Source organism: Sphaerodactylus townsendi, linkage group LG03 (assembly GCF_021028975.2).
Source record: "Sphaerodactylus townsendi isolate TG3544 linkage group LG03, MPM_Stown_v2.3, whole genome shotgun sequence".
In the NCBI taxonomy this organism is placed as follows: Eukaryota; Metazoa; Chordata; class Lepidosauria; order Squamata; family Sphaerodactylidae; genus Sphaerodactylus; species Sphaerodactylus townsendi.
The window spans coordinates 16590992-16706221 of NC_059427.1; the positions used below are offsets into that span (position 1 = coordinate 16590992).

The 115230-nt window shown below is 44.4% G+C and overlaps 6 protein-coding genes across 22 annotated transcripts; 5 read left to right on the forward strand and 1 right to left on the reverse strand.

Annotated features, from left to right (window-relative positions):
- Window positions 1–1214: 1214 nt before the first annotated feature.
- LOC125430186 (olfactory receptor 2G3-like) lies at window positions 1215–10914 on the reverse strand. Its single transcript, XM_048492012.1, has 2 exons — window positions 10893–10914; window positions 1215–2116 (listed from the first exon to the last, which is right to left on the reverse strand). The coding sequence occupies exons 1-2, from the start codon at window positions 10912–10914 to the stop codon at window positions 1215–1217; spliced, it is 924 nt and encodes a 307-aa protein (XP_048347969.1).
- A 3781-nt stretch (window positions 10915–14695) lies between these two features.
- Window positions 14696–15984, forward strand: LOC125427709 (olfactory receptor 2G3-like). Its single transcript, XM_048487260.1, has 2 exons — window positions 14696–14993; window positions 15329–15984. The coding sequence occupies exons 1-2, from the start codon at window positions 14696–14698 to the stop codon at window positions 15982–15984; spliced, it is 954 nt and encodes a 317-aa protein (XP_048343217.1).
- A 9127-nt stretch (window positions 15985–25111) lies between these two features.
- Window positions 25112–26074, forward strand: LOC125427710 (putative olfactory receptor 2B8). Its single transcript, XM_048487261.1, has one exon. The coding sequence runs from the start codon at window positions 25112–25114 to the stop codon at window positions 26072–26074; it is 963 nt and encodes a 320-aa protein (XP_048343218.1).
- A 6012-nt stretch (window positions 26075–32086) lies between these two features.
- Window positions 32087–47619, forward strand: LOC125430185 (putative olfactory receptor 2B8). The gene is made up of 3 exons (XM_048492011.1): window positions 32087–32110; window positions 37301–38210; window positions 47600–47619. The coding sequence occupies exons 1-3, from the start codon at window positions 32087–32089 to the stop codon at window positions 47617–47619; spliced, it is 954 nt and encodes a 317-aa protein (XP_048347968.1).
- On the forward strand, window positions 47467–56646 carry LOC125430179 (carbohydrate sulfotransferase 5-like). Its single transcript, XM_048492002.1, has 2 exons — window positions 47467–47560; window positions 55065–56646. Exon 2 carries the CDS (start codon window positions 55074–55076, stop codon window positions 56205–56207), a length of 1134 nt encoding a protein of 377 aa, XP_048347959.1. The 5' UTR covers window positions 47467–47560; window positions 55065–55073; the 3' UTR covers window positions 56208–56646.
- Window positions 56647–69197: 12551 nt separating this feature from the next.
- On the forward strand, window positions 69198–106987 carry MGAT1 (alpha-1,3-mannosyl-glycoprotein 2-beta-N-acetylglucosaminyltransferase). 17 transcript variants are annotated; one of them, XM_048491990.1, is made up of 5 exons: window positions 69198–69465; window positions 70374–70920; window positions 76598–76757; window positions 87650–87827; window positions 105522–106987. In XM_048491990.1, exon 5 carries the CDS (start codon window positions 105600–105602, stop codon window positions 106935–106937), a length of 1338 nt encoding a protein of 445 aa, XP_048347947.1. In that variant the 5' UTR covers window positions 69198–69465; window positions 70374–70920; window positions 76598–76757; window positions 87650–87827; window positions 105522–105599; the 3' UTR covers window positions 106938–106987. The 17 variants fall into 17 exon arrangements, with proteins under 17 accessions (XP_048347947.1, XP_048347938.1, XP_048347951.1 ...); XM_048491981.1 differs by lacking the exon at window positions 87650–87827; XM_048491994.1 differs by lacking the exon at window positions 76598–76757.
- Window positions 106988–115230: the final 8243 nt, after the last annotated feature.

A 115230-nucleotide genomic window follows, 5' to 3' on the forward strand; every position in this document is an offset into this window, starting at 1 on the left:
ACACCCCTGCTTGGATACAAATTTTACGTTCTCAGAGAATTACATTTAACTAGATTTCTATACTCCAATTAGTTCAAATTAGTTCAAATTTTGCTCAACTCCCTTTACATACATTATTCCCCCCACCCCACCCCGGGGAAGACAAATACTTCCTTAGAGCCTGAGAATGTCTCTGTAATTCCATTATTTGAAATATAAAATATCTAAGTTAATAATGAAAGTACACTTCATAAAGAAAGAAAGAGAATAGATCATACCTATTTCCCCTACCTTCCTTATATATAATCTAAACACACACCCAAGCTTGTGAAATGAACCATCCAACCAATGAACCATCCAAGCAATGTGAAATGAACAGTAAAATAATTTGTGCACCAAAAAAAGTTATAGATGTGATAACTGACAAGGTTTTTAATTGAAAGATAATAAGAATAAGAACATAAGAACAAACCAGCTGGATCAGACCAGAGTCCATCTAGTTCAGCTCTCTGCTACTCGCAGTGGCCCACCAGGTGCCTTTGGGATCTCACATGCAGGATGTGAAAGCAATGGCCTTCTGCGGCTGTTGCTCCTGAGCACCTGGTCTGTTAAGGCATTTGCAATCTCAGATCAAGATTGGTAGCCATAGATCGACTTCTCCTCCATAAATCTGTCCAAGCCCTTTTTAAAGCTATCCAGGTTAGTGGCCATCACCACCTCCTGTGGCAGCATATTCCAAACACCAATCACACGTTGTGTGAAAAAATGTTTCCTTTTATTAGTCCTAATTCTTCCCCCCAGCATTTTCAATGGATGCCCCCTGGTTCTAGTATCGTCAGAAAGAGATAAAAATTTCTCTCTGTCAACATTTTCTACCCCATGCATAATTTTATGGACTTCAGTCAAATCCCCCCTCAGACGTCTCCTCTCCAAACTAAAGAGTCCTAAATGCTGCAGCCTCTCCTCATAGGGAAGGTGCTCCATTCCCTCAATCATCCTCGTTACCCTTCTCTGCACTTTTTCTATTTCTTCGATATCCTTTTTGAGATGTGTCGACCAGAACTGAACACAGTACTCCAAGTGCGGTCACATCACTGCTTTATATAAGGGCGTGACAATATTTGCAGTTTTATTATCAATTCCTTTCCTAATTATCCCCAGCATAGAGTTTGGTACAGCCTCTGAAAGAATTTGGGGGCGAGGTGACATAATGGTACAGTGGGGGTGACATTTGTCTAAATTGTTGCATTCCTGTTAATTTTTTTTCTTAGAGCTTTGAGCACCTCTTTGTTCCTCAGTGTATAGATTAATGGGTTAAGCATAGTAGTTACATATGTATAGAACAAGGATATTATCTTGGCTTGGTCACGGGAGCCATTAGATAGGGAATAATTGAAAATGGCTGTTCCATAGAAGAGTGAAACCACAGTGAGATGGGAGGCACAGGTATTGAAAGCCTTGCGGCTGCTTTCAACAGTGTGGATTCTCACCACTGCAACTGTAATGTAACCATAAGATACTATGATGAGGCTCAGTGGAGCTAGAAGGAAGACTACAACAGCAGAAAACAGCACAGCTTCATTCACTGAAGTATCAACACAGGCCAGTTTGAGAAAAGCTGGTATTTCACAGAAAAAATGATCCACCTGGTTTTGTCCACACAATGGAAGTTCAAGAGTCAACACTGACTGCACCAATGAGTTACCAAATCCGCTTGCCCAGGAAACAGCAGCCATTTTGAAACATAGGGATTGTCTCATAATGGCAGTGTAGCGCAGAGGTTGGCAGACAGCAGCATAACGATCATAAGCCATGACTGCTAACAAAATACATTCTGTAGAGCCCAACGCAAGAGAGATGTACAGCTGTCCCATACATGCAGCATAGGTGACAGTCTTCTTTGTTCTCCAAAAATTCACCAACATCTGGGGTCCAAGACTGGTTGTGAAACAGAGGTCAAGGAAGGAGAGGTTGCTGAGGAAAAAATACATTGGGGTGTGGAGGCTGGGGTCTAGGCAAGACAACACAATGATGGTCGTGTTGCCTAGGAGGGTCATTGTGTAGCAGATCAATATGACTGCAAAAAGCAACATCTCCAGGCGTGGATGTTCAGCCATTCCCAGCAAGATGAATTCTGCTTGGTAGCTGTGGTTAAGGTGGTCCCACAAGGCATCACTGTACTCCATCTATAAAAGGCAGGAACTATAATGAATACTGGACAAGAAAATATAGGCCAGTGTGAACAGTTGATAACAGAAACAGATTGGTCAAATTACTGGGACATGCAGGATATTCTCATAACCAAACTGAAACTTAGCATGTTACCAGAATCCAGGTTCATGGTCTAGCTAATAAAGTTCTGAAGTCAAAACTTGACTAGTTCCAGTCTGACTTGAACCATAACTGTTCTACAGAATTAGAAAAAAAATATCACTTTTTACATTTTCAAAGGTACCAGGGATTATCCTCCCTTTTAGGAAAACTAAACTAGCTACTTTTTTATGTTGATTATTAATAGTCAAACCCAGAAATAATGGCATCATCAGTTCTAGAATGGTTTAATATTGATGTGTGGAGTCCAATTAATTTAGATTAAGAGAGGGGTTTTTTGAAGATAGGATTTTGCAAGAGCCTGCTTCATTCAGTAAAGCAAGAGTTAACTGCTTACATGCCTGGAATCACATGAGCTTCTGGAAATCTCATCTCCTTTCTTCTTTCAGCAAGAGAGGAGAGGCAGACACATAGACACAGATAGACTGCACAGACGCACAGACTGAGCACTTGCATTGATAGAGTTTGCTGTTCCTATATTTAGTGTAAATTTATTTTGTTATTTAGTAAAGTTCTAGAAAACAATTCACTTGCATCTCTGCCCGAGGATTTACTCTGCTAATTCATTGCAATACAACAGGATACACCTACCACCATGATTCATGAGTGGAATTTAAAAGAAGACAATTGCTCTAAATGGGTTGGATCCATGCTAATGTTTCAAGGTTGCAAAAACTTCCATCCACAGAAGCAGAAAAATTGTGTTCCATGGACTGAAGACTTTAAATCCGTGAAAATATTAATCTATATCCAATTCCTTAAATGTAATTGATACAATGAATTCCTGCCTACTATTATTAATACCATTATTAATATTTATTCCCTGCAAAAAAAACTGTGTGTGCCTTTTGGCATTCAAATTTTTCCCCCCTATGAATTTAAACAATAAAGAAAAGAGCCAAAGTTATAATAATTCCATTTGAAGATAAAGAAAACAGAAATTACCCATATGATATTATATACAAGAATCTAATAATTTAATAAACAATAGATAATAAAACAGCTATTATTGATGATGATGTAATAATGAACGTGAGATAATACTTATCTTAAGAAGAAAAATAGTTCTTTATAAAAGTAGAGCCAAAGAGCCATGAGATGTGTGAAGGGCAATTTAAGAAGTCATTATGCAAAATTTCAGTTTGAGAAAGAAGAGTACAGAGATTCACAATTAGGGTAACTGGAGTAACCCTATTTCCCCAGCTCAGTAAATCTAATTAGCATCTATAATGACTTTCCCTACAAGGGAAAGCTGGAAGAGTTTTACCTGTTTTCTTAGTTTAGAAAAAAAGAAACATTCCCAATGTCGTAACTGTATATTACGTTCAAATACACATAACAGAAACCTTAAAAACATCTTTGCAGATACAAACCCAAAATTTAGAAAAAACACGGTTTAGAAAAAAGAAGCATTCCCAGTGTCCTAACTATATATTATGTGCAAATGCACATAACAGAAACCTTAAAAATATATTTTCACACCCACCCACCCACACACACACACAGCGTCAGAAGGGGATTAATCAAAGAAGCTTCTTTGATACAAGTCTCTCCCCCTGCCCTACCCCAAAATGTGGCTCCAAAACCAACATTATGAGAACTGGAAAGCTGACAAAGAAATAAAATTAGCTATTCAGTCTCATCTCTGTCATTATCAAGGCACTTTGGTTTGCAAAATATACCCTGAACATTACATCATGGCTTTCTTACTCATTTCACGTATAGAATCATAGAGTTGGAAAAGACCATAAGGGCCACCGAGTCCAACCAACCCCCTGCCATGCAAGAATACACCATCAAAGCCATCCAGCCTCTGTTTAAAACCCTCCAAAGAAGGAGACTCCACCATACTCTGAGGTAGTGTACTCCACTATCAAACAGCCTTTACCATCAGGAAGTTCTTCCTAATGTTTATGTGGAATCTCTTTTTCTGTACCTTGAACCCATTACTCCTTGTTTTAGTCTAGAACATCTACAGATTCTAGCCATTTTTCTGCCTTCTTTGGATGATCCGCTCCCCATCCTCACCTCTAGCTTGTTTGGAAGCTGGTTCTCTTGTTTCCTCCAGATCCTTTTCCATGTGCTAATGAAGAGTAACTAAATTCCATGCCTTTGTGCCAGGGAGGAACAGGGGTCATGGGTACACTGGTTATCCTCTTGCTTGTAGGAGACCTGAGTCTTCCTTCAGAGAGCAGGGGGCTTATCTCAGGTTCGCCTCTGGATGGACCCCTGTAGTCTTCTGCATACTTGGTGAGAGAAATAGTGAGGAGATTTGGATAAAATTGTGATTGGCAGCAAGAAATGATTTCTGGAAGGAGGAAAACACACAAAAAACAAGAGCCAAATGAAGACAAGCAGACAGATAAGAAAAAGATTATGAGAGAAGGAAAGATAGAGGGAGAAGGAAGAGGAGTAGAGAAAGTGGGAAAGGAAGGCTGACTAATGAACACCGTGGGATATGAAAATGTTAGAGAAACAGGAGTGAATCTAGTGTGCAGCTCAACCTTAGACATGTTTACTTGGCAACAAATTTAATTTTATCCAAGCATACGACTGTACCCTTAGATTCAGAAAAAGTTGAAGTGAGCTGAGTCAGCTAGGCTTAACACAAATATATCATAAAGAGAAAGACAAAAATAGATACCAAAAAATCATAAATGAGAACCAGAGTTGGGGTTAGGGAGAAGAAGAGCATGAGAGATGCAGTACAGCAGAATATGAGTAAGAACTGCTACACAATGAGTAACTTCAAAATTTATGAATAAGGAGGTCATCGCTTTTTCTGCCTCTACCTTCTGATTTCAGCCTTGCATCTTAGCTATTATTGCCCTGGATAGTCTCACAGGCTATGTTTACACATGTGTAGCAAGATCTCCAGGAAAGCTGACCACATCCCTCCAGAGGACTTTGCGGCTGGCGAATAGGTCCTTTCATGAGTGCGATAGAAAGGACTTGTTCATTGTCATGTCTCCAACAGTGCCAGGAAGTTGAAAACAAGTTCCCCAGAGACCAGTTGTGGAACCCAGAATAATAAGAAAATAAGGATAGTCTAAATAACATAGTAGGATGACTGTGATCAGATACCATGTGCATTTTGAGGGGTCTTGACACTGTGGTCAGACACTTCAGCTGGGATGATGGCACTGTGGGGGTGAGGGAAGGCATATCCCCTGCTGATATTTTTCCTGGCTTGGATTCCTTTGCCAAACCTATACAGGTTAATGTATTGTTGAAGGCTTTCACGGCCAGATTCAACTGGTTGTTGTTGGTTTTCCAGGCTGTGTGGCCGTGGTCTGGTAGATCTTGTTCCTAATGTTTCACCTGCATCTGTGGCTGGCATCTTCAGAGGTGTTTCACAGAGGGAAGTCTGTAACACACAGTGTTATGTAACACACAGTGTTCTGAAGGCTTAGCTTTCCATAAAGAAACCCATTTATCCCAGAAACACTGTGTAGCATAAAACTCGGGCAGATCTGCAGTAAGTGTAACCCGTTGAACCAAACATACCTTACCAGTTTTTATATATAAGGGGCCTGATTAGGCTTCTATCTGAGACTGGAACAAAAACCAAACCCTTGGGGGTCAAGAGTCTGTCCAGCCAGAGGCGTATCTAAGCAAACTGGAACCCTGGGCAAAACCTGAGTCTGATGCCCCCCCATGGGCAGCCACCCTCCCCCACCATGACCAAACAATGATTTTTCCACCAGGTCGTTTCAATGTCACCATCACATTATAGAACATCCCCCAACTCACAAATCTGAACATAGCAATGGGCCATGCCATACAGCAGAAATAATCTGGGCTCCCTAGTTTAAACAAGTGATGCTGGAATCCACCCCCAAACAGCATCATTTTCAATTGTGTTTAAACTAGGGAGTCCAGATTCTCCTTTTCAATCCACCTTAAAGGAAGAATCTGGGGTCCCCAGTTTAAACAGCATTGAAAGTGATGCTATTTTGGGGGTGGATTCTCCTCCACCCTGAAACAGCATCCCTTTCAATGTTAAAACTGGGGACCTCAGATTCTCCCTTTAAATACATGCCAAAGGGGGTGGATTTAATAATAATAATAATAACCTTTATTAGGCATTGAGAGAATAAAAGAAAGAAAGAAAACAAGCATTGGCAGGAAGGGAGTGGATTTAAAAAGAGAATCTGGGGAAATTTAGTGGGTGCCTGCTGTCAGGGGTGCAATTATTAAGACAGCAGCACCAAAATTTCAGAATATCTTCGTGAGACCCTACTGATGATACCACCCAGGTTTGGTGAAGTTTGGTTTAGGGGGTCCAAAGTTATGGACCCTCAAAGTGTAGCCCCATCTCCTATTAGCTCCCATTGGAAGCAATGGGGGATGGGGCACCCCCTTTGGGAGTCCATAACTTTTGACTCCCTAAACCAAACCTCACCAAACCTGGGTCATATCATCAGGAGAGTCTCCCAAAAAACTCCTGAAATTTTGGTGCTGCTAGCCTAAAACCTGCGCTCCCTGCAGGCCAAAAACTGAAAATACACTGAAAATACAAAATCCCCCACAAACGAACCTGCAATTTTGTCGCCCACCACAAGGTGGCGCCCTGGGCAGCTGCCCACTTTGCCCAATGGGAGGAACACCTCTGTGTCCAGTCAAAACAGATGATAGCTAGCAACATGCGGCTTGGTGAACCCAGAAATTGTGGTGTTTGCCAAGAATATACAATATTCTCCAACAGCATCAAGTTCTGAGATAAATTAACACAAGCAATCAGGAGAATGTTGAGAGATTACTTAAAAGAACTGTAACAAAAGTTCTAATCTAACGTCTAACAGAGATTAGAAAAGGTCCAAATATACTGAAGTGTAGAAGTCCAACATAGCTACAACACACAAGGACTGAAGCTGTAGAAGAAGACTCAAATGCAGGGGGACACAAAGTTTGGTAAGGCAAAAGTTAATGTACAATATGGTAAGTACAGAAAGAAATGTCAGCTGACACAAAGAGAATTGCAAGAAGGTAGAACAATTTGATACATCTATCCCATGCCTCAATATCGTTCTGTGTTAGCTGAAAACCCACCTTCATTGGTGGTAGTTTTGGTTGTTTTCTGTCGGGATAGCTATTACCTGGCATCTTCTTATGGCCTTCAGAGTGGACTTTTCTCCTAAACACTGAGAAGAAGTGGAAGAGAATTTTGACAGGGTTTTTTTCCTACTGAGTGGGACATAATTGGATAGCAGGTAGTCATACCAGCTGGAATATTTAGGAGCAAATGATTGTAGTGATATACCATGCATATGCATATAGATGCCCTTAGTGATACAAGATGTTAGGAAAAAGCAGAGAGAAGTGATATGTGGTGGGAAATCTAAATTTAGAAGTTGAATTTTGGTGGAAGTGTCCTCAAAGGGGAGAATTTGGAAGAGCCAACCTGGGAGAGTTGACCAGTGACCTGGATGTGAAATCACAGATTGCAGTATCACACCTCTACTGAGCTCCACCCCCAGTCTCTGCCCCCTCCCCCTCCCGGCATTGCCCCCAGATTCCATGATTTTTTGAAGCTGGAGTTGAGAATCCTACCATACTTAGGTATAATGCTTGATAGGGGAACACACAGGGGTGCAAGTTGTCTGGTGCTAATGGCAGGCTACAAACCCACTCCCCTCATTGCCAGCTGCTGCTCCAATGTATTGTGGGAGGGAATTCCCCACTGAAATGGGAGAGGCTGATTGGCGCCTCCAGAGTAATAAAATTGCTTCTGGTACAACACAGAAGAGACAACATCACATTAGGCAATTGTCTAGCCTTCACCTAAAACTGTATGGTTGCAGTCACCTGCAAGAAATGTGCCATGTTTGTTTTCCTCCCTGAAGACAAGATGGACTTCACTTATCCAAACCGTAAAGATTGATTGATTGATTGATTGATTGATTGATTGATTGATTGATTGATTGAACGAACGAACTTATAGACCGCCCTCCCCGGAGGGCCCAGGGCGGTGAACAACCATATAATAAACCAACATCCATATAATAAAACCAACAACCATCAGATAAAAAACAGCATAAAATAAAACAGGAACCATTTAAAAGCAGATGGCATCATCCCACCCCCTCCCCACCCTTGCACCCATGAGAGGCCAGATGTAACAACAGCGATGATCCTAACCAGGCTGGCCAAATGCCTGGTGGAACAGGTCAGTCATAATGCCCTGCAGAAACTCTGCAAGTCCCGCAGGGCCCTGATCTCCCTCGGGAGCCTGTTCCACCAGGTGAGGGCCAGGGCTGTGAACGCCCTGGCCCTTGTAGAGGCCAGCCTGATTGCTTTAGGGCTCTTAGAATACAAGGTTTCAACCTTGGAGGAAAGGATCACCAGCCGTCATGAGATCAAAGAAGGGCTGGATTTCATTAACAGAAGCCATGAGGCTCTGCAAAGGGGCAGGGGGATTGGTCAAAGAGACAACGTAGTGATTGACTTCCCTAATGAGCCTCTGGGAACTACAACATGGACCTAGGGACCATGAGCTAGTTTATCTGGAAGTCGGCTTACTAACACACACTGGTCTTCACCTGTCAAGGTCAGGGAAGAATGTGTTTGGCAGAAACCTGGAGAGATTCGAGGGCATTAAATTGAAACCCTGAAGGGATGGAGGTGACTTAACATGGGGATTTCAATGAAGGACAGCAAACAGCAGAGTCCCAGCTGGAGGGTGGGGTCAAATGGAGCTGAACATGCAGCGCTTTAGGTGTCTATGTGCCAATGCTCAAAACTAAAGAAATAAGGAGAAGGTTAAGCTTCTAAGGTGTTTAGAGGGATATGATTTAGTAGGCATTGCAGAGACTTCATCGGACAATTCCCATGAGTGGAATTTGGCTGTGGATGGTTATGAGTTGCTCAAGAAAAAAATGAAAGGGTTGAATAAGTGGCAGAATGGTGCTGTCTGTGAGGAGAGGATTTACTTGTAAGGAAATACTGGAGAAGCTGGGTAACAGCACACTTGAAAGTATCTGGGTGAGCATAAGGAAGAGAAGGACAAATAGTATTGTGGTTAGAGACTGCTACAGTGGAAAAGCCACTTCAGTTAGCAGAGACTTCCCAAGGCTGGAGGAACTTTCTGCAACCTGAGGGCTGTCCTACATGAAAACTTATTTTGCCTCTGCAAAAACGCTTTACAAACAAAGAATTCGCTGTGCTGAAAATATGTAAGAGGTAACAATATTTTGGGTTGCTGCTGCTTGGAAAACTGTTGCAGCCCTCCTTATTTTTCCTTGAAAGGGTTAAGTCCCTTCTCACTCCTTTGATGATAATTATTCCTGCAAATCACCCTCTTCTGACTTTGTAAAGAAAGGGGGGCCTTGGGAGCTTGTTACAGGTCCCACAGTGCAGTGTGTAGTTGGCCCCTACTGACACTGTCTCAGTTCTGGTTCCTTGGGGCTCCATGCCAGTTTTCTAGACAATTTCCTTGCAGCATTCAAAAACACCTGGAAAGGAACAGCCCCCTCTTCATCCAAGACTTATTGTCATGAAAACTGCTATTCTTGTCCCTCTGCCCTCCACTAAGCTCTCTATGGAGTTATGCGGCAAGGTTGAAATGTTCAGCAGTCTGGGGGGTATCATTGCAGGATGCAGTTTCCCTACTTCTTCAATGTGATAAGCTCCGGAAGTTTGACTCTTTCTGTCTTCTCTGTTTCCTACCGCCTATCCTGTTCCCACTTGCTATCCCTTTTGATTAGAGCTCTCTATGTATTATAGTCCTTTCCTTGTAGAATACCAACATGAAAAGCCTAGACTTTTACTTCATGTTGTTTTTTTGAAACTGAAGCTATTCTCCTGTGCATGCTCATGCTCAGCTAGGGCTCTGCTGCAAATCAGATTCACTCCTATTCTCTGTAGCATAATCATTGTCTTCACAATTGTGTTCTCTAGTCAGCCTTCCTTTCCCCCATATTCTGATCATCCTTCTGTCTTTCTCATTCTCTTTCTTCCAGTCTATTTCTTTCCCCATCTCGTGACTGGAACCTTACTCTTTATCTTCCACCTTCTAGAAAATATCTCTGCTTCCCTATGTTCTTCTACTCGCAGTTCCACTTAAAATTTCACTTGCCAGATCTTCCCTTATCACAAGCAGCAGAATAAAAAGTGCATCCCTGGACCTCTCTGTGACTCCTCCGGGCATGGATGTATCAGAGATGCCTTTCAACAGCACATAAGAGGAGATCTGGAGGAAGAAAAACTGCCGGCTTCAATGAAAACCAGAAGAAGAATTGATTTTTATACTCCACTTTCCTCTACTTTTCAGGAATCTCCAAACAGCTTGGAGTCACCTTCGCTTCCCCACAACAGACACCTTGTGAGGTAGGTGGGGTTGAGAGAATTCTGAGAGAACTAGCCCAAAATCACCCATCAGCCTACATGTGAAGGAGTGGGGAAACAAAACCAGTTCTCAAGAGTAGAGTCCCCCATTCTTAACCACTACATCACTTTTGAGTTTGGGATGGGAGCAACCAGAGAAAAAGAAGGGGCTCTAAACTCTAGAACAGTGGTTCTCAACCTGGGGGTCAGGATCCCTTTGGGGGTCGAACGACCCTTTCACAGGGGTCGCCTAAGACTCTCTGCATCAGTGTTCTCCATCTGTAAAATGGATAAATGTTAGGGGTGGGGGTCACCACAACATGGGGAACTGTATTAAAGGGTCGTGGCATTAGGAAGGTTGAGAACCACTGCTCTAGAATAAGTGAAAGGATGGAGACAGCAGCAATCTAGCACCTGAAAGGCATTTTTCAGACTGTGTGAAGTAGCATTTGTATGACTACAAAAGTGTTTTTGCTTGTTTTCTTTCTGAATTTTGCAGTTTAAACTGGAGTCCAAGATCACTTAATAAATGAGCAAAAATTTGTTCCAGTGTAAAGTTTAGTGAATCTTGAGCTCATTTCTCTAGATGTTTGGAATCTCTCACAATTTTTAAATATTTGTTAAGAATCTTGCAAAAGAGAGCCAGAATGGGGGGGGGGAGGGTTATTAATCCCCTTCCCACTGCTTTCACATTCCCGCCTTCTCTGGTCCTCCACTGCTGGGTAGGCTGGGGATTCAGACTACAGGTCCACTGGCAACTTAGGGTCACCTGACCAGCCCTTGCCAGCTCTGATTAGTTCTCTTGTCCTTCATTTTATCCACATGACAACAGCTTTATCTGACATGTGACCAGTGATTGGCCCAAGGTCACCCAGAAAGCTTACCTGTCACAGTAGGTGTAACGTTTACAATCACTTAGGCTTATACAGTCAATGGAATGTTCAGAGATCAAATGGTTAATTTAGACCTCCATAGAATTTGTGCAATAATATAATATATTGTGCAATAATATAATATAATATATTGTGCAATAATATATAATATAACACACATATATAAAAGAAGCCATCAAAATTTATATATATTTACATATATAAATATATACATACATAAATAAATATATATTTACATATATATATATACACACACATATACATATGTGTGTGTGTGTGAAAACTGAAACAGAAATATGTAATTTTAAACATTCTCTCCAAGTTATTAAAATTTTTGTTCTGACAATAGAAAATTGCTCAGTCAACTGTTCTGTCAGAAATTTTGAAGGAAAAAAATTCCCTCAGGGCAAAGGCAGTTGACAGGCGCTTGTGTTTGTGAGAGGCTCTCTCTCTCTCTCTCTCTCTCTCTCTCTCTCTCTCTCATGCCTAATTATGGTAGACATTTGAATCTGGGTCTACTAAATCCTAGGTTTACCCTGACTACATTGCTCTGGCACTCATCAGCATACATCAAGATTTTTTTTCACTAGACTGTATCATTTTGCCTCTTTGTGGATTTGGTGGGCAGTTAAAAAGAGATCCTTTGGGAGCATTTCAGAGTTTGTAAAATCCAAGCAATCCCGTTTAGGTTACTGTAACCATCAACAAAGTTATTTCATTGGTGGCCCCTTTGGTATGAAGCAAGAAGGATTAATCCCACTGCAAAATTTGCTGCTTTCCCTTCCATTGTGAAAACAGTCTGCTTATTCCTACCCTCCATTAGGGATGTGAAGTCAAACATTAACTGATCAAAAAGCAACCAAATATAAAGCATCCTTAAATATCAGTATCATGTAACTTCCTTTGTGTTCTTTACCTGAAAAAACCCCTGTCCATTATATCAAATATAGTCCAGAAAAAGAAGAGATATACCACAACTGCTGGGAGCAATTTTAATATATTAGAAGGATTATGCCTTTTAAGGAAGTGCTGGGGGTGTTCCAAAACAACTAATATGTCATTTTCTTCTGATCTCATGCTGTATTTCTCATTTGCAGATTGGAGTGACTCAGCAGGTATAGAACTGACAGGGAGGTTTACCTGTCAGCAGAGTTGTAGGTCTTGGAAGGTAAGAGAATTGCTTCAGTATGCTGACTTTCCAAAAGTTGGTGGCTAAGTCACTGGCTTGGGGAGGAGGACTTTTGTTCCAACACACCGTGATATACTTTCATTCCAACTATATGAAATTGACCCGCATATACTCAGTCGAAAGGCACCTAATTCTAACCACAAAAACTAGGGAGAAAAGGCTTATTGACTCAAGCATATAGAAAGCTCGAGGGTGGGAAATGCAGCAGCTGCTGGTAAATTTCAAAAATAAAAATAGATGCCAATAAAATTACATCAATTGAGGCATCAGTAGGTTAAATGTTTTTGTATATATATTTCAAAGAAAAACAGTAAACTGGCTCTGTAAGTGGAAAAGAGGGTCAACAAGAACAATATGGTATCAACACTAACTTTAAAAGTACAAAAACCTTAGCTCAACCAGCAACCAAGCTAAAACACAAGAGTTAAAATCCTTCAAAACTGGATTCCTCATCATCATCTGTATGTCCAAATGTAACCCAACTTAGATTTTAAGGAGGGATATTATCAGAAATGGAAAATCTACCTCATTAAGCTTCCCATTTGTAAACAATGGGGGATGGGGGCATCCCCTTTGGGGGTCCAATAACTTTGGATAATCCCTGGACCCAAACTTCACCAAACCACAGCTGGCTGGTATCATGAGAGACTCTCCTGATGAGACCAGCCAGGTTTCTAATGTGAAGTTAAATCTAGAGGGTCCAAAGTTATGGACCCTCAAAAGGGTAGCCCCATCTACTAATAGCTCCCATTGAAAACAATGGGGAATGGGGGCAACTCCTTTGGGGGTCCATAACTTTGGACCCCCTGAACCAAAGTTTAACAAACTTGGCTGGTATCATCAGGAGAGTCTTCTGAGGGTACCCTGAAATTTTGGTGCCGCTAGCATAAAAACTGCGCCCCCTGCTGGTCGGCAAAGTAAAAACACACACAAAAATTTAATGACCTGCATATAAGTCGAGGGGAGCTTTTTCAGCATTTAAAATGTGCTGAAAAATTCGACTTATACATGAGTATATACGGTATACAAGTATAGTGGCCTGTGCTTGCACTTTGTGCTGTTCTCCATTGGGTTGTTCTTGCTAGATACAGGGCAAATGTTTACTTGGGCCCCTTCCGCACGCGCAAAATAATGTGTTTTCAAACCGCTTTCACAACTGTTTGCAAGTGGATTTTGCCATTCTGCACAGCTTCAAAGAGCACTGAAAGCAGTTTCAAAGTGCATTATTCTGCATGTGCGGAATGAGCCTTGTATTCATTGGCAGACAATGGTTCACCATAAAAGCTCAGAATGCCTGCTGAACAGCTTTGCCTTTTTTATAAAGAAAAACTGCATGTGTGAAGCCTTCCAGTGCAAACAAGTTGTTAGCTGTTACTGAAGTAGTTAACACAAAAGGTTAGGATGTTTTTAAGTACAACATTCATTATGACTGCTTCAACTAATTTGGGGCTGATTAAATGATCTAAGGCTGCATCTACACTGAGGTCTAATTTTCCCTGCATGAATCACCTGCCGGGCTACCAGCAGGAGTTTTGATTGGCTATTTATCATGAAGAACCATTTCACTATTGTGCAATAATATTATAATGCACTGAAGAAACCCAATGAAAAGCCATCAGTGGTCAATGAGCAGATGAACATTCCATTGACAAATCATCTCTGGTTTTCCACTGGCAAACAGAATGTCAGCCCAGCCAAGAGGTCTCAGAGCATCCTTAATTCCCTATCTAAAACATAGACAAAATTTATGAATACTATGTATACTATGTATATTATTTATAGTACCTGTGCACTTGGTGGAACATAGACCTCAATTTAACAGGCCTAGACTGAAATCACACTTCATAAATGAGAGTTGAACATAAAAAATTCACTGTCTCAATTAACCCAAACTATTGCTTTGGTGTCAATTGTTCAAACTAGCTTTTCTTCCATAGTCATTCTGTTCCCAATTCATTATCCCTTACTTTTACAGAGGATGAACAATGATGTATCATGGAAACTTCATAACCAAAGCTACCCAGGAGCATTCATCTTATTGGGAATGGCTGATCACCCTCACTTGGAGCTGTTGCTCTTTGCAGTTGTCCTGATCTGCTATGTAATGACCTTGCTTGGAAACACAGTCATCATTATAATGTCATGCCTGGATGCCCGTCTCAAAACCCCCATGTATTTCTTCCTCAACAACCTCTCCTTTCTTGACCTCTGTAGCACAACCAGTCTTGGTCCCCAGATGCTGGTGAATTTCTGGACAAAAAGGAAGACCATCAGCTATGCCGCTGTAAGGAACCTCAAAAGGACTCGAAACAAAGCAACTGAGTTCAGTTCGTTTATTTCATAAACTTCGATGATCACAATACACGCAATGCGGATTCTGACCTTCCCAGACTTAGCGTGTCGCTTTTATGGACACGGCGGCCCCCTCCCTGAACTCCCAAGCACAGTTCCCACAATAGAGCAAAAACAAGCTTCAAAGACACAAGCTGAAATCATACATGATAAGCGTAGCAATGCAAAGGCAGTAACCATCCTGGGCGCACAGCCCAGATTGAGGAATGTGCCAAGGCCAGGATGGTGGAGTGGGAACACACATCAACCTCCACCCTTACAGCTGCCTGTGCAGTCCAGTTGTACGTCTCTCTTGGTCTGGGCTCAACAGAGTGTGTTCTTTTGGCCGCCATGGCTTATGACCGCTATGCAGCGGTCTGCCAGCCTCTGCGCTACACCATCATCATGAGCCATTCCATATGTTTTAAAATGGCTGCTGTCTCCTGGGTGAGCGGCTTCGGCAACTCACTAGTGCAGTCCGCAATGACTCTGAGTCTCCCGTTTTGTGGACACAACAAAATTGATCATTTTTTCTGTGAAGTACCAGCACTGCTCAGACTGTCCTGTGTGGACACTTCCGTCAATGAGGCTGAGCTCTTAGGTTCTAGTGTGGTCATCCTCCTTATCCCTTTGATCCTCATCATAATATCATATTGCTACATCACAACAGCTATACTGAGGATCCACTCAGTGGAAGGCAGGCACAAATCTTTCAACACCTGTGCTTCCCACTTCACTGTGGTATCTCTCTTCTATGGCTCAGGCATTTTTAGTTATCTCCAGCCCCCTTCTAACTACTCCCGTGACCAAGGCAAGATGATGTCTCTGTTCTATACCATGGTGGCTCCAGTGCTTAATCCTTTAATTTACACACTGAGGAACAGGGAATTCCACAGAGCTGTAAAAAGAGTACTGTGTAGGGAACCAGCAGCTTAATGAGGTGCTTCCAAAATTCATTTCTGGAAGGTCAGTAGTATCTCTTAACAAAGTTCTGGTAATTTTCTGTGGGGATGGCTGTTGCGTGGCGTCTTCTTATGGCCTTCAGAGTGGACTTTTCTCCGTAACACTGAGAAGAACTGGAAGAGAATTTTGACGGTTTGTTTTTCCTACTGAGTGGGACATAATTGGATAGCAGGTAGTCATACCAGCTGGAATATTTAGGATCAAGTATTTGTAGTGATGGACCATGCAAATGCATATAGATGCCCTTAGTGATATAAGGTGTTAGGAAAAGCCATAGAGAAATGATATATGGTGGAAGAATTAAATTTAGAAGTTGAATTTTGGTGGAAGGGTACTCAAAGGAGATAATTTGGAAGAACTGACCTGGAAGAGTTGACCAGTGACCTAGATGTGAAATCAAAGATTGCAGTATCACACCTCTACTGAGTTCCACCACCAGTCTCTACCCTCCCCAGACACTACCCACAAATTCCATGACTTTTTGAAACTGGAGTTGTGATCCCTACCACACTTAGGTATAACACTTGAAAAGGGGAACAAATAGGGTTGCAAGTTGCCTGGTGCCAATGGTAGACTCCCACCCCACCCCATGCTGCTGCTTAACTGGATTGTGGGAGGAAATTCCTTAGTGAAATGGGAGAGGCCAATTGGCATCCCCAGTGTGATGAAATTGGTCGATTCCCCACGGTCAATTAATCACGTAATACATGAAATATCAAGGTTTCAGCAAGAACTCCCCACTGTTTACCTGCCGATCACAGATTCATCCCGGTTCTGGTGCATGGTCTTCTTATCCCACGTTTTTTCAGAATCTGCATTGAAGTGCACCTTTTCTCCCAATCACGGGTCGTTTCCCCACTTACCTCGACCATTCTTTGCTGCACACTACTCCCAGCGCCCATCAGAAATGACGTGCTCTTGGGCTTCCCCACGACCCCGCGTTCTGCGCGGGGTCATCAAAAGGCGCCGTTTTGAGGAGTGCCAGGAAAGACGCGCGCTGAGGGGGCGCGACAGCGGCAGTGTCGGGGCGGCTGCGTTGTTTCCGCCCCTGTAGTGGGGAGTGCCGGGGGACCCTGCGCTACTTGGGGAGAGTAGTGCGCAGCAGCAGGTAAGTGGGGAAACGACCACGGTTTGAAGCCGGATCGGTGGGGAGAAACGGGACAGATGCGGCTTATTGTTCCTGCCCGTCGAACCTTCCAGCCAATCAGAGTGCAGTTGTGTTGCGCTGGGTGTGGAAACATAAATAAATGATTTTAATAAACTGTTTATGCTTGGCTCTGTTCGAACGTAAAAACGAGAAGAATAACATGAATTTTCAATCAGAGGCGGAGTTGTGTTCCCGCTCCAGCACAGGATTACTCTCACTGCAAAATTTGCTGCTTTCCCCTCCATTGTGAAAACAGTCTGCTTATTACTACCCTCCATTAGGGATGTGTAGTCAGACATTAACTGATCAAAAAGCAACCAAATACAAACCATCCTTTAATATCAGTATCATGTAACTTCCTCTGTGTTCTTTACCTGGAAAAAACCACCTGTTTTTTATTTAAACCGCAGTCCAGAGAAAGACGAGTGCTAGGAGCTGTTTTAATATATTAGAAGGACGATGCCTTCTAAAAAAGTTCTAGTGATGTCCTGAAACACCTAATATATCATTTTCTTCTGATCTCACACTGTATTTCTCATTTGAGTTTGGAATGACTCAGCACATATAGAACTGGCAAGGACGTTTACCAGTCAGCAGAGTTATGGGTCTAGGCAGCCAAGAGCATTGCTTAAGTATGCTGACTTTCCCAAAAGTTGGTGGCTAACTCAATGGCTTGGTGTTGGGGAAGAGGACTTTTGTTACAGTTTATATAAGTACCGTGTTTCTCCGAAAATAAGACAGTGTCTTATATTAATTTTTGCTCCCAAAGATGTGCTATGTCTTATCTTTCCGCTCCACAGCTGCATGCTCTGGTGTTCTGTTCGACGGGCATGCTTCCAAACAAAAACTTTGCTATGTCTTACTTTCGGGGGATGTTTTATATTTAGCACTTCAGCAAAACCTCTACTATGTCTTATTCTCAGGGGATGTCTTATTTTCGGAGAAACAGGATAGTGGCCTGTGTTTGCGCTTTGTGCAGTTCTCTATTGGGTTGTTCTTGCTAGACACAGGGCATATGTTTACTTGCATTCATTGGCAGGCAGTGGTGCACACTAAGAGCTCAGAATGCCTGCCTGACAGCTTTGCTTTTTTTAATACAAAAAGACGGTGCATGTGCAAAGCCTGCCAGTGCAAACAAGTTGTTAGCCATTAGTGAAGTAGTTAACAAAAGTTAAGGATTTTTTTAAATTCCCGCCCTTGTGGTCTTTTCCAACTCTATGATTTTAACATCTGTGTTTCCTTTGAAACTTCTCTTGTCCCTGACTACTTTTACAAATAAATAAAAGACTATCTTTAAATCACATCTTTTGAGCTTGGCTCGCATCCTTGCATTCTACTCAGTAAAATCTGAAGCCTTCCCCTAGCCAAAGAGCTACAATGGAAAAGCCACTTCAGTTAGCAAAGGTTTCCAAAGACTGGATGAACTTTCTGCAACCTGAGGGCTGTCCTACATGAAAACTTATTTTGCCTCTGCAAGAACACTTTACAAAGAATACGCTGTGCTGAACAACTAAGAGGTAACAATATTTTTGGTGAATTGGAGAAGAAATTAATATTAAAATTATAGATTATAAATTATAAATTATAATTATAGATTATAAATTATAAATTATAAATTATAATTATAAAATTATAATATAGAACACCGAAACAGCTGGCATATATGATAAAGGGACTCAGCCCGAAATGTTGGCACTGTGGGGATAAAAATGCAATTTACATCCATATGTGGTTAGAATGTCCGGAGGTAAAACACCTGTGGGGAAATGTTATAATGTATATGGGAAAATATGTTAATGTAAAAATAAAGATAAATATAGATCTATTATTTATAGGCATACTGGATTATACAATAATAGAACAAATAAAGAGAAAGCTATTTAAACTTATGATCAGAGCGGCCCATGCAGTAATAGCATTAGGATAGAACAGGGGTAGGGAACCTTTAACACTCAAAGAGCCATTTGGACCCGTTTTCCATGGGAAAAGAAAACACTTGGAGCCGTAAATAATTTTTGACATTTAAAATGAAGATAACACTGTATATATTGGGTTTTTTTTTTACCTTTTACTCTGCTCATTCTGAGAAGGGCAAGGATGGAGCCAGCAGCTCGGCCTCGCCGGCCGCCGAGAAAGCGCCCACCCCGCTCCAACGGAGCAGGCGAGAGGGGAAGCCCACAGCGCGGCCCAGCCAGCTGCAGGCAGTTGGTGCACCCGCCCTGCTGCCTGCATGGCGGGCCAGCAGCTCAGCTCATGGAGCCGCAGTGCAAGGGCAGAAGAGCCGCATGCGGCTCTCGAGCCGCAGGCTCCCTACCCCTGGGATAGAAGGACAAAAGAATCTGGACAATACAGAAGAGGTTGGAATATATATGGGAACAAATACAATTGGAAATTTTTGATGTAATGTCAAGAAACTAAATATGGCAAGAAAAACAAAAAGATAGGAAGTGGATTTGTACTGAATTCAAAGACTGGTGAAACGAACTTGGAATCACAGAAGAAAACTGTAAAAGAAGATTAGAAAGATTGGACCTGGTGCTGCACATTTAAAGAAGAAAAGAAGAAGGGGTGGGGGGGGGAAGGGGGTAAAAGGATATGGAGGATGAAATATAAAAATGTATAATATAAATCTGTAACAATCCAAAATATCAATAATTTTTTTTAAAAAAACGAACAAAAATTTTGGTGGTTGTTGCTTTGAAAACTGTTGCAGCACTCCTTATTTTTCCTTGAAAGGATTAAGTCCTTTCTCACTCCTTTTCTGTTGATAATCATCCCTGCAAGTCATCCTCTTTTGACTTTGTAAAGGAAAAGGGGACCTTGGGAACTTGTTACAGGTCCCACAGTGCAGTGTGCAGTTGGCCCCTACTGACACCATCTCAGTTCCGGTTCCTTTGGCCTCCATGTCATTTTTCCAGACAATTTACTTGCAACATTCAGAAGCGGCTGGACGGGAACAGCCCCCTCTTCATCCAAGACTTATTCTCATAAAAACTGCTCTTCTTGTCCCTCTGCCCTCCACTAAGCTCTCTATAGGGATATGCAGCAAGGTTGAAATGTTCAGCAATCTGTGAAGTATCATTGCGGGAGGCAGTCTGTGATGCTGGAGATGCTGGACTGAAGCAGACAGGACACCAAAAGAGGAACAGATGGCAGAATTGGCTGATACCTCCTTCAGTTTCCCTATTTCTTCGATGTGATAAGCTCCGAAAGTTTGCCTCTTTCTGTCTTCTCCGTTTCCTATCACCTATCCTATCCCCACTCGCTATCCCTTTTGATTAGAGCTCTCTATGTATTATCCTTTCCTTGTACAATATCAACATGTAAAGCGTAGACTTTTATTTCACTATGTTTGTTTAAACTGAAGCTACTTTCCTGTGCATTTTCGTGCTCAGTGGCTCCTAGGGCTCTGCTGCAAATCAGATTCACTCCTATTCTCTGTAACATAACCAGCCTTCCTTTTTTTCCCCATATTCTGTTCATGCTTCTGCCTCTCTCATTCTCTCTTTTCCATTCTATATCTTTCCCTATATCGTGACTGGAACTTGCTTACTGTCTTCCACATTATAGAAAATATCTCTGCTTCCCTATTTCTTCCAACCGCAGTTCCACGCAAATTTTCACTTGCCAGATCTTCCCTTATTACAAGCTGTGGAACAAAACGTGTCTCCGTGGACCTTTTTGTGACTCCTCCTGGCATGGATGCAGCAGAGATGCCTTTCACCAGCACATACGAGGAGATCTGGAGGAAGAAGCATTGCCTGCTTTTATGAAAACCAGAAGAAGAGTTGGTCTTGATACCCTGCTTTTCTCTACCTTTCAGGAATTTGAAAACAGCGTGCGTCACCTTCGCTTCCCCACAACAGACACCTTGTGAGGTAGGTGGGGCTGAGAGAATTCTGAGAGAACTGTGACTAGCCCAAAATCATCTGTTAGCCTTCATGTGGAAGAATGGGGAACAAACCCAGTTCTCAAGATTAGAGCCCCCCATTCTTAACCACAACACCACAATTGAGTTTGGGACGTGAAGCAACCAGAGAAAAGCAAGGGGCTTTAAACTCGAGAACAAGTATAAGTGATAGGATGAAGACAACAGCAATCTAGAATTTGACAGGCATTTTTCAAACTGTGTGAAGTAGCATTTGTATTGCTTCAGTAGTGTTTTGGTTTTTTTTTTTCTCTTCAGAATTTTGCAGATTAAACAGGAGTCCAGGATCACTTCATAGATGAGGCAAAATTTATTCCCGCATAAAGTCAAATGAACCTTGAGCTCACTTCTCCAGATGCATGGGACCTCTTAAAATTTAGAAATATTTGTTAAGAATCTTGGAAAAGAGAGACAGAATGTGGGGGGTGGAGGTTTATTAATCACCAATCCACATATTCTACTTTCCCTTCTTCTCTGGTCCCCCATAGTGGGCAATGCGGGGATTCGAATGACAGGTTCAAGGGTAGCTTAGGCTCACCTGACCAGCCCTTGCCAGCTCTGGTGAGTACTCTTGTCCTTCATTTTAGCCTCACAGTGACAGCTTTGTCAGACATGTGACCAGTAATTGGCCCAAGGTTACCCAGAAAGCTTCTCTGTCAGAGTAGGTATAACATATAGAATCACTTAGGCTTATAAAGTCAATAGAATGTTCAGAGCCTGAAGGCTTCATTTAGACCTCCACAGGATTGCCTGTGAAAGCTCCATAGCATTGTAAAGCTTGAGGACAGGGAGTTCAGGCGGGCGGGGGGTGGGGGGGGTGGGGTGGGGTGGGGGTGGGGGTGGGGATTCTGTTGTGAGAGTCAGGCTGAATAGTAGCTCCGGGGTAGTCTGTTCTATGGAAGCAGGGGGCCAGTTCAGAGTGAGCTGTGTTTCTCCGAAAAGTGCCAGGAAGGGCAGAGTTCTGTAAAGGAATTTGTACCAGAGTTCCTGGAGGTAAAAATAACATAGTTACATTGATTAATTACGTCTATGGCTTGGTTATTTTTTTTTTCTCTGAGGAGAACCCCACTCAGATATGAAACAGTAAAGCTTCTGAAAGAAGGGGAGTTATAGAGAGAGGATTGGAGGTTCCTCAAGGAGACCTTCCTCTATGATAAGCACCGTGTGAGAGAGACACTCTGAGGGAGAGTTCTGCCTTAGCCTTAGTGGGCTGCAAAGAACTGTGTGCGTTTAGTACTTACCTGAGGGTAAAAAGTAAGACTTTTAGAAAAAGGGCTAGATATCCAAACAGAACTTTGTAACAACTACATTGAAGTCACAGATTTATTTTGTCTAGTGTTAAAGTGGCAGTATCATCAGGAAGGCACAAAGATAGTGTCCTGTCTGTGATTTGTATCAATTGAAGAAGTTACTAAACAAAATCTTGCACAGAGTAGACTCTCTAAAACCAGCTTCCTTTGTACCTATACATTTTTTCATCCTTAATCCTTTGCTAGGTTTGCTCTTTTAAACTTGCTCTCGAAAAGAAAATCTTTCCATTTCTGGTTTCTACTTTACAAGTTTCTGGTGCTATTTCTATATTTAATTCATGACCGAAAGATGTTAGTTTTATACCAGAGATATTGCTGTTCTTAACAGTTAAGTGCCCTGGAAGAGCAGATAAGATTATTTAGATGGCTTCTTTTGTTAATACAAATATGTGGTAAAACTGAAAGAGAAATATAAACTGTTAAACATCTATTACAATTTTTATTCTGACAACAAAAAGTTGCTCAGCCAGCTGTTCTGTCAGTTAGAGATTTTGGAGGGAAAATTTTCCCTCAGGACACAGGCAGTTGGCAGAAGTTTGTGTGTGAGAGAGGTACACCTTTTTCTCTCTCTGAAGAGACTAGGAGGTGCCTAATTATGACAGGCACTTGAATCGGAGTCTCCTAAATCCTAGACTTTCCCTGACTACACTGTTCTGGCTCTCATCAAGCAAGCAAGATTAGTCCCACTGCAAAATTTGCTGCTTTCCACAGTTTGTGAAAACAGTCTGCTTATTCCTACCCTCTGTTAGGGATGTGCACTCAAAGGCTGTGATTTTGCATGCCAAAATTGCCCCTCTGTTTGCATGGGGAATGCCCCGATGCATTTGGGAGTTTTGATCAGCCCTTGGTGCTGCAGTATGGCAATGGTTTTGCTCTGCGAATTTCGTGAACTGCAAAGGTTGTAGTCCTTTGGAAGTGCCCCTTTGTTGCTCCGGAGGCTTCAACCGGCATGCAAAACTCCTCCGTAGCAGAAATAGGACCACTTTTCCCACCACACCATTCTGGCCTGTCTGACCAATGGACAGGTGCTGAGAAGGGGTGCCCTCCCATCTCCACCTTGCAGTGAAAACAAAACAGTGGGAGAAACCTTAGTTTTTAAAAAGGAGGGATAAACCTTGGGCAGAAAAGCAGCGTGTGCAGGTGCTGCGAGCAGGAGGGCTACACAGCTACACAGGAGAGCAAGGATTTTAGATTTATATTTTAGACAGAGGGGGCGGAGGACGGCGATCTTGTCGCACATGCGAGGATTTTCGATGGGGAGGGCGTGAGGGCGCCAATCCTCAGTGCCTGTTTTGTGTTCAGAGTCATGTAAAACTATAATAGTGAAAGTGAGTGAGGGGAATCGGGAAAGATTCAGCCAATCCGAACGCAGGAAATAGAGGCTGCCCGCATATGCGTGAAAGAGACTATGGAAGAGCTCACAGTGTTTAAGTGGTTCTTATGGGAAAGCCCCGGGCTTGTGGGGAACCATTCAGGGCTTCCTGTACCAGCTTGACTTGAGCAAAGGAAGGAGCCGGGCAGCAGTGGGGAACTACAAGCAGGGTGAGAAGCTCTGCAGCAGGCTTAGCCACGGAGCACTTAGAAAGTGCAAAATCAGCCAAACATTCACTGATCAAAAAGCAACCAAATACAAACCATCTTTTAATATCAGTATCATGTAACCTCCTTGGTATTCTTTAGCTGAAAAAAAAGCCCCTGTTTATTTAAAATGTAGTCCAGAGAAAGAGGAGAGATACCATAATTAGCTAGGAGTAGTTTTAATATATTAAAGGATGATACCTTCCAAGAAAGTACTTGGGGGAACTCAGCAGGTGTAGAACTGTCTGGGACGTTTACCAGTCAGTAGAGTTATGGGTCGTGGCAGCCAAGAGAATTGCTTTAGTGTGCTAACTTTCCCAAATGTTGGTGGCTAACAAACGGACTTGGGGTTGGGGAGAAGGACTTTTGTTATAGCTTATCTAAGCAAAGTGGCCCATTTTTGTGTGTTGCGCTGTTCTCTATTGGGTTGTTCTTGCTAGAAACAAGGCAAATGTTTACTTGGCTTCATTGGCAGGCAGTGGTGCACACTAAGAGCTCAGAATCCCTGCCTAACAGCTTTGCCTTTTTTTAATTAAAAAAACTGAGCATGTGCAAAGCCTGCCAGTGCAAACAAGTTGTTAGCCATTACTGAAGTAGTTAACACAAAAGGTTAGGATTTTTTTTTTAAGCACAACATGCATTATGACTGATTTAACTAATTTGGGAGGGATTAAATGATCTAAGGCTGCATCTACACTGAGGTCTGATTTTCCCTGCATGAAGCACCTGCCGTGCCACCAGCAGGAGTTTTGATTGGCTATTAATCATGAGGAACCATTGCACTATTGTGCAATAATATCCTAATGCACTAAAGAAACTCAATGAAAAATCAGTGGTCAATGAGCAGATGAACAGTCCATTGACAAATCATCTCCGGTTTTCCACTGGCAAAGAGTATGTCAGCCCAGCCAAGAGGTCTCAGAGCATTCTATGTTCTATTGCACTTGGTAGAATATAGACCTCAATTTTACAGGCCTAGACTGAAATCACACTTCATAAATGAGAGTTAATAGCTGAATATTAAAAAAACCACTGTCTCAATTAACCCAAGCTATTGCTTTGGTGTCAGTTGTTCAAACTAGCTTTTCTTCTGTATTCATTCTGTTCCCAATTCATTATCCCTTACTTTTACACAGGATGATCAATGATGTATCATGGAAACACCGTAACGAAAGCTACCCAGCAGAATTCATCTTACTGGGAATGGCTAATCACCCTCACTTGGAGCTGTTGCTCTCTGCAGTAGTCTTGATTGGTTATGTAATGACCTTGCTTGGAAACACAACCATCGTTGTTGTGTCATGCCTAGATCCCCATCTCCAAACCCCCATGTATTTCTTCCTCAGTAACCTTTCCTTTCTTGACCTCTGTTACACAACCAGTCTTGGTCCCCAAATGCTGGTGAATTTCTGGACAAAAAGAAAGACCATCAGCTATGTCGCCTGTGCAGTCCAGTTGTACGTCTCTCTTGGTCTGGGCTCAACAGAGTGTGTTCTTTTGGCAGCCATGGCTTATGACCGCTATGCAGCATATCCTGGGCCAGCCCCTAAGCTACACCACACCATCATGAGCCATTCCGTGATGTTCCAAAATGGCTGGTTTCTCCTGGGTGGTTGGCTTCCAGCCAACTCACTAGTGCAGTCCGCAATGACTCTGAGTCTCCCATTGTGTGGACACAACAAAATTGATCATTTTTTCTGTGAAGTACCGACACTGCTCAGACTGTCCTGTGTGGACACATCTGTCAATGAGGCTGAGCTCTTGGGTGCTAGTGTGGTCATCCTCCTTATCCCTCTGAGCCTCATCATAATATCGTATTTCTACATCACAAGAAATATACTGAGGATCCGCTCAGTTGAAGGCAGGCGTAAGGCTTTCAACACCTGTGCTTCCCATGTCACTGTGGTGTCTCTCTTCTATGGCTCAGCCATTTTTAGTTATGTCCAGCCCCCTTCTAACTACTCCCGTGACCAAGGCAAGATGATGTCTCTGTTCTATACCATGGTGGCTCCAATGCTTAATCCTTTAATCTACACACTGAGGAACAAGGAATTCCACAGAGCTGTGAAAAGAGTAATGGGTAGGGAACCAAGATCTTAGTCAAGTGATTTCAAAATTCATTTCTAGATGGTCAGTAGTATCTCTTAACAAATAATGAATAATGAATAAATGAATAAATAAATTACAACAATGATTTCTAACTCGCCTTTTCAAATTACTTTCTCAAAGCAACTTTCATCAAAGTAAATAACCTATGTGATCTCTCAAATGATATCAGTAACCTGCAAAATAAATCAAAATATTATTATGTAAATCAGATAACCCCACACTAATAAAGGCATGGGTAAATTATAAACATGGTAAGGAACCAGAACTAAAGGAATTTACTAAGAGCAGCTTGACTAGAAGAAGAATTATATATACTAACACTGATGGGGCCAGGTAAATCTCTCAGGGAAAGGGTGGTTTAGTCACATAATACTACCAAAGGAAATAGCACCAGACTATAATAGGAGCTCAGATGAATTATTGCCATAGTAAGGAACCCAAGTAAGCAGACCTTGCTGGGACAAACTCAATCAGATGAAGGTATCTGAGATACTATCACTCCAGACACCTGGTCTAGCTCTACCTTGCTCTAGACACCTTGCTTACCATGCAGGGGCAGGGCGGGCAGAACCAGAGAAGAGTATCCTATTCTTACTTGTGACATGATTATTTGACTACTAAACGCATTCCCAATGTGTTTCACGGATGAGCAAGTATTTGTACTTTGATGTGCTAATCATATATAATAAAGAGTACACATGGGCCCATGTTTTCAATAGATCCTCCCATTTGTCCTCCCATTTGAAAGCAAAGTGGAGAGGAGGCTCTGTTGTTTACAGGAAATGTGTTCCACCCATGCTCTGGCAAAACTGGCAACATACAGCTTCCATGCACAGCTCCCATTTCAGGGGTACAGGCTTTTAGTGGAAAATAATTTAAAGTAATTTATGGGTAAAGCAGTGAGAGGGAAAGGACATTTCCATCCAGAAGAAACCAGTACTCTTTAGGGCTCCCATTTATCTGCCCCTGACAGGAAATTTTCCTCTAAAGGCATGATAAGGGGAACAAATAGGGTTGCAAGTTGTCTGGCGCTAATGGAAGACTCCTAACCCCCCCACCATTGCAGGTTGCTGCTCAACTGGATTGTGGGAGGACATTCTCTACTGAAATGGGAAAGGCCGACTGGCATTCCTAGTGTGATGACATTGCTTCTGGTGCAACACAGACGAGACATCATCACATCAGGCAATCATCTGCAGGAAATGTGCCATGTTTGTTTTCCTCCCTGAAGACAAGATGGACCTTCACTCATCCCAACTGAAAATTGATTTCTTGTCTTCTGGAAGGGCATCTAAGAGCTTTGTTTTCGCCCAAAAGCAGCTGGTATTCAGTCATTATGACTTGGTAATTCAAGATTTTTAAATTGAGTGCAGCTGGTGGATATGCCTTTCTGCTCAGTCCATCAGATGTTTTTCCCTTCTTTGTTGACCGGAGCAGTATGTTAGCTTTGCCTAACCCAAGGCTGCATCTCTCCTGTCACTGGAGATGACAGTGGTAGATGGGTGCCCAAAAAGCTACAGCTGTCTTGCTTAACTTTATAAAAGTTCTTCGAATGACTACAAGTTGCAGGTACAGATGCTGGCTTACCCCAAAGGGTGTGTGTGATGACAATGAAAACTTCCTTCTCTAAGGCTCACACAGATGACATTATAAGACTATTTCAGTAAAATACAGAATAAATATTGGATCATTAATCAGAAAGGATCCAGAAAACAATCTATATCTATATCTATATCTATCTATCTATCTATCTATCTATCTATCTATCTATCTATCTATCTATCTATCTATCTATCTATCTATCTATCTATCTATCTATCTATCTATCTATCTATCTATCTATCTATCTATCTATCTATCTATCTATCTATCTATATAGATCTATATATAGATCTATATATATATATATATATGTAACAGTGTATTTGTTGATGATAGTATGCCTCAGTAACTGCTGGGCCAATTCCTCTGAAAATTCCCAGCCACTATAGTCAGCCAGGTGAGAGTGTTTTTAGATGTTCACATACCTGAAATTTCACACCTGGCCCAGGTAAAACGCCTTTTCTTGGCGCTCCATGGTGAAGGACATGTAGCTGCCTGTGTGTAACTGTCACCCTTAGAATGTTCACTCAGATGGCCAGATATGAGCATTGGAAACAGTACATAGGCAGTAACTCCAGTGGAAGTGAAACACATACACACACATACACACGAGGGAGAGGGAAGGGAGGGAGAGGGAGGGAGGGAGGGAGGGGTGGCATGCAAGGGAAGAGAGGGAGGGGGAGGAAAGGGACAGAGGGGGAGGCATGCAAGGGAAGAGAAGTGAGAAAGGGGAGACAGTGAGGGGTGGCATGTAAGGGAGGGGAGGCAGCATCTTGATATGACCCACCCTAGCGGAGGAAAAGGGAAGGGAAGGAGGGGGAGGGGTGGCATGCAAGGGAAGAGAAGTGAGGGAGGGAAGAGAGTGAGGGGCGATGTTGGGGTGAGCCAGCCTTACCCAGCGGAGCCTCAGACAGAGCATGGGAATGCCTGCGCCATCTGTTGCCCTCTGGGCAGGTGAGCTCACCTGTCACAAGACCCCCATGACTCACGGTCATGGGTTGCCCTGGACAAAGGGACAAAAGGTGCATACCCCCAGGTATGGATTAGACCCACACAGGAACGCTTCCTCCCGCACGTACGCAGCCCCTATGACTCATGTTTTGCCCAGGATTCTCCCGCTCTCCCGCCTCCGAACCCGCCTCCCGTAAACCCTAATAAAAGGTGCCAGGGACTGCTAGCTCGGCAGATTAGCCACTGGCTTCTCTCCACCGGATCCTGATATTGCTGTGTCTCGCCTATTCCTTGCGACCCACGCGGGCCGACTTCAGGGCGACATGCAAGGGACGGGAGGGAAGGGCCAGGCACCCTAGATTCCCTGAATACTGCGGTTACAGTTAAGAAAACCAGGCCGCACGCTGTTACTCAGGAGTAAGCTCAAGTACAGCAACGCAAAGTGACATGCCACTTTGAATGGCTGCATCGCACTCCCCTCAAGAGGGTTTCACTCCAGAAGCGACACCCATTGCCACCAACCAAACTTACTCCCAGGTAAAGGATCATGACCAGCCAGCCTAGATGTGTGGGAGGAGTGCCTTTCCATTCCTCCCCACCCCAAGGAATGCGGGAACACACATCAATGACATCGCACAGTATCAGGCTGCGTGTTTGCATGAGCACGTACTGCTGGCCTCTGCAATTGATTTGCTGCTACTGTTCCTTTCCCTTTTCACCACAATAAGCCATAGCAACGTGTGGCCGGGCCCTGCTAGTATTTTAAAAGGATGATAGCTTCCAAGGAAGTACTGGTGATGTTCTGAACGCCTACTTTATCATTTTCTTCTGATCTCATACTGTAATTTCTAATTTGGAGCCTGGAGGGACTCAGCAGGTATAGAACTGACAGGGATGTTTACCAATCAGCAGAGTTATGAGTCTCGACAGCCAAGATAATTGCTTTAGTGTGCTGACTTTACCAAATGTTGGTGGCTAACTCACTGCCTTGGGGTTGGGGAGGAAGACTTTTGTTACCGCTTGTGTACGTTTGTGGCCCGTGTCTGCGCATTGCACTATTTGGTTCTTTTTGCTAGAAACAGGGCAAATGTTTTCTTGGATTCTTTGGCAGGCAGTGGTGCACACTAAGAGCTCAGAATGCCTGTCTAACAGCTTTTCCTTTTTTTATAAAGAAAAACTGTGCATGTGCAAAGACTGTCGGTGCAAACAAGTTGTTGGCCAAGTAGTTAACACCAAGTTTGGGGATTTTTTTTATTCCTGCCCAACTGGTCTCTTCCAACTCTATGATTCTAACTTCTTTCCATTGAAACTTCTCTTGTCCCTGACTACTTTTACAAATAAATAAAAGACTAAATCACATCTTTTGAGCTTGGCTCGTATCCTGGCATTCTACCCAATAAAATCTGAAGCCTTCCTCCAGCTGAAGAGCTGCAGTGGAAAAGCCACTTCAGCTAGCAGAGGTTTCCCAACACTGAAGGAATGTTCTGCAAACTGAGGGCTAGCCTCCATGAAGAACTTGCTGTACTTTGCCTCTGCAAGAACACTTTACAAACAAAGAATACGCTGTGCTGAACATCTGTAAGAGGTAACAATATTTTTGGTTGCTGTTGCTTGGAAAACTGTTGCAGACCTCCTTATTTTTCCTTGAAAGGGTTAAGTCCTTTCTCACTCCTTTGATGATAATAATTCCTGCAAATCACCCTCTTCTGACATTGTAAAGAAAGGGGGGGCCTTGGGAGCTTGTTACAGGTCCCACAGTGCAGTGTGCAGTTGGCCCCTACTGACACCATCTCAGTTCCGGTTCCTTGGGGCACCATTCCATTTCCATTCCATACAACATTCAGAAGCGGCTGGACGGGAACAGCCCCCTCTTCATCCAAGACTTATTCTCATAAAAACTGCTCTTCTTTTTCCCTCTGCCCTCCACTAAGCTCTATGCAGCAAGGTTGAAATGTTCAGCAATCTGTGAAGTATCATTGCGGGAGGCAGTGTGTGATGCTGGAGATGCTGGGCTGAAGCAGACAGGACAGCAAAAGAGGAACTGATGGCAGAATTGGCTGATACCTCCTTCAGTTTCTTTATTTCTTCGATGTGATAAGCTCCGAAAGTCTGCCTCTTTCTGTCTTCTCCGTTTCCTACTGCCTATCCTGTCCCCACTCGCTATCCCTTTTGATTAGAGCTCTCTATGTATTATCCTTTCCTTGTACAATATCCTTGACTTTTGTTTTACATTGTCTTTTGAAACTGAAGCTATTTTCCTGCGCATGGTCATGCTCAGTGAGACCTATTGCTCTGCAGCAAATCAGATTCACGTCATTGTCTTCATAACTGTGTCCTTTACTCAGCCTTTTCCCCACATTCTGCTCATCCTTCTGTCTGTCTCATTCTCTCTCTTCCAGTCTATATCATTCCCCATCTCGTGACTGGAACCTTGCTTTCTGTCTTCCACCTTCTAGGGAATATCTTTGTAATATCTCTGCTTCCCTATGTTCTTCCATCTACAGTTCCATTCAAATTTTCACTCGCCAGATCTTTCCTTATCACAAGCAGCAGAATGAAAAGTGCATCCATGGACCTTCCTGTGACTCCTCCTAGAATGGATGGATCAGAGATGCCTTTTAACAGCACATAAGAGGAGATCTGAAGCACTGCCTGCTTCTATGAAAACCAGACGAAGAAAAAGAGTTGGTTTTTATACAGCTTGCAGTCACCTTTGCTTCCCCACAACAGACACCTTGTGAGGTAGGTGGGGCTGAGAGAATTCTGAGAGAACTGTGACTAGCCCAAGATCACCCGGCTGCCTTCATGTGAAGGAGCGGGGAAACAAAACCAGTTCTCAAGGTTATAGTTCCCCATTCTTAATCACTATTGCATATTTGAGTTTGGGACGTGAAGCAACCAGAGACAAGCAAGGGGCTCTAAACTCTAGAACAAGTGTGAGTGAAAGGATGAAGACAGCAGCAATCTAGAATTTGACAGGCATTTTTCAGACTGTGTGAAGTTGCATTTGCATTACTTCATAAGCATTTTTTCTTACTCTCTCAATTTTGCAGATTAAACAAAAGTCCACAATCACTTTGTAGGTGAGCAAAATTTGTTCCAGCATAAAGTTTAGTGAACCTTGAGCTCACTTCTTCAGTTGCATGGGGTCTCTCACAATTTTGAAATATTAGTTAAGAATCTTGGTAAAGAGAGCCAGAATGTGGGAGGAGGTTAATTAATCTCCCATCCACAGCTTTTACATTCCCTTCTTCTCTGCTCCCCCCACCACTGGGGAGGAGGGGGATTCAGATTACAGGTCCATTGGCAGCCTAGGCTCACATGACCAGCCCTTGCCAGTTCCAGTAAATTCTCTTGATTTTCATTTTATCTTGATTTTCAGTTTATCCACACAGCAACAGCTTTGTCAGATATGTGACCAAACTAGTCACCCAGAAAGCTTTGTTAGACATGTGGTCCAAGGTCATTCAGAAAGTTTTTGTGTCAGAGAAGGCATAAAGTGGTGGTGAACCTATGGCATGCATGCCAGAGGTGGCACTCAGAGCCCTCTGTGGGCACAGAAAAATCACCCCCCCCCCCACACACATCTAGACTGGGCTGGGCCACTGGGCACGACGTGCTTGTACAACAGCGAGCAGGGAGGACTCGGCTGGTGGGCCTGCTGCCTGTGCTCCGGGTGGCTGCTGCCCAAGGGGGGGGGGGCAGAGGCAGAAGAGGCGGAGATGCTAGAGAGGTGTAGAGTGGCGCGCAGGACCTGCTGGAGGCTGGAGCAGGCTGGCTGCTGCTGCTCGAGGGGCTGAACAAACAAAACGTGTGCCTTTCCAAACACCGGGGAAATGCTCAGACCCAAGTTTTTTGCCGATCGCCTGGGCAGATCCCTGTTCTTTGTTTAATCCCTGTTCTTTGTTTAAAATATAGTCCAGAGAAAGAAGAGATATACCATAACTGCTAGGAGCAGTTTTAATATTTTAAAAGAATGATGCCTTCTAAGGAAGTACTGGTGATGTTCTCAAACACCCAATACATCATTGTCCTCTGATCTCACACTGTAATTTCTTATTTGGAGCGTACAGGGACTCAGCAGGTATAGAACTGACAGGGACATTTACCAATCAGCAGTTTTGGTTTTCAGCAGCCAAGAGAATTGCTTCAGCATGCTGACTTTCCCAAATGTTAGAGGATACCTCACTGGCTTGGGGTGGGGGAGGAGGACTTTTGTTGCAGCTTATATAAGCAAAGTGGCCTATGGTTGCACACTGTGTTGTTCTCTATTAGGTTGACCTTGCTAGACACAGGACAAATAATTTACTTGCATTCACTGGCAGGCAACGGTGCACACTAGCAACTCAGAATGCCTGCCTTTTTTTTTATAAAGAAAAACTGTGCATGTGCAAAGCCTGCCAGTACAAACAAGTTGTTAGCCATCAGTGAAGTTGTTGGCACATAAGGTTAGGATTTTTTTAAAGCACAACATTCATTATGACTGATTTAACTAATTTGGGACTGATTAAATGATCTAAGGCTGCATTTACATTGAGTCCTGATTTTCTCTGCATGAAGCACCTGTCGTACCCCCAGCAAGAGTTTTGATTGGCTATTCATCGTGAAGAACTATTGCACTATTGTGCAATAATATTCTAATGCACAGAAGAAACCCAATGAAAAGCCATCAGTGGTCAATGAGCAGATGAACAGTCCATTGACAAATCATCTCTGGTTTTCCACTGGCAAACAGTATGTCAGCCCAGCCAAGAGGTCTCAGAGCATCCCTAATATGTAGATAAAATCTATAAATAGTGTTCATAGTATTTAAATTACCTGTGCTCTTAGTAGAACATATACCTGGATTTTACAGGCCTAGACTAAAATCACAATTCATAAATGAGAGTTAATGCTGATAATAGAAAATTCACTGTTTCAATTAACCCAAAGTATTGCTTTGGTGTCAATTGTTCACACTACCTTCTGTTCTCTATTCTTTCTGTTCCCTGTTCATTGTTCCTGACTTTTACAGAGAATGACCAGTGATGTATCATGGAAGCACTGCAACCAAAGCTACTGAGGGGAATTCATCTTATTAGGAATGGCTAAGCACCCTTGCTTGGAGCTGTTCTGGCTCTCATCAGCAAGCAAGATTAGTCCCATTGCAAAATTTGCTGCTTTCCACTCCATTGTGAAAACAGTCCACTTATTCATACCCTCTATTAGGGATGTGCCCTCAAAGGCTGATTTTGCACACCAAAATTGTCCCTCTGTTGGCACGGGGAATGCCCTGATGCAATTGGGAGTTTTGATCAGCCCTTGGTGCTGCAGCATGGCAATGGCTTTGCTCTGCAAATAACCTGAACTGCAAAGGTTGAGGTCCTTTTGAAGTGCCCCTTTGTTGCTCCGGAGGCTTCAACTGGCATTCAAAACTACTCCGTAGCAAAAATGAGGTCACTTTTCCCGCCTCGCTGCTCTGGCCCGCCCCACCAATGGACAAGTGCTGAGAAGGGGTGCCCTCCCACACACACCCTTGCAATGAAAAAAAACCTTAGTTTTTAGAAAGGAGGGAGAAACCTTGGGCAGAAAAGCGGCGTCTGCAGGTGCTGCGAACGGGAGGGCTACACAGGAGAGCAAGGATTTTAGATTTATATTTTAGACAGAGGGGGTGGAGGACGGTGATCCCATTGCACACGCGAGGATTTTCAATGGGGGGGGGAGGCAAGGGCACCAATTCTCAGTGCCTGTTTTGTGTTCAGAGACACGTAAAACTAAAATAGTGAAAGTGAGTGGGAGGAATCGGGAAAGATTCAGCCAATCCAAATACAGGAAACAGAGGCTGCTCACACATGTGTGAAAGAGACAATGGAAGAGCTCACAGTGTTTAAGCGGTGCTTATGGAAAAGCCCCAGGCTTGTGGGGTACCATTCAGGGCTTCCTGCACCAGCCAGACTCGAGCAAAGGAAGGAGCCAGGCAGCAGTGGGGAACTACAAGCAGGGTGAGAAGCTCTGCAGCAAGCTAAGCCACAGAGCACTTAGAAAGTGAAAAATCAGCCAAACATTCACTGATCAAAAAGCAACCAAAAACAAACCATCTTTTAATATCAGTATCATGTAACCTCCTTAGTATTCTTTAGCTGAAAAAAAGCCCCTGTTTATTTAAAATGTAGTCCAGAGAAAGAGGAGAGATACCATAATTAGCTAGGAGTAGTTTTAATATATTAAAAGGATGATACCTTCCAACAAGGACGTAGGTAAGTTGGGGGTTCTCGGGCTCAACCCCCCATTACATGTCTGAAGCTCTACCCTTCATTTGTGTTTTTTAAATTTTTCAGTGTTTTTTGGTTTTTGGCATGCAGGGGGTGCAGTTTTTAGGCTAGCAGCACCAAAATTTCAGGGATTTGTTGGGAGACTCTCCTGATGACACTACCCAGGGTTGGTGAGTTTTGGTTCAGGGAGTCCAACGTTATGGACTCCCAAAGTGGGTGCCCCCATTGTTTCCAATTGGAGCTAATAGAAGATGGGGGCTACACCTTTGAGGGTCCATAACTTTGGACACCCTGAACCAAACTTCACCAAACCTGGGAGGTATCATAAGGATAGTCTCTTACTAATACCACCTAGGTTTTGTGAAGTTTGGTCCAGGGGGTCCAAAGCTATGGGCTCCCAAAAGGGGTGCCCCATCCCCCATTGTTTCCAATGAGAGCTAATAGAAGATGGGACTACACATTTGATGGTCTATAACTTTGGACCCCCTGAACCAAACTTCACCAAACCTGGGTGGTATCATTAGGAGAGTCTCCTAAAGAAACCCTGAAAGTTTGGTGCTGCTAGCTTTACAATTTCACTCTCCAAATTTCCCCAGATTCTCCTTTTAAATCCACCCCCTTCAGCATGGATTTAAAGGGAGAATCTGAGGTCCCCAGTTTAAACATTGAAAGTGATGCTGTTTCAGGGTGGGGGATAATCCACCCCAAAACAGCATCACTTTCAATGTTGTTTTAACTGGGGACCCCAGATTCTCCCTTTAAGGTAGATTTAAAAGGAGAATTTGGGCTCTCTAGTTTAAACACCATTGAAAGTGATGCTGTTTGGGGTGGATTCCAGCATCACAGCGGCCGCCCATAGGGGGGGGGGCAGTGGCACAAAACTCAGATTTTTGCACTGGACTCCATTTTCCCTAGCTAAGCCTCTGCCCAGGGGGGAGGGCAGAAGGGGCTGCCGGCTGCTGGTGGGGAGGCCAGCTGGTGGGGGGGCGGGGGAGGGCGGGGCAGGGGAGTCTGCCGTCCCTGGCCTCGGAGAGCTGCCTTTATAAGCACTGAGGCCAGGAGCGGGGCTTCGGGAAGTGTGGCCACGCCCCCAGGGGTGGGTGGGGGGTCTGGTCCCACCCCCTGAACCCCCCCCCCGATAAAAAATCTATACCTATGTCTCTGCCTTCCAAGAAAAGTACTTGGAGGGACTCAGCAGGTGTAGAACTGAGATGTTTACCAATCAGTAGAGTTATGGGTCTTGGCAGCCAACAGAATTGTTTTACTGTGCTGACTTTCCCAAATGCTGGTGGCTAACACACTGGCTTGGGGTTGGGGAGAAGGACTTTTGTTATAGCTTATCTAAGCAAAGTGGCCCATTTTTGCACGTTGCTCTGTTCTCTTTTGGGTTGTTCTTGCTAGACACAAAGCAAATGTTTACTTGGCTTCATTGGCAGGCAGTGGTGCACACTAAGAGCTCAGAATGCCTGCCTAACAACTTTGCTTTTTTTATTATAAAGAAAAACTGAGCACGTGCAAAGCCTGCCAGTGCAAACAAGTTGTTAGCCATTACTGAAGTAGTTAACACAAAAGTTAACACAAAAAATCGCGTGCCGGCCCAAGGAGGGCTTGGCCCTTTAAAGTCTCGGGCTACCCTCCCCTTTCCTGACGTGGCCGGTGGCCACCGGCACACTGGCGCTTGCCCTGGCCCAACCTGGTCATTCACCCGTTTTCACCCTTGTTGAGGCCGGAACTGGGAAACTCCGCCTTGCCCACCCCGCTTGGCAACTTCGGCCCATGGTGATTCACAGCTGTCTTTTGTTAGCCATTACTGAAGTAGTTAACCCAAAAGGTTGGGATTTTTTTTAAGTACAACATTCATTATGACTGATTTAACTAATTTGGGACTGATTAAATGATCTAAGACTGCACCTACACTGGATCCTGATTTTCCCTGCATTATGCACCTGCCGTGCTACCAGCAGGAGTTTTGATTGTTTTTTAATCATGAAGAACTATTGTACTATTGTGCAATAATATCCTACTACACTGAAGCAACTCAATGAAAAGCCATCAGTGGTTAATGAGTTGATGAACAGTCCATTGACAAATCATCTCTGGTTTTCCACTGGCAAACAGGATGTCAGCCCAGCCAAGAGTTCTTAGAGCATCTCTAATTAATATGTAAACAAAATCTATAAATACTATTTATAATATTTACCTGTTCACTTGTTAGAACGTAGACCTGGATTTTACAGACCTAGGCTGAAATTCATAAATGAGAGTTAAAAGGTGACAATAGAAAATTCACTATCTGAAGTGAATTATTGCTTCATTGCCCTGAATTATTGCCCTGAATTGTTTACACTAGCTTCTGTCCCCTGTTCATTCTGTCCCCTATTTACAGAGGATGAACAGTGATGTATCATGGAAGCACCATAACAAAAGCTACTCAGGAGAGTTCATCTTATTGGGAGTTTCTGATCACCCTCGCTTGGAGTTGTTGCTCTCTTCAGTCGTCTTGATTGGCTATGTAATGACCTTGCTTGGAAACACAACCATCATTATAGCGTCATGCCTGGATCCCCGTCTCCAAACCCCCATGTATTTCTTCCTCAGTAACCTATCCTTTCTTGACCTCTGTTACACAACCAGTCTTGGCCCCCAAATGCTGGTGAATTTCTGGACAAAAAGAAAGACCATCAGCTATGTCGCCTGTGCAGTCCAGTTGTACGTCTCTCTTGGTCTGGGCTCAACAGAGTGTGTTCTTTTGGCAGCCATGGCTTATGACCGCTATGCAGCAATCTGCCAGCCCCTGCGCTACACCACCATCATGAGCCATTCCGTATGTTCCAAAATGGCTGGTTTCTCCTGGGTGGTTGGCTTCAGCAACTCACTAGTGCAGTCCGCAATGACTCTGAGTCTCCCATTGTGTGGACACAACAAAATTGATCATTTTTTCTGTGAAGTACCGACACTGCTCAGACTGTCCTGTGTGGACACATCTGTCAATGAGGCTGAGCTCTTGGTTTCTAGTGTGGTCATCCTCCTTATCCCTCTGAGCCTAATCATAATATCTTATTGCTACATCGCAATAGCAATACTGAGGATCCATTCAGTCGAAGGCAGGCGTAAGGCTTTCAACACCTGCGCCTCCCACTTCACTGTGGTGTCTCTTTTCTATGGTTCAGCCATTTTTAGTTATCTCCAGCCCCCTTCTAATTACTCCCATGACCAAGGCAAGATGATGTCTCTGTTCTATACCATGGTGGCTCCAATGCTTAATCCTTTAATCTACACACTGAGGAACAAGGAATTCCACAGAGCTGTAAAAAGAGTAATGAGTAGGGAACCAAGATCTTAGTCAAGTGATTTCAAAATTCATTTCTAGATGGTCAGTAGTATCTCTTAACAAATAATGCATAATAAATAAATTACAACAATGATTTCTAACTCCCCTTTTCAAATTAATTTCTCGAAGCAACTTTCATCAAAGTAAATAATCAATGTCATCTCTCAAATGAACTCAGTAACCTGCAAAATAAATCAAAATATTATTATATAAATCAGATAACCCCACACTAATAAAGGCATAGGTAAAGTATAACCATGGTAAGGAACCAGAATCAAGGGAACTTACCAAGAGCAGCTTGACCGGAGGAAGAATTCAATATAAATATGAGGTTTTTCTGCTAGGGCCTAAACATAGCACTCATGGTGCCCGGGGAAACTCTCAGGGAAAGAGTGATTCCATTACATAGCATTACCACAGAAAACAGCACCAGACTATAATAAGAGATCAGATGAATTATATCCATGGTAAGGAACCCAAGTAAGCAGACCTTGCTGGGACAAACTCAACCAGATGAAGAATACAATCAAAAGTGCTTTTCAGGGGCCTGAGGTACTATCATTCCAGACTCCTGGTCTTGCTCTACCTTGCCTTCATTGCGGGGGGGGGGGGGTGAACCAGAGAAGGGCCTCTGAAAAATATCATAATTGTACTTGTGACATGATTATTTGGCTACTAAAAGCATTCCCAATGAGTTCCACAGGTGAGCAAATATTGGTACTTTGTTCTTCTGTCATCAGATCAGATGTGCTCATCATATACAGCAGCAGCCGCCTCCTTCGGCCCCCTAGGGTGGCAGCAAGGGTCTGTGGCAGAGTCCCTTGACTGGCACCCTATAGGAAACCTACGAGAGTCCACTGTTGAACAAGAACTACGTGGCAGTTACAGAACTCATATAACCCATATGAGTTTCCAATCAAGGGGATAGAGTTATCTGTGAGTTTTCCCTTGGTTACTGTATATTGTTTAGTTAGTTGTGAAACTGTATATTGTAGATTGTCAGTATTAGTACTAGATTTGGATTTTGTATTAGGCTCAGCTTTGTAAGGTTAGGAGCGTGGATTAGTGTTAGTGGCTAGGTTGGGTTATATTTCTTTTGTACTAGTGCTATTGCTAACCTGTTAAGTGTGGAAGAAATTAGTTTGGAGGAAGGAAGTTGTTCGCCATCTGTAAGTGCTTCTGGTATTTGATTTTTGTGTTTTCGGTTTCAAATGTATAGAGTTGTTTGTATTCCATCGTATTTTAGTAATGCTTAAAATTATTATGTATTTTGCTGATATTTAATTGTTTAATATACCTTGCTATTTTGTATGTTATATTGCTTGATACAGCAATTCCTATATTTTGATTTATGATTGTTGATGTTTCCTATTCTATATTGTTATTGCTTTTTGCTGTTGCTCTTTTTGTTCGCTGCCCTGAGCCCTTCAGGGAAAGGCCGGATATCAATTAAATATGAAATGAAATATGAAATACATAATAAAGAGTATACATGGGCCCATGTTTTCAACTGATCATGTGCCCTCTCATTTGCAAGCAAAGTGGGGAGGGGGCTCTATTGTTCACAGGAAATGTGCTCCACCCATGCACTGACAAAGCTGGCAACCTAAAGCTTTCATGTAAAGGTCCATTTCAGATGACCAGTGGAAAATAATCCTTCCTTTTTTCCTGCTGCCTTCAACTTATCCTAGCATTATTGTCTTCTCCAGTGATTCTTGTCTTCTCATGTGACCAAAGTATGATAGCCTCAGTTTAGTCATTTTAGCTTCTAGGGACAGTTCAGAATTGATTTGATCTAGAACCCAGTTTTGAGGGGAGGGGGGTTGGCAGTCCACGATATCTGTAACACGCTTCCAACACCACATTTCAAAGGAATCTAATTTCTTCCCGTCAGCTTTCTTCATTGTCCAGCTTTCACACCCATGCATAGTAATAGGGAATACTACAACGTGAATTCACTTAATCTTGGTTACCAGTGACACACCTCAGTCCTTTCTGCACAGCACAAATAAAACATCTTCCAGATGTTTTTAAAAGATCCGTTTTGGCTTTTTTTGTCTGCACAGCACGAACAAATAAAGCAGTGAAAGGGAAAGTGTTTTATTTTTCCCACCTCCTCCCTCCCAGCTCTCATTTTTGGTTTCTCCGCAGCTCACACCTGCCATTTTCTGACCGCTTCAGGATGCTCTGTGTTGCTGCCGTTTGCAGAATGTTCCCATGGAGTTTCCTCTGCTGACAACTCATCCACATGTCCTTTCAGTGTATAAAGTGCATTAATAAAGTTTCCTGGCGATCCCGTGCAGATATTGTTTTTCTTCTTTTTCCGTTTTGTAGGGATGAGCCCCGCAAACCCAGCAGAACCTCAGAAAGAGCGCAAGGAATGCCTGTGCCATCTGTGTCCTTCTGGGCGCACACACTCACCTGTCCCCCAGGCCCCCATGAGTCACAGGTCATGAGATGCCTGACTCACGGTCACCAGATGTCCCAGACAAAGGGACAAAGGGGCGCTTGCCCCCAGGTATGGATTAGACCCAGACGTGAACGTTTCCTCCCGCACGTAGGCCACCCCATGATGTCATTGCTATACTGTATTCTCCCGCTCACCCGCTCTCCCGCCTCCCGGTCCGCCCCTATTGCTGCCCCTATTGTAAACCCTAATAAAAGGTGCCAGGGACTAGCGCACAGTAGAGTTGCCGGATCCACGGATCACGCTTCCTGCTGCTGGCTCTCTCCACCGGATGATATCACCGCGTCTCGCCTCTTCCTTGCGACCCCCGCGGGCCGACTACACGTTTTACATGAGGTATCTTTGAAGCTACGACGTCACGATAGAATCAACCTGAAAAAAAACCCTAACTTTATTGATGCACTTCATACACTGAAAGGATGTGAAGATGAGCTGCAAGCAGAGGCAACTCCGTGGGGATATTTTGCAAATGGCAGGAGCATGGAGGCTCCTGAAGAGGGCAGAAAATGGTGGGTGCAAGCTGTAGAGAAACCAAAAGTGAGAGCTTTAGGCAGTGGTGGGATTCAAAAAAATTTAACAACCGGTTCTGGTGGTGGGATTCAAATAATTTAACAACTGGTTGGTTACAAGCACCATTTTAACAACCGGTTCTGCCAAAGTGGTGCGAACCTGCTGAATCCCATCACTGGCTTTAGGCTCAGGCAGGGAAAATTGTTGTTCTGCACAGCCAAGAGTAAACTTCTTGAAGCCATCTTGGGGGGAAAAATCATTAATTTAGCATTTTCTGAAAAACTCGGGTTCAGCAGGAATAAAACATCCTGAAGTCATGTCGGGGGAGGCATTTTTAATTCCCTCTTGTGTCCTTTTCCCAACTTCAAATGATTCCTCAGAGCCACTATTTGTCCTGTTGGCAACAAACCAACCTGTACATTTTACAGAGGATTGACTGTTTGCGGCTGGGAAATTGGCAAGAGTAGAAGTCACTGTTATCTATGCAAGTTGTATGCCTGGCCTTAACCAGTGCACTTGCTCAAATCCCATAGGATAGGAGCACTGAGCCTGTTTGTACAGAAGCACAAACTTAGACTAATAATAATGAGGACAAAGGAGGTGAATTTTAATCTTTATGGAACATATAGAATAAGAGAGGAAAAGCCAGGAAGAGCAGGAAGACGGAAAGGCACACTACCTAGAAAACCCACAAACCCACAAAAGACAGGATGTTGTTGGCAACTTTTAATTGGGTGCCATGGAGATCTTCTCCATCTTGGCCTGCAGTACTGATCTGCTAGTTCGTATTTTTCCTCTTTCTCTTTTTTATATATATATATATATAATTTTCTCAACATATATAAGAACAAAAAATAAAAAACAAACCCTTTCGCACCCCACCACGTCAATACAAAATGAGAACATGAAATACAAGAGAGAGAGAGAGAGAGAGAGAGAGAGAAATAACCAAATAATGACTTCCCACTGTCTCATTGAATTCGAATCTATTCTAGACTCGTGCATCTAATTAAAATTAAAAAATGTATTGTCAAAGACTTTCACGGCCAGATTCAACTGGTTATGGTTGGTTTTCTGGGCTGTGTGGCCGTGGTCTGGTGGATCTTGTTCCTAACGTTTCGCCTGTATCTGTGGCTGGCATCTGCAGAGGTGTATCACAGAGGGAAGTCTGTTACACACTGTGTCTAGTGAGAAGGGAATGTTTAGTGTTGCAGGAGACTGGGCAGGCAGAGACATGGGACTGCTGGATGATGGCATGATATCAGCTCCAGAGCAAACCCAGACGTGATGCCAGTGTAGCAATGCAGCACTCTAGAATTCACCACTGGGGTTTTACCGTAGTTTCCAGCATATTGTACATTGACACAATGGTATCACTTCTGGGTTCACCCCAGAGGCGGAGCAAGGGGAAACTGCGCCCAGGGCGTGCACGCCCTTCACCCCTGCCACAGCACCGCCCACCCCAGAATGCTCCTGGAATGTCCCTGGAACGCCCCGGAACACCCCCACCACGGCTCCACCTGGGGCGCTGCACCCCACCCCGTTGGCATTGCGCCACTGGTTCACCCTAAAAGTGATGTCACACAGCTGTTCTGTTCGTCATTTTTGGGAGCATTTTTCCCCTCACCGCCCACCAAACAGTGGTAGAGGCTGCTGCTAGTCAGCCTTACTCCCAAAGAGGAAAGGAGGGAGAAAGTATCAGCTGTGCACCTTGGCCAGGCCTGTTTGAAGGTATTTGATTAAAAGAGGTACTTATTAGCAGAGATGCAGAAGCAGCATCCAGTAGAAAAGAAGAGAGCCGTAGATACTTTGAGTTGCTTTATATAAAAGTTTAATAAAATAAAGGGTAGGGTTACATGGAATAAACAAATAAATGTTGCATTGCTCTGTTACATATTTGCACTACTAACTATACACTTAAGACTACATCTTGCTCTTTCTTCCTACTTCTCTCTGTCTGACCAATAGCTAATCAGTAGGTCAGCTCATTACAATATCACCTGAGCATCCTCTTTACATACAAATAGTTAACCCTTTCATGACTGAGTTGTGACAGAGGTCAATTCCCCACTGAGGATTAGATGCGTGCTTGTCACACAAAATATCCAGGTTTCCAGCAGAACTCCCCACTGCACCAGCACCAAACATGCTTTCATTCCATTTCTGGCGTTCCCCCCGCCCCAGCACGTGTTATTTTAGAACCTGGAAGAAAGTAGACCTTTTCAAAAAAAAACATGTGGGCAATTTGGAGCGGTGGGGAAGTTTTGGGGGTAAATCCGGATTCGTTTTGCCCACCACTGGTAGTGACGTGGAGCCTCCCATCCAATGAGAATGCAGTGGGCTGTGCGCTATCCACGCGCAGCCTTTTTTTTATTTCGCAGACCGGAGATCCACATGGATATGAAGCAACATATCCATGTTTTAACTGATTGACTGAGTAAAAGGCAACACAAAGCAGTGCTACATGTTGTATCCATGTGGATGTAGTGTGGTGAGAACCGCAAAGGATTGCGAAGAGCTCCAAGCGGACCTTAATAAATTAGGTGATTGGGCTAAGAAATGGCAAATGCAGTTCAATGTAGCAAAATGTAAAGTGATCCACATAGGGGCAAAAAATCCAAACTTCACATACACGCTACAGGGGTCAGTGCTATCAGTCACAGACCAAGAAAGGGATTTGGGCGTCTTAGTTGATAGTTCCATGGGAATGTCAACTCAATGCATGGCAGCTGTGAAAAAGGCAAACTCTATGCTGGGGATAATTAGGAAAGAAATTGAGAATAAAACTGCAAGGATTGTCATGGCCTTATATAAAGCAGTGGTGCGACCGCACTTGGAGTACTGTGTTCAGTTCTGGTTGCCACATCTCAAAAAGGATATTGAAGAGATAGAAAAAGTGCAGAGAAGGGCAACGAGGATGATTGAGGGACTGGAGCATCTTCCTTATGAGGAGAGGCTGCAGCGTTTGGGACTCTTTAGTTTGGAGAGGAGACGTCTGAGGGGGGTTATGACTGAAGTCCATAAAATTATGCATAGGGTAGAAAATGTTGACAGAGAGAAATTTTTCTCTCTTTCTCACAATACTAGAACCATCCATTGAAAATGCTGGGGGGAAGAATAAGGACTAATAAAAGGAAACACTTCTTCACGCAACGTGTGATTGGTGTTTGGAATATGCTGCCACAGGAGGTGGTGATGGCCACTAACCTGGATAGCTTTAAAAGGGGCTTGGACAGATTTATGGAGGAGAAGTCGATTTATGGCTACCAATCTTGATCCTCTTTGATCTGAGATTGCAAATGCCTTAACAGTCCAGGTGCTCGGGAGCAACAGCAGCAGAAGGCCATTGCTTTCACATCCTGCATGTGAGATCCCAAAGGCACCTGGTGGGCCAATGCGAGAAGCAGAGAGCTGGACTAGATGGGCTCTGGTCTGATCCAGCTGGCTTGTTCTTATGTTCTTACTTACTTCCTGGCCGTGAAAAGCTTCAAGTGGTGTTTTCCCACACTGTACTCCTATCAGGGCAATAGGACATTGTTCTCTAGGCCTGTGGGCAATGCTAGTCATAAGTAAGATTGCAGTCTTTTAAGCTGGTCCCTGTAGAGGTCCTTTTAATATTAATGGACCTGCCACAATGATCAGGTAATGCTATTTAGCTCCATGCGATGAAAAACATAATAACCTTCTGCTACAGTATGGTTCTCAACCTTCCTAATGCCGTGACCCTTTAATACAGTTCCTTGTGTTGTGGTGACCCCCAACCCTAACATTTACCCATTTTACAGATGGAGAACACTGATGCAGAGAGTCTTAGGAGACCCCTGTGAAAGGGTCGTTCGACCCCCAAAGAGGTCCCAGCCCCCAGGTTGAGAACCACAGGGAAATGATTATTTTAAAAAAATTGCCAGCCACTTGCCAACCTAAATTGTAGCTCTCATTGAAGACTGTATGCTGAAATGTGAGATATAAATTCCATAAACAAATAAGTAGTTTTAAGGTTGGTTCTTGCTATCCAGTCTAGGTAAGATTGGTTGCAGCAATGTCCCAAGGGGCGGAATTTTGAGGATTACTGTATTGAAAGATCGCAAACTTTGATTTATCCTTGGACATCTCTTGTCTGTAGAAGAGCTGGGAGTCTGAAGAACCCAGAGCTCCACCGAAAGGCATTATTACATCCCATAATTCATTAATTGTTGCCCTGGGTCTTGTTAAAGTTTTCCAACTGGGGAACTCTACTAAAGAGGGCTTTGTGCCTTACTACAGCTGCTGTTCTTTGCCACAATGGAACTATTAAAATGTTGTCAGACTTTCAAAGTATGAAAGTCCTTGATTAGTCCCAAAGGGAGATGCAGAAAACTTTTCTTGACAGTCTCAGTAAGCATGGTGAGTTTGGAAGTTTCAGTGAGTCATGGGAGGCCCAGGGGATTCCCTAGAATTACTTCTCATCTGCTTTCCCAGGAGGATTATTGTGCTGTTAATAACTGCAGCACAGGGAGAAATTGAACTGCATAAGAATGATACACTGAGAGTATGGTTGCCAACAGGCCTGGAGAACAGAGGCATAATGAATCGGTACGGACAGTTGGAGTTCTCGAGGCATAGAGGCAAAATGAATCATCTGGTAAATGACATCCCACCAGGGTTGTACAAAGAAAACCTCAATTTTTTTTTCAGGAAACCTGGGTATTCCCAAACCCCTGTACTGGAAATATCTGGGGTCTGAAAAAAATTGGGTCTGTTAGGGTCCCGAATCCAAAAAATGGGTCCCAAACCCAAATTTTATCCCTCATCTCCCCTTCCCTTCAATTACCTTGACTCCAGTAGCAGCGGTAGCCACCTCCAACCTCCATGTGGAGCCCAGAGACAGTGCTTGTGAAGTCCTGCTCCAGCTTCAGCCTGGTCAACCAGCAGGTAAATGAGAGGGAGAGAACAGAGTTGGGAGTGGGAGGGGATTCCCCTCCAGTCATTTTTTGACGAAAAAAAATGGCAGTGGAACTAATGCGGCCTGAATCATTTGGAATCTGCTTTTTTTGGCTCCCTTAAAATCACTGACATTTTTTTTCAGAAGTGAAAAACAACAACCCCAAAATAGCAATAAGGTTTTTTCAGGGTTGTTTCTGGTTCAGCTTTGCCAAATGCACACCCCTGTTCTGAACATCAACCACATCTTCAGACTTTGGTAAAAAAATAAAAGTAGAGCTGGGTATCATCCACGTATTGGTGACATCGCAGTTCATACTCCTGATGACCTTTCCCAGTGGCTTCATGTAGATATTAAACAGCATGGGGTATAAGGCTGAACCCTGTGGCACCCTACAAGTCAGCAGCCATGGGGTGAAGCAGGAAACCCCCAGGATTATCCTCAGAGGCCTCGCCCAGATAGGATTCAAACCACCATAACATCATCATTCTCCCTGTTTAGTTCTTAATAGAGATGGTTAACCAAGGTGACTAAAATACTCTGTGTTCCAAATACTGGACTGAAGCCGGATTGACAGGGGTCCAGAAGATCTTCCAAGGATTCCAGGAGCTGAGGTCAAAGGCACAGGTGGGACTCTTGCAGAAAAAGAAGTGGCAACTGCACAAATTACTTCAGTACTCTGGAAAGCTTTTCTCATCAGGACGTTTCTCATCCGGACTTTTCAAATAAAATCTTACATCATTTCATTTAGAGCAGGGGTCTGCAACCTGCAGCTCTCCAGGTGTTCATGGACTACAATTCCCATCAGCCCTGCCACTTGGCCATGCTGGCAGGGGCTGATGGGAATTGTAGTCCATGAACATCTGGAGAGCCACAGGTTGCAGACCCCTGAAAATTTTAGAGGATGTGGGTCAGTTTACTCTTGTGCGGAGCTTGACCTTCTGTATGAATTTGTCTAATTCAATCCCCATCTGCTTTGTGTGAAGTAATTTCTTTTGCCCTGGCTTTGAACGATCCCAATGAACAAGAGTTTGTATATATTAAGTGACTGTAAGAATAAGAATGGGATTTTAAGCTCTACAGGTAGGGATAGGCCTATATATACACCCATGGAGGTATCTGCCAAGGTGTGCACAGCAGACTTCCTGCTCAACGATGCGCTCAACCATTTTGTCCCTCAGAATGCCAGAAATCCCCCCTCGTTTCTGACAGGTATTGTTGACACTGGATTTGTAGCTCTTCTAGGCTAATCTGCAGATAACTGAAGCATGGTTTTTGTTCCTACTGTGCCCTGGATTATGATTTCCCCTCAGGGCTATGCTTTAATATTCTTGAACCACCCTCTGAGCACACACACCCATACAAGACAGTGTCAGTCTCAAAGGGAAATTTCTTCCCACCTGAAGGAACCTCCTGAAAAAGAAAGAGGTGACCACAGCAGAAGGTAAAAAAATTGTTTTATTTTCTATCCTGGAGAAATAAGAGAGGGTTATAATTCTTTAAGAGGAATTTAGCAGTCATAGTCCTCTCGCCTAAGAAACTGTCTTTTAAAGCCATCTATTCTTGTGGCCATGACTATAGGCAGTGGCAGTGAATTCCACATTTTAATCACTTGTTGGATAAACAATCTATTATTATGGATCTATTATCCTTTAAGTTCATTATGTGTTTCTGAGTTTATGTTGCAAGATGGAGGGAAAAAAAGCTCTCTCTATATACACCCCTTGCATTCCTTTATAAACCTCTATTACTGTTTCCACCACACACACACACACACACCAGCCATTTCTTTTATAAACTGAAACGTTCAAGAGGCTTCAGCTTTTTTCATAGGAAAGTTGCTTCAGCTCCCTAATTCTTGATTGCTTTTTTCCAACTCGAAAATGCCTTTTTTGAGATATGACAACCAGAACTGTACATTGTATTCGAAATGAGGCTGGACCATGGATTTATACTGGGGTGTTATAATATCAGCTCTTTTGTTTAGCTTCGGGGATGGGGCGGTATACTAAATGTAATAATAATAATAATAATAATAATAATAATAATAATAATAATAATAATAATAATAATAATATCCCAGGATGAAGTTTGCCTTTTTCGCTGCTGCTACACACTATATCATCTTTTTTCATTGACCTCTCTACTTTGAGACCAAGATCTGTTTCTCTATCAGTCTCAGTAGGTTCAAACCCCATTAAAGTTAGGATTTTTTGTTCTGGTGTGCATCACAATACACTTACCTGCATCAAACTTCATTCATTCATTCATTCATTTTAATTTATTTATGTTATGGATACTCCTGACCTTTCCCTTTGGGATTCACTGTGGAATATGCAGAATAAGTCAACACAATCAACAGAATGGAACATCCAGTAAACAATGCAATAGGATTTGGATTTTTAAAAATCTGGAACTAACCAGATATCTTGATACAGAACTGAAGCAAAACATAAGTATTGAAATGAAGTGTTAAACAATGCAAAATTTGCCAAGTAGAATCCTATTTACAGCTACAGATAGTAGAAACTATATACAGTAGTACAGACAGCAGTCTCTAAACCTTTACCCAGATATCTTTTCAAACTGTTTGATACAGTACAACAGTATAATCTATTACCACATCATTGTCCACTCACCCAATCTGTGAAGATCCTGGAGCTCCTCAAAGTCAGCTTTGGTTTTCATTTTCCAGAATAATTTTGCGCCACCTGCAAACTTGATTAGCGCACTGCTCATCTCCAATTCCAGATCATTTATGAACAAATAAAATAGCACCAGCCTCAGTACCAAGTTATGTGGGACCCCCACTGCTTTCTTCCTCCGTTGTGAGAACTGTCCTACTCTCTGCTTTCTGTCATTTAACTAAGTTTTAATCTGCAAGAAGACCTGTGCTCCTCTATTCTGAGCCCTGATGGCTAAACTATGCATAATGTTTTATGGTGAGTTGGGCTGAGATCCCCCAGACCTCTTATGTTCTTCTTGCAGTCACATAGCAGGCTCAGAAAGACACATGTTTAAGTCCTTGGGAGCCCAATTATGCTTGGAACTCCAGTGTCAGGGAAGGAGAGGTATTAGTTCTTACCCCCCACTCCAGGGCAGTCTCCTGAGCCAAAAGATCCCCAGAGGGGAATTATTTGCATAATTTTGGAGCTGCACGCAAAGTAATCTGTTTAAACTGTGGAAAACTCCCTGGAGGGGAAGGCAGGAACCTCTCCTTCCCTCACTCTGGAGCTCCAAGCAGAACTAGACTCCTGTGACCTTTAAAAAAAATGCCTTTCCCCAATCCAGTTTGCCAGCAAATGAAGAAGGTACTTTAGCCCTAAGTTTACGCAGGAGTTTTTGATTGGGTACCTTATCAAAAACCCCTTGAAAGTCTAAGTATACAATATCTATTGTCTACTATGGACAATGTATACAACATCTACTGAGTCATTGTTACCAGCTCGTTCACTTTCTCACAGAAGTCCAAAAGGCTGGTGAGGCAGGACTTCCCTGGGCAGAAGCCATGCTGATTTTCCCTCAGCAGACCCTTTCTATCTTTGAATCTGTCTTTGATTTTATCTTTGATTACAGTTTCTACTACAGTCAGACATTAACCTAACTGACCTGTAATTTCCTGGTTCCATTCTGGTCCCCTGTTAAAAACTAATTTAATTTGCCACTGTCCTTTCCTTTGGTTCAGAGGCTGATTTTAGTAAAAACTGACATATACTGGTTAGGAGTAGCAATGGCGTAGGAGGTTAAGAGCTCATGTATCTAATCTGGAGGAACCGGGTTTGATTCCCCGCTCTGCCGCCTGAGCTGTGGAGGCTTGTCTGGGGAATTCAGATTAGCCTGTACACCCCCACACACGCCAGCTGGGTGACCTTGGGCTAGTCACAGCTTCTCGGAGCTCTCTCAGCCCCACCTACCTCACAGGGTGTTTGTTGGGAGGGGGGAAGGGCAAGGAGATTGTAAGCCCCTTTGAGTCTCCTGCAGGAGAGAAAGGGGGAATATAAATCCAAACTCCTCCTCCTACTCCTTCTTCTTCTTCTTCTTCTTCTTCGCAGATCATCAATTTAATATTTAATTTCCTTAAGAATCCTTGGGTGGAGACCATTTCATCTGGAGACTTGTTAGTCTAAAATTTGCCCAATAATCCTAAAGGGTCATCTCTCATCACTTCAGTTTGTCTCAGTTCTTTGGACTCCCTTCCTGAAAAGAGTGACTGTGGCATGGGTATCTGCTCCACACTTTTCACATTGAATACAGATGCAACGCATGTGTTATTATGCCACATTTCAAAGCAAAAGGTTCTGGAGACAAGGCATAGGGTCCCCTTTCTGCACTTGCCTTTCTCCATGTACAGTTGCCGGCAAACCTTAAGACAAATGTTTTGTCTCTTTAATGATAATTATATGCAGTCAGGTCATAGATGACTCATGGCAACATGTCATGGGGTTTTCAAGTCAACAGATGAGCTGAAGTGGTTTGCCTTTGTCTTTCTTCACATTGCAATCCCAGACTTCCTTGGGGGTCACTTATCCAAATATTAACCATAACCAACCCTGTTCAGCTTCTGAGCCCAGCAGAGGCGTAGCAAGGAGGGAAAGAGCCCGGTGCACTGCGTCCTCTGCCCCCGTCCCGCCCTGGAACACCCCCGCCACGCCCCCGGAACGCCCTCACCACACCACCTCGTGCATCGCGCACCCCCCCTCCCTTGGAGCTATGCTTCTGGAGCCCAGACTAGTGTGGGCTATTCAAGCTGCTCTTGCCACTCTAATAGAGGTTTAATGCGTGGAAATGGGCAGCTGAACCTTTTCATGATACGGAGCTAAGTAACATCTGGTCAGCAACATCCCATTTAAAGGGACAGGGCATATTTTTCTCCAGGCAGTTGGCAAGCATATCTCCATGGTATGCAAGCAGGTAAAGCTTCCCATAGTCTGGGGGAGTTTGAGAAAGAGACTTACACAGCAAATCGTATGACTTTTTTTTTTTCGCCTTTTCTGCCAACTGCACACTTAAAGGCTTAGCTCTTCTTCATGACAGAACAATGCTCGGGCAAAGAGGCGTTGCAGGGATGGGCACAAATTATGTTTAGTTTGGCATCTACTGAAGGGGTAAGGGAAACCCCTTCCTTAGACACTGTTTGCAAAAGGTGGTGTTGTGACAGATCTAAACACAAAGCATTCGTTTCCCGCCCCCATGCTCCTGTTGCAAGTTTCCTTAATACTGTTAATTGGGTTACCAACTTCAAGCTGAGAAATTCCTGGCTAGTTGGGGTTAGAACTAAGGGAGGGAGATATAAAATTTGATTTGATAACCTGTAATGAAGACTATAGTTCAGATAGCTTTAAGGATTAGGACCAGAGGTTTGTTGGTATAAATTATAACAGGAATAGGAATTAATATGGGACATATTTTCCAAAATTAAAACACTGTAATTTTCCAAGCAGTCTGTGAGGGCAGTTGAGTGATTTTCAGACTCATCAGGTAAAAGCTCCCATCTCGTGATGGTAGATATAACTGCCACTTCTTTAAACATTTTCTTTTCCAAGATGGTGCCAGACGTTCCAATATGTTTGAACCACAATTTGTTACTCAGACGTACCAACAGGACCAGATTTTTTCTCTCCAGTTTTGTTGGCAACCCCATTCAGGACTGACAAAATGAAGTGCTTCATTCTTCAATTAAACTGAAGAATTCGCTGCTAGTGAATGTAGCAATGACCTCTAGCACAGATGGCTTTCAAAAGGGATTTGACAGATTAATAGCGGAGAGGTCCATTAATGGCAACTAGTCAGAGGCGTATTGGGGGAAATGGCGTCTGGGGACAACACCTACTCCAGGCGCCCTCCCCGCCCTCGTGCCCCTGCCCCCCGCACATGAGGGCAGGGCTTTGGGCAGGGGCAGTTCGGACAGGCACCACAACAGCAGGCCAGCTCCTGGGCTGGCCTACTGCTACGGCACCTATCTGAGCTTCCCCCCACCTCCCTGCAGGTCACCTCCTGCCCTCCCCAGGCCCGGGGGAGGGCAGAAGCTGGTCTGAAGGGAGGGGGACAGGGCACTGCAGCAGGCAGCCCAGGAGCCGTCCCGTTTGAGTTGCCCCTGCCCCCAAGCTCCGCACCCGAGGGCCTGGGAAGGGAAGGAGGCTTCTCGGATGGGCGCCACGGCAGCAGGCCAGCTCTGCATTTAGGTGCCTCCCCCACACTGACACAGCTCTTCCGAGCCAGGTCGGTGTGTGTGTGGGGTGGGTAGGGGGGTAGGGAGTGATTTTGCACCCCCCTGCCTGTGCACCTGGGATCATTTGACCACCACCCCTGTCCTCGTGGGCGGTATGCCACTGCTAGCAATGCTGACTAAAGGGAACTGTGGCATATTGGTATCATTCCTTTAAGGACAGCTCCCAGAGGCTCTCTAGAATGGAGAGGCGTAGGTCCTGTGACCATAACTGGAGAAGTCAGCACTCTACTTGCTACAACTTAATCTGTATAAATCTAAGAGTCTAAATTATAATCACCCCCCACCAGATGACAAGCCTAGGGAAAGCTTCCTTGCTCTAGACAAGGAATCATCAGTCTGCCTCTCCCCCTTTCTCCAGCTGCTTCAATTAATTCCTGAAATTCTGGAATAAAATAGATCTTTTACCACGTTCGCCCTTGCTATGTCACTGCCTTTTAAATTTCCCCCAGAGAAGGGCTGAAGTCCCTAAAACCCATTGTTGTTTTGTGAGTCATTGGAGAAGGCAATGGGACGGATGGGGGAAGGGGTGTGTGCGCGTAAAGTGCTGTCAACTTCCAGCTGACTATGGTGACCCCAGAAAGAGGTGGTTTGCTACTGCCTTCCTCCACAAAGCCTTCCTTCGTGGTCTCCCTTTCAAGTACTGACGCTGCTTAGCTTCCTATACTCTGTTCCACAGAAACATGATAGTTTGGTCAGTTGAGGTGTAGCAATTGAGAAAGTTGCATGCCTTCCGCATTAGAATATAGTCCCGAATGAATATGAGAATTAGCGTTCATTTTTACATGCTGCCTTTGTCAAAATCATTCTTTTGTGCACAATTGAACATGGTACTTTGACACAAGAACATGTATGCCAAAATGTATTTTTACTTTCAAATGGATGTGGGGAGCAGAGCTAGGTAGGCACTAGGCTGAGGCGCAGCATTCTACAACAAAGAAGGTCCAGCAGAGGAATGTATAACCCTACTTTAATCTTTCTGTGGAACAGAGTATAGATTTGACAAGAGCGGGATATACAATTGCCTGGAATTCTAATTTTATGTTATTTGGAATACTAGAGTTATTCAAAACAAAATTCCTCCTAGTTAATTTGTTTACTCTGTCAACTGGTAAGCTGCATTTTGAAGAGAGAGACAATATCTAGGATAACAGTCCTCTCATACTGTTTAAATGTCAGTTGTTTGTTTGTTCATGGCAGGGAAGGTTTCTGTAGTTATTTTACCAACCTCTATTTTCTCTACTGTGCTTTTAAAAAATAAACATGTCTTCATGGATAAGCAATTCAATGCCATTTTAACAGTGGGGGGCAAGGGGAAACAATCCCATCTGGCTTTTTGCTTCTTCTGGAATGTTTTTAATTTTTGACTGCATTGAAACATCCAACCACTTAATTTACCCCAACTTTACCTGTGCAAAAATTACATCCAAAGCTCCCTCTCACTAAAGGCCAAAGTACACATTTTTTTGTTGAAAATCTTTGATCAGGTTCTTGAATGGGCAGCTTGAGTGGGGGTAAAGTGGACAGTATTATGAACTAGGATCTGGGGAGTCCTGGGCCTCTTCTTCATCATACTATTTCCTGCATCAAAATCCTACCCTCCTGGTTGATTTTAGGTTGGGCGCGGGTGGGAGAACAGTAAGTGAAAAGAAGATATTCATCTTTTTGCCCTGCAAAAAGGCTATAGCAGAAATGAAGGGGGGAGGGGGTCAACCACTTCTGTGGCCATTATCCGTACCCCCATCCCAAATGGCTGTGTTCAAAGGCTAATGCATATTAAGGGATCCAGTTGCTGTTCCCAGTGTAACATGTTGTTTGGCCTAACAAGAACAATAATTTTTTCTGTTTTCTCTCTACTGCAAGGCACCATTTTCAGTCCTGCTCAAATATTATACAGCATAAATTACTGACATAATTCATGTACGAAATAAGTTTATTCATAATGAGGGTGTCCCATCAGCGCAAAGCTAACTATACTTGCGTACTATTCTATTGCACTAGGGTTAAATAAATATAGCTCAAAAACTAAAGCTCATTTAGGTTAATTACTAACAGCTTGAAGCTTATACTGCTGTATAACATAATCTCCAGTAGCTCTTAGTATCATGTGATTCTCTATTCTTACTACGTGCTTAAAAGACTTACAGATTTTTTTAAAAAAGCATTACTAGACTGTGCACTATTGAATCCTGAGAAAATATACATAGGAGTCAGAAAATTAAACAGAGAACAAAATGGAACTAATGAACATTTTAATAAAACTATATAAAAGCATATAGTTTTTCGCCATATTCAGCATCCAGGCCAAAAATTTATTTGTCTTCAATTTGCAAGAGATACTTTTTAATGTCAACCCTGTTAAAGCTTCCCCAGTACTTCCTGCCAGATGTGTTAGAATTGCCAAGGACTGAACCAATGAACTTCTACATGCAAAACTTGTGTTTCATCATAGTCTGTGCAAAAAAATGCTACAGCAGAACATATTTACAATATTTTACATGTCTAAGAATATGCAGCTTGCTGTGGGTAAAGTGTAAGATGATCAGGCAAGGCAATGGCAAACCACCTGATAAACACAGTTTGCCTAGTAAACTTCATGAAGTGATATCACCCCATGGGTCAGTAATAAGCCTGTCCTAGAACAGGGACTACTTTACCTTTTAACCATACCCAGACGAATGTGTTTCTGATTCTTGTTTGTCTCCCATATGCTTCCCTTCAGCCTAGAAAGATGCTTATTAGAGTCAACACTTTCCACATTCTCACTGCCTCAGCATTTGTCCTGTTCTTCATATTCTCATCATGGAGAAGACATGAGCGGCACCAGGGAGCCTGTGCTTCCAACAAGACCCATGTGCTGATTCTCTCTACCTGGCGTTCTGGATCCACTTTGGCAGGCCAGCTGTTCAGCCAGAACTCAGAGGTCTTCTACTTGATGGAACCAGCAAAGCACGTGTGGAACCGCATGCCGTGGGGCAGCCCAGAGCTCCTCCAGGGGCCTTTGAGGGATTTGCTGCGCTCCATATTTCTCTGTGACATGACAGCCCTGTGCTCTTATATAGAACAGCCAAGCAAGGTTTACCATCTCTTCATGTGGTCCATGAGCCGGGCCTTGTGTTCTCCTCCCGCCTGTGAAGCCTTCAGTCGCTCCGACATCATAGATACAGTAAACTGTAATGCCCGTTGTGGTCACTCAGCTATAGAGAAAATTTCAGAGGCCTGCACCACTTATAGCCATGTTGTGGTTAAGACTGTACGCTTTTTCCAACTGGAAGCACTTTATCCACTCCTGACGGATCCTTCTCTCAATGTCCATGTTATACACTTGGTCAGGGACCCCCGTGCTGTATATGCTTCCCGTCAGACTATCTCCCTTTTCCCTGATGATCTCCTCATCAGCAATGCCATAAATGTAACCCCCAGCACCCAGGTTGTCATGCGCAAAGTCTGCCATAGCCAGGTTGGGATGTATCTCACAGCCATGAACCAAATGCCTCCAGCTCTGAGGAAGCGGTATCTCCTAACAAGATATGAAGATCTAGTGAGGGACCCCATCAGGAAGTTGGCAGAGTGGTACAAATTCACTGGCTTGACTTCCTCCCGTAAACTTGAGGCTTGGATTTACAACATAACTCACTGGCCCGCCAGCAACACTGATAAATCCGATGTGGATCCCGTTGGAATACAGAAAAATGCCAATATGGTATCCCAGGCTTGGAGGAAGCACCTTCACTTCCAAGATGTGAAAGAAGTACAGAACATCTGCCAACTGGCTATGAAAGTATTTGGTTATAGACAGGTGGGGTCAGAGCTGGAGCAGAGAGATTTGATGTTGGATCTTGTCCTTCCCCAAAAGAAGACTTAAATCCCAGGCAAGAGAACTGTAGCCATCTCGTGAGGGAGAGTGGAGAGGGCGAACGAGCCTTGTCCACCCACCATATTCCTTACAGAGGTGGTGTGCTGTACAAAAAGGTGGATGTGGGATGTCAAGTTTTTTTCCAGACAGTCTCCAGAAGACCAACTTCATTATGTCCCTTTCCTTATTTTCAAAATAAAGACATGTCCTCACATTTCTAAGGATTATATTTGTCTGTGTGCACTTTTTGCGCTATCTTCAGGATCAGTCCACAAATATGTTTGACTAACAACAATTCCTGCGGGAGACTTTCAAGGCAAGAGAAAGACAAAAGTGGTTGGTTAATGCTTTCCTCTGTAGAGACTTCCTTAGTGATCTCCTTCCAACTACAGACCTTGCTTAACTTCCAAGATCTGACAAGATCAGGCAACATTCTGCCACTTCCCTACCACACAAGTATGAGGTGACCAGATGGTCACCTTTGTGAACCGGGACGGGGGTAGGCGGCCGCGCGCATGCACGCGCAGTCACACTGCCTTGCGCCCTAGAAGGCAGTGCGGCAGCCTCCCAAAAATCGGGACAATGGAAACAACCCGCCGGGCGCAGGACAAATTGTTTGAATGCGGGATTGTCCCGCCAAAAGCGGGATGTCTGGTTAGCCTACACAAGTAATACATTGGAAATTTACATTCCAAAGCCAGGAGACACATGTTGGAAACTCAGTCTGGAATTGTTGCTCTGCGAACTCCCCCTGCAATCCAGTAGTTTTAAACTGAGTACCTTCTTTTGAAAACTCATCCACATTTTGGACCATTCTCTCTCCCCACTCCACACTGTGCAGTTTCTCCAGTCTGCTTTAATAAGAGTTTTCTTAAAAGATTGTATTCAAAGTGAATTTGGGGAGAGTGTTGATTGAAAACAATTTCCTCACCTCCCCATCTGCATTGGACACTACCCTGTTTCCCCGAAAATAAGACATCCCCGGAGAATAAGACGTAGTAGAGGTTTTGCTGAAGTGCTAAATATAAAGCATCCCCCGAAAGTAAGATGTAGCAAAGTTTTTGTTTGGAAGCATGCTCATCGAACAGAACACCAGAGCATGCAGCTGTGGAATGGAAAAATAAGACATCCCCTGAAAATAAGACATAGCGCATCTTTGGGAGCAAAAATTAATATAAGACACTGTCTTATTTTCGGGGAAACACGATATTTCTCTAAATGGCTGCCATTCTCTCTCTCAGTTCCATCATCAGTTGTTCTTTTGCCTTTTAAAAAAAATTTCTAGTCGGTATATATCATTATAGTTTTTAACACTGGCAATATTCATACTATTAATTAAAAACTAAAACAGTTGCCCCCCACCCCCAAAAGCCTGCTACAGCAGTGGTGGGATCCAAAAATTTTAGTAACAGGTTCCCATGGTGGTGGGATTCAAACTGTGGCGTAGCGCCAATGGGGCTGGGCGGGGCACAACGGGGGTGTGGCCAGGCATTCCGGGGGCGGGGCATTCCTGGGCGGGGCTGTAGCAAGGACGCAGCCGCTGCACCGGTCCTTGGGCGGGAAACGAATGCACGTAGGCGCAGGCTGCCACGCACACCACGCACCTCCTGCTGCCACGCACTGCCACGCACCTCCTGTTAGACTGCTTCAAGTTCTGCGCGCTACTGCTGAGAGGAGGGGCGTAACTAAGGCAAAAATCACGTGGCAGAATCACCAATTAGTAACCCCCTCGGCACACACAAATAATTAGTAGCCTACTCTCGGGAACCTGTGAGAACCTGCTGGATCCCACCTCTGTGCTACAGGTGATAAGGGGAAAGTGTGAAGAAAATCCCTTTGTGGAGGCTGCCTTGCATGTTCACATACGATATTTCTCAGGAACAATAAACGGCCTTTTAAAAAATTAAGGCGGCAAACAATCACTTGAACCCAGAAGCATTAGGGGGCAGGCAAAATGGTGGCTGAGCTCAGAGGAAGCCACCTCCTCACATGAGGAAATGAGAGGAAGAGACCTCCGTTGCGAAGCGCACCGCTGCACCAAAAACTGTCAGTGTGCAAAGGGCCACATGAGTATGTTCACTGGGCTCTCAAAGCTCTTCCTCCGGCTGTACTTCAGTGTTTCTCTGCCATGGCTGTTTTAATAATTTGGAACTTGTGGGAGATAAGAGAAAGCTGAGGTCAACTATCCTCCTGTCTGGTGCTACCATATGGTTCTCTGTTTAGCTTTCTTTTTAGAGGGCAAAAATGGTAGTTATCTCTTCCAACCATATCAGATGAACCTTTTAGCCATCCATCCACTTGTGGGTGGCCTTCAGTTTTCACAGACGAGACAACCCACGTTGCTACAGAAGCTTGCTGTGTTAGTGTAACCTCTTTCTGTGGGTTCTGTGGGGCAGTACTTGGAATGAGTTGCAACAAAAAATTTTAAACAACAATGGTTTACTTTTCTTTACAATTAACACTTTTAAAACATCAACATTTAACGTTACAATTCAAGGTCCTGTTCAGGTTGCATTTCAAGTCCTTCTATTTACAGTCTACTGATATTGCCAAGTCCAAATCTTCTTTGCAAGTTGGCTGGCTCCTGAAGACTCCAAGGGCTTGATGAACAGGTTGCAACATGATGAAGGTCTCCAGGAGAACTCTCACCCATTACAACCACAAAAGAAACCCTTAACAAGGTGTTAAGGGCTTATAGAAATCAAGGTCCGAGTCTGGTAGCCTTGTTTCTCCTGCAAAAGAGCTCTAGCAGCCTCTGCTGCTCCGAGTCTCCACCCCTTACTGGGTCAACCCATTCTGGGCCACCCATTCTGGGCATGGGGGTTACATTCTCCCCCACTCAAAATTCTGTCGTCTCGACAGTAATTACTATGCAACTTTTGAAATCATTGCACAATGATTTCCCAGAGATTCCTGTACTTGGAGCAACCACATTTGGTGCATCTGAATGCAGAACATTGTCTTTCCCTTGCAAGGATTTCCAACTGTTCCAAACTTAGCTGCACTGGAAGTTTGCAAAACTCTTTACAGCAATTGTTGCAATTCAGCCAAGCAGTTTGCAGAAGGGATGGGGGATTGCAACTGGAATCCCTTCCTTCATTTAACTTCCAAACAGTGTTTTAAATTCACACAGCAACATCTCTTGAACTTACATCAAATAACAAAACAGTTATATGGGGATCAAACCCCAACTTGCTGCACACTTCCATTGCAAGCAATTTATATTTGCAATCTCACTTCCAAGCCCCACGCTGGTTGGGCGCCATTTGTAACCTCTTTCTGTGGGTTCTGTGGGGCAGTACTTGGAATGAGTTGCAACAAAAATTTTTAAACAACAATGGTTTACTTTTCTTTACAATTAACACTTTTAAAACATCAACATTTAACGCTATAACTCAAGGTCCCACCTAGGTTGCATTTCAAGTCCTTCTATTTACAGTCTACTGATATTGCCAAGTCCAAATCTTCTTTGCAAGTTGGCTGGCTCCTGAAGACTCCAAGGGCTTGATGAACAGGTTGCAACATGATGAAGGTCTCCAGGAGAACTCTCACCCATTACAACCACAAAAGAAACCCTTAACAAGGTGTTAAGGGCTTATAGAAATCAAGGTCCGAGTCTGGTAGCCTTGTTTCTCCTGCAAAAGAGCTCTAGCAGCCTCTCTGCTGCTCCGAGTCTCCACCCCCTTACTGGGTCAACCCATTCTGGGCCAACCCATTCTGGGCATGGGGGTTACATTAGGCCTGTAGATTTTTCTTAGCCTAGCCCTGCCTAACATAGTCGTTATGATAAAACATAGGTGGAGAAAACAATTTACACGGCCCTGAACTCTTTAAAGGAAGGGACATTATAGTAAATACATTCCAATATTTACTGAACTGCTATTCAGTATTTTGCTTTGAGACTTAATTTGTGGTGATCTCCCCCCACCCCCTGCCTAAAACACAATCATAGTACCAAACTGTCTTCCATGGCCAGTCAAAGTACTACTGAGCCCACTAGCCCTTTATTCCTCTTTCAGTATGATTCATTACTTCCTGTTTTCTTAGGCCTGTCAGTTCTCTCTAGGGCTCATAAACAAATACTTCATTATCAGATGTGGCCGCTTGTGCCTGAGGAGAGTTTCAGAACTTTTTGTGTGTGATTTTGCACCAAACCAACCACTAACCAACCCTCTCATTTTAAAATAATCACTTTTTTTTTGTCATGGTCTGCGAATGAAATGAAATGAGCGGTGGCTCTGTAGTCCCCTCCCCCACCCCTCAACACCAAATCAATAACTTAAGCCTTCTTCTCCCCAGGCAAGCATTGGGAAAACAGCAGTTCATTAGACTGAAAATAATGGAACAGAAGAGATGTTGCAGGATCTTTGTGGAAGGGATTTCCTTCTAAGTATAAGGTGACCAGCTGTCCCGATTTTCGCAGGACACTCACGCTTTTGCGTGATGTGTTCCGCGTCCCGCCGGGCTTTGACATTGTCCCGATTAGGCAATGTGCTCCTGCGGCAGTGCGCATGCGGCCGCAGGAGCACACTACCTTTTGCGGCGGCGCTCCCCGTCAGGAAACAGGGAAGCGCCCCAGAAGTCAGTGCAGCAGCACAGGAGGGAGCCCTGCTGCCTGCGTGCTGTAGCTCTGAGGCTTCCTGTTTGAGCACCGCCTGCACTTAAAGGCAGTGTGGGTTATTGGGTGCATGGCCCCGCCGCTCAATAGTAAAAATCTGGTCACCTTATCTAAGTAATTGGAATTTGTGGGGATTTTGTGGGGATGGATTTTGTGGGGGCATGCAGCCAGAGGTGGGATCCAACCAGTTCTCACCACTTCTCTAGAAGTGGTTACTAATTTTTTCTGTGCCGAGAAGGGGTTACTAAAGCAACCTCCCTGCTCAATAGGGACTGGAGGTATGTGTGTGCGGCGGCACTACTGTTTGGAACCCACCACCATCGGAACCTGTTATTAAAATGTTTGGATCCCACCACTGCATACAGCACTGTGTTGCATCCCATGGAAGTGCAACTCTCATGTCAAGTGTGCTTGCAGAAAAAAGGATGACTGAGCAGCCCAAACATGTTCCAACGTGGAGCCAACCTGGCTCTGATATTTTGTTACGAAGCTCATCGGCTGTTCTGCCCAGTGGAGTGACGATAGATTGACTTAAATTGCTTTTCTTTTCAGGGGGTCTGCCTGTCCCTTATAATACCTCCAGCAACTGTTTTCCTTCCTACCACTCTGTTGGAGATATGAAGTATATCCCTCCTTATTCAAAGCAAGACTCATCTATATAAACTGCCTTCATTTCTATGAAGAATGGATCAAGTAGAGCAATGTTAGCTTTTCTGGGATTGGGTTGTTTTTATTCATTTATTCCATGAGCCTTTTCTGACCATTCTGATTCTGACATCTTTTGGGGTTGCCAGCTCTGGGTTGGGAAATTCCTGGAGATTTTGTGGGTGGAGCCTGGGGATGGTGGGGTGGGGTTTGAAGATGGGCGGGACTTCAGAGAGTACAGTGCTATACAGTCCGCCTCCAAAGCAGCCATTTTCTCCAGGGGAACAGCTCTCCGTAGTATGAAGATCAACTGAAATTCTGGGAGATCTCCAGGCCCCACCTGGAGGCTGGCAACTATAAGTCTACGTGTGAACGCTTCCTACCAGTGGTGGGATTCAGCAGGTTTGCACCACTTCGCCAGAACTGGTTGTTAAAATGGTGCTTGTAAACAACCAGTTGTTAAATTATTTGAATCCCACCACCGGAACCAGTTGTTAAATTATTTGACTTCCACCACTGCTACCTACTTATGTAGACCACATGCTCACAAGTCAGCAATCACAAGTACATAGGGTTGACAACTGACTAGGGTGGGGGGAATGCTGTGACCAACTTCTGTCGAAGGGTGGGAGGCAGACTCAAGTGGAGAGGAACTTCCAGTGGGAACTCCAAAGTACACTGCAGGCAATGCTTGCAGAGCACAGAGTAAACATCCTCTTCCTTTGTTTCACAACTAGCCCAGGGGCGTAACGAGGCAGCCCCGGGCAAACTGTAGCCCTGGGCAAAACCTGAGTTGGATGCCCCCCCTCCCCATGGGCGGCCACTCCACCAGGACCAATTTTTTTTGCACCAGGACATTGGTACCTGCAGGGGGTGCATTTTTAGACATATCAGCACCAAAACTTCAGCATATCATCAGGAGACTGTCCTTATGCTACTCCCCACGTTTGGTGCAGTTTGGTTCAGGGGGGCCAAAATTATGGACCCTCAAAACTGTAGCCCCCATCTCCTATTAGCTCCCATTGGAAACAATGGGGGATAGGGGCACCCCCTTTGGGAGTCCATAACTTTGGACTCCCTAAACCAAACGTCACCAAACTTGGGGGGTAGCATAAGGACAGTCTCCTGATGATACGCTGAAATTTTGGTGCCGCTAGCCTAAAAACTGCGCCCCCTGCAGGCCAAAAATGGAAAACCACTAAAATACCCAAAAACGAACCCAGCATTTTGATGCCCCCCACAAGGTGATGCCCTGGGCAGCTGCCCACCTTGCCCAATGGGCATTACGCCAGTGAACTAGCCCCATTGAGATGTGACTCAAGCAACAGGACTTCCTGAAAACCAAATACAGTGGAACCTCGGTTTTCACTGCTTTCGGTTTTCATCGGTTTCAGTTTTCATTGATTTTTTCAGTGAAAAATTTGTCTCAGTTTTCATCGATTTGCCTCAGTTTTCATCTATTAGCAGCAAGGTGCAGGGAGAAAAATCACCCTGACAAAGCTGTTGCAGGCCATGTCTGCAACTTGTTTAATGACGATGACAAATCTTAAAGAGGTGTCAGAAACAGCCCTCTTTGGACAGCTTTCTGGTGCAACATTGGACCACTGGCTCTGAAGCTGGTCCTACTGTTATTGTTTGTTACTGTTTTCAGCATTAACACTATGTTTATGCACCAAAAATGTGTTTTTGGTATGTTTTTGGGAGTGCCTAGAACAGATTAATTGGATTTACATTGATTCCTATGGAAAAGTTTGCCTCGGTTTTCATCTTCAGTTTTCATTGATTATTTTCAGACAGATTACCAACAAAAACTGAGGTTCCACTGTAAACAATGTCCTGCTGGCCATAAGATGTTGGGGCCAGATAGTGTAGAATACCTGCCCTTTTCAGAACCTTTTCTGCTTTTAACCTTACTAATATCCCGTAAAATCTGATTTCTTTAATTGTTTATTGCAATTCTGTGCCTGGAACCATTTGGATAGTACCTACTAGAAGAGGAGAATAAGAGTTTGGATTTATACCTTGCCTTTCTCTCCTGTAAGGAGACTCAGGGCAGCTTGCAAACAGCTTTTCCTTTCTCTTTTCACAACAGACATCTTGTGAGGTAGGTGGGGCTGAGAGAGTTCAGTGAGAACTGTGACTGGCCTAAGGTCATCCAGCAGGAATGTGGGAGTAGGGAAACAAATCTGATTCACCAGGTTAGACTCCACCGCTCACGTGGAGGAGTGGGGAATCAAACCCCATTCTCCAAGCTTTGTATGGTTATGTTAATAGGTCAAAACCTATATACTATAGGTGTTCTTTCTTTCTTTTTTTTAGTAAAATATGTTTGATGCTTCTCCAGGACTACTCATGGCCATCTGAAGGAATAGCACATCTAACAATGTGTTTTAGTACTTTGGGGGTCAATAAGATATAATGAGTTTTGGGAAAGTTGACAGGGCTGCTTTGCTTCTGTGGGGAAAGGGGAAGACTCTCACGGTAATATTCCAGAGACTCACATCAGCCTGGAGAGCTGGATAAGGAGCTGCTGAGGGATAGCAGTAATATTCCTGCTATAATTGGTCATCTTTGCTTGTGTTCTTATGAATCTGATGGGCATTTCCCCATGGGTCAGAGAAGAAGAAGGAGGAGGAGGAGGAGGAGGAGGAGGAGGAGTTTGGATTTATATCCCCCCTTTCTCTCCTGCAGGAGACTCAAAGGGGTTTACAATCTCCTGACCCTTCCCTCCTCACAACAAACACCCTTTGAGGTGGGTGGAGCTGAGAGAGCTCCGAAAAGCTGTGACTAGCCCAAGGTCACCCAGCTGGCGTGTGTGGGAGTGCACAGGCTGATCTGAATCCCCCAGATAAGCCTCCACAGCTCAAGTGGCAGATTCCTCCAGATTAGAATGCACCTGCTCTTAACCACTAAGCCACTGCTGCTCCAGTGCACCTGCTCTTAACCACTATGCCACTGCTGTTCCAGATAGGGCTGGAACGGGAGGGAGGGAATGGTAGGTTTGTATCAGAAGAATGATTTTGGGAGGAAAGGGTTAACTCCTCTTCCCCAGCATCGTGCCCGCAATTCAAATTGCCCTCCCCCATGGCTGCTTTTAGCCCTTTATAAAAAGGCAGAAGATCCTAATCAGGAGTCTCCCAGGTCACATCTCCTGTGGGTACCATTAACAGATACCTTTCCTTCCTTGGAAAGAAGCTAGAGTTTCTTTTCCAGCACAAATGGCCCATTTGGCTAGCTGTTAAACCCAAGAAAGTTCAAATAAGCTGTAACCAGGCCAGCCCCATTGGGAGAAGTTAACAATATCACCCTGACCAGACCCCAGACTAGAAGGAGCCACAACACAGTCTGGAAGCTGATCTATTTGGAGCCAAACCCAAGCAGACAAAAAGGCAAAACTCCCAAATGATTAAGTGTAGTTAAGGAGGGTTTCATTAATTAGCAGGAACCAAATTAACCAAGCCTTCTCATATGGACAAGTTGCGACTTTGCATTACAATTATGCTTGGCAGCACTATGTGGTAAGATCCCTGCATTATTATACAGTCTTGACTGTTCCAATTGTCTATCTCACTTTAATGCCTTAATTAAATGGTAGTACTCAGACTTCCTAAGCTCAGGCTAGCCCAATCTTGACAGATGTCAGCTAAGCAGCGTTGGATCTGTTAGTACTTAGATGAGAGACAACCAAGAAAGTCTAGGGTTTCTATGCAGAGGCAGGCAATTGCAAATGACCTCTGTTGCCTCTTGCCTTGAAAATCTTAAGGGGTTGCCATAAATGGGCTGCAATTTTGATGGCACTTTTCACCATAAGTCAAACTATCATTTGGACTCTAAAAGCAAGTTATTGCGCTCTTTTGGTGTATTGTAAGGCCAGAAAGGAGGAGATGGAACAGGGTAAGCTTCTCGGATCTAGGAGCTTTAATGGTCCTGCCACTGACCAGACCCAGACTGGCTTAGCTACAGAGGGGTGCCAATTGTAAGTATTTCGACAGTACTCCAGTGTCCATCCATGACATATCCTTTGTACACCCATAAAGAGCTGACTCGAGACACAGGACAGTCCGCTGAATTGTGCAGCTGAATCACACAGTCCTCCCTCGTCCAACTGGGGATGTGAACCACATCATATATGGGGCCCAACTTTTTCCCAGTTCACTCCTGTCCTTTCAGGGTAGAAAGATATCTGTTGAGTTTCCCAGGTAGGAAGGTGTCAGCTGCTGCTTCTTCCTAGCGTTGTCCCACTAATGCAGGGTCCTCTGCTCGGATTTTTAAACACCACTTCTCTTGATTGAGCGCTTTGTCTGGCTACAGGCATGTGACTTTCAGATCCGCATTGATGGTATCTTGCCATCGTTGCTTTGGTTATCCAAGTAGCCACCGACCAGAACTTCAATGTGATAGGCAATACTGGCGACAGTGTCCAGGGCTGCTCATCGGAAGGTGTCAGCTTGACTTTGAGAAAATCTAGATGGTGCAAGAGGCCCCTACATCCACCATGGAAGCATTTACATAAAAGGGCATTGAATTGGAGAAGCAGCAGATGACTGAACTTGCCCTCGTGGTATAATCAGGGGTCCCCAGTATTCTTGAGCCTATGGGCACCTTTGGAATTGTCCTGTGGGTTAATGGCCTACCTCAGAATCTCAGGGAATGAGAGAATGCAAAACTCTAACAATAACTCTTCAACATTTTGGGCAAAAGCTTTGTTTAACAGGATGGTTTTTTAAAAAATAAGCACATTGTTGAACAGTATTTTCTTCTTTAGCTTCAGCTTATCTTTAGGCATGCAGAGGAGGAGGAGGAGGAGGAGGAGGAGAAGAAGAAGAGTAGTAGTAGTAGTAGTAGTAGTAGTAGTTTGGATTTGAATCCCCCCTTTCTCTCCTGTAAGGAGACTCAAAGGGGCTTACAATCGCCTTTCCCTTCCACCCTCACAACAAACACCCTGTGAGGTGGGTGGGGCTGAGAGAGCTCGGAAGAGCTATGACTAGCCCAAGGTCACCCAGCTGGTGTGTGTGGGAGTGTACAGGCTAGAATGAATTCCCCAGATAAGCCTCCACAGCTCAAGCTGCAGAATGGGGAATCAAACCCGGTTCCTTCAGATTAGAATGCACCTGCTCTTAACCACTACGCCACTGCTGCTCGAGATTCTTATGATGTAATAGCAGCTGCTGCTACAGCATTTTTTAAAATCTGTGCAGCCAATCAGATTTCAGTGTTCAGTCAGAAGCCCTGTTGGGTAAAAGCCCCCACCTGGCCCTGCCTGCTTTCTAAAAACACTTGGTGGGGGCCAGAAAGGTGTTGGTCAGCACCATGATGCCCATGGGCATTATACTGGGGTCCCAAGTATAATGACCAGAGTAGCACACTGGGAAGACCTGGATTCAAATCCGGAACTCCTACAAAAGCTTACTGAACTAATCACTCTCTCTCTCACACAGCCTACCCACCTCATAGGGAGCTCCTTGAAGGGAAGGTGGCATAAAACGTGTGGTAGAGAGCTTTTGCTACAGTTGACTTAAAAGGAAACAATTTAGCCTGATATGTGTATGATGATTTGAGTTTTTGTAGGTTAAAAACTTGCTTTGCTCAGATGCAATTTATGTGGAAAATCTGAGGTCCTGAGAACTGTATTGGCCCCTCGACATATGTACTTTCATTGTTTGTTTGAATAACCAGAAGGCTGGGAAAGAATGAAAAAGCCGGCCAGGGAAGGCACTCAGTCATCGCTGCCTGACTGCTCGCATAACACTGAGTTGTTGACAAAGCTCTTAGGGCTGAAGCAGGTTCTTAGCCCTGTTGACAGGCTTCATTCCAGCAGAGCGGTTGGAGAAGAGAAGCAGCTTTAGGGTGCTTTCTGGAACAACCTCACCCATGGGCTGCATTTGCAGTACCAACAGAGCCGGAAGTCTCAGTTACGTTCTTGCAGCACAAAGTTACCACCTTCTTTCTGTTCTGCTCCTGTAGAAATGAAGCAGGCAAAGCTTTTCCCAGCATGCCAATGTGATGGAAGCTATCACCTGCTGAACGTCTAGGTGCCTGGCTACTGTAGAAGACACAGCTGAAAAGACTGTCAGAATGCTTTAAGCCCACCAGATTCCCCTGATTTCCATGGCTAAATCCTGCACTGCTCAGACAACTTCAGATAACATAATCCTATGCCCATTCACTCAAACGTCAAGCCTCATTCTGCCCAACAGTATTTGAAGGAACCACCAGGATCACCCAATTCAACTCCTTGCACAATGCAGGAAATTCACAACTACCTTCCCCCAGTGACTGCTGTTCTTTGGCCAGAGGCATACTCTCTATGTGCCCTATAACTGTGCACACTATTGTAGCCCAAATCATGCATGGCACCTTTAGTAGTTTGGTTGAGGGAGCACATTGAAGTAGCGGTACCCGTGTGTGATAGGTGAGAGCCCCTGTGATTCACCACCCAGTTACAAGGAAGAAATATCCATGTTGTCAGTAATGAACTGGAGGACTGCCGAGTTCTGCATTCATTTCTTCACAAAGCCCTAACGTCTGCCATTTGGACTGCAATTGTGGCATAGGTGGGGATAGGTGGTGTAGCTCATCCCCAAGGATGCACTGCTTGTTATGGCCAGCAAGGCTTTCTCCATGGGCCAGTGGCCTCCTCCCCACTTGGATCAGGCCAGTCCTGCAGGAGAAGGGCAGAGCTCAAGGCCACTGATAAGAAGAAGGTTGTACCAAGCCCTCTGGGCGGGCGGGCAGGCAGGCAGGCAGGCAGGCAGCCTTTCTTCCTGGGGATGGGCAGGATTATTTTCTTTCCCAGTCTGCAGCAGGTCCATTTCCTAATCTGAAATGGCACCACATTGAGCACCACATGACAGTTTGGGATACTGTATTGTTTGGTTGGACACAGTATATAACAGACTTCTCTGTGTGATACACCTCTGAAGATTCCAGCCACAGATGCACGCGAAATGTTAGGAACAAGATCTACCAGACCACGGCCACGCAGCCCAGAAAACCCACCACAACCAGTTGAATCCAGCCATGAAAGTCATCAACAATACACTGTATTGTTTGTTTCCCATCAAAAGTTTTGTGCAGTTTTTTAAATTACATTTTAAATCCAGGGAGGTATTTGAAGATTTCAGCCAAATACACTCATGTATCAGCTTCATTGTCCTGTGGTTGTGTGCTGTATGGAGACAAGGAGAAAAAGCAAGAAGGAAGGTGTCCCATTGCCAGGTTGTGATTTGGTTCCTTCACGATTCTTCCTTCCTACATTTTGCTGACCCACTTTCCAATATAAAGGAAGCCTGGAAAAAAATTAACCTAATTTTTCCTTATCTTGCCAAGACTGAGATACAAAATGAAATGAAACAAAAATCTGAAGCGTGTGTCATATTGGCTTGAAGGCGTAATAGTTAATTTTGTCTTCCCGCTGTGAGAGAACCATTTCTTTATTTATCAGCGTATCCCAAATGTCCTTAGGTGGCTCAACGGAAAGTGCTGGGCTATTAGATTTTATTTAGTGCACAGGGGGAGCTTGCAATGCCATAAGGGAGACAATTGGCGGGTTCTCTTTGGTGCTGAATAGTTTGTACATTCCAGATTTCTGAGCCGTTAGAGGGCGTGAGATGCACACGGGTGAGTTAAAGTTCGAGCTCCGCCGTGATTGACAAGAGCCAGAGCAACGTGGGCGTGGCTTACGCTGACTGTGGGTGGGGACTAGAAGGTGGCATGACACTCTCGGGCCACGTTCTTCGGCGTCTACGTCGCTTCGGAGCTTGCGCACGCAGGAGAGACGCGACCTGACCCATCCTTTTCGACTCCTCCTTTGGATCCCGAGGGGGCGGTACTTTTTGGCGTGCCAGACCCGGGATTGAGAGAGTCATTGACTATCATATCCACCTGGTTCAGATGCGCTCTCTTCATTAGAAGAAGAAAGGGGCGTGGCTCCAATTGGGATGAGTAGCTACCATGGAAACCCCCTAAGCTGCATCAATGGCTTTATTTATAGGAGGCGGGAAGGTGGGCGTGGCCTAGCGGGACGCTGAGAGCCAGGGTGGGTGGGACAGCTGGTTGCCATGGGTTCGCTTCCGGCGCTGCGAGGCGGAAGTGGCTGGAATTCTGGTGCTGGCAGGCGGTTGCTGCCGTTGCTTTTGGGTCAGTGTGAGGAGGGGGAGACGCGGTTGGGAGGAGAGAGACTGAGGCGGAAGGAGGGCAACGGGGGCCCGCGAGGGTCACGGGGCCGGGAAAAGCGTAATTTTGTCCGTGGGGGTCTGTCTTTATAACACGGCTTGCGGGAGAGAAGGGGGAGGCGAGTGTGAGGAGGGCTTGAGGAAGGGAAGGGGTAAGGAAAAGCCCTGAAATGGGTCTCAAAAAGACCTTGTGAGGAGAGCATCAGTGTATGTGTGTGGCTATCTATATCACTAAATACGTTGTAAACTAGTTCTGCCTTTGTGTCCACCTAGCCACGGGTTATCAATTTCGGCTGTTTCCCCATATATATGTATAGTGTGTTTAAATCTTAAGAGCTATGGGTAGCTGCATAGGTCCAAAGTAAAATCCAAAAACTAAAGGCCTGTGATGCCTTTTATCATTTTGGTTGCTATGGAAATATGGTATTATGTGGCTTTTTGGGAGGGGGGGAGAGAAACTTGATTGCTTCTATTTTTCAAGTGAACCTTCCTGTAGTAAAGAAAATCGAACATTTTACAGACAGGTGGAGGGGAAAACATTTCTAGGTTTTGATGCAGCGTTAGGAATTATAGATATGAGGTTTCTTTAGTTGCATGGATACAGTGTGAAGTAGTAAATCTGGGTCTAGGGAAAGTTCTCAGGCCAAGTCGTAATCCCGGTAATATTAGCAACGGTCAATTTCCTGTGGGTCTGGAGATCAGAAGGTGGTTTCTAATCTAGATTTATCTGCTACACAGGAGCATGGTGGCTGCAGCTGACGCAACAGGAGGAGCCAAGTCGTGCCTCCTTCTGAGAGATCTCACTTAAATCCAGCTTAAATCCAGCAGAACCTGCCATCTTGACACTACATTTGGAGAAAAAAAATCCCTGCTATTCTGAAATAGCATACCAAACTCTGTGTGAGAACACTGGCTTTGCAGAGCAAGTGGCTAATGATGGCGAAGAGGTATTGGGGCGCTGTTAACGATCATTGGTGAAAACAGGACACCCTCTCTGTGTGATGGGAGATTCTGCAATAACTGTACATTATTTTGGCATTGGAAGCCCAGACAACCACTTCTTGCATCAGTAGAGGAAATAACAGAAACAACATTTTCCCCCTGCATTCAAATATAGGGGAGTTACATAAACGTTTCAAGAAGTGACAAGACCTCTTCTGACATACTTCTGCACTGATTCTTCAAGGTGAAGGGGGAGGGGGGTGCCTAGAGACCCCCCCCTCCCCCAGGAGAGAAAAACTTTAGGGTGGCTACCCTTCATCTGTGTGAAGATGCTGCCTGTCAGGTGAGAATTATTATCTTTGAGGGCTAGCTGCAGTGCTGAATATCTTCTGTCTATTATATACTGGAGCAGACTATGTTTTAGATTGCTTACTACTTATATTTAGGCATTATGCACTCGTTCGATAGTGGTTGAGCATGAAATTTATTTGTTTGTTTGTTTGCTTGTCTCATTTATTATACCGCCCACCCCTGAAGGGCTCTGGGGGGTGTACAGTAGCATATTAAAACATCACAGTATAGACCTCATAAAATGTCATAAAACTGTAAATTATTAAAATGATAAAAATACACAGAGATCTGCAGGTGCCGAAAAAATTTCATGCTGCGGGATTGGTCCAGATGGTACAAACCACAGAATAAAACAGGGTGAGAAAAAACAACTTACACTTTAGGGATGGCACGCAATTAACGGTTGCCCCCTCCAAAACGCCTGGTGGAGTCGTTCTGTTTTACAGGCCCTGCAGAATCGTTCCAGGTCCCCCAGGGCTCTAACAGACGATGGTAGCAAGTTCCACCAGACAGGGGCTATGGCGCAGAAGGCCCTAGCCCTGATGGAGGCAAGCCGAATCATGGAGGGTCCGGGGACAACCAGTAAACTGGCCTCTATAGAACGTAGGGGCTGTGTGGAGACATATGGGGAGAGATGGTCCTGCAGGTATGAGGGCCCCAGGCCGCGGAGTGCTTTAAAGGTTAATACTAATACCTTGAAGGTGATCTGGTATTCTGTTGGGAGTCAGTGCAGCTGGCACAGCTCAGGAGAGAGATGATCCCTTATAGACCTGTGAGGAGCCACGCTGCTGCATGCTGGACCAACTTCAACTTCCGGGTCAGTCACAAGGGCAAGCCCTCATAGAGCAAGTTGCAATAGTCTAGCCTGGAGGTGACCATAGCATGCATCACAGTGGCCAGGTCGGTCTGGGAGAGGTAGGGGGCTATCCGCTGCGCTTGGTGCAGACACCTTGGCCTCCATAGTAAGAGACAAATCCAGATGGACCCCAAGGTTGTGAGCCGAGGAGGTCAACGATAAAGGCAGCTGAAAGTCATACCCTCTCCCTTCATGACCCACCCACAGGACCGCCATCTTGGATGGATTAAGTTTTAACCTGCTTTGCGTCAACCAGCCAGAGACTTCCTTCAAGCACTTCGACAGGGGCAGTGACCGGCCTCCCCTCCATCAACAGAATGAGCTGAGTGTCATCAGCATATTGATGACAGATCAATACATGGATTAAGCCCAGAATGCCCAGGCCTCACAATTCAGTCTTGTGAAATTGGCTGGGTAGGATCTGCGTGTGAGATTTAAGCTTCTCATCATGGTTTCTAGTTCTCTTTCCCTTTATCTATACTGGTGTCACATTTCTGCCCTTGTGAATTGAGGGCACTAAGTAGATTCATGCAAATATTTATTTTTTTGGATATGTTCTAGGCTCAGAATTGCCTTTGACCTGGTACAGAGTATTGTAGTATTGCTCCAAGTACATGAGTTCTTTTGCAGAGGAAAGATTATGAGAGATTTCTGAACGATCTCTCACTGTACTGGTGTCCTTCCCTGTACCAACGGAGTACTACTATTATTTGCAAACTGATACTTATACTTTTCATGTGGAGGATGAGCATGAGGATGATTCATTATCGGCATGTTGATTTCTTCACTTCTGTATATTTTAGATCAGTATAGGGAGCTTCCAGTTTGGTCCCTTATAAGAATGTGATTTGGTTATTTACTAGTTTATAACAAGTGAAGGTTCTTAAAAACAGCAAGATAACAAACACAATTAGAAGTAGTATAAAATATACTGAGCTACAGGCATTTGGATCATAGCAGATTAGCAACAGTGTAGAAGCAATTCAAATCAAGTTAGGTCAGCAGTATAGAATCAATGTAAAGCTGTTCAAAAGATTTCCGGTCACTCCCATCATGCAGGAACTGTTAAATATCAAACGCCTTTCAGGGGGGAAAAGGTGTTTATAATATGTCACTGTAATGCCAGCAAAAAATAGTCAGTGTTGTGTAGTGGTTAGAGTGTTGGATTTGTGACACCTAGGTTCAGATCCTCACTATGCCATGAAAACTTCTTGGGTAGCCTTGAACAATTAGTCTAACCTACCTTAGAGTGTTGTTGTGATGATAAAATGGAGGATGATGTAAACTGCTTTGGCTCCCCATTGGGGAAATAGATAAAAGGGGAGAAGTTTCCACAGTTGAGTGGCTGTAGAAGCCTGCTGAGTGTAGACTCCTTCAACAGGGTATCCCTGAATGAACTTGGCATCAGATTGATATAAGTAAAAATGGTCTTTCTGGAGCAGGTCATAAAGACCACAAGCTTTCTGCCGCAGACAGCTTGCTGTTGATGTCTGCAGGACTTGATACTAGTGTAACAGGAGTAGAATGAGAGAGATAACAGCAAAAATTTTAATGATTCAGAATGCTGACGTTAAGGGGCTTAAAAATAGTAGCAGGACCTCACAGGGAACAGCAAGGGCTAGTAATAGGGCCAAAAATTATAAAGCCAGTAATAGGGCACAAAGAGAGGAAATAGAAAAAGTAGACGTGAGAAGTTGGGAAAGAGATAAAGTATTGTGGCGCCTTCGTTGTAAAGGCTAAGATCTTGAAATCAGTTCATGGTCCAGGGCTTGACAAATTGCGGGTTTCGTGGCACCTGGGAATTTCATTGTGCGGTCTAGTATTTTCAGCAGTCATTAACTGTAAGTGCCTCATGGGGAGGGGCCATAGCTCAGTGGCAGAGCTTGGCTTGCAGAAGGTCCCGGGTTCAAACCCTGGCATCTGCGGGTGAAGAATCTGGCAGTAGGTGATGCCAGTCTGAGTAGATAATACTGACTGTGACGGATCAGCGGTCTGATTCAGTGCAAGGCCGCTTCATGTTTCCATGAAATTCTCTCTAATAGTACAAAACTTGTTTAGATAAGGAAGTTAACTTCTTGTTGTGATGATAACCAGGATTACCCCATATTTATTGACATGCTACAAAACTTTTGTCATGACTTTTACCGTAGTAAGTATAAGAAACAGTTTAGGTTGACATTTTGGGGTAGAAATAATTAGAAAGTATGGTTGAAAAATAAGTCTGGCGGGGGACATGTGAAGCCGAAATTTTTTTGTCAAGGCCTGGCATCACCTTTGTTTATAACTGATGGTGGTCTACACATCTTAACATACCTGCCACCCTTGCTCCTATTCCTTTTCAAGTGGAACTTGTAGCGTTCTGTTTAGAAAAGTAAACTGCTGATAGTTTTTCCAGGATGGGCAACAAGGGCCTGTGAAAGGTTTTCCAAGCAGCAACCTTTGACCCAATTTTTGGCACTTTCACAAAGGCAGATTTGTCAAGTTGTTTAGGCTTGTGCTGTAGATGCAAGAAAACCCCTGCAGGGGATTTAGCTTCATAGCCAATATCCAAATTGGGTGCTGTGTGGTTTCCGGGCTGTATGGCGTGCCATATTTGCCATACAGCCATACATACATATTGCCATACAGCCTGGAAACCACACAGCACCCAAGTGATTCCGGCCGTGAAAGCCTTCGACAATACAATATCCAAATTGTTTCCATTTTTCAGTGTAGGAATGGGAGAGGGGGGTTTGGACATATTACGTAGTACACATCTCTGAGAGGTCTTTTTTGGTCTTGCTACATGTGTAGCTTGGCTCATTCGCTTGAGTCTTGTTGATTGAGTCTTCTGCCAGAATCAAGCAGGTACCAGCTATCTTGTTTGCTTCTGCCTTATTTAATTTTTTCCTTCCACATACCGTAAAGCTTAAATCTCTGCCCAGCCTAATTGTAGTATTTACATAGTTACTGGAACTTTCTGATTGCTCCACATTATTCTCTGTAACCCTGAGGGCAGATCAGTTTTGTCTTCCCTGTACTGTAGCTTGTGCTGCTGAGAGGTGGTTGCTCGTGAAAGGTCACCTGCTGAATTCATTCCCAGGTGAAGTCTGAACTAGAAAGTTCCTGCTTAAAAGCTCATTCACCTTTGCTGCTGCTGATGGGGACCTTGCTTATGATTGAGGAACTTGAAGCCCAGTCCTGTGGTGTCTGAGAGGGGCTTCTGCTGCAGCTCTTACTTGTTCTAAGACAAATTTGAACATAATTTGAGCTATTTGGTGCTCTTAATATTCAAGATTCGCTGTCATAGTTCTGCATCAGAGCCAAGAGGGGCAGTAAATAGTAGTCCAGTTGATGCAGATAGAATTGTGCTCAGTGTTGTCTCTGCCAAGCGCTGGTTTGTATTGATAACTGACCCAGGCAGTTGCACCACGCAGTACCTTGATACAATTTGCTGTTTGTTGAGTTTCAGTATATATAGCCTTCAAGGCAATTTATGAAATACGTCTAAAGTACCTGTTAGAAGTAGAGGCATGGTCGAAGACAGCTATTTGCATTTCCATTCAAAGTCTTGTGCTGCTTCTATTAAGAGCAGATAAAAGCATTTTCATAAATGCTGCTGTATCCAGACACTATGAAGAGGTGTCTATCTTTTTTCTTCCCTCGCTCTGAAGGTTCCATCAGTAGCATTTGAAAGCCACAGTCCTTATGAACTGATGGAACACAACTCAGGATGCTACAGTGGAACCAACTCGTTGGAGTCTATTCATTTTTTCACTTCTATTAGTAGACCAGAGAACAAGGCTGTTGTCCTGAATTGGATGAACCTGGCAAAGAATGTGGTATAGGATGCATTTGTAATATCTAGTCATGCACTGTGCTGTGTGTGCTTTCCAAATCCTTGGTTACTGTTCCATGATGTTTGCCTTTAATGTGCTCACATTACCCATTCTTCCTTTTCTTACTCTGATCCTTCGTGAAATAGTTCTTTTCTCCAAACCCTGATTCTAGTCAGGGGCTAGTATGCATATTAAATCTCCGTGCACTTTAGCATGATTTATTCTGAGTACAGCAAATCCATAAAGGGACAGTTTATTCCAAAAGCTGGATTTGGGGTTTCACATAGACACACACACACAGAGCATTTAGCTTAGCTGTGGGTTTTATGTAATAAATTGACCAGTTGTTTTGAAGTGGAATGTGAGAAGGAACTGTTAGGATATGCTAACCAAATAGAACAGGGTGCAAATCTACATGCTGCTGCTCTGATACATTGGAGCAAAATTGCTAATTATCTCCTTCCCCATTCCTGAGCAGTAGATGCTAGAATACGGACATCTTCCATATTTTCATGTGCCAGTGAGGCCCTTAAATAGACTCAACTTGGGTTCACCATAGAGTTCAATTGGCCACATATATTCAGCGAGCTATGCAGCATAAATTAAGTTGTTTAGGTGTTAGCTAAATGAACAGTGATACTAAACTGGTTTCTGTGGTGGATCATTAAACCTCTTGTATGGGTGTGGTGGCTCAATTGCTCCCTGTTGCCAGATGTTTGCTGTCAATTCTGACATTGACCCATTTCTGATTAGCTGAAATGCTTATCTCATATTTACATAGTTACATAGTAATTAATACTGACATGGAGCAAGAGTTCCTGATTATATCTTTCTCATTTTGGCAGAAAGCTGTGAGCATTGGTTCTATAACTGCTATATTTTCTGTGGGGAAGCCAAACTTTTATCAGTGTGTTACCCCAAGTCTAGTTAAAACCCCTCTACAACTGGTGGGTTGGCTGAATTCATGACACTTTAATCTCCTTTCATCAATCAAGGCAGCACAATTGCTTGGAGTCAGTTACAGCTGAATTGAAGAGAGCAGACTGTCCTGAATCAGGAAAAGACAGGGGATGCTTCTGAGGAGGCCTTCTCAAACATGGGATGTAAAGATGGAAAAATGTGACACATTGAAGTAGAAGGACCAGGGATCAATTTGTAAGTTTAAAACTACAAAATCTATTTGAAATTCTCTCCCTTGTCAGTAATAACAAGGAGCAGGCCTATGAGTAACAGAGTTAGTCCTCAGAGAATGTGCAGGTGACTTTCGAAGATTCACGGGATAGTGTTGTCATGGTAAGGGACTCCCTGATGAGGGGAGCAGAAGCAGTGATTTGTAGGCCTCAGGATGGCTCAAGTGGTGTGCTGCCTTCTGGGGCAAAAATCCATGATGTAACAGAGAGACTGACAAGATTCATCAAACCTACTGACCATTATCTCTTGGTTCATGTGGGTGTCCATGACAGTGCAAGACATAGCTTTCAGAATATCACAAGGGATTATGAGGCTCTGGGCAGGAAATTGAAGGACCTTGATGCACAGGTTGTCATTTTGTCTTTGCTCTCCCAGTTAAAAGTCATGGCCCAGGAAGGGACAGAAGAATAGTGAAGGTTTTAACTAAGTTATGTGGGGGAGGGAGATAATATACTTGAGGGCAGAAGTTCATCTTAGTCCAGATGTTATAGAGACAACTGAGTGAATAGCTCAAGAACCCAACAGTGGGAGGAGAAAAACCTTAAATAAGCCGCCAGGAAGAATGGCCCATGGTCTTAGGTGACTAACACACAGAACATTAGAAATAGGATGAATGACCCATGGTCTTAGGTGACTAACACACAGAGCATTAGAAATAGAATGAACCTGAGCTCTTATTACAGCAAAGCAAATACGATATAATAGACATCACTGAAACATGATGGGATGAGTCTGATGTTTGGAAATTAATAATTGAGGAGTATAACGTATTTCAGAGAACTAGACCAGGTAGGAAAGACAGAATTAGCACCAGTGGTGGGATTCAAATAATTTAACAACCGGTTCTGCTAGTGGAATTTAAATAATTTAACAACTGGTTATTTATAAGCACCATTTTAACAACCGGTTCTGCCGAAGTGGTGCGAACCTGCTGAATCCCACCACTGATTAGCACTATATGTCAGGGATGATTATACCTGTGAGGAGGTCCATGACTTAAATCCTGGAAGCCAGGCTGAAAGCACCTGGGTAAAAATTAAGGGGGAGAGAAACAACAGTGAGGGTCTTTTACAGATTCTCATAACAGATTGAAGACTTGAATGATGCCTTCTTGGAACAGATGACCAAACTTTCAGAAAGGAGAGATGTATTAGTAATGGGAAATTTCAGTTATCCTGATAATTGTTGGAAGTCCAACAACTTCCTCACTTCTCTCACAGACAGTTTCATTATCCAGAACACAGGTGTCAAACTCGCGCCCCTCCTGATGTTATGGACTACAGTTCCCATCATCCCCTGCCAGCACGATGCTGGCAGGGGGTGATGGAAACTGTAGTCCACAATATCTGGAGGGCCGCGAGTTTGACACCTATGGTCCAGAAGGTGGAAGAGGCAACAAGGGAATCAGTTGTTTTAGATCTCATCCTAACCAACTATGATGACCTGGTGAATGGGGTGGATGCAGTGGGATCCTTAGATGGGAGTGACCATGTTCTCCTGGAGTTTGTTGTACAGTGGAAAGTGGAAGCCAAGCATAGTCAGACATGCATTCTAGACTTTAAAAAAGCTGATTTCAGTGAAGGAACTATTGGGTATGACCTTGTAGTTCAAATACTAAAAGAGAAGGGATTGTATGATGGATGGGAGTTTTTTAAAAGTGAGATCTTGAAGGCACAATTTCAAACAGTTCCAATGAGGTGAAAAAACAGGAGGTTTCTAGAGAAGCAAGGATGGATGTCTAAAGACCTTTCAACTGAGCTAAGATTTAAAATGGACATGTACAAGAAAGGGGAAAAGGGGGGAATCAACAAAGAGAAATTCAAACAAATAGCCAGGATGTTTAGGGAGGAAGTCGTAGAAGCTAAAGTGCAGAATGGGTTCAGGCTTGCTAGAAAAGTTAGAAGTAACAAAATTGGCTTTTTTGGTTATGTCTGTAGCAAAAAGAAGAACAAGCAAATGGTAGGATCACTATGTGGAGAAAATGGCAAAATGCGAACAGAGGATGGCATAAAGGCAGAACTACTCAGCGACTTCTTTGTATCGGTCTTCTCCCAAAAGGAAAACAATGCTCAAACTGGGGAAAACAGAATAGATGATGTAGTAGGGGAAATCCATCACAGAATAGAGAAAGAGGTAGTGCTGGAATACCTGGCTAATCTAAATGAATGCCAGTTTCCAGGGCCTGATGAACTGCATGTAATTGTATTAAAATGAACTGCATGGAATGGTATTAAAAGAACTAGCAGACATAATCTCAGAACCACTGGCAATAATCTTTGAGAATTCCTGGAGAAGTCCCAGCAGACTGTAGGAGAGCAGATCTTGTCCCCCTCCTCAAAAATGGCAAAAAAGAAGTCCCAAACAATTGCCACCCAATCAGCCTGACGTCAGTACCAGGAAAGATTCTAGAGCAGATCATTAAACACAGTCTGTTAGCATTTAGAAGGGAATTCCATGATCACTAAAAGTCAACGTGGTTTTCTCAAAAACAAGTCATGCCAGACTAATTTTTTTTATAGAGGGACAAGCTTGGTAGATGAAAGGAATACTGTGAATGTAGCATACCTTGAATTCAGTAAGACCTTTGACAAGGTCCCTCATGATATTCTTGGAAAAAAACTAGTAAAATGTGCACTAAAAATGCTACTGTTAGGTGGATTTTCAATTGGTTGACCAACTGAACCCAAAGGGTGCTCACCAGTAGCTCCTCTTCATCCTGGAGAAAAGTGACTAGTGGGGTCACACAGGGTTCTGGAGAAGAGAAAGTTAAAGGATGACACGACAACTATCCTAACACATAATTTGCTAAGGGTTGGAATATTGCAACGATGAACTGCCCACCAATCATTGCACAGGACTCGCTGATTGGTGGGGAATTCATCGTTCTGGCATTCCAAACACTCCCCCACACGCCTTCCCCTGACCCAAGCCTCCCCATTCCACCTTGTCTCAAGCCTCCCTCACTGGCCCTCTCCCAGCCAGCAAGCGGCCACCTGGCTTGACAGTGCAGCAGCAGGTTGCCATGTGCTACCTTACTGGCCCATCCCAACCCTACCCACTCCCCTGCCCGCCCTCTCCCAGTCCCCAAACAACCGCCCGGCCCAGTGGGACAGCACCAGGTTGCCTGTGCACTGCTTTGCTGGCCTGTCCCAACCCTCCCCACTTGCTCGCCTGCCCTATTCCATCCCCCAGGCAACCACCTGAGCCATTGGGGCAGCGCCAGGTTGCCGCGCGCTGCTTTACCAGCCCATCCCAACCCTCCCCATTCCCTTGCCCACCTTCTCCCAGCCCCCAAGCAGCCACCCAGGCCAGGGAGCAACACCAGGTTGCCATGCCCTACCTCACTGGCCCAGCCCAAGCCTCCCCATTCCACCCTCCTCTGCCCCAAGCCTCCCCAGGGCACAAAGTAATGGATTAAAACTATGAGAAAAGAAATTCCACCTAAACATCAAGAAGAACTTCCTGATGGTAAGGGCTATTTGACAGTGGAATACGCTGCCTCAGAGAGCGGTGGAGGCTCCTTTGGAGGTTTTTAGACAGAGACTGGATGGCCATCTGTCAAGAGTGCTTTGACTATGTGTTCCTGCATGGCCGGGGGTTGAACTTAATGGCCCTTGTGGTCTCTTCCAATTCTGTGATTCTATGAGTACTGCACCTTACATAGAGATCCTGTTCAGCTATCATGACTCCTTGTAGCCCTCCTAAAAAGCAGTCTAAGATACTGATCATGACTATTCAGTAGTCATCACACATTTTCGATTTAAATCCAGTAGCACCTTAGATTTTCACACTTTCTCTTGAAAGCCAGTACTCCAAAAATCTTGTTGCTCCTGAACTCTAATCTAGCTGTTCTACTGTAGACCAACATGGCTACCCTCTGAAATGATCTCACATTCTGGGAATCCATCAGGTCCAGAGGCCATCTGCAACTAGGCTGAACCGCTGTTTGTGTGGAGGCTGGTGCTTGCTCTTGTGTTGCATGTAAGTTATTTTTTCCCATTAGCGTTAAATATTAATGAACATGATTTTAAATGTTCTGTTTCATGGCAAAATGGCAAGGTTTCTCGAACTCACGGTCAATTAGACTTTTTGTATTTGTTAACCCAGGGGGCTATCAACCTGACTAGTTAAAGTGAAGTTTATTGGTGTTGTGTTCCTCCCCCCCCCCCCCCCTAAAGAACGGCTTGGTAAAATATTAGTACAATCTTACTTCATTAATTTTTAGAGTAGTAACAACAGAGGTAATTCTGCAGATTTACAGAGACTTCTTTGACTCCAATGAACTGCAGGCTGCAGCACCTCTCGAGCATTAAGAGCATGTAACATGAAGACTTGGCCTGACAGATTTAGACTCCTCGTTCCTAGAGGAACTACATAGAGCAGTGTGGTGCGCAGATTTTTTCAACCGCAACATGGTATACTTATTGTTCGAGTGTGTACGACACTAACAGCAAATTCAAACCTTGGTTGCAAGTACATGGCTGGCACTGTTAATAAGCATTCTAGTTTCATTCAGAGGAGGAATGCATACAAACCACCCAGTGGCTCTGGAGTCTGTAGCAGCCCTGCTGCAACCCACCAGTCACTAGTGGCATAGTGGTGACACCCTAACAACAACCATGAATAGAAGCAGCTAGTGTTTGTGCTGTTGCTGGCTGATCTCCCTGACATTGTACCACAAGGGCGAGAGGGGGCAAAGGAAACTTCGCAAGCACCTCCCCCCTGTGAGGTGGGCAGCAGCACGCTCCTGGCCTTAGTCAGGGTCCTAAGCTGTTCTGAGTTTAGGATTCCCTGAAAATATTTGGTCACTGCCACCATGCCCATTAATAGCAAAAACTGCTTTGGTGCCATTTATTTCAACTTTGTGGCCTTTAAGATTGACAACTAGCTGAACTGGTATAGTTCTGGTGAAGGCAGTCCGCTCTGGTTAGCAGTCTGTTTGCATGCTTGCTACCTGCGTCTTTTCTCCTAGGTCCATAGACCCTTCAGCAATTCTGAATTGTCTCTCAGTTCCTGTTCAGAAGTTTAGCAAAAACAAAAGCCAGAAGGGAAGTTAGGCTTAATTGGAGGAGAGGGCAGAAGCACATTTTTCCTTCCTGCCCCCTTGCTTCTCAAGTTGCAGTAGGGGTGTGTGTGTGTGTATGTGCAAGTATAATCGTGTGTACTGCAGGCCTGAGGAACAAACAGGCTTCACTCCTGCTATCAGATGACACCAGAATGCAATAAAAAAGGAAGCCTCCCACTTTCACAAGCATGTTCTTAACTGTGTGGTATATTTAACGGCACTTGACCTGCATCAAATAGTAGACTGTCAGTTAATAATATTTAAACTGTCAGTTGACTGGCATGCTGAACCCAGCAACTTGAACAGACTGCTATGAACATGATGTCTCATGTGTAACCCTTTATTGAAGTCTTGCTGCTTCCTCATTCTTCTTGCTACCTCTCAGTTTGATTGCTGTTACCCAATCGTATTGCTGTTTTGTCACTGTCGGTGAGATTAGGGATCCATGTTGGAATTCCCATGTTGAATGTAGCAACAAAAAGCAGCAGAACGGCCCCCAGGTATGTACTGGGACCCCAGTGCTGGGGAAAGAAAGTTATGTAAGCGGTGCAGTGTCTTTCTTCTCTTTATAAGGCTTAACGTGGGTGGGTAGTACTATTGCCCCATTCCCTCTTTTCCCTTCTGGGATCACTCATAGATCCACAAAACCACACCCACAGTCACAAATCCCGAGGACCGGCAATCAAAGGACATCATTGAGATCATGGTGATGCCTATGTGTATAAGCTAATTCTTCAGAAACACACCATTTTTACTTGTCTCTCTTGTTACAAATGGAATTCTCAATGCTTTTGGGGAGACAATATAACCTGAACACCTGAAATAGTGGGAATTGTCTTACAAGTTATACTTAAAAGCATAAGCATTTTGCTGTTTCTGAGAAAAGAGGAGCTACTGGATTCCCAATAGGCACAGGTCTTTCTAGGGAGAGAAAAATACAATCCTGCCCCTGTTACTTGTATATGGTTGTAAAGTTCCTTGCAGTGGTGCTTGTTTTGACTTAGGCATAAGTCAGATTTGACTAGTAGCTTCGGAAGGAGTCCCTGGAATTGATTTAACGCGCATTTTTGGATGTAAATGAGTAGGTATGTTGCTCGTTGTATGCTTGAGTCCATCTGCCTTCTTTTGATAAAAAGCTCTTCATATTGTATTTAGTTTTTGAGGAACTGTTGCAGAGTGGGCAGTAATGTAGGGTAGTGTGTTGTATGACCATAGGCAACATATAACCTAAGAAGGGCTTTTCCTTGAAAGGGGTTTTGCTTTTCTATAGCATGACTGTTCTTGGGTTCAATGGTTCCATGTCAGTAACTCAAGTTTTCTCAGGCTGTGGTGAGGTTGGATGTGAATGTATGTTAATTGTCTCTGGCAGAAAGCACCTTAAGCACAAAGCCGGCTACAGCACCAGAAACGCGATAGCTTGTGTACTATTACTTAAATCTAAACTGAGCAAAACCAGGGCTTCCGTTTTTAAGAAGGGATAGACAGTAAGAATTCTTGCCTCTTTGACTTACAAGATAAAGATGGGAAAGCAAGTGCTATGGCTTTTTAAAGGCCAGGAATTCCAAATCCAATACTGTGCCAAATATATCTTTTGACATTCTTTTAAACTATGCAAGCTATTGAATGGTTTTATTCCTGGCTTGTTAAGAAAAAAATTCTAGTCCTAACTATCTTGTCCCATATATGCAGTTTGATCTTCTGTGTCTGTTTATATCTTGCACAGGAGCACGATAGTGTCCTGCCGTCTCTGTCAGAGTTGGGCACGATGTCTCTCTTTTGATCATTCTCTGCAGAGATTTTAGATCATCTTCAAATAACTCTGGATTCAATGTATTGCTTAGAATAGAGGCAGCTGCTAAGGAAGATAGAACAGAGCACCGAAAGAAGTAAATGCATAGCTGCAGATTGGGGTTGGGGAGGGGGGGAGGTTTCAGGGAACATTCTGTGTGTTCTAAAGGAGCAGAATGTTACAATAATTACCTCCTTGAAACTGAAACTTGCAAATTGGCCTCCTACCTGGGTCATGCAAAATGCTTCTGATGTTGCTCTGAATGCCTTTGAAGTTTTCTAACTGTGTCCTAGTCTAATACCATGATTCGATTCCTTTAGAAAGAAATCTTTAGCAGGCATTAAAAAGGCAAAGGCTGTTCCAGGTGTCAGCCCCAGAATCAAAGGATGGCAAAGTACTCTGTACACTTAGGCTGCTGTGACATGTGAAGAATGATCAAACCCTGTCTTATTAGTTGATTCCTTCTGCCACTCCTGATTATTGTTTGCTCTAATGTCCCAGCCTGGCCCTACCAAGGTTCTTATTTTTATTACCCCCACCCCCACCCCCACCCCGATTTCTAAAACTGCTCCTCTGGTGAAGTTTTCAAGGTAGTTGACCATTCATTTAGTCATAAAAGGCAGTCAAACAGTAATAACAAATGACAATGGCCAAATAATCTAACAAGGGAACAGCCAGGCAAGAACAAAGATGTGTAAATAATAGCTTCTAAAGGAGTTCCGGGAGGGAAAATGCTCTCTGGAGCCAGACCTGTTCCACTTGTCTTCTAAAGTATATAAGGAATTAGGTGAGCAGAAATTTCTGAAGCTGGGGCACCATGACCAGAAAGCTTTAGATCTCACGAGTAAACTGTTGCACCTCAGATAGCAGAGCCTTTTGTAACAAGCTAATTCTTGAACTTGGGAGATGTTAAAATCATTAGAGCAACCTGGAAAGCATGAGGGTTTAAAGATAAATGTTTTGATTGCATTTTTTTCATGTATGGCTGGAGAAGTATTTCAACTTCTCTTCCCAGCCTCTTGTGCTCAATCTGTGGCCATCTGCCTCGCTGCCAGCTAGGTCAGTATGTCCCCAGCAAGGCAGATTAGTTTCACTGCCCAGTATGCCCCAGGGAAGGTATCTGTCACGAGTTAGTTTGGATAGGAGACAAACTGTAAAGCCAGACAAGGACTGATAAAAACAGATCAGATTTTCAAACTAAAAAGCCGAGGTTTCTGCCTTTCACTAGAATTTTTAGCTTTCTCCACTTTCCAAAAAGAGGCATCAGATAAGTAACAAAATGCGTATCATAACAATCATTTTGCAGGCTTTGTTTTAAAAGAGAGTGTCAGAGTACCAGAATCTGAATCTGAAGTCAAAAACTCTTTACAAAGTTTTCATTTTCCTCTTATCAGAATAGAGTTTTAGGTTGGTGAGCTGTCCCAGGAAGAGAATTGTACAGCTTAGGTGCCATATGTGAGGACTCTACATACTGGCAGGATAATGGGCAGACCTGTGGTGTTGAGCTTGAGGCCAGAGTGAAATGCCTTATGTGTATGAGCCGGAATTGTATCGAGCTAACAAACTGTGCCCAGAGTGATTAGAGTGGCTGAAGAATCAAGTCGAAAGTATTGGATTCATCCTGGGTCAATACTTTTATCTCCATCTCAGATTGACCATCAGCCAATGACTGTTTCTCAGAACTGTGCACACTCTACAGAATATGATGATCGCATCACAGAATATGATGATCTCATGATAGAGACTTGTTGCCTGTGAATTGGTTTAAGGATTTCCCTCCTAGTGTGTGTGTGTGTGTTTGTGCTTCAGATTCATCTGTTGTCCACCTCATGTATAGTGCACAAGTTTAAGGATATATATGTTTTAAATATTTTCATTAAAATGGAGTTTTTAATCTTGTATTAGAGCCAGACAGGGGTATTGTGTTTTTGCTGTTTACACCTGGCCCCAGACTTTCATGGGCTGATAGAATTTGAAGAAGACTTCCTTACAGATCTGAAGGAGTGAAGGATCTTGTATTAGAAAATATGAACATATGACAACGTGGAGGGGCCTCTTAAGGGAATCTAGGCCCAAAGGTTAAGTACGATCTTAACAGACCGTACTCCATCTGTAAGGATCAGTTGGAAGTTTTCCAATAGCTGTGGTTTCCAGTGTTCAAAAGCAGTTCCGTATAAACACTGACTTCTGTAATACACTTTAAGTTTACAGTACTGTGAATGACAGTTCCTAAATTCTGGTTCTCTAAGGATCATCACAAGTGAATGACCACTGCAGTTCTAGTCCACGAAGCCTTTAGGAGACTCCCTTTCTCCCTACATTGAGGTTCAGTGTAGTACAATGCAGGAAACTGTAAAATGATGCAGACTGAGGCAAACAAACACTCCTTTGTCATGTATACGTTGAGAAGTTGGGGTCTGAACTGGTGGCTGACCAGGAAAGGAATCTGGGAACTTAGTAGATCACTCCATTACAACAATGTGGTGTACATTAGTAGTGGAAAAGGCAAATAACGTGCTAGGAATTATTAGGAAAGAGATTGAAAACAAGACAGCTAGTATCAAAGGCCTTGAATGGATTTATGACACGGTTACATGTAAAATACTGTTCTCAGGTTTGGTCACCCTGTTTCCAAAATAAAATTGTAAAGCTAGAGGAAATGCAATAAAAGGCAGTCAGAATTATCAAGTTGCAGCATTTTCATTATGAGGAAAGCGGAGAAGCTTGAGCATACAGTTGTTCATACTACCATGATAGGGGGTGTCACACGGCTCTGGTGATCTCTCGAAATTCAAACTACTAATAACATACAAATAACACTTCTAGCCATTGTTTGAATCTTGCCTCATTTGGTCCCTTCCATATTTCTACATAGTTCACTGGAAATGTGACTCATCTCTGGAACTCCATGAACTTGGCTTCCTGTTCTCCTTTTTTTAGCGTGTCCATTCTGTTTCTCTTTTCCCTTACTAACATAATTATTCACGGGACCTGGCAGTCTGGAACGAAATTCTGTTTCCTATTAGTGAACAGACAGCTGTGGTAGGCAGAGAGTTGGACCGTCTGTTCCACATTTGTCTGGCTCTCCTCGTGTTTAGCTGTGGCCTTGATCTTCTGAAGCAAACTGCATCCCCCTGATCCAATAAATGCTTTTATTAACTTTGTATGTAGCCCTTTTAAGTGCACCGCAGCCTGATTTGTTCTCTCAAATTTGTAAAATCATTGAGGCCAAGAGAGATGGGGGTGGATTGTAGGGTCTGAGCAGATGTAAACCTGGTCTGTCATATAGTTAAACCTGCCCTCTTGAGCACACTGACCCTCCGTGCAATTGGTTTTCCTTCTCCACCACATCTCTTTGATGAGTACTGAAACTGCATGTAAGCTTGTCTGTCGGAGAGCCCCAGGAGGGCATATCTTTATTATCTCTGATTCCTTCCTCGCCAATAGTCCCTTCCCTTTTCTCACAGCTGGTATGGGAAGAAAAGTCATGTTTCCAGCCACAGGTGACAGTGTGGCTGCTTTGTCTTTGAATAGCATAGCACCTGCGGATTGCCTTGTTACTCCTTTAGTCTGCATCCTGTGATGTGCATGTTGCACTGCTAATGCACAAAGAGCCCCGGTGTCTCTTTCTGGTTTCCGTACAGTTTTGCTTTTCCTGTTCCGTGTATCCTGTTCATGCTGGCTGGTTCTTCCTTCCCCAGCTGAAGCAGGCTACCAGCCGGCTGGGAAAAGAACAGTTAATAAGTTAATCATACTCCCTCCAGAGGGAAATGTGGTGGCAGAAATTAGCTCACTGTGGTTGTTGCTTGCTTTGACTAGCTAATCATATCCAGGAAACCTGCTTCTCTTCGAGCACACGTTCCCAGCCTTTTGGAAACCACTTCTTACCCAAGGCCTGTGACGTGCTGAAATTTTCCTCTTTGGTTCCCCCCACCGCTCCGCTCCACTCCTCACTTTTGCTAGCGGCAAGCAAGGACCTTGTTTTATCTCTTTTTGTGGCAGAGATCAGAACCTGACCCCAGTTTTGGCTTCAGTAAAATCATCGCAACAAGAGCCACAGGGGGCGAGTCACTTAAGATCGGAATCCAGCCCTGCCGCTTCAGCTTTGCTCGTATTGGTCAGGAGGATGGTTTCAAGTTCACACTAGCCTAATTGAAAACACTGCAAGAGGCAAACTCAGGTATGTGAACGTCAGCCAGGCAATGGACTGGATTCTGGGAAAAGGGAAAGCAGCCTTCTTCGGTCCCTTTCTCAACTTTTATTTGCCTGTGAACCATCAGTCCTTTGGTGTGGTTCTAGCTGTGTGAGGGTTAAGGCTTCCTTCCTCAGGTTGGAGAAGAGAAGGGCTGTGACTTCCCGGTAGACAGAGGGCGCCGCCCAATGGCAACCTCTCTGACCCTGCCCTGGTTCCTCCCACAAGGGAGTGGTCATGTAACCAGCAGTCACGGCTTCAGACTTCTTCAGGGCAGCATGTGTTGCTGTTCTCTCTGTCTGTGTCCCAAACTAATCTGGCAGGGTACAAAGCCCTTGCTGCCCTCTTGAAGCTGGAAATTGGAAACCAGCTGAATGATCCCCCCCCACCCCCCAGCAATTAAAACTGCCAAAGACTGAAAGCAGGGTCATAACTCTGAACTTGGATGGTTGATCGGGGAGTGATGAAGAGAGAGAGTCAGAGAAAATAAAAGCAGAACTTGGCAGCAGCCAGGTTTTCTCGAGTTGGAGTTCTCTGTGTCGGAGTTCTGTGTGTCGTAGAACAGCAAGTGTCTCCAACACTGGACTTTGTAACCCAAGAACAGCAGTGTGCACTGAGCCCACGGACCTTCTGGTAGAAGCGGAAACACTGGCACCCTGTGGCAATAAGCGGGCGAATGGGGACTGTAGTACTTACTGAATCTTGAAGCCATATGTTGAAAAGGGAACTAAGCGGTGAGATCCTTTGAATGTCTGAAACTGAATGAATTTTAGGCTTTGCCTATGATTAACTGTGTCCATCTGGAGGCGTTTGTGCATAAAGAGTATGTATACAATTGTGCATTTGATGTTAGGGCATATGACTAATGTTATGTGCACTTCTTGTATGATTATATAGTCATACTTGCATTTTCTGCATGTATTAAAAACTTTCACATCTGACCCTAGGAGATCATCCAACTTTAGTTTCAGAGTTGACTATGCCTTTAAGTAATGCACCAAACACTTCCAGCTTTTTTGCAGGTTACATGCTCTCTAACATACCTTTGCGAACTCTTGGCCTCTTAGCCCTGTTTCTAATTCCTCTTAACATAGTAAGAAGTCCCTGCCAGAAGACACTTTAAATATGAATGGGGGTAATGGGACTATAGCTCTTAAAAAAAACCAAACATTTCCTGAAATTGCTTCACCATGACACTAGCCTAATTCACCATGACACTAGCCTAATTGAAAACACTGCAAGAGGCAAACTCAGGTATGTGAACGTCAGCCAGGCAATTGACTGGATTCTGGGAAAAGGGAAAGCAGCTGTCTTCGGTCCCTTATTTTCTTTTTTTATGATTGCTGTTCTATCCCTAGAACTCTTCCGTAGGCTGTCCACTGTCTGACTCTTGCATATAGTGATGTGCAATTGTGGCTGGGTCACCCAGTCAGCAAACTTGCTGGGGCTGTTGTATTCTGCGCAGAGTGGGAACTAGGTTGACGTCCAAGACTGATGGTTGGGGCCATCTTAACGTGCTATTGGCTCGCCTGGCTTTTTGCCAAGTAGGTGAGATCCTAGAACTGTGGGTGTTCTCTATTGGGGGAGGGGCTGCTTTGGTTCCTTTCTTGGTATCTCAACACCTTATGAGTTCTAATCTGTTCATTTCCTCGCCTGTGTAGAATCTGCAACGCTGTTATGGGCAACTTAGTAGGCTTCTTCTCCGGGACTGTAAAAGTGACGGAGGGCAAGATCTGGTGCTTGTGAATGTGAAATGCAATGTGGAAGAGGTATTTTTTTTTAATTTCATGTCCACTGTAGTGGTATCTAAATATGATTCTTTGTTCATTGGTACAAATAGCCATAGATCTGCAGCTGCTCTGAAAGGCCAATATCTATCCCTTTAGCTTCAATAACTTGTGAGAACAGAATTTACTTCCTCTGGGCAGAATGCCTTATCTAAACTGATTTTTGACATGATGAACTGGTTTAGAATTTGCCTGGAGGCCCCTTCCTAGCATATGCCAAACACACGTAGCTTAATCTCTTCCTTTCAGAGATATGACTTTAAGCAAATATTTAGGGAGAAGATTTTGCAGACTGATAGAGATGTGCACACTAAGCTTTGGCAGACCTGAGAGACTGAAATCACTCTGACCGATGGAGTTGGTGGTATTGCAGGATTTTATTTTATGCGATTGATCCGATGTTGGTTTTCTTGCCTTCCAGGTGAGATTTGCAGGAGGCTCTTGCACAATTAACGTAGATGTGTTGTCTTGGTTTGAAATGCATGCTTGTTCCTGTATTATAAAGTTACTGCCTCCAAGTCTTGAGATGATAGCACTGGATTTCGAAAACCAAACTCTGTCTCTGTACAGAAGATCCTGTTTGGGGTGATAGGCTTTAGATGACATTCCTTTCTTTGCCTTGTTGCTTCATGGAGACTGGCAATACAGACTTTCTCGGAGTAGAAATGGCTGCTTATCTGAGGCATCTCTTGTTCCATCTGGTAACTTTTTTAGTCATCTGATTCACCTGTTGATGACATTTATCATGGCCAAGGCGGGGGGGGGGGGTTGTCTTCACTGACTGAAGGTGGAAGCAATCCCAGAGAGTGTGAGCACAGCTGAATCCTTTTGCTTCAATGTTCTCTCTGGTTGGGTTTTTTTTTTCCTTTTTGCTATGTCTGGGAAACGCTGTTTTCCTGGTCTGGCCTTGAGGTCACAGTCTCCTCTGTAAAGTGGTAAGTAATGCGAATGTGTAGACAGTCTGTTCTTAGGAATTTAGAAATGCTCCCTCTTAAGCTTCCTGGAACGGCTATTCAAAGACACAAAAGAAGGTTAACACTGTTTACCTGAACAGCCTTGAAGATTTGTAATGTTTAAGGCTTTGCAACCATTTGCTTACAACTGGTGAGGGAAAGATGTTCATTAGTCTTGTTGCTGGGATGACTGCTACATTTGCTTCCCGACGGTGTTGGGAAATGAAGATTAGTCATAGAAGTGGATTGTCTTTTTGCTTTGCCAAGAAACAGTTTGTTTCTTTCCCCTTTGCCGTGCTAGCCCTTTTTACCTGGTGGACTCTTGAGAGCATCACCTTAGCAGGGAGAGGACTGGTTTTTCACTGCTCTGCTGATTAGAGTCGCCGATTTCCACAGAAGAAGACTAGAAATGGCACAGAGTCAGTAAGGCTTGGAATCAGGCGAGTTGGCTGTTAACAGTGTGTTCCTCCTTTTCAGGAAGCTGGGATGCCAGTATTGGCGGGGGTAGGGTTTGATAAAAGTGTCCCCCCTCCCACTGCACAAATTGCATACCATCAAGCAATGATTGTAACCATTACCCTGTACTTGAGCATGCATCATATTAAGAACCAAAATGCCATTACAGAAAGGTTGGGTGGGTAAGAGGATGTATATTTTGTGAGCCTGCCAAAAGAAGAAATGGATTTATCCTCCGTTTTCTCTGTTGCAAGAGGTCTCAAAGTGACTTACAACTCCTTTCCTTTCTCTCCCCACAACTGACACTTTGTCAGGTAGAAGGGGCTGGTAGAGTTCTGAGACAACTGGGACTGACCCAAGGTCACCCAACAGGCTTCATGTGTAGGAGTAGGGAATCAAACCTGATCAGAATCCAGCTCAGAGTCCACTGTTCTTAAGCACTGCACCATGCTAGGGTAAGGGCATTTTCTGTGACTGCCCTCTCTCTGGAACCAGCTTCCCCATGAAAGTTAGGGCCCTATGGAATCTTCTAGCATTTGGTGGGGCATGCAAGGTGGGGCCTTTGGTTAGCTTTTCCAACCAGGAAGCTGCCCACTTGTTTTAATCCTTCAGATTGGCTTGTCAGAAAAGGAAAACATAATGTGCAAACTAAATGTAGCTATTACAGATGAACAGTTGCCACTCATGGCCATGGCATATATTATGGTGAGCCTGTGGGTAATCCCCAAGTTTGCGGAAGTGCAAAAAAATGGTAAAATAAAATATAATTATTATTATCATTATAATAATGAGTAATAATAATAATAATGGGAGTTATACACTTCGAGGAAGTAGCCTTCAGCATCTGCCGATGTGCAGATGTCACATTAAAAACTGTGCACAGTATTTTTTAAAATGGTCACTTGGGTGGGTTGGAGGAGAAAAATCAGGGAACCGTGCAACTAAGTGGAGGAGGGGGGACCCCGCAGGGAATGTGAGATTTCTCTTCCCTTCTGCATCCTCCTCTTGGGTATATATTGCACTTTGTTTACATACTTTACATATGAGAGCTGGAGTGATGTAGTAGTTAGAGTTTCGGACAAGGATCTGGGACAGCCAGGTTTGGATCCTCACTCTCTACTATAGAAGCTGGCCGGCTGTCTTGGGCCTGTCATGGTCTGACAGTCTACTCTAACCTACCTACCTCACTAGATGGGTTGTTGTGAGGGTAAACTAGAGCGGGGTACAATGCTGTGAAGCTACTTTGAGTACCAGTTAGGGAGAGCAGCAAAGCTGGACGTAAACACAATTTTAAAACTGATTTTTCTCTTCTCTCCTTCCCCACCCCATGTCAGGGGAATGGTGTGGTATGTAGAGGAATAATGGTGTGTCTACACCCTATAGTCCACCCCTGTCCTAATCAGGGAAAAAGTGCAGCAGGCCTCTCATGTGAAGAAGGCAGCTCAGGGCTATGAGTGAGGTAGATACCTGACCGCTTCCTTATCTGTCTCAGCACGGACTTTTATCCTTTTAAAGTGGCAGCTATATTTGGGCACTAATGCACACACTTTTGCCAAATACACTTATTATATCAAGTGTCCCGCCCCTTTTTGGTAAGCATGAAATGCCCCAGTCAGCCTATTGAAACATGGTGGAGAGGGGATGGGGCCACCGTGACACAGTGCACTGGAGGTGCTCAGAACAATTTAGAAGTGCCACACAACTGATCCCTCATACTTCAGACTTGGGTGGAGGCTTAGGGTTCATCTGTAGCCTGCTTCCCTAAGCACTTGGAACACCTCTGAAGTGTGATACAACTGCAGGATTTCTTCCATTTAACCCCCCCCCCCCCCCCGCTTCCGAATTTTAAAAGTGGTATGAGACTGTGCTTAAGAGGCACTTTCATGTAAGATAACTCAGACAAGCTTTAGCTGGAACTTAGAACAGGGGGAGTAGATCATCAGAGCCACCCTGACCCCAGCTTGCCGGGAAAAGGCAGGATATTAGTTGAATACATACCGTAAGTGAATTCCTGCTTTGGAAGCACAGGAACCACCTCATAGCCCCAATTTTTATCCAGGCCAAGTTCATCTCACTTGTATTCTGTTGCGTGCTGTTCCTGTTGACAGAGGATGCACGGCCTCCATTAAGACAACAGCCTGACATTATCCAGACACTATCCGAATGAGACATGTTCTTCCTCTCTACCTCATGCAGTCAGTTGTCATTGTTTAAAAAGTGCTGAAGTGCACGTCAGCAGTTCATGCTCAAAGTTCAGCCCCTGAAGGCCCCCACTTCCTGTAGTTGGGCTGTGTGGGGCTTCCCCCCCTCTTCATCCTTCAGTGCTTCCTGCCTGCTCTGATAACAACTGTGGTTCTGTGGGGTAATGCCCTCTTGAGCCTCCTTCCTTTACCCTTTTGTATCTTTTTTTGGGTGCAAAATCTGCAAATCTTGCAATTGGAATAAATGATGTCCCTGTCCTTTGCAAAATGGGCATGTTTTGAGTGAGCTGTGCCCTTTGAGCGTGTTTACCTTAATACCACGTGGCACAACTAGGAAGCACAAATAGTGTTAAAATTATTGTTTGCTAGTGGGTACATTTACATTCCTGTTAAAATAAAGATTGGCGGCATAGAAAGTCACTAAATTATGGCAGTGCCGTTTTTCTGCGGAAGGAGACCTAGCAGACAGGGCAGAGTTTCAGGGAAGATCCGTCTCTGAAGGGAGCTCCAGCAATGTATATCTTATGGTTGGAATCTGCATGCCTTGCCTCTGACCTTCTCCATTCCGGATGGCTGTTTCATGCAGCGCCACGAAAAAAGCATGAAGCGCCTTCTTGGCCATAGCAGGCTCCGGGAATTGATCTCAAGCGCGTTGCTCTGAGGTTCTCAGCGAGCTGTCATAGCTGTCGACAAGCCTGTCCTTCTTGAATTTGTCTAATACTTTTTAAAAAGCCATCACAGACTAGTGGCCAACACCACATCTAGGGATAATGACTCCCTTAAGATAATTAAGCTTGATTCCAAGTATTTCCTTTTGCCTGTCCTTAATCCGCCATCACTCAGTATCATTGGATGACTCTGATTTCCATTCTGTGTGGGGTGGGGGGTTGAGATAAGTTTCTGCCTAGCTGCTGTGCTCGTGCTGCTCATAATTTTGTGACTCTTCATGCCTTATAAGTGCGGGATCTCATCCTGGACTAAAAGCTCTTGCGCAGAAAATGCTTCAATTTTACTTCCTGTTTTATATATTGCTATCACTTCTAAGGTATCTTTTTAAAAACTTTAATCTGCCTTCGCTCATTATCATGGGATGACTTTCGTTGAGTGTTTTTTTTTAAAGGAACCAGTTGTATCAAGCCCACCCGTTCTGAGTTAACTACATGTGGACAAAAGTGCTCTAGGATTGGCTGAGAGTGGGTTCCAGGAAGGGGGAGGTATAAAGGGATATTAAACTGGCTGAGGCACTTGAGGTCACTTGAGAATCTGGGTAACTTGGAGACTGAGAAATCAAAGTCCCCTCTGAATCTGGTCTCCTTAACTGCAGAGCCCTTCTTCTCCTTGCCTTGCCTCTTGGCCTAAAACTTCCTTTGCGACGGTGCTTTTCAGCTGAGTTTTTCTCCTTGTTGCCAAGTTTCTGACATGACTTGTTTTGTTTCTGCAGTTAGCACTTGAAACGTGCAAAGTGATTAAATCCAACTCATGTGTTCATCTGGCAGGTGACTGCTTGTATCCCCTGAGGCATTGGGCCAGTTTCACATCTTCAGTGCGACTCTGTGTATGTGAGCATGTATGTGTGTACATCTTTAATCTCCTTTTAAGGGAATGATAGAGGGTTGTTCTTTCTGTCCAATCTGAACTTCATTGTGGTGTTGTTGGAGTGGACAGCTCTGTAGGTTTCTGTTGGCTGAGAAGTCATGGTATGCATTTGAGCTTGGAGAGGAGAATTCAGGCTCGTAAGTAAAGCCCTGCTGGATGTGACCCAGTGGTCCACCTAGTCCAGCTTCTTGACTCACACAGTGGGCACCCAATTCCTCTGGAGATCCAACAACAGGACACAGAGCCTGAGGCCTTCCCCTAATGTTGCCTCCTGGCACAGGTATCCAGATGTTTGGTGCCTCTGAATGTGGAGTTTTACTTTAGCCACCATGTTTAGTAACCGCTGCTTGACCTATCCATGAATCTGTGTAATCCCCTTGTAAAACCTTCTATGTCTGAGGTCATCCGTATATCTTTTGGTGGCAAATTCTACATTTTTACCACTCACTGTGTAAGGAACTATGCCCTTTTGTCCGGCCTGAATCTACTACCCATCAATTTCAGTGGATGCCCTTGAGTTCTAGTCTTTTGGGTGAGGGGGGAAACTTCTTTGCCCACTCTTTACCCCATTCATAACTTTATAAACCTCAATCATGTCCTCCCTAGTCATCTTTTCTAAACTGAAAAGTCTTAGATTCTTCAGCCTTTTCTCATAGGAAAGCTACTTCAAACCCTTAATCATTTTATTTGCCTTCTTTTGTGCTTTTCCATCTTGCAGTTCCCCTTTTGCGATACGGTGACCAGAACTGCACACATTGTTCCAAATGAGACCGCTTTATAGATCTATACAGGAATCTTATAATTGGCTGTCTTATTTTCAGTCCCCTTCCCAATATCCCTAACTTTTTCAGGGATCTACCTCCCCAAGGTCTTTCCCTCTCAATCACAAGTTCAGACCCCGTTAGCATATACTTAAAGCTGGGATTTTTTTTTGTTTCGGTGTACATCACCTTATGCTTTGCTACACTTGGCCAGTGTTGTTGTCCACTCACCTGATTTGTGGAGATCCTTCTGGAGCTTTTCACAGTTGTTTTCATCACGTTGGTTGAGTAATTTTCATAGCAAGAGGTGTGGGAGATTTAGGGAGGGTCAGGTGGGTGAAGAGAGCCCTGTGGTGCAGAGTGGTAAGCTGCAGTGCTTCAAGCAAAGCTCTGTTCACAATCTGTGTTCGATTCCAACAGAAGTAGGTTTCAGGCAGCTGCCTCAAGATTTACTCAGGCTTGTATCCTTCTGAGGTTGATAAAATGTGTACCCAACTTGTTGGGGGTGACACATAGACTAACAGGAAAGGCAGTGGCAAACCATCCCAGAAACATAGCCTTCCTAGTAGACATCGTAATGTGATGTCACCCCATGGGTCAGTAACAATCTGGTGCTTTGCCTTGGGATCTACCTTTACCTGAAGGTGGGTGAAGGTGAATCAAATCAACAATTTTGCATTGTTCATATGTAGAATGAAAAGTGCAAGAATCTGTAAAAGTGTGTGCGTGTACTTTTTAAAAAAAGTATTATGAAGGTTGTGAAGGTTTGGGACAGCTGGCATCTCGGGTGGAGCTGTTTCATGTACTTTCAGGTGCCCTGATCTTTGACAAGTGACAGGATATAAGTCTAAATAAACTGGCCAGAGGGCTACAACCATAAATGTGTATGCTCCCCATAGTCACACTAGCTTGTAAACTGTGCATGCATGGCTGAAGTGTGCAACGCTGCAAGCAGCTATCTCTCCCCCCCCCCCGCCCCCAAGCTTTCTGCAGAAGCTTTCATAATGCACCTAAAAGCTGTTTCTCAGGAGGGACCAGTTGAAAGGGTCTCTGTTTCACTTTTTACTTCCAGGGTTGCTTCAGCTGTTTCCCTGCAAAGCTGGTTGTTGCCTAAGACATCCCATTGGCTGATGTGACTTCATAGGCCTATTTATAAGGGCCACCATTGCAGTGGGTGTGATGGGAAGGAGGGTGCTACTTCTCCTGTAAATCTGAGCTTTTCCACCCAAAATGTGAAAGGGTGTTTTTGTCCCTGAAGTATTATGCTGCTTTCAAAACAAGCATCCCCATAACCTGCCCTTTCCCAGACTTAGGCATGCTCCAGTGGTTTCCTGTTTCCTAGAATCTAGGGTTAAATGGACTGAGAATTTTGCTTGTATCTTGAGCCATCATGGTTACAAGAGCAGCACTTCCCAGACTCTCCCCCTGCCAGCCCAGAATCACTTCTCTGTTCTGCAGCGGAGTAGACAGAGGCCTTTTCATATAGTCGGTAAAGATCTGGGAATCAAGGTACTAATCCAACACTGGCCTTTGAAATGGGAGTGGAGCAAGACATCTTTGACCACGCTTTGAAATAATGTTAAAACAAAGGAGGGTGGGACAAGTGGGGGACAGCCTCTTCCCCCCCTCCCCCCACACACTGCTGTCTGCAAATCCAGTATCACATTTTGAGTACCAGATCTTCATTTTCGTGTAATAGCTTTGAACATAGTACTCTTTAATTTATTGGGGGGTGGGGATCCAATTTTACACTTCAAAAAGTGAATGTAATTCTCTCATCTTTCCCAGCTTGATTATGGACTCTTTGGATTTTCTTAAGGCCTTGAGGAACATTGTTGAACTATATCTTAGCTTATATCTGGTAGCTAAGTGAATTTGGCTTCTGGTGCCAGTGTGGTACTAGGATAGCTTTGGCTCCCTGGAAAGGAAACGTGGCAGTAATGAGCAACTGTGGCAATGATAATTAACTCCATTCAGCTCCCATGCCCCTCTGCCAGAGTCCTTTTGTGTGTTGCATGTTGCCGTGCAGCTGAATTGTTTGCGTCAAGCGAGCTGTCTGAAAGCTTTCAAATTGCTTCTTTTGGTAACCATGGATGGAACATGGACTATATGCTTGGTTCCAGAACTAAAAACTCCAGAAGGGCCAAGCTGGAATCTATCTTGTTCATTTATCTCTTTGTTGGCCTTTAGGGAAATAAAGCTTGTGGCTGTCTTTAATCTCTGCTCGTTCATCCCATATTTTGTAGCCCAGCTTCTTTTGCAAGAGGCTCATGTTCTCATCGTTTTCAGGCCAACAGTTGGATTCTCACACTGTTTCTGCAGCCCTTTGATTCATTGCAAAGCATTTTGGGGAATCATCCTTCCAAAAAAAGAAGTCTTGAGTGGAAAAGTTATGGAAAACAAACACTGATGTTAAGAGAAAGTTTTGTATCCTCTCCCTGCCTAATCCTTTCTAGTCTTTGTTTTGTAAGGCAGAAAAAGTGCAACTTCCTGTTTTGAGAGGAACTGTACTGGTTTTAGCAGGGAAGAAAAATAGCTCCTCTATAAAGGTTGGAAAGCAAACTTGCTTCATTGCATCAGACTCGCCTGGGCTGGCAGTCTTCCTATTGACTGTTCTGTCAAATTCTTGAGATGTTCTAGCCCAGGGGTAGGGAACCTTTAACACTCAAAGAGCAATTTGGACCCGTTTTCCATGGGAAAAGAAAACACTTGGAGCCGCAAATAATTTTTGACATTTAAAATAAAGATAACACTATTTATATAGGGTTTTTTTTTACCTTTTACTCCGCTCATTCTCAGAAGTGCATGGATGCGCCCGCCCTGCTGCCTGCAGGGCGGGCAAGGATGAAGCCAGCAGTTCGGCCTCGCCGGCTGCTGGGAAAGCACCCACCCCGCTCCAATGGGGCGGGTGAGAGGGAAAGCCCGCGGCGCGGCCCAGCCAACCGTGGGCAGTTGGTGCGCCCACCCTGCTGCCTGCAGGGCGGGCAAGGATGGGGCCGGCGGCTCGGCTTGTGGAGCCACAGTGCAAGGGCAGAAGAGCCGCATGCGGCTCTCGAGCCGCAGGTTCCCTACCCCTGTTCTAGCCAGAGATCTTTACCACATGCAATATGTAGATATGAAGAAACAGATCTGTGGTAAAGAATTTACATTCTAGAATTAGTAGTCATGATAATTATGCAGATCTGCACCTTGTTTGCCATCAAGTCACATCTGACTGATGGCAACCCTGTGGGTTCTCAAAGCAAGAGATGTTCCGAGATGGTTTGCCTGCAACCCTGGAACCCATAATGGTCTGCCATCCAAATGCAAACTGGGGCTGACCCTACTTAGCTTCCAAGACCTGACAAGAACCACAGGGCAAAGCGACATGCACCATAAGCATAGGATATCAATCCTCCTCCCCATGTTCTTCCAAATCCTGTTCCCAAGCAAAGAAAGGCCTCTTGGAGTCCGTCATTTACTGGGCACATTGTTTAGTTAAGTTTATTTATACAGTCATTGACCAGAAAAGAATACAAATAAGTAAAACGTAGCTTTTTAATACTGATCACGTTGAACCAGGTTCGTTTTAAACCCCAAAGTCCCATCCTGGAGTATGTAAACAGCTGGCTCCCCAGGGCTGCTCCTGCTCCTCACAAATGGGCCTTAATTGACCACCCATCCTGGGAAGAAACTATCAAAGCTCCCCCAACTGTGGAAGCTTAACTGGTTCCCTCCTGAAGCACGTTTACTTGAAGAATGTAAGCGTTTTGCACGTTTTTTAGTTTGATTCGACCTTTGGTGGTTTGTGTGAGTTCTCTGAAGCCGAGAGGCAAAAGAGTGGCTGCTGAACATGTTCAGCTTTGAAAACTTTGGCAGAAAAAACACACACCAAACATTGGTATTGATGTATAGATTCTGTCAGTGGGTGGCAGGGCATTCTTTTGTTACGCTGTTGACTCAAAATGTCAGCAGTTATTTACTCAATAGGTGCTGCATGAGAGGGGATTTCCTTTGCTAACACACCCTTTAAGGTCGCACCAGTTAAGGTGGAGCTTTAAAAGAAAAATGGTATGCAGAAGGAAGGGAGTTTTACAGTGCACTCCTAAATAGTATTATACCCTTCTAAGCCCATGGAAGTCTGATTTCCTTGAGCTAAGGGGCTGTTTAGCAAGGGGAAAATAAGTGGAGTCTCTTGTTTTCTGTTGAATCCACATAGATATTGGCTTGAATCTCAATATCTTCACCTTGAACAAAACTGCAAAAAAACCCCAAACCCTTGTTCTTTCAAGTTCCCTATTGTTTAGATTCCTTGTCAAATCAATAAGCAAGTGAAATTTGGTGAGCCACTGGAGGTTTGACAAATTGGAGATCTTTAATTCAAAAACAGTCTTTGATCTGAGAAGGCGCACCATACATCTCTTCAATGAATTTCTCAACCGATGCTATCTGAATATATGAAGATACACTAAATCTCCATACTCCACTTCTTCCATCAGCTGTCAGTGGTTAAGGCCACAGGAAAGTGGAAAATTCACAGTTTTGATCACTTGTTCCATCACATCTTGCAGTGAACCTGATCTGCAAAGTTCACAGCTCATACTCGCCTGAGGAATGATACAGTGGAAGTGGGACACACCTGCCTTCTCTTCTGCCTTGAAGAAACAGTTGAAACCTTCTGTTTTTCCTTTCATTGTAAGTGCTCCATCTGCGACAAGTAAACGTAGCTTTTCCATGGTTAATCCAAACTTCTCACGTTCCTTCCTGGCAAAGTCCTGGCAAATTCAGGGCCTTGCTGTTGTCTTTTAAGCGGGGACAAAGCTAGTGTCAGTGACAGGTCTGCCTCAGATATAGAGCTGTATTGTGTCTCTCATAGCTGAGGATTCATTACGTGTAAAACTAAACGCCAGGCAGGAGTTCAATTCCTTTTGGTTGTTCTTCAGTGTTCTCAGCCAAATATCTCCTGTTTTCTTTTCTAAGACTTGAGTGGAAATCTCTTCTCAATTTCACTGTGATTGGAGACATAATGGCCTTTAATGCTGTATTTCTCAGAAACAGATAGTATCTTGTGGCAGAGCAGGCAGTATTGTTTAGTCTCCTTTTCTATCACAAAAAGCTTCATTTCCCACTTGGGACTGATTGTGTGATTTTCATCATACAAAATCTGAGTTGTCTTTGGTAGTCTCTGATCATTGTTAGCATGTTGCTCTGTCATGTGATTGAATAATAAGGAAGCAGGTCCTGCACCAATAGTAAGCTGAGTAAGGCCTTTGTTCTGCTTTTACTGGCCCTTTCCGCACATGCAGAATAAAGCACTTTCAATCCATTTTCACAATTGGTTGAAAGTGGATTTTACTATTCCACACAGTAAGGCCCCTTCTGCTTTTACTGCCTTTGTTCTGCTTTTACTGGCCCTTTCTGCACATGCTGGATAAAGCACTTTCAATCCACTTTCACAATTGCTTGCAAGTAGATTTTGCTATTCTGCACAGTCAAATCCAGCTGCAAAGTGCATTGAAAGTGGATTGAAAATGCATTATTCTGCATGTGTGGAAGGGGCCTCAGTTTACTATAAAGGAGGTGAGCTTGGTGCATCTTCTTTGTTCTGACAGCCCTGCTGCCCCAAATGTCTGAGTCAAAAGGGTCCACACCTGGTGTATGAGTGTTTTGCATGGCTCAAACATAAGTGCACTGTCAAGCTTTATTCATACTTATTTCCCTTTTGTCACAACAGAGGGTAGGCAGGTAGCAGTGGATCCCTTGGACTTCTTGTTCATGTGTGCTGGCTAATTAAGTTAAACAATTGCAACAAAACTGTTGGGCTGGCTGCATTTAGCTTGAGTGGTGCATGTTGGGCGCCCTAGATATACAGAATCAAACTGATTTAACAGCAATTCTCTGCTGAGCAGGACAGATGGACAACATGCAGAGACCCAAGCACGCTCTTTGTCCTCTTCAACCCCATATATTCAATCACTGGCTCTTCCTTCCTTTTCTATGTCAGTATGGACAAGGACTGCCTGCTCCCACATATTCCTGCCCATATGCCATTTTTCACCACATGCCTCCTCTTTGGGTCACCTGCCTTCAGGAGTAAAGTGGGTGATCTTCAAAAGTACGTCCTTTTCAGTTCTGGGACCCTAGCAGCTTTGGAATACCCTTCAACACATCAAACTGCCTTCTGGTAGCTGTGGAATGTTTGTTTTTTTGCCAGAGGATGTGGGTAGTTACACCTCCAGTAAGTGCAGGTTGGTTACTTCGTTAGAAGAGATGGTACAGCAGCTTGAAACACACGGATCTGTACTTCAGCCCATTAAAAAGAACAAGACTTTCCTGGACAGAATGGAACAGACGGTACTGGGTGGAGAACACACCTGGGACATCTCTGAGGAGGATGGCAGCTCTCAAACAGAGGAGGAGGGCAGTTGGAGAAATTTAACCCATAGAAGCAGAAAGATCAGGGAGAATTCTATGAATTAGAAACTGCAGAATCATTTTGAGGTTAGCCAAGACATGTAGGGAGAAAGTCAAAAAAGCTAAAGCTCAGACTTGTGAGAGATGTTAAAAACAATTAAAAGGGCTTTTTTTGTTATGTCCATAGCAAAAGGAAGAAAAAAAATGATATGATAAGGTCACTGCACGGAGACATTAGGTTATGACCTTTTGGTGTTTGTGTTCTGTATAACATTAGAGGAAGTCCTCTAGTGATAGTTGGTGTTTTAGTGTTCTGGTCTGTATTGTTGCTGGGGCTCTTAAGTTTGGGTTTCATTTGGGTTGGTCGTATGAGTTCATGTTATGTTTTGAATGGTCTCAGGCATGAATACAGAAAAATTAGTGTGCAAACAAATCAGCATGCAAACAATATTATTTTATTTATTTCAAATATTCAAGTCATGTGTCCTCTGCTGCAAGAAACTGTACTCTGTCCGAGAAATAGGAGAACAAATTCTGTCATAAACAAAAAAAAAGTATATTTGGACAGAAACTGAGAGTCCCAGTCGGTAAGACTGTCAACATGTTTTGATAGTAAGCCAAACCTTATAACACTGAAAACACTGAATGATGACGCTAAAATATATTTAATGATAATACATTGTCATTGTTGCCATAATCATTTAAACAAAAAGAATACCTTGAAAATACATTTAAAGTATAAGAGTTTTTCTATCTGGAATGTTAAGACTCATGCCTGAAGAAGCATTTTGTTTATTCTAAAAAAAAGAAAATATTTCATAGGAACTTTTTATTGCTTCTCCAAATTTTTCCTTTGGAACAACTGAAAAGTGGGAGAGAGAAAGAGGAAAAAATGCTTTTCTGTACTTCCCCACTTTTTTCTACGTTTTCACAGTATGCCATTTTGAAATTTTCAAGGTTTTTTTTTTCCAGTTTCCTCAGAGTTGGGAGCAAGCCATAGGTCTGCATCACATGACTAAGAAGTAACATCACTTCCTGAGTTAGAAATAATTTAAAGACCTTGTGACCATTGATTGCTGCTGGGAATTTTGTAAAGTGATGCCACGGGGAATCAGCTGCCACACTTTGCACACAGACATAACTCGGCCTGTCTTTTAATGCAAACAGTCTCAAAGTAGATTTCCTCTCGTCTCTGATCTTCCCCAGCACTGCTCTTTCACGCACCAGTTCTAGTCGTTTCAGACATGAACAAGCGTGCCCTGAACTCCCAACCCTACCAATTCAAATAAGATCCTCATGATTAAAATGCCCCTGCCGATTAACTACAGGGTGCTTCAACTAAACTGGTAGCTCAACTGGTTAAAACAGTCCTAAATATAAGCAGTGAACATAAGTTTAAGTTGCTGTGTTTCAAGCGTTTGTTGCGTTCAGCTTGTATTGGCACTGAGCTTGAGTTACTTGGGGCGGGGGGAATGAATCGTAAACAAAGCATTAGGAATGGGAGGGGAGCGCTTCGGAGTGGTTGTCAAAATAAACAAAGCTCAGAGTTTAGCTCATCTTCAGTCCTGTCATGTAGGCTTTCCAACTGCCAGACCAACAACAGTTTCTGTCAAGTAACAGCCCACACCATTTCAGCGCCTGTGTTGGCCAGGGTTGGGAGAATTAGTTTAGCAGAGGGCAAGGATGACACATTCCAGGATGACTGCAAGACTTGGCTTGGGCCCCTCGTGGTTTTTAGCAGCAGTCCTGTGGCCGCAGCCTGGCATGGTTGGGTTAGGCTTTGTGCCAGCAAATACTGGGCTCTACTCTGTTAGGCTTTTCTGATTCCCTCAGGAAGTTAGCTGTGCCCTTTCGTGCTCTGACGGGAGAGTTGTTAATATTTTGTCCACCAGGTTAATGATGCAAACGGCAGTGGTGTGACTTGGCTTCCCTGTGGCTGCTTGAGTTGCTCCCTTTGTTCCTGAAGTTGGTTTTCTGGGCAGATGGCAAAGACCTTCATAGCATTCAAAGGCAGTGCTTGAAAATGAAGAGCAGTGCAGGAAGAGGGGCATTAAGGGCAAACTGGGTCCACATTGGGTCCACTTGTATCGGCTCAAACAGCAGAGCAGTCATCTTGTAAGGGCGTATTCCTCGTTATTCAGCTGGTAAGACGATTCTTGAAACCTGGAGGAGGTAGTATTTCTCCATCGTTAAGGGTAATCACCCGTGCAAGTACAAAGTCATTTTTGACACATGGGGTGCCGTCACATTGTGACATTTACTGGGCAGACTTTTGTTTACTTTTGGTTAGTACTGTTTTGCAAACCTGAATTTGTGTTTTCCACGTCTAAATTCAGATATTTACCCTATTTTTGAATGGTTGCTGACATAATGTGCTGGCTATGCATTTTTATGTATCTCAAGTATGCAAATAGCCACTTCTCTGTTCACCTGTTGCAGGTGAGACCAAGCAAAGAGATCTGTAACCCCTATTTTTTGAATTGCGCAATGTAGGCAGATAGAAATCACTGTGGACATGCATTCACAGCTGCTGTTTTATGCGCAGTGAAAACATGGATAAGTCTTTTCTGGATAGTTGACATTTCCTATAAAGGTCATTTGTCTGTGGGTCACAGTAGGTTGCCATATTGACTTTAGCACCGAGTTTTCTTTCTTGAATCTAGCACATTTATCATTTAGTTGTCCAGAATACCTGGACGCACCTTGGATTTTGCCTTCTCTTGACACTTCTTAAATAGGTGCTGTGGTTATAGAGCAGTGATGGCGAACCTTTTAAAGACCGAGTGCCCAAATTGCAACCCAAACCCCAGTTATTTATCGCAAAGTGCCAACCTGGCAATTTAACCTGAATGCTGAGGTTTTAGTTTAGAAAAAAACGGTTGGCTCCCTCTTCCTCCACTCCACCCACTCGAGCAGGGGCCAGCCTGCTCTAGCCTCCAGCAAGTCCTGCGTGCACTGCTCTGTGCCTCTCTAGCATCTCTGCCTCCTCTGCGCCTCCCCCCACCCAGGCAGAAGCACAGGCCAAGTCCTCCCTGCTCACCATGGTGACCACCAGCCAAGTCCTCCCTGCTCACCATGGTGCACGCATGTCGTGCTCAGTGGCCCAGTGTGTGTGTGTGTGGGTGGGGGTGTGGGTGTGGGTGTGGGTGATTTCCCGCCCCCCACATGATGAACTCTGGTGTGCGTGCCCACAGAAAGGGCTCCGAGTTCGCCATCACTGTTATAGAGAGCTAAAGGCAATGGACTTCCTGACTGATAGGGAGGATAACAGAGGCATTTCTGGAACCCTTAAGAGAAGGTCTCATAGGTCTCTCCCACCCAAAGAAGAATTGTGTTGACTCTTGGAGCTTTGGGTGTATTCTGTGGCAAAACCCAGTCCTGCTTTGGCACTTCAAACAAACCATGTAAGACCAGGGGTTTTGTGCAACTTCTTTGGACACTAGGATCCCAGAAAGCAAGGGAAGGAGGAAAACAGATGAGGCTGTTTATCAGTAGGATTTCCCCTTATACTCTCTTTTTTTTTACCCCCCTTCAGCAGGTCCATGGTGGCAGCGTGACACCCATAAGAGGGGAGAGCACAAGAAGACAGTGTGGAGGCCTGTGCCTGTGAAGGATGCTGAAGAAAAGCAGTCTGGTTCTCTGGGGCGTGGTGCTTTTTGTGGCCTGGAACGCGCTGATCCTGTTCTTCTTGTGGACCCGGCCTCAGTCTCTCTCTGACCACAGCCATCTCACCGAGGAGGTAATCCGTCTGGCTGAGGATGCTGAAACGGAGCTAGAGCGCCAGAAGGACCTCTTGCAGCAAATCTACCGTTACAGTGTCCTCTGGAGCAGGAGGCAGACCAAGCCTCTCCCAGCAGCTGCCGCATCAGCCCAGCCTTCCACGGCTGCTCCCTTGCCCCACCTCTCTCAAATCTCTCCCGATGCTGTACTGCCAGTGCTGGTAATTGCCTGCGACCGCAGCACGGTCCGCCGCTGCCTGGACAAGCTGCTGCATTACCGTCCCTCCAAGGAGCGGTTCCCCATCATCGTGAGCCAGGACTGCGGGCACGACGAGACGGCCAGAGTCATTGCCTCCTATGGAGACGCTGTCATGCACATCAAGCAGCCCAACCTGAGTGATATCCCTGTGCCCACCGATCACCGCAAGTTCCAGGGCTACTACAAGATTGCCCGGCACTATCACTGGGCCCTGAGCCAGGTCTTTCAGACCTTCCAGTACCAGGCAGCCATTGTTGTGGAAGATGATCTGGAAGTGGCTCCAGACTTCTTCGAATACTTTCAGGCAGCCTTTCCTCTCCTGCTGGCTGACCCAACCCTTTGGTGTGTCTCTGCCTGGAACGATAACGGCAAGGAACAGATGGTTGATGCTGCCCATCCGGAGCTTCTCTACCGTACAGACTTTTTCCCCGGCTTGGGCTGGCTTCTGCTGTCTGACCTGTGGAATGAGCTGGAGCCCAAGTGGCCCAAGGCCTTCTGGGATGATTGGATGCGGCAGCCTGAGCAACGGCGGGGCCGTTCGTGCATCAGGCCCGAAGTGTCACGCACCATGACGTTTGGCCGCAAGGGTGTGAGCCACGGTCAGTTCTTTGACCAGCACCTGAAGTTTATCAAGCTCAACGACCGTTTCGTGCCTTTCGCCCAGATGGACCTTTCTTACCTCAAGAGGAACGAGTACGACCGCTCGTTTCGGGACCAAGTCTACAGTGCCCCTGAACTGCGGGTAGAAGAGCTGCAGGGTAACCAGCGCCGAGAGCTGGGCACTGTCCGAGTGCAGTATACCACTCGTGACTCTTTCAAGGCCTTTGCAAAGGCTTTGGGCGTCATGGACGACCTCAAGTCGGGAGTGCCTCGCGCCGGCTACCGGGGCATTGTCAGCTTCCTCTACCGAGGCCGGCGTGTTTACTTAGCGCCCCCTTCTGACTGGACAGGCTATGACCCCAGCTGGAGTTAGCAGCTGATGATCCTTAAGCATGTTGGACTCAGAGGGGAAGGGGTGCTTGAGGTGGGTGGGTGGGCGGGCGGGAGGGAGGGAGGGAAACTCTGTATTTTTTTTCCTGTGTGGCATTCGAGTGCATTCCAGAGACGAGACTTGTTTTTGTGCACTTAAAATACTGAGTAGGGTGGGGTGGATGGTTAGAGATATTCTGATGCCCCAGCCTAGGGGGTGAGGTGGAGCATTCTGAGTGTTCTCGGTTTTTCTCTCCAGTGCCTAGCCTCCTTTTTTTCCCTTCGTCTTATTTTCTTTTTTACATGGCAGTCTCTTTACTTGTCAGATCCTTGGTGGCTTCTCCGAGTTGGAGATTTGAGGCTGAAGCCAGCACTGAACCCAAAGCTGTCACCTCACTGAAGCTTCCCGGCTTCATTAGAGCTGTTGCAGGCCTGAGCAACTTGTGACTCAGCAAACCGAAAGCAGCCCCGTCAGCTTCGTGTGGTGACCTGCCGAGGTTGTCTTCTGCTTTTGCAGTTCCAGGCATGCGAAGGTTGAAGGCTGACTGGTGGGCTGCCATACCTGGCTGATACTCTGCTCCGTGGGTCACAGTTTGTGCAGGCCTGGGCTGTTGGGAGGAAACAGGGGCCTCATCACTTAGCTGCCCAGTCAGTTCTCATCTTAAATGCAGACTGAGAAGCCAGGAAGCTCCCGTTGATGATCAGGAGCCCCTTTGAAAGATCATCTTTATTGACCATATTGGCCTCTTTTGCTTGGGCATCCTGGTTAATGGCATTATTACGTCAGTCATCTTGGATGGGCCGGGAAGAGGAGTGCACTGATAAATGCCAAGTGGCCATCATTCAGTAAATTTAGAGAGTTGAGCCAAAATTGAGTTGAGCCAAAAGTTGCTGCCACTTGGAGATTAAAGTCGACTGGGGCGGGAGGAGAGCACCGACGCACACTGCCTTGTGAGGACTCCACATTGGGGCTTGTTCTCTTCAGTCTAAATGAACTCTTTGAAAGAGATGGCTGATTTCCTTACAACCATCGTCCTTCTCTTTTCCGGTTCTGAGTGTGCAGGGGCGTCTCTTTCCCCGGTGCTTCTCAAGGGAACATCGTGAGTCAGCTGGCCAGAAAAACCGAACCTTCGTGGGTTGTAGCATTTCATTCAGCAGGGTTGGGAATTAAATGTTTGAAAGCATCTCAGTGTGAATACCTGGGCAGAAACAGCATGTGGGTGAAAGGGTTGTGGGCTAGTTTGTTTTTCCCTCCGGCATGCTAGGGGTGTGTGCGCGCATTCGTGTGAAATATTTTATGTGGAACAGTATTCAGATTCAGTGTCCCCCTGTCTGCAGTCTGAAATGCTACAGTGGAAGAAGGGCCACATCCTTATGGGGATTCTGGTTTTCAGTGAGCTCTGAGTATCACCTATAGCAGTGGTGGCGAACCTTTGGCACTCCAGATGTTACGGACTACAATTCCCATCAGCCCCTACAATTGGCCATGCTGGCAGGGGCTGATGGAAATTGTAGTCCATAACATCTGGAGTGTCAAAGGTTCGCCACCATGGTCCTATAGCCACATTAGAGCAAAGCTGCGTAGCATTCAAGGGGAGATTGGCTCACTGTGATGTGATAGGCGGTGGGTAGCAAGGAGATCTGGCCTCTGAGACTGCCTTAATTCTGCTTGGTGGGGTGGGGGGGCAATGCTAGTTCCTAAAGGAATCTCATTGTAGGGGCTGTTCTGTTTCCTAAATGAATCTGACTGCATTGCTTGCCCCTCGGTGGCATTTCCTTGAAGCTAGTTTCTTGGGCTACCCCCTTAGAATTGGTCACTGCCACATCATCAGGAGGAATAGGGAGGAGAGAATTCCTGAGTCATCAGAAGGGGCTCACTAGTGAAGGGGCCCAGCCTTAGCCGGTGGTGCAGAATCCGCCTTCCCTTTCGTAACCTCTCAGAGGGGCTGTCAAGCTGCCCCAGAACCACTTGGAGAGGTGGGTGTGGGGATTGGGCTTCAGACCTCATTTGGCCAAAATTCAGACCACACCAAAGGGTAATATTTTGTTTGGATGCTGTATTACTTTTGTCTCTGTTCTTTTTCTTTAAAAAAAAAATCTGTCCCCATGTCAAGTGGGGGACAAAAGTTGCTCTCTTCTTTGGAATTGGATTTCAGTCTGGACTTTGCCTATGAAGTGGGTGTGTTTGTATGGGGGGGCGGGTGAGGGGAAGGTCTTCCTTCCACTTTGTTCTTCTAGTAACGGATGGTGGGAAGACGAGATATGGTGCCTTGGGGATGGGAGCTATAATGAATGGTGTGATTAATCTATTTTGCTTTTTGCTACAATCTGGAATGTTCCAGCATTAGTGTCAAGCATTGCGATCTCTAGGGAAGGAGGGTTGGGGTCCTTAGAGTGTGATGGCTGTCCAAAGGGAGATTCACTTAAGAGGGTGGACCTCAGTGAAGAGATATCTATGGATAAGGGGTCGTTGGAAAGGATTCTGTGTGACGAGGAATGACACAAGACAGGAATTGGTCTGTATATGCACGGCAGAGGAAGACCTTCCTTGCATCCTCCCTGCATTTTTACTTCAACGTGCAGGAGCAGGAATGATCTCCCGGAGGATGGAGGAGAATGAGGAGCGTGTGTATCAAATTTCCACCTGCCGTTTCTACCAGCTCTTGATCCCAGCTCCTGGGATCTTCTGTCAGAGTCTTTCAACATCAAAACTTAGAAGTACTGTACATCCTGATTGCAAAGAAGCAACAACAAGAATGAACTGTGTCATTTGTGAAGTCGGGAGGGAGGGGTTTCTGCTGGGTGGGTGGGCCTGGAGAGGAATGATTTTTTGCTCCTGTCCTGAAGGGTGGAGGCACAAAGTTAGAGTTCCTGGACAGTGAAGGCAGGAGGGCAGTGAAGCTGTCTGTCCTTTGCCACATCTGCTCACCTTGCCTACACTTCTGCCCTCTTTCCAGGAAAGAAAGTCCAGCCCTCCATAGGACTCCAAAGGGTTTCTATGTCCATACACTTTCGCCACTGTTGCCACCAAACGTTGGCGAATGGACAGTGTTTTAAGGAATCGACTCAGCCTTTCGTTCCTGTTCAGAAAGAGCCTGATCCATGAGGATTTCTCGCTCTTCCTCCCCTCTCCTTTTTGGTTGGCATAATCCTGTGTAAGTTCTTCATTCATACCATCTGTTGCCCATCCTCTCTCCTGTGAATGATTTTATTTGAGGTCATGGTGCTATTTTTGTTCCCTTTCGTTTCAGGCAGTAGGCTGAGGTGAAAATTGATGGGGAGAGGTCAGTCAAGACCCTCCCCCCCAGGAGTGAGAACAAGATTTTGGGGCCCATTGGGGAGAATTCACTGGTGTCCCTCAAGGTGTCCACTTCCTCCTTCCCCAGCCTCCTTCCCCTTCTAGAACTGTTTGTCTGGAAATAAAAATGTGCAGATTTGGGACAGGCGAGCAGTGCTGTTTGCTGGAGAGATGCTCTTTTCATGTCCAAATTTCAACCTGTGAAAGAATTCAAAAGTGCAAAAATTTATTTTCCAAAGTAAAATAATAATTAAAAAAGCTGTTTCTTTTTCAACAAACCGTGTCTCGGGTTGCTGTTGAGTCATGTAGTCTGTGCCTAGGTCAGTCCAGGCAACGTTCAGCAGACAGGCCTTAAAAACACAGGTGTAGACCTGTTGGTTCAGACCAGTGGTCCATCTGGTCCCGTCTTTCATTGCTAACAAAACTCAGAGGCTGGTCACAGGAAGCTCACCGCCTTCCCTCGTCTGCCACCAGCATGCAGCTGTGGTAAAGTCCTACAGCCTTTCAAGCATGGAATTTGATTTTTAGCCCTGCCTTTGGGATGTGCTCATATCAGTGCTTCCTGTCCTGTGAAGCCTTGATCTTTGCACTCTGATTTGGCTCGGAATTGTTCTGTCCCTCCTACTGGAGGCATTCTGTGTCACAGCAGAATTGGCACTGAAGTATGAAATTGGATGTAGGAACTTCGGTGATTCTGGAAAATGGTAAGTCACAAGGATAAGCTGAAAGTATTGTTGAAGGCTTTCATGGCTGGAATCACTGGGGTGCTATGTGGTTTCCGGGCTGTATGGCTGTGTTCTAGCAGCATTCTCTCTTGACGTTTCGCCCGCATCTGTGGCTGGCATCTTCAGAGGATCTGATAGTAGGAAAGGAAAGCAAGTGGAGTATATATACCTGTGAGTAAAGGCCACTTCTATTCAGATACCCTCACCTATTGACCTTTACTCACACATATATATACTCGCTTTCCTTTCCTACTATCAGATCCTCTGAAGATGCCAGCCATAGATGCAGGCGAAACGTCAGGAGAGAATGCTGCTAGAACACGGCCATACAGCCCGGAAACCACACAGCACCCCAATAAGCTGAAAGATTTCCTGGGTGGTGAAATCTTCAAAGCCATTGAGCCGCAGGCCTTCGAGAGCAATTTCAGTGCATTGAACATGTTCGTCCTTCGTGCCTGTGGTTTCCATACCTCCGTCCCGCCTGTCCCCATTTACCTACTGCTGTTTCTCCAGTTCTTTGGTGAGGGACAGTGCCTTCAAGTCGCAGCTGACTTTTGGCAACCCTGACTGGTTTTCAAGGCATGAGACATTCAGAGGTGGTTTTCCATTGCCTGCCTCTGCGTGGGCTGAGAATGTTCTGAAAAAAACTGTGACTGGCCCAAGGTCACCCAGCAGGCTTCATGTGAAGGAGTGGGGAAACAAATCCCATTCACCAGATAAGAGAGAAGCAGGGAATCGAACCTGGTTCGCCAGATTAGAATCCATAACTCATGGAGGAGCGGAGAATCAGACCCAGTTCTCTACTAGAGTCCACTGCTCCATTCAAACTCTTCCCAATCTGGAGTTTATGCACAATAACTCTTTGCAGTTTTGCGTAATGTAATTCAGTTGCCAAGCAAGACCTCCCAAATGAGCCTGCCTTAAATTTTTCATATTTGAATAAGGCTGGCTTTTAATGCCACAAGAGTGAAACCTACATTCTGGTGTTGCAAATCCCCTTACCTCTCCTTTATTTCAAACTTTGCCAAGGCGACCCAGTTTTCATACCCATCATTTGGATGCAGCAGGATGCCGTTTGAGACGAGAATGTTACGAATTCTAAATTAAATTGCTCTGCTGCTGACTCGAGAAGCTCCCTGTTCTCTTTGAGGTAGCTCTTGACAGTAAGGTGGCTTTGCTTGCAGGGGGTTGGACCTGCCGGAGTTTGTGTTTGGTCTCATCTGGCTGCCCTGTTCATGACATCTGCCCCTGCTGCATCACTTTTCCTCTATGTGGATAGTCATTTTGTTGACCAGTAGGAAAAAATGCTGGCATGATACAACCCACTCAGCATCCTCACTCCATTGCATGTGGAGCAGTTATAGTCATGAAAATGAGGGACGCTTCTGGATGGAAAGGGTTAAACCTGTGTTTCCTACCATACCTGTGCCTCCTTTTTGATGGTTTTATTTTATGAAGTGTGCTTTTCCAAAGGAAACAGGGCAGCTGGTGAGGGGATTCATCAGCTCCTGACTTCTGAACCAATCAGGTGAAGGGCTGTGCTTTGCCCAGCTTCCCTTCCTATGGACAATCTGAATGAATCACCTGTATCTGTCACTACACTGAGCAAAGTTTGAAGCCTTCCTCCAATTTACCTGGCTCTCTTCCTCCAGCATAAAATAGGATACACATCAATGTATGGAATGCTCAGAAACAACACACACACACACACACACACACACACACACACAGGTGAAGTGCCTCACAAACCTATCTTGCAATCCATACGGCAGCTCTGTAAACAACGTCTGTGTTCCTGAAATGACATAGCATTAATGAAACTAACTCCTGCGGACTCCCCTGTTCTTCCTACAAGGCTGTGTCAGCACACTTTCAGCTTTCTCACTATGTCTTAACACTAAATGCAGATTTATGTCAGTTGTCAGGAGAGGCAATTCAGCCTCTGCTCTTCCCGGTGAAAACTCTTGGGAAAAAAATTACAAAGCAAAAAAGGAAAGGCCTCAACTCCCCTCAGTGGCTCCACTATTGTCTTGCGTGGCCCAAGCTTCCAGGCAGCTTAAAACATGCTGACAATAAAAGGAAGAGATTGCTTTTTTTTAAAAAAAGAAAGAAAACAATTTCCCAATTGAAGCTGGCTGCTGAAAGACTCGCAGCTACCGTGTTTCCCCGAATATAAGACAGTGTCTTATATTAATTTTTGCTCCCATAGATGCGCTATGTCTTATTTTCAGGGGATGTCTTATTTTTCTGTGTTCGTCGGGCATGCTTCCAAACAAAAACTTTGCTATGTCTTACTTTCGGGGGATGCCTTATATTTCGCACTTCAGCAAAACCTCTACTACGTCTTATTTTTAGGGGATGTCTTATATTCGGGGAAACAGGGTAGCGCCTCTCCAATAAAAAGGTTGTGTTTGTGCTACTGTAATAGCTGCATGTTTAGAATATTTTGGTTTAGAATAAACTGGTCAAGGTTTGGGGTGTGGGGGATTCCTTCTCCACAGTTAAATGTTCTGTATTATTATTATTGTAGATTTCACAGCTGCCAGATCTTTAGCTGGTTGTTGGCCATCATCATTATTATTATTATTAATTCGATTATTATTAGACCACCCTACCCCCGAAGGGCTCAGGGCGGTTTACAGGCAACCAAACACAATACATTGCAGCTAAAACAATAGAATAATCCCAATTAAAATACAATAAAAACAGTAGCAGCAGTAACCTTTCCATAATTAATTAATTAGGTGGATGACATCTGGTACTAAACCCCGGAAGGGGACTGGCAGATTTTCAGATAAGCCGATGACACATAGGGCAACAGAGAGGGGCGGACTCAGCGGCCAGCCTCCCCAAAAGCCCGGTGGAACAGCTCGGTTTGAAGAACTTCCTGAATGGGCTGCTCTTTCAGGTTCAGAATCATCCATGCTGTGGAACCACAAGGCACAAAACGTTATATAAAGGGGATCCCTTTTGAACATGGGGATGGTTACAGGGCACCCTTTCTCTACATAGCCGCAGCTGTCAAACGACAGCATCCCAATACCTGGCACGGGTCAGCTTGGTTGATGTGGCTTGTGGATCATCCGTATGGACTCTTTGACTAACCCATTTAATCATGCCAGCGAATTAGAAAAGGAGGGGTTTCAGCATCTAGACTGACCTTTTCCTTCCTGCCCTGAAGGCATAACTGTCCACCAGGCAAGAACAGTGTTCCGGGAACACAACTGCTGAAACAGATGCTGACCCAAAATTGTTCCAGATGTTTCCTGCCAACAGGCCAACCTCACTGCATGGAACAGGGACAAAGGAAACCACCAACCCATGTGATGATCTGAGTGGAAAATAGTTTCCTTCCTGACTCAAGCCGGTTACCAGTTGATCAGTCAAGCTGGATCAATCAACTACTGGTCAACTAGTCAAAAGCATTCACTGTGTCATTTTTCTGTTACAACAGGGATTCAGCTTGTTCCACAGACTGAAGAATACCACAGAGCACCTAGAATACCTCTAGTCTAGTCTTTGGCGGATGCAGTTAAATGGTTCTGGATAGCAATTTATGAGAAACCCTTTTTCTACCTCAGGCTCTCTGATCAGGTAGAAAAATCAGTCACATTCAAGATTGATGTCAATTGTTTTGTGCTTTCTTACTGCATATGCAAATCTGGGTGGGGTAAGGATTTCCTAGGTTGCAGTACACTGAAAACTAAATCCTAACTATATTACAGTGTGAACGTAAGTGTCCTGCTGTATCAGACCAGTTTTCCAGCTAGTCCAGGATCCTGTCTCACACCGAAGCCAACCATGAGAGGTCAAGGTATGCATTTGAGTTTGGAGAGGAGAATTCAGAGTCATAAGCAAAGCCCTGCTGGGTGTGACCCCGTGGTCCATCTAGTCCAGCATTTTGACTCACACTATGGCAAATTAGTTCCTCTGGAGGCCCAACAACGGGACAGAGAGGCCTTCCCTTGATGTTGCTTCCTGGCACTAGTACTTGGTTTACTGCCTCTGGACATGGAGGTTCCCTTTAGTCGCCATGGCTAATAGCCACTGATGGACCTATCCTCCATGAATCTATGTAATAAACTTCTGAAGCTGTCTATGTGTGAGCCTTTTACCACATCCTCTGGCAGTGAATTCCACATTTGAATCATTCACTGAGTGTTTTTTTTGGTTCTGAATTTATGGCCCATCAACTTCGCTGGGTGCCCTTCAGTTCTGGTGTTTAGGGAGAAAGGAAAACGTCCTTTGTACCATGCATAATTTTATAAAGCTCT

Bases quoted from the DNA above. Each gene is read 5' to 3' on its own strand.
- LOC125430179 (XM_048492002.1), top strand. From the start codon at position 55,074: ATGCTTATTAGAGTCAACACTTTCCACATTCTCACTGCCTCAGCATTT.
- LOC125427710 (XM_048487261.1), top strand. From the start codon at position 25,112: ATGATCAATGATGTATCATGGAAACACCGTAACGAAAGCTACCCAGCA.
- MGAT1 (XM_048491990.1), top strand. From the start codon at position 105,600: ATGCTGAAGAAAAGCAGTCTGGTTCTCTGGGGCGTGGTGCTTTTTGTG.
- LOC125430185 (XM_048492011.1), top strand. From the start codon at position 32,087: ATGTGGTCCAAGGTCATTCAGAAA. The intron at 32,111-37,300 runs GTTTTTGTGTCA...GTATCATGGAAG, and splicing joins GGTCCAAGGTCATTCAGAAA to CACCATAACAAAAGCTACTC. The intron at 38,211-47,599 runs GTAGGGAACCAA...TGGAGAAATAAG, and splicing joins AGCTGTAAAAAGAGTAATGA to AGAGGGTTATAATTCTTTAA.
- LOC125430186 (XM_048492012.1), bottom strand. From the start codon at position 10,914: ATGGAGAACACTGATGCAGAGA. The intron at 2,117-10,892 runs GTCTTAGGCGAC...ACAGCTACCAAG, and splicing joins GGAGAACACTGATGCAGAGA to CAGAATTCATCTTGCTGGGA.
- LOC125427709 (XM_048487260.1), top strand. From the start codon at position 14,696: ATGAACAATGATGTATCATGGAAACTTCATAACCAAAGCTACCCAGGA. The intron at 14,994-15,328 runs ATGCCGCTGTAA...CCTCCACCCTTA, and splicing joins AAAAAGGAAGACCATCAGCT to CAGCTGCCTGTGCAGTCCAG.